At 35.4% G+C, this 138,054-nt stretch overlaps 18 protein-coding genes and 1 long non-coding RNA gene across 50 annotated transcripts; 11 read left to right on the forward strand and 8 right to left on the reverse strand.

Annotated features, from left to right (window-relative positions):
• Positions 1-559: 559 nt before the first annotated feature.
• On the forward strand, positions 560-5,054 carry LOC148266510 (uncharacterized). The gene is made up of 7 exons (XM_088218570.1): positions 560-1,461; positions 2,132-2,272; positions 2,373-2,738; positions 2,960-3,205; positions 3,404-3,496; positions 3,983-4,183; positions 4,413-5,054. The coding sequence occupies exons 1-7, from the start codon at positions 1,126-1,128 to the stop codon at positions 4,626-4,628; spliced, it is 1,599 nt and encodes a 532-aa protein (XP_088074696.1). The 5' UTR covers positions 560-1,125; the 3' UTR covers positions 4,629-5,054.
• A 4,796-nt stretch (positions 5,055-9,850) lies between these two features.
• LOC148266511 (uncharacterized) lies at positions 9,851-12,841 on the forward strand. 4 transcript variants are annotated; one of them, XR_015818638.1, is made up of 3 exons: positions 9,873-10,730; positions 10,898-11,361; positions 12,142-12,841. It is a non-coding gene; the product is annotated as an uncharacterized LOC148266511 (long non-coding RNA). The 4 variants fall into 4 exon arrangements; XR_015818637.1 differs by having other exon boundaries at positions 9,874-10,730; positions 10,918-11,361; XR_015818639.1 differs by having other exon boundaries at positions 9,875-10,730; positions 11,060-11,361.
• A 2,329-nt stretch (positions 12,842-15,170) lies between these two features.
• LOC110810972 (Transmembrane proteins 14C) lies at positions 15,171-18,397 on the reverse strand. Its single transcript, XM_088218579.1, has 3 exons — positions 18,016-18,397; positions 16,399-16,486; positions 15,171-15,412 (listed from the first exon to the last, which is right to left on the reverse strand). Exons 1-3 carry the CDS (start codon positions 18,212-18,214, stop codon positions 15,340-15,342), a joined length of 360 nt encoding a protein of 119 aa, XP_088074705.1. The 5' UTR covers positions 18,215-18,397; the 3' UTR covers positions 15,171-15,339.
• A 159-nt stretch (positions 18,398-18,556) lies between these two features.
• On the forward strand, positions 18,557-20,295 carry LOC110810939 (DTW domain-containing protein). The gene has a single exon (XM_022037257.2). The coding sequence runs from the start codon at positions 18,639-18,641 to the stop codon at positions 20,076-20,078; it is 1,440 nt and encodes a 479-aa protein (XP_021892949.2). The 5' UTR covers positions 18,557-18,638; the 3' UTR covers positions 20,079-20,295.
• A 131-nt stretch (positions 20,296-20,426) lies between these two features.
• Positions 20,427-22,782, forward strand: LOC110810924 (RNA-binding CRS1 / YhbY (CRM) domain-containing protein). 2 transcript variants are annotated; one of them, XM_022037241.2, is made up of 5 exons: positions 20,427-21,065; positions 21,496-21,623; positions 21,702-21,927; positions 22,046-22,173; positions 22,277-22,782. In XM_022037241.2, exons 1-5 carry the CDS (start codon positions 20,567-20,569, stop codon positions 22,373-22,375), a joined length of 1,080 nt encoding a protein of 359 aa, XP_021892933.2. In that variant the 5' UTR covers positions 20,427-20,566; the 3' UTR covers positions 22,376-22,782. The 2 variants fall into 2 exon arrangements, with proteins under 2 accessions (XP_021892933.2, XP_021892934.2); XM_022037242.2 differs by having other exon boundaries at positions 21,502-21,623.
• Positions 22,783-22,914: 132 nt separating this feature from the next.
• On the reverse strand, positions 22,915-26,200 carry PAP18 (purple acid phosphatase 18). The gene is made up of 5 exons (XM_022037240.2): positions 25,876-26,200; positions 24,331-24,999; positions 23,688-23,876; positions 23,516-23,604; positions 22,915-23,391 (listed from the first exon to the last, which is right to left on the reverse strand). Exons 1-5 carry the CDS (start codon positions 26,014-26,016, stop codon positions 23,172-23,174), a joined length of 1,308 nt encoding a protein of 435 aa, XP_021892932.1. The 5' UTR covers positions 26,017-26,200; the 3' UTR covers positions 22,915-23,171.
• Positions 26,201-26,714: 514 nt separating this feature from the next.
• On the forward strand, positions 26,715-42,108 carry LOC110810950 (polyadenylate-binding protein RBP45C-like). Of its 3 annotated transcripts, none has more exons than XM_088218578.1 (8): positions 26,715-27,158; positions 30,395-30,726; positions 31,730-32,204; positions 33,947-34,002; positions 34,080-34,210; positions 34,299-34,395; positions 34,493-34,660; positions 41,838-42,108. In XM_088218578.1, exons 2-7 carry the CDS (start codon positions 30,406-30,408, stop codon positions 34,658-34,660), a joined length of 1,248 nt encoding a protein of 415 aa, XP_088074704.1. In that variant the 5' UTR covers positions 26,715-27,158; positions 30,395-30,405; the 3' UTR covers positions 41,838-42,108. The 3 variants fall into 3 exon arrangements, with proteins under 3 accessions (XP_088074704.1, XP_088074702.1, XP_088074703.1); XM_088218576.1 differs by lacking the exon at positions 41,838-42,108 and adding an exon at positions 34,843-35,261; XM_088218577.1 differs by lacking the exon at positions 41,838-42,108 and adding an exon at positions 34,867-35,261.
• On the forward strand, positions 35,781-41,715 carry LOC110810889 (polyadenylate-binding protein RBP45C-like). Of its 5 annotated transcripts, none has more exons than XM_088218572.1 (7): positions 35,781-36,050; positions 37,499-37,842; positions 38,715-39,189; positions 40,915-40,970; positions 41,048-41,178; positions 41,271-41,367; positions 41,437-41,715. In XM_088218572.1, the coding sequence occupies exons 2-7, from the start codon at positions 37,510-37,512 to the stop codon at positions 41,698-41,700; spliced, it is 1,356 nt and encodes a 451-aa protein (XP_088074698.1). In that variant the 5' UTR covers positions 35,781-36,050; positions 37,499-37,509; the 3' UTR covers positions 41,701-41,715. The 5 variants fall into 5 exon arrangements, with proteins under 5 accessions (XP_088074698.1, XP_088074697.1, XP_088074700.1 ...); XM_088218571.1 differs by having other exon boundaries at positions 35,783-36,091; XM_088218574.1 differs by having other exon boundaries at positions 35,783-36,091; positions 41,467-41,715.
• Positions 42,109-43,110: 1,002 nt separating the features above from the next.
• Positions 43,111-50,761, reverse strand: LOC110810936 (DEA(D/H)-box RNA helicase family protein). The gene is made up of 8 exons (XM_022037256.2): positions 50,277-50,761; positions 48,260-48,535; positions 47,728-48,051; positions 45,041-45,232; positions 44,776-44,931; positions 44,202-44,614; positions 43,847-43,998; positions 43,111-43,532 (listed from the first exon to the last, which is right to left on the reverse strand). The coding sequence occupies exons 1-8, from the start codon at positions 50,655-50,657 to the stop codon at positions 43,183-43,185; spliced, it is 2,244 nt and encodes a 747-aa protein (XP_021892948.2). The 5' UTR covers positions 50,658-50,761; the 3' UTR covers positions 43,111-43,182.
• A 933-nt stretch (positions 50,762-51,694) lies between these two features.
• Positions 51,695-57,899, forward strand: LOC110810968 (polyadenylate-binding protein interacting protein). 3 transcript variants are annotated; one of them, XM_088218580.1, is made up of 13 exons: positions 51,695-52,085; positions 52,619-52,740; positions 52,838-52,992; positions 53,476-53,677; positions 54,408-54,442; positions 54,671-54,746; positions 54,862-54,889; positions 55,249-55,520; positions 55,860-56,114; positions 56,660-56,761; positions 56,894-56,944; positions 57,132-57,219; positions 57,366-57,899. In XM_088218580.1, the coding sequence occupies exons 1-13, from the start codon at positions 51,908-51,910 to the stop codon at positions 57,536-57,538; spliced, it is 1,737 nt and encodes a 578-aa protein (XP_088074706.1). In that variant the 5' UTR covers positions 51,695-51,907; the 3' UTR covers positions 57,539-57,899. The 3 variants fall into 3 exon arrangements, with proteins under 3 accessions (XP_088074706.1, XP_088074707.1, XP_088074708.1); XM_088218581.1 differs by having other exon boundaries at positions 51,696-52,085; positions 56,660-56,758; XM_088218582.1 differs by having other exon boundaries at positions 51,696-52,085; positions 53,527-53,677.
• A 955-nt stretch (positions 57,900-58,854) lies between these two features.
• On the reverse strand, positions 58,855-63,341 carry LOC110810925 (AT hook motif-containing protein). 7 transcript variants are annotated; one of them, XM_088218586.1, is made up of 6 exons: positions 63,214-63,341; positions 63,009-63,094; positions 62,769-62,808; positions 62,498-62,559; positions 59,463-60,593; positions 58,855-59,378 (listed from the first exon to the last, which is right to left on the reverse strand). In XM_088218586.1, the coding sequence occupies exons 5-6, from the start codon at positions 60,537-60,539 to the stop codon at positions 59,238-59,240; spliced, it is 1,218 nt and encodes a 405-aa protein (XP_088074712.1). In that variant the 5' UTR covers positions 60,540-60,593; positions 62,498-62,559; positions 62,769-62,808; positions 63,009-63,094; positions 63,214-63,341; the 3' UTR covers positions 58,855-59,237. The 7 variants fall into 7 exon arrangements, with proteins under 7 accessions (XP_088074712.1, XP_088074714.1, XP_088074709.1 ...); XM_088218588.1 differs by lacking the exon at positions 62,498-62,559; XM_088218583.1 differs by having other exon boundaries at positions 63,009-63,323.
• A 6,909-nt stretch (positions 63,342-70,250) lies between these two features.
• LOC110810974 (Rho GTPase-activating protein) lies at positions 70,251-75,076 on the reverse strand. Of its 4 annotated transcripts, none has more exons than XR_002539058.2 (6): positions 74,683-75,075; positions 72,563-73,265; positions 72,238-72,475; positions 71,151-71,213; positions 70,899-71,069; positions 70,251-70,523 (listed from the first exon to the last, which is right to left on the reverse strand). XR_002539058.2 is itself a non-coding variant. In XM_022037307.2 (6 exons), the coding sequence occupies exons 1-5, from the start codon at positions 75,008-75,010 to the stop codon at positions 71,016-71,018; spliced, it is 1,386 nt and encodes a 461-aa protein (XP_021892999.1). In that variant the 5' UTR covers positions 75,011-75,076; the 3' UTR covers positions 70,251-70,523; positions 71,011-71,015. The 4 variants fall into 4 exon arrangements, 2 of the variants coding, with proteins under 2 accessions (XP_021892999.1, XP_021892998.1); XR_015818641.1 differs by having other exon boundaries at positions 70,251-70,726; XM_022037307.2 differs by having other exon boundaries at positions 71,011-71,069; positions 74,683-75,076.
• Positions 75,077-76,227: 1,151 nt separating this feature from the next.
• On the forward strand, positions 76,228-79,406 carry LOC110810935 (1-acyl-sn-glycerol-3-phosphate acyltransferase-like). Of its 2 annotated transcripts, none has more exons than XM_022037255.2 (7): positions 76,228-76,367; positions 76,490-76,735; positions 77,169-77,547; positions 77,803-77,952; positions 78,110-78,208; positions 78,288-78,380; positions 78,920-79,280. In XM_022037255.2, exons 3-7 carry the CDS (start codon positions 77,224-77,226, stop codon positions 79,190-79,192), a joined length of 939 nt encoding a protein of 312 aa, XP_021892947.1. In that variant the 5' UTR covers positions 76,228-76,367; positions 76,490-76,735; positions 77,169-77,223; the 3' UTR covers positions 79,193-79,280. The 2 variants fall into 2 exon arrangements, with proteins under 2 accessions (XP_021892947.1, XP_021892946.1); XM_022037254.2 differs by adding an exon at positions 79,389-79,406 and having other exon boundaries at positions 76,292-76,735; positions 78,920-79,198.
• Positions 79,407-82,759: 3,353 nt separating this feature from the next.
• On the forward strand, positions 82,760-86,011 carry LOC148266512 (DNA-directed RNA polymerase subunit 10-like protein). The gene is made up of 4 exons (XM_088218590.1): positions 82,760-83,020; positions 83,197-83,255; positions 85,442-85,536; positions 85,832-86,011. Exons 1-4 carry the CDS (start codon positions 82,985-82,987, stop codon positions 85,855-85,857), a joined length of 216 nt encoding a protein of 71 aa, XP_088074716.1. The 5' UTR covers positions 82,760-82,984; the 3' UTR covers positions 85,858-86,011.
• A 9,103-nt stretch (positions 86,012-95,114) lies between these two features.
• Positions 95,115-95,847, reverse strand: LOC110810949 (protein expression protein). Its single transcript, XM_022037272.2, has one exon. The coding sequence runs from the start codon at positions 95,758-95,760 to the stop codon at positions 95,413-95,415; it is 348 nt and encodes a 115-aa protein (XP_021892964.1). The 5' UTR covers positions 95,761-95,847; the 3' UTR covers positions 95,115-95,412.
• A 3,927-nt stretch (positions 95,848-99,774) lies between these two features.
• On the forward strand, positions 99,775-110,867 carry LOC110810896 (OTU-like cysteine protease family protein). 8 transcript variants are annotated; one of them, XM_088218592.1, is made up of 9 exons: positions 99,775-99,927; positions 101,158-101,243; positions 101,318-101,363; positions 106,971-107,079; positions 108,514-108,605; positions 108,708-108,770; positions 109,348-109,466; positions 110,187-110,267; positions 110,574-110,867. In XM_088218592.1, the coding sequence occupies exons 2-9, from the start codon at positions 101,179-101,181 to the stop codon at positions 110,581-110,583; spliced, it is 585 nt and encodes a 194-aa protein (XP_088074718.1). In that variant the 5' UTR covers positions 99,775-99,927; positions 101,158-101,178; the 3' UTR covers positions 110,584-110,867. The 8 variants fall into 8 exon arrangements, with proteins under 8 accessions (XP_088074718.1, XP_021892900.1, XP_021892902.1 ...); XM_022037208.2 differs by having other exon boundaries at positions 110,187-110,262; XM_022037210.2 differs by having other exon boundaries at positions 99,800-99,919; positions 110,187-110,262.
• Positions 110,868-112,320: 1,453 nt separating this feature from the next.
• On the reverse strand, positions 112,321-116,612 carry LOC110810926 (actin cytoskeleton-regulatory complex pan-like protein). 2 transcript variants are annotated; one of them, XM_022037244.2, is made up of 3 exons: positions 115,900-116,611; positions 114,672-114,797; positions 112,321-114,307 (listed from the first exon to the last, which is right to left on the reverse strand). In XM_022037244.2, the coding sequence occupies exons 1-3, from the start codon at positions 116,329-116,331 to the stop codon at positions 112,739-112,741; spliced, it is 2,127 nt and encodes a 708-aa protein (XP_021892936.1). In that variant the 5' UTR covers positions 116,332-116,611; the 3' UTR covers positions 112,321-112,738. The 2 variants fall into 2 exon arrangements, with proteins under 2 accessions (XP_021892936.1, XP_021892937.1); XM_022037245.2 differs by lacking the exon at positions 114,672-114,797 and having other exon boundaries at positions 115,900-116,612.
• Positions 116,613-133,284: 16,672 nt separating this feature from the next.
• LOC110820694 (endoribonuclease L-PSP family protein) lies at positions 133,285-135,935 on the forward strand. Its single transcript, XM_088218593.1, has 6 exons — positions 133,285-133,603; positions 134,069-134,184; positions 134,293-134,337; positions 134,728-134,801; positions 134,892-134,941; positions 135,540-135,935. Exons 1-6 carry the CDS (start codon positions 133,426-133,428, stop codon positions 135,632-135,634), a joined length of 558 nt encoding a protein of 185 aa, XP_088074719.1. The 5' UTR covers positions 133,285-133,425; the 3' UTR covers positions 135,635-135,935.
• Positions 135,936-135,996: 61 nt separating this feature from the next.
• Positions 135,997-137,882, reverse strand: LOC110820783 (RING/U-box superfamily protein). Of its 2 annotated transcripts, none has more exons than XM_022050371.2 (5): positions 137,595-137,882; positions 137,305-137,456; positions 136,756-136,803; positions 136,433-136,603; positions 135,997-136,354 (listed from the first exon to the last, which is right to left on the reverse strand). In XM_022050371.2, the coding sequence occupies exons 1-5, from the start codon at positions 137,758-137,760 to the stop codon at positions 136,232-136,234; spliced, it is 660 nt and encodes a 219-aa protein (XP_021906063.1). In that variant the 5' UTR covers positions 137,761-137,882; the 3' UTR covers positions 135,997-136,231. The 2 variants fall into 2 exon arrangements, with proteins under 2 accessions (XP_021906063.1, XP_021906062.1); XM_022050370.2 differs by having other exon boundaries at positions 136,720-136,803; positions 137,595-137,878.
• Between the last annotated feature and the right edge of the window lie 172 nt (positions 137,883-138,054).

Below are 138,054 nucleotides of genomic sequence, written 5' to 3' on the forward strand. Positions count from 1 at the left end.
AATTTTTAAATCGGATAATTTGAAATTGTTAATTTAATTAGTATACTTGTGAATTTATTCATTATAATTTATGTAATTAATTTTGAACCTAAGATTAACCAAACTCTTATATGGTCTTAATTAAAAAAATATAAATAATTATGTAACTAAAATAATTACTAATAAATAAATAAATAACGAGTAAAAATATAGACATTTGACTTTTATGAGAAAAACCTACTATTATTAATAAAAAAACTCACGGGTTAAAGTTTGATTAAAAAATCCAGTATATCTCGAAATAAATACAAAATAATCCACTGTGAATAAAACAAAAATTTTCTTTTCAGTTGGCTACACTTATATATATATATATGTGTATATATATATGTCCAACCTTTTATTTTCTTTTTTCTTTTTGCTTTCTTTATAGGCGAGAGCAAGCTGTTTTCATTAGATTCTCCTCGCTGAAAGGCTTCCATGAATCACGAAATATGATCTCTTCCCTGAGCTGACACTATATCTGGAAACAAATACGAAATAATCCACCCAGAATAAAACAAAATTTTTCTTTTCAGTTGACTACACACACCCACATATATATATATATATATATGTATATGTAAGTCCAACCTTTTATTTTATTTTCTTTTGCTTTCTTCATAGGCGAGAGCAGCTGTTTCCTTAGATTCTCCTCCCTGAAAGTCCTCCGTGGGTCGCGAAATAGGATCTCTTCCCTGAGCTGACACTGTCTGGAAACAAGAACAAAATAATCCACTGTGAATAAAACAAAATTTTTCTTTTTCAGTTGGCTACACTTATATATATCTATATATATACATATATATAAGTCCAACCTTTCATTTTTTTTCTTTTGCTTTCTATATAGACGAGAGCAGCTGTTTTCATTAGATTCTCCTCGCTGAAAGTCCTCTATGAATCACGAAATATGATCTCTTCCCTGAGCTGACACTCTTTCAAAAATATCTCACCATTATATTTTTCCCCGTGCTGAAAATCCACAAGTGATCTGGCATATCTTCTCCATTAGCGTTTACGTCTTCTCCTACTCTATCTTCTTATTGATGGTCATGGGCTGGAATAAACACATTTCGCTCTTCCCCTCTGTTTACTCTCTTTACAGCCATGCCGTCTTCTTCTCCTTCTGGGTATTCTTTATTGTTTAACACAGCGAGGCTACTCGCGACGTTGTTGGTTTTGGTGGCGTGCCCTCGTGTGCAAGCCGTGCAACTACCGTTTCACGCGAAGGACGTGCTACCGTTTTTGCCCAGGCATCTTTCATGGGCGATTCTCAACTCACTGAACGCCGCGGTGGACCTTCTGCCCAGCTTTATGGGCGCAGTTTCGGCTCGAAACGACACCGTCGAGTGGAAAGGTGCCTGCTTCTACGAGAACAGGGCTTGGATGGAGTTCCACAACAAGACTGGGAGCAAATATGGTGGAGGAACTCTTCATATCAAGGTGAGAGGGCAATCGGATTTTAACTTCATACATCTATTTTTGCTCATACAATTTCCGTTCTTTTCCCATTTCGGTTGGTTTTGTCCGTATTTTAAGTATAGTATTACTTACTTTTGAATATTAAGGCCTGTTTTGATATTTTGGTTCATAATGTCGATCTTTTGCGTGTTTATTCGGTTGTTATTATAGAAATTTGGAGGATATAGTATCTGGGTAACGGAAAGTTGGGGGATGTGTAGTATGGAAATCGGAAAGTTTGATACTTTTGCAGAAAGTCTGGGTTTCCTTTTGTTGGGTTTGCGTATTGATAGGTAGTTTATCCAAGTTAACCATTTAGTTTTTCAAGTCTAGAGAAATTGGTAGTTGTATTTCAGATTCTTAGAATGTTTTTGCTGAATATGAGAACTCTTGTAACAGCTGCCTTCCCTTTTCTTGAAGGGATAACCTTCCTGAACTTCATTTCAACTTTTGGCGTTCTTTTTAGTGACAGTTAGTCGATAATTCCAGCTTTAATTTGTTGCATTTCATTGCTAATCTTCACTATTGAGAGTTTATGTCTAATGTGTTTCTATGGAGAAACATACTTCTAGTGAACTTGAAGCAATTTGGAGAACTGGGTTTGTTGAAGTTCTGCTCAAAATTACTCAAAATCTCTATCTGTCTTATCCAGGTCAGCAAAGCCCACAGTTGGACATGCATGGATCTTTACGTCTTTGCCACTCCATATCGTGTAACATGGGATTACTATTACCTGTCTCGAGAGCACACACTTGACTTCAAGGAGTGGGAAGGGAAAGCTGAGTATGAGTATGTAAGTTGCCACTTTAATGCACTCATGATTTGCTAGGTATGGTAGTTTTTGCCCTTAGGTTTGCATTTTATGGCATGCATGGTTTTTGTGTTTATCTCAGGTGCAAAACAGGGGAATTTCTATATTCCTCATGCAAGCAGGGATGCTGGGAACTCTTCAAGCATTGTGGGATGTGTTTCCCTTATTTACAAACACAGGATGGGGTGAAAAATCTAATATTGGATTTCTCGAAAAGCATATGGGTGCTTCCTTTGAACAACGTCCTCAACCCTGGGTGACAAACGTTAGCACTGACGATATTCACTCTGGAGATTTTCTTGCAATATCCAAGATTCGTGGGCGATGGGGTGGTTTTGAGACTCTGGAGAAGTGGGTAACTGGAGCATACGCTGGTCATTCTGCTGTTTGCTTAAGGGACTCCAAAGGGAAGTTATGGGTTGGTGAATCGGGCCATGAAAATGAACAGGTAAAACTGCAAAATGTGGAATTTGCTAGAAACATATAACTTATAAGGATTGAACTTTCTATAAGGTTGTGTAAGTGTATTCTCTTTTTCAAGCTTTGTAAACAGAACGGTTTCTCCTATCTGAATTGTCCTTGCATTAGGTTGTTGCAGTGGCAGGAGCAACCATGATTTCTTGGCCTTTCAAATGTGTCATTTATGAACCTCTCATTTCCTGCTTGTAGGGAGAAGGTGTGGTTGCTATTATACCATGGGAGGAGTGGTGGGGGTTTGTGCTTAACAAGGATGAGTCTAATGCCCATATTGCATTACTTCCTTTGCATCCTGATATGCGAGCCAAGTTCAATGACACTGCAGCATGGAACTTTGCCCTAAGCATGGCAGGCAACCCATATGGTTACCATAATATGATATTTAGCTGGATAGACACTAGAAGTGGGAACTACCCACCACCAGTGGATGCTCATCTGGTATTTAAAATATTGATGTTCATTTTTTATTTAAACTTTAAAAAATTTTTGGCAGAATTTTAGTTGATGCTTTGTATCTCATATTGTTTTCTAATAATCTCAGAATTCTCTTTCATTCCTGTGAGCATGTAGGTGGACTTTGCAATTAAATAGTTTCATCAATTCATGTGATTTGACCTAGTGTTTGTGGTACAATAGGTCGCTTCTTTCATGACAGTATGGAATCATATACAACCAGATTATGCTGCTAACCTGTGGAATGAAGCATTGAACAAGCGACTTGGAACTAAGGTACTGTAAACTTTCTTTTTGTTCTCTAGTTTCATTTCTATCAGTTCAGCTTGTTGAAATTCTGTTATAGTATTAATTGGTGGTAATTTCAAATGAAGAAAATGTCTTGCGATATAGTTCTGTTTGTGAAACGACACATTTTCAAGTTACATGTTAAGCATCTTCAGTCAAGTACATGCTGTTGGGAAATATGAAGTAACTATGAAAATCATATGTGAAATGTTGTTTCGTCACATTTATTCATGAAACCATATGTGAAGTGTTGTATCTTGCATCCTATTACAAGCAGTTAACACCATCTAAATCATTTCCAGACTCTATTTTCCAAGCAATATTATTGCCTGACTTTGCTGTCATGGCATCAAATTTAAGGATTGATGACATTAGAACAACTCTTCCCCTGAAAACTCATTAAGCATCTCCTCCTCTCTCTTCATTTCAGTTATTTTCCTTGTAGTTAAAATTAATTTTTTTTTTTTCCTATAGGACCTTGATCTTCCTGATATATTGGTGGAACTTGAAAAGCGAGGATCATCATTTGATGAACTATTGGCAATTCCTGAACAAGATAATTGGATATATAGTGATGGGAGGTCCACATCATGTGTTGCTTTCATTCTTGAAATGTATAAAGCGGCTGGGTTGTTTGATCCCATTGCTACAGAGATTCAGGTCACTGAGTTCATGGTGAGTTTTCCCAGATTAACCATAATCTTATATTCTCCAGTAACTTCAAGCCTATCATTATATGATGAGATCTGACGAAATATAGTAAATCATATAACCATGCTGCTCAGGGAATTGTTGGTAGTTTGCCTGTGAGTTAAAATTTTTTCAGGTCAATTTGGAGGTCTAGCTGTTCTATAAGTAGTTTACATTTTAAATTTATGTGAATTCAAATAATTTATAAATGCAGATTAAAGACGCATACACACTCAGGTTTTTTGAGAACAACTCAAGTCGGCTGCCAAAATGGTGCAATGATGGGGACAGTGTGAAACTTCCCTATTGTCAGATCCGAGGGAAGTATCGGATGGAGCTACCTGGATACAATACAATGGACCCATATGCCCACATGAATGAAAGGTGCCCATCTCTGCCACCAAAATACAACAGACCTAAAAACTGCTGAAGAACTTCAAATCCTCAGAAGTTTTCTCTCACATAGTCTCTGGTTAAATATTAAATCTGGACCTTGCACACTTTCTCTGCTGTTTGTATGATACAAGTATCAAAAGGAAATTTGGACTATTAAGACCGTTGTCAATATGGTGATAAAATGGTAGAAATGGAGATTCTGATAGGTACTGAATTGTTTGTACGATGTACATTTACATGGACAGATTAAGCCTTAGAAATTCTCCGTGGCTGTCGGAAGTTTACATGTTTAGCTGTAAGGAGTTATGAGAAAAATCTCCAGTGCATAGTAATTCTCATTTGTTCTTAAAACCGTAGATCTGATTATACATGTATGGTGTATGGTGGAACTGATGTTTGGTTGTTAGAACCTTGTTCGGTCAGATTTCGATGGTTCAGGAAATAAAGTTTTATTCATGTGTGTCATGTTTGTTACCCATAATATCTGTACATGAATTAGGAGTGCTAATAAGAAGCTTTTAGTGCAAATTGATTTGATATGCTATAGCAAAAAAGAAAGGCTAAGCATAGCAGACAAAAACTGAGAATTAAGTTTCACTTACTTGCCAGCCTTTGGGAATAAGGGACCCACCATACTCAACATCTTCCATTGCCTTTCTGAACCTTTTGAAGACCGGAGGAAACATTCTTAGAGTTTCCATTACTACTCTCCATGTGCATTTCATCTTTGAGAGATTCTCCCATGTTATAAATGCCCCTGCGGGCTTGCTCTTAGCTATTTCATCTTGTTCTACTGATCGGAATTGAGTCTGTAAGATAGTAGATTGCTGATATTTCAGTTGAGGTCTCTTAAGATGTTATGCTAATTAAGTTTGTCAATTTCATCAAGCAAATTGAAAAGCCTAACCTTCTCCCATGTTTCTTACCTCAAACCCTAAACACCTTTCATCCCTTTGAATCTTTCTCTTCTCTTCCCTCTTTTCCTTTAGTGATTTTGCAAAATTAAGGAAGGTAGTTACAATATAACAATCTAGACTTCTGAGAGCGGTTAGTAGGTTCAAAACTTATTATGTCAGTAATGCTCGAGCCTCAAGGATTCCAAGGCTACCAAACCACTGTGAAATTATTTGGGTTTGGTGCCCAGGCTACAAAATCACAGCAAGTTTATATTGAAATCTGAAAATGCTTGCAGTTTGCAGTTTGGATTTTAGCTTATTTTAGTGTCTTCTCCTTTATAATTTTCATTTCATAAATTTCATTTGTTTCGTAAATGTAAGTAGCAATTTTTTTTCTTATCAAGTATCTAGAGTAAATTTAGCTGGCCAAGGCCTTACATATTCAGCTGAAGCAAGTTTGAGAAAAACCTAAAGCACATTGCAGTTTTGGATTTGTACTCAAAACAGTAGATAATGCGGAACTCAAGATCAACCAACATGATCAGGAACTCACACAATTTTATTTAAAGGCATTAAAGGAATTGGTACTATAGAAACATTTCCTATTTAATCCACTATTAAGAATGATAAGAACTAAAATCACTGAAAATGAAATAAATAAAATGAAAAAATGTCACAAGATCGTACATTGATAAGTAAATCTATTCATTACTCAACAATATGGTAGAAGAACCTTTTTTGAAAAAAAATATTTTTAATATTATTGAAATAATTTCTGAATGTCTTCTAATGAAGACTTGGTGACTTATTTATAGGTTAAACCAAGTAAATAACAATAAAATAAAATCTCTTAATTTAATTTACAATTACAAAGAGAATAAATTAAAAATTAATTTCCAACGTAAAATAAATTTCGTCTTCCCTTTTAATTAAAAAAAGATTATTGTCAAATTAAGAAGAGAGACATATGTAAATAAATTAAAAATTTAAAACTAATTTTTTAATTAAAATAAATTTAGTCTCTCCTTTAATTAAAAGAAATTGTAATCAAATTAATAGGGAGACATGAAAATTTAGGGTCGACCATAAGATCTCTTTTTTAACCTATTTCCTCATCTTTCTTTGGATTGAGTCTTCTCTTTCTGATCCATGTCTATGCTCACATCATCTCCTCCTCCTTCAAAAACGATTCGTTCTCGAATTGGACACTTTTTATATTTTCTTTGAGAAAATGTCTTGCAAAACAACACTATTTAATAAAAAAGGTTTGAGATGAGTTAATAATTTTGTTTTGAAAGTGAGTCTCCTTAGCTCTTGTTCCATATAGTAACATTATCTTTTCATGTTCCTCAATCTTTTATTTTCTCTTAACTTTATAGAGTTTTTGAGTTGTTGTTAATCTTTAAATACCTTCTCAGGTGATACCGGTGCAAATGTAAATTTTGATCACTCATGCTAAAGGAATAACGATTTCTATAACCATCATAAGTTGCGCGCTTATCATATTGTTAGGGTCTTCCAAGTAGGATGTGACTAGCATGCATGGGTACAATATCACAACGTATTTTATTAGTGTATTGCCCAATAGAAAATGAAACTAATACATGCTTAGTCACTTTCATCTCTCCACAATCAGTCAACCACTGTAACTTGTAAGGGTGAGGATGGCACGTGCATATCAACCCAATTTTATCAACTAAAATAATACTAGCAACGTTGGTGCAACTACCCCCATTTATAATGAGACTAGATACCTTCCCATTTATAAGGTAACGAGTGTGGAAGATATTCTCTCTCTGGTTACTTTCTTCTGACTTGACTTGGACGTTTAGAACTCTCTGGATAACCAAAGCTTCTCCCTGAGCTGGATATTCAACACTTTCCTCAACGCATTATCTTCTCTCTCGCAATCATTAGCATTATTAATTCCATCATCATCTCTCAATAACATGATCTTCTTATTTGGGCATTGAGAAGCGATATATCCGGTTCCAAGGCACCTAAAATATTTAATTGTACTATGTTTTTTAGATGAGTGAGGTGTCATACCTTTTGCATCAGGTAGTGCAGACTTTTCCTTCTTCTCGTTTGTTCCCTTGTTTTCTTCTTTCTTAGGTCATTCCGAGCTGTAGGTAGAGGTGACATATGATGTGCACTGCCTTTTGTACTTGAGTTGTCTCTCAATTTTCATGGCCATGTGCACTATGTATTCCACCTCCATATAGTGCTGTAATTCCACCATGTTCGCGATGTCTCTGTTGAGACCTCCAAGAAATCTCACTATGGTTGCTTCGGGATCTTCTTCTATATTGGCCCTGATCATGATCATCTCCATCTCTTTGTGATAGTCCTCAACGGACATATATCCTTGTGTTAAGCGTTGTAACTTTTGATGCATCTCTCTATAGTAGTAAGATGGTACGAACCTTTTTCGCTTGATTGCTTTCATCTCTCTCCAATAGGAAATAGGTCGCTCTTCATTACCCCATCTAGTGAAGAGTAGTTAATCCCACCACACTAAAGCATAGTCAGTGACCTTTACCGCTGCTAGTTTGATCTTATTTTCTTTGTGGTAGTTATAACAATCAAAGACTAGTTCTACCGTCCTCTTCCACTTCAAGTATGCTTCAGCATTATTTCTACCCTTGAAATGTAGTATTCTCATCTTGATGGAGCTGATATTATTATACCTCCTTTCTTCTCTCCTCTCCACCCTGTCTTCCCCATCATAATTACAGGATCCATCCTCATTTTCAAGATGTTGAGTTTTAGGTCGCCTTGTATTAGGGGTCCTGTGTCTTGCTTCACTTCGACCACTACTCAAATTATCTACCTTCTGATTAAACCGTGTCATTTCTACATGCATAGCCTCCATAAGGAACATTATGTTAGCAGGGTTTTGATACTCACTTTACATTTTAAGAAGATTTCCTACAAAATGGTTAGTTAAAAAAAGTTTCTTTTTTTTCATCAGTTCTCTTATATTTCACTCACTTGGTTTTTATCCTCTAATAATTTCACATACTCTTGCCTTTTACCTTTTTATCTCCCACCCTCAAATTGAGTACTGGATAAATCATCTTGAATCAAAGTATTCTTAAATATTATTTTAAGACATTGCAATGAGTCCTATAGAACAAATACCGCACCAATACTATAAGAAAGAATGTAACACACAGAGAAAAAGATAGTGTGTTATCAATTACGCTAAGTTCTAAGATACAATTTAAATGTTTAGATATATCAGGGAACTAAAGCTTATAACAATAAAAGAAACTGAGAGTAAAAAAAATTGACGGTTTATAGAAAATGTAGGGATTCGGTATTGTCCCAAGAAAAAATTCGAAAGATATTCCTGTCAATCTATTTCCGATATACGTTACGTTCTATATAAAAATAATGTAGTTTTTAATGAATTATGTAAGTATGAATGCACGTGGTTGTAAAAAAATTGTAAAATAAAAGGGGCTTTTACCTTATGTAGAGGTGGTTCTTGCACCGTTTTAAAGAAGGATGGTGAATACTAAAAAGGTAAGTACTTTCCCGATGAGATTTCTTTCCTTTGTTTCTTTTCTTTTCTCTTTTTTTTATCTTTTTTTTTTTTTCACAGGAAACAAAATTGCAAGAAAAGTAGATTAAACAAATTGATACTCAACAACGATTTTATCAAGTTAAGAAAACGTCAATTGACGTTATGTCTTTTGCTTGGATCGATGTATGAGATAATCTTTTTTTTTAGTAAATGAACAAAAATAAATAAATAAACAAATAAACGGTGCAAGAATTTAAAAGTACAAAAGTAAAAGATAATAGGTTTAGATGGAGTTAAAGCTCTGATACTAAACGATGCGGAACCCAAGATCAACTAATATAATCAGGAACTCACACAATTTCATTAAAGGCATCAAATGAATTGATCATATATAAATATTTCTTACTTAACCCACTATCAAGAATATAAAAATTAAGATATTAAAAATGAAAGAAATAGAATGGAAAAACACAACAAGATCGTACTTTGATAAATAGATCAATTTTTTATTCAACAAGAGGATAGAATAACCTCTATTAAAAAAGAAATACTCTTAATATTATTGAAATAATTTTTGAATATCTTACAATAAAGATTTGGTGGTCTATTTATAGACTAAACTAAGTAAATAAAAAAAAATCTCTTAATTTAATTTGTAATTATATAAGAAATAAAATTAAAAATTAAAGACTAATTTTTTAAATAAAATAGATTTAGCCTTTTTTTTTAATTAAAAAAAATTATTGTCAAATTAAGATAAAAGATATATAGAAATAAATTAAAAATTAAAATTAATTTCCTAATTAAAATAAATTTAGTTTTCTCCTTTTAATTAAAAGAGATTGTTGTGAAATTGACAGGAGACATGAAAATTTAGGGCCGCCGTAAAATCTCCTTTTTGGCCTATTTTCTCCTATTTCTTTGGATTTGGCTCTCTCTTTCTAGTTCATGCCGATGCTCACATCAATAGATATACTCCAGATTACATCAAAATCAGTAGACTGTGTGATTGTCCAAGTTTCTGGGCATGATTTTGACTGGTAGCCCCCCAGCTGGTACTGGTATTGAATCTCTTCCAAAAGAATTGTCTGAAAGCAGCAACTTCCAGGTAAATCAGGTGATAAGATAATGGATCGAAAGTAGGGTCTCATTCCTTGCAAACTCAGATCCTGGACAAATGCTGGGTCCTCCAAATGGAATGAAACTGTATGGCAGAACTGATGTTTGGTTCTCGAATCTTGTTGGGTCGAATTTTGATGGTTCAGGGAATATGTTTCCATCCGTGTGCGTCATGTTTGTTACCCAGAATACCTATACATGAATTAGGAGTATCAATTAGAAGCTATGCTACAGATTGATTTGGCTTGCTGTAGCAGAAAGAAGGAATAGGTAAGCGAATCAGAATAAAATTGAGCATTGAGTTTTCACTTACTTGCCAGCCTTTGGGAATAAGGTAACCACCATACTCAATATCTTTTAATGCTTTCCTAAACCCTCCAAAGACCGGAGGAACCATTCTGAGAGTTTCCATTGCTACTCTCCATGTGTATTTCATCTTTGCAAGATCTTCCCAAGTTAGAGGTGCTTCTGCTGGCTTGCTTTTAGCTATTTCTTCTTGTTCTGCAGATCAGAAATCAACAACTTTACCAGATTTTACCATATGGTGTATCAGTGTTTGTCCTCTTCAATTCACCAAGTTACCATCTAGGTATGCTTAGTTACTATCCCTTATTATTACCATGTGGGTGGGTATATCAGTGTTCTCTTCAATTCACAAAGTTACTATACCTTACGATTTTACTTTGTTTAAATTGTGAAGTTACGAAATTGTGTTTGTTTCCTGTTATGTATTCCGTTGCAATGCATACCTTTCAGCACTGCTGCATAAATGGCAGGGTCATTTGCTAGAAGATGCAATAAGAAAGTGATGAAAATTGATGAAGTGTCATGTCCAGCAACCATGATCAGCATAACATTATGCAGAATCTCTTCTTCTGTTAGCATTTCTTGATTCTTTTCGTTTCGGATAATGAGCAGGCAAGTGATGAGGTCTTTATGAGGATCACCTTGTTGTTCAAGTTCCATCCTCATCTCAAATATGAGATCCTTCACCAATTTTTCGAACCTGGGAACTTGCTCTGAGGCTACAGTTGTATCAATTGAATGGCAAGTTGTCTGGGACAGACCACATTCCTTCAATCATCTCTTGAAAGTAACCCACTAGTTGATCTCTTCTAATTCCTCTCTCAAGTCCAATTAGAAGAGAATATATGATGTTGAAAGTAAGATTCTTCATAAGAGGCAGAACCCACCAACATTTTGCAAATAATTGTTGATATGTAAGTTTTCTGTTCAGATATCATGGTAATCAAGCTGGTCAATTTTACTAAACAAATTGAAATGGCTTCCTTTCTACCATGTTTCTTCCTTCCAAAACCCAAACCTTTTTCGCTTCGAATCTTTTTCTTCTCTTCCCTCTTAATTTCCCTTCCGTGATTCTCTAAATTGAATACATATGGTAAGCAGAAGCGGGTCGTGAATGTATTCTTACCATTAACATGTTGATGAGAATAAACAAAATCATGGTTAATGGTTGTTACTTGTGCAAGAAAGTGGTAGAATTTTGTAATCATATTCTTTTCTGTGCCCAGTAGTGTAATATTTAGACTATGGTTTACGGACTACTGGGTATCAACTGAGTTATTGCGGGTACAATTAGGAATAAACTGTGAGTTTGAGGTGAGACTTATAACAAGAAAGAATTGTATAACTCATTCGTTTAACTAATTTTTGGATGATGTAAAAAAAGAGGAATAACAGAGCGTTTGAAGGGTGGGTTGGGGATATGGTTAGAATTAGAGATTAGTGGGTACATGTTTTTTATTCTTTAATTCTGGAACATGAAATATATGGGTGGGAAGATTTTGAAAAAGTCATTGACATTCTAATCGAGATATAAATATTTTTTACATGAATGTATGTCATCCTCTTAAGTGCTTTATACTTAACATACATTCTTTTTATCTGAAAATAAATGATATTAAATCTTTTATAAATATCTATTTTTTATGGATTTCTTATTATCCAAACATACGGTGACCTCTTCCTTCCCTTGCCAGTGCTTCTCAATATGCAACATGAACTTCTTCCGTTTTCCCTATATACTGCTTCAATGATTCAGACTTCAAGAAAGACACAAGAGCATCTCTATCACGCTTGTGATCTTCTCCTGACAAATCTAGCAGACATGGATCCCCCAAAAGCATTCGAACTGACTTGGTTTGCTGGTTAGTAATTATGCTGCTATCACAAGTAAACACAGATTTGTTCGCAGCTTGTCCATAAATGAAGACTGTTGGTTTGCCAAAGAGGCTCACCTTTGATATGGGTCCATATTTTATTATTCTTTCTTCGAGTCATTTCTCTGCGGTGTTGGCTCTCATAGCTCGGAGAAGGATAAGGCTCTGGCCTATTATTGGGAGTCCAAGTGAACCAGGAGGCAACCTTTTTGATGATCTTCTTCTCAGGAGGAAGAAGATGGAGATCGAGAAGACGAAAATGGTAAACGAGATTTTCATTTTTGGAGTTAAGTCCCTGTCTGGGTGAGAAGATGGGTCATTGGGCAGTGAAAACCCCATATGTATTTGTATATATATACATATGCACACACACACATGGGTGTCTGATCATGAGGACATTCTTTTGTTTGCTTATGGAATTGTATCTTATTTACGTAGAGATTTGATTCTGATTGACACTTTAAAATATTAATTTTTATGATTATCCTAGTGAAGAAAAGTTGGAATGATAATTATTAAATATCATACGCTATTAACAAACTTTCATGGTTACATAAGATTAAACTTCTGCAATAGTTACCTAAAACTTCATTAGTAAAATTCTGCTAGATAGAATATCACTGTTAGTTAAAATTGAAATATGAATTTTTTTTTTGATGTTTTGGATCTATTTGTACTCTGACACTATTGGTTATGTCCCGTATTTACATTCTACTGATTTAATAATTTTTTGCATCTAAACTTTTATACTTTTAAAAATTTAAATTATCAGTAGTATATAATTTATATCATTATATAAATTAATAAGTAAATATATTTCGACGTGAGATTGAAGTATTACACCAATTCTTTTGTTTGTTATATTTACTCTTTTATAACTCTCATGCGGTGAATTTCATATTTCTTGTGTATACAAAATATTTACTTTTCTCTGTTTTTGTATATTACAACAGGAGAGACAAGAAACTGAAAGAAACAAAACATAGGCGTATATGTATATATGCAGACTTTGTAGGTCTCTTTTTGTTTGTCTTGTCTCTGAAGAACATCAGGGAGATGTTCCTTACTATCTAGGCTGGCTAATATCCATTCCAAAAAAATGGTGGCAAAACGGGATTTCCAAAATGAAGTAAACAAAACGGTAAAAGAAAAAGCAAGAATACCAGAGAAATTGAGAAGTGGGTTTCTTCCGATATCTTCCGATGCCTTCCTAAAGCGCCAAGAATTGGAGGAAACAGTCTCAAACTTTCCATTGCTACTCTCCATGTGTACTTTATCTTCGCAAGATCTTCCAATGTTTAAGGAGCTCTCACTGGTTTGCTCTTAGCTAAAGCTTCTTGTTTTGCATATCAGAGATCAAGTCTGCAATAAAATCTTCTCCTTGATATAATCTCTTATGGGATCGGTCAGACTGTATATATTAATGTTCTGTTCTTTGAATGATAAGGTACTCTTTATCTTTCAAAATCCTAGCTTTTATAATTTGCAGACTGCTGGCAGGTAGTCATCCATTCCCTGGAACTATTGCTACATAAATTGCAGGGTCGTTGGCCATAGTCCTTACCATGATTTGATGAGAATGGATGAACTTTCATTCTCTGCAACCATGATAAGCATGACCCATTTGCAGAATTTCCTCCCTAGATCATTTCTTCATCGTTTTCATTTCAGATGCTGAGCATGCAAGTGATGAGGTCTCCATGAGAAGCACCTGTTGCTAAATTCTAGTTTCTTCTCTTGTATCAGATCCTTCACCAGTTTTCAAACATGAAAAATAGCTTTGAGACTATGGTTATAGCGTGTGAACGTAAAGTTAACTGGGACGACAGATAGTCCTCCTATCATCTCTCTGAAGTTGTACACCATCTCATGCATCTAATTCTTCTCTCAACTCCAAATAGAAAAGAACATGCTATGTTGAATCCAGGGTCTTCACAAGGGGCAAAATCTACTAGCATTAGAGAAATTGTAGCTAACATGTAACTGGAGCTCTATTTTAGGGGAGAAAGTAATACTATCCTAAAATTTCCCCCTATTTCCCTTTCCGTCTAATTGAAAGCTTCATCATGATCTAGTACCATATCGAGTCACTATGATGTGCATCCTACTTAAAGAATACATGTGCCTGAGGTAGATGTCAACTCTTGCTGAGTCTTATGTTTTGTGTTTAACATAATGCATTGAGCATTTCGCAAGCTACTGCTCTTTTCCAGTGCATCTCAAGATGCATCATACTGCAGCCTTGCTTCGAGCCATTAATTCTCTGCTGTGTTGGCTCTCATAGCTCCAAGAAAGCTAAGGCTTTGGTCCATTATGTGTAGTTTCAGTGAAAGGGGAGGCAGCTTTTCTGCAGATCTACTTCTCTACCTAGCGAGGAGAAGGAAAAAGAAGAAGAAGAAGGGGAAAATGGTCAACATTATTTTCATTTTCTCTGTTTTCTTGTTCATTTTCTCTGTTCTTTAATGCAAGATGATGTGCCTGGAAGGTTCAATCTCCATCTAAATGAAAGTCAGAGGAGAGAATCTCCATGTTTTGTGTCATTTCTTATTGGCTCTTAGATCCTGCTTGACAATACTAATGATTTTGTTCACAAGATTGCTATCAGGGATATAATAACTTGCTCAGGCGCTTCAATTTAATTTCCACATTTAAGTTTCTTAAATCCTTGGCTACTTGCTATCAGGGGTCCTTGCAGCTACCATTTGGCCATGTGCCAATTTTGCAAATGAAATTGGCAGAACCAGAATCCTACTTAATTACTCAAGGGAGAAACTCTAATTACTCAAAGGAGCAATAAGCAGTGTACCAGAATAATAATAATCCAAAATTAAGGTCAACAGAGAGAAAAAGGGGTAGAAACCAGTATGCATTGACCTTTCAATGAAATGGTTGTTCCACACTCTAGGCGCGTACATTTTAGTGGTAACATAACATTTTGATTAAATTTCGAAGATCAGTATGATTCCAATACATCTATGGAAATGAGTATTTAAGAAAATAAAACATCTGTAATTTTTGTCATTCAGCTTTGGCAGGGATATGGTTGCCGCCAGTTACAATTTTGTACACATAAAACACAGTCATGACAGCACTGCAAGAAAATGAATGGAGAATGATTATTCAGGGTATTATATGAATGTAGCAACAAGAAAGAAAATTCGATAGTGACTTCACAAACGACATAATAGTTAAGCAAAATGGCAGTATCGAATTATGTAGCCACTAGGGTGCAGTTCAATTAAAGTTGCTGAAATGATATTAAAACAATGGCACTGTTTACAATAAATTGTTGGAAAATGAGAAATCATCTGCAACATGAAAAATTTAAAGCCTTTGGCAATGAAATCATGTGAATAACGAAGACGCAGGTGAAGTTCATTCACTAGCATATACGGTATACTTGTTGAGGTTGCCAACTAAACAAACTACTTTGTCATTTTCCAAGGGAAAAGAAATGTGTCACAATCTAATCATCTAAAGGATGACCATGCTATCATATAGATCATCATATCTGTATCTTCTTTTAACCAAAATTTGAAAACAGTTGAATCAACCAGGTACCAACCGGGTACCAACATGGTACCAACCTGGTATCAATCAGGTATAAACCTCATCAATTTAGAAGAAAAAAATCAAGTCTGATATCACAAGGATCTTCTCTAGTTTCCATTTAAGGGAGTAAGTATATACTAATCCCAGATCATCAAGCAAAAGGAATTCCCAGAGTTGGACGTTTGCAAGCACAGGTATTGATACGTCAGGAATTTATATAGGAAAAAATAACAAGAGAATGGATTTCCCGTGCATGGTAATGAATTTTATACTCATCCAGGGAAATTTTCCACAAATTTACAACTCCAAGAAATTTTCTTTTTTTTTTTTGAAATCCACTTTCCTGAATTACTTGCAGAAAAATGCACAATATCCCTCTCTTCATGTCCATTTATACAAACAGGAATCAAGTAACTAGATTATCAGAAATTCACATTTATGTAACAGATGAAATACTGTTAAGGCAATATACAACTAACAAAATTAACCACAGACTGAGAAAGATCAGGCTCATCAGAAACATACCTGAGGCCAGCAACAATACCAGCTGGCATAATCTTAGAGGTCTGAATGTAGCGTTGTCCCATGACAGCTGTGAGAGCTGCTGCACAAACTGTTTTGAAGAAGCATCAATTAGCCCAGATTTATTTCCAATAAATAAATAAATAAATCAGCCCAGATGAAATAGCATAGATTGAAAGTGAGAAAGAAAAGAAAATAACATGAAGAATAATACAGAGTTTGCAGTTATACTAGCATAAGAAAATAACACTCAATAAGTTCTTTCATCTGTCCACCCTCATAACCCCTCTGACTTCATAGTTATACTAGCACAAGATAATCTAGCATCTGATACCTGAAGTAACAAAGTTCACTGCTTCAGACATGTGGGAAAAATGAGGAGAAAGAAGAAACCAACCTAGGCAACAGTTCATTCAAAGTCCATGTCCCCTCTTGATGACCAATAAGAATAAGAAAAGAAAAACAAGAGTTATACTACAAAGATTCTTAATATCCTCAGATCAAAGCATAATTCCCTCTGACCCACCATCAGGAAACTTCATTAGATAAGGTTCCCAAATAAGACAAATGTAATTTGATAATCACGGACCCATTATTGATGAAAAGCCTCCCATTCGTCCCCTATATTCTATAAGAGGATATACAACAGAGGTCAAACGAATAGGGACAGCTTTGTATAATCTAACACTCTGATTGTTCCTGTCACTAATCGTTAATGTAATAGTCCGAAGTCAGGAAGCCGGGCCCTAATGAACATAAACACTCCAACTTGCCTTGATGAATAAACATTCAGACATTCAAATTACTTTGTTTGGTGTAACTAATCTACAGAGATAAAACACATAAGTCAACTGCACCATAAGCTGCCAAAGAACTTCTTAGTGATAACCCATATATAGGAATTAAGAACTCATACAATTTTCACGTCGTTTGCAGGAAATCATAGATCCAACGGTCACTTAAAAATAACTTTCTCTGAGTGATAAGCCAAATATTGAAGTTGTAATCATGGAGATTGGAGAAAAAAAAATTCAATCACTTAATGGACTTCCATGATAATAAATATAAGTGCATAACCAGCTTCTCTAAATATTAAAGTGCATGCAATAGATGCCTTTGTGTTTTAGACCAGAGAAAGATCAGTCAGAAACTAAAAGCTGTCATTATAGTTATGTCTATCAGTCTTCCTGAGAAACAAAAGCTTGGTTAGGCTTGTAAAGGGAAAGTTCACTTCCTAGTTTCTGCATTCATTTTTAGTCCTAATCTTAAGAATATCATCTTCAACATCTGGCCTTATTCTAGCCTCGTCTATACCAAATCATTTCAGCTCTTGTAAACGAGTTTTCATCAAATAAATAGCTACTAACATAATTGTTTAATTCCCAGTGCTACCCATTTGATATCTCCAAAATACATGAAAACCCTTATGTTGTAACACGCTAAGGTTACGATTCTCTGCGTTGCAGAGACGAATAAAACATAGATCAAAACCGTATTTCAGTAGTTACGACAAGTAAAAAGAGAAAGAAGAGTATATAATCTGAAAGAAATCTACACCCAGATCAAGCGAACTCAAAAGCAAGAAATATGAACCAAAACTACAGACACAAAGAAAAGCACCCGTCTCAAGAACCAGCGCAAAATATGAGTTCTTCTTCTTCTCGAAAGCCTTGAGACTCAGATAACCAGCAAGAATGAGCAGCAATCCAGAGCCAGCTCCACCGGCCAACGATGATGTGCTCCCTCTCTTCACATACCCAATAATACCCCCAGCTATAAGAATCAGCCCGTACGGGATCGTGAAGCAGAAATCATGCATTTTCTTCGAACAGAATTTTCACGGGAAAGTCTAGATCAGGAGGGAGAGAAGATGATCGACCAACGATTTTGTCCAAATGATGCGTGTGGTGGGCGCGTGGCAAGCTCCGTTGGTCAACGATTTCAACTTTCAAGTTCGTTTTTTTTTTTAATCATTTTAGATTGTTGTTGTCGGGTTTCGCCCTCCACACTTTCAAAGTGACAATTATGTCCTCCCGTAATCTTAAAAAAATTAATTAAATATAATATAATATAGTATCAAATATAATTAAAAAAATAATATTATATTTTATGTAACTAATTGACTGAACATTAACATTTTTGTTCCGACAACGACGTCGTTTCATGCTCCTTCCTCCCATCCTGACGAAACTAGGGTTTCCCTTATCCTCTTGACAGTCAAAACTGGGAACACCATTTACAAAATGATTAAGCATTTCCGGACCGGAATCCTATCAAATACCCAAACTAACCTTGTTTATTCGGTCATCCATGCCCTTAATAGTCAAACACTGTACTTTTCTAAAACCCTGAAAATGGAATCCAAATCCAAGAGACCCATGTGCCCATCTTGCTCCAAACCCGCCCCTCTCTGCATCTGCATCAGGATCCGGAACCCGAGTCTCGACAACTCCGTAAGTGTAACCATTCTTCAACACAGTTTAGAGAGAAAGCACGCTCTTAATTCTACTAGAATTGCTAAACTAGGTCTCAAGAATGTCGCCGTGACAACTGTTTTTGACATCGATTTTGAAGCCGAATTAACCATTCAGTTACTTGAACCGGGTTTTGAAGAAGATTCGGGTAGAAATGGCATAGAAAATTCAGGTTTTGATCGAGTATTGGAAAGTAAAGAGAACCAGCAAATGGTTTCTGAGGATGTTGATGGGATTATTTTGAAAAGAGAAATGATGGGTGATTGGCAATTTAAGGAAAGCACGAAGTGCCCCGTGGTGAAAAAGTCCAATTTGGTTAATTGTAGTGGAGGTTCAAAGAAGCAGAAGTGTTCTGAAAGTTTGGACCTTGTTGAATTTTCAGATAAGCTGACGAGTGATGTCTGGTATCTTCAGCCAGAAGATGGAGAATGCAGCAGCACAAAGAGGTTATCTGATACTGAGACCACTTTTAAGCACCTTACCAAAAGCCCCAATTTAGATACAATCTTAGCTTGTAGTACTATTCCCAATCAGAAAGCTGTTAGCAGGTTTGCGGAGAATATTATGCCACTGGGTTTTCATCCAAACAGAGATATTCCAAGATGCAGAAAGGAACCTCTTGTGACAGCAACAGTTGGCAAACATGGTATCATCAGTGATTTTTCCCATGATTTCATGCTCCAATCTCATGGGAACAAGCTTAACTTTGACCATATTTTGGCCTCTCAGGTTGCCATGGATGCTCTGGCAAAAGGGTTTGTTGTGAAAAGATGGAACAAACTGTATGGGACCATGAAAATGGAAGAACATCAAGAGTTTGAAATCGAGGTTCCTCCTGGTTCAGTACTTTTGTTCCCCAGTGAAAACGCAGTTAGTATCAATGATCTTGAGGCTACCAATTTCGAGGTGAAGAATTTGATTGTTCTAGACGGTACATGGTCGAAAGCAAAGAGAATATATGTTGAGAATCCTTGGCTGAAGCTTTTGCCACATCTGAGGTTGGATCTGGATACAAGTAGCTTGTATAGTGAGGTCAGACACCAGCCAAAGGCTGGTTATTTGTCCACCATTGAAAGCATTGTGTATGCAATGAAGGCAATAGGGGAGTATCCTGAAGGTTTAGATGATCTACTGGATGTTTTCAAGTCAATGGTAGGCGATCAGAGACGGTGCAAGGCTGAGAGGTTAACCAAAATCTCTGAAAACTGAGCAACTCTTCTGCTTGCTTTTACAGGCTGCATTGACACAATTTTGAATTTTTGGTTGTGTATACAGATATATTTAGTTTCAAGCCATATATATTATTTGAAAGCACTGAAAATTGTAACCCCACTTTAAGATTCAGTTAGAGTTGGTGACTAATTAGGCTCTAGTCTCATTTTAAATGTAATATACATATTTATCCAATGAAGTAGTTCTCTAACAATTTTTTGCTAACGTTTTGATTTAAACATGTTAGATTTTCACTATTTGACAACCAATATGCGATGAAACTTGTATAAGCATATGTAACAACAAATCAAAAGAGAAGTATTTGATGAAGAAGGTGTAAGTTTTGGGGGGCTTATATACGTAATTACACTTATACCCTCCCCACTAGTCTCTGTTCAGTTCCTGCTGTTGCCTGCTGAAGAACCTTGAGAAGAACTGAACTGCCATCATCAGCCAACAGGCAAAGATTAGAGCTTTCTTCTCCAATGTTCTCAACTCGCAAAACCCTAATTACTCTTTTGGCTAAACACCCAAATTCCCCGTTTCCCCATCTCTCTTCTCTTTCCTTAACGCACTCACTTTCTGAAGGACCTTATGATCCTCCTTTTTCTCCTTCATCCAAACCTACAAAACCTCGAAAACCTAAAACGAAGAAAACCCAACTAAACGCTCCGAAGCAAAAGGAAGACCCGAAACTCCCTCTAACATCTGATCTTCCTTTTGATTTTATGTATTCCTATTCCGAGACCAACCCAGCTGTTGAGCCAATCGGGTTTCGAGAACCAAAGAGGTTCTCACCGTTCGGTCCCGGCCGTCTTGATCGGGGCTGGACTGGGACGTCTGCCCCGCCCCAAAAAGAGGTCGACGGGGAGTGGTGGGTGGAGCGAAGGAATCTGGTTCTTGGTGACCCGTTAACGGATGAGGAAGTTGCAGAGCTTGTTGAACGGTATCGGCATAACGATTGTGCTAGGCAAATCAATCTGGGTACTTTCTCGCCTGCTCTTCGTTTTAATTGGTTTTTTCCTGACAGAGATTTTAGTTAATGTTCTAGGAAGATTAATCCTTTTTTCTTTCCCCTCCTGATGTTTAAGCTTGAAGTCTAAATAAAGATTGAAGCTTTAGCTGAACTGCATTGCTTATTGTGGTGTTTGCTTATTATTAACCGAGATTAACAACTTGTTTGGATTAAGGAAGTGAATGAATTATGGAGAGATTATCTTTCTCCCAAATCTTTTCGTTTTTGGAGAGAGAAGAGAATGGAGAAAAACAAAAAGACTTCATTTTTATGTTCAGTGTAGTGAGAATATGAAGTTGGAATATTAAGTTTTCTGTACTGGTTGATATTACAGAGAGTCCATTTCTTCCTTCTGTTGACGTTAATGAGATGGGCTAATAGCTAAGATTTCTGTATTAGGAAAAGGAGGAGTGACTCACAATATGTTAGATGACATCCACAACCATTGGAAGAGGGCTGAAGCTGTGAGGATCAAGTGCTTGGGAGTGCCAACTCTTGACATGGACAGCGTTTGCTTCCACTTTGAGGTACTACATTGTCCGCTCACGTGGTATTTATGTCTTCAGAAATCATTATAGCTGATGTTAAAAGTAGTATTTATGTAGGATAAATCTGGTGGGAAGATTATCTACCGCCACTTAAACATACTTCTTCTGTACCGAGGTCGAAATTATGATCCCAAGAATCGTCCGGTTATACCTCTGATGCTGTGGAAGCCTTATGCTCCTATATATCCAAGACTTGTGAAGAATGTTGCTGATGGTCTTACATTTGAAGAAAATAAGGAAATGAGAAACAGAGGACTCCATTCTCCTGCATTATTGAAACTTAGTAAGAGAACTTTTGAGGGTTGTACATTCATTCTGCTCCTAGCTCATAGGCATGATATAGGTGAGAGGAAAGGATATAACATAGGCTAATTACTGATGTAAATGCAAAATTTGTTCAGCCAGGAATGGTGTGTATGTTAACGTGGTGGACAGGGTGAGGGATGCTTTCAGAGCTGAAGAGGTTATCAGATTAGACTGCACTCATGTGGGGATGAGTGACTGCAAAAGGATCGGTGTCAAGCTAAAGGTTTGGTAACAGCAGTGAAACTGCAATTATCCCTGGACTTTTAACGAAGTTAGGATTTGGATTTCTGCATTTTGCTAATTTCTTTGGCTTTGCATAAATGCAGGATTTAGTGCCTTGTGCCCCTATTTTGTTTAAGGATGAGCAGATTATACTTTGGAGGGGGAAGAGGGATTGGGAACAGGATACTGACCATTCTAAGTGAGCTTGTCAGATTCTTGCAGATTTTACTTTGGAAGGGGAAGAGGGATTGGGAACAGGATACTGAACATTCTAAGTGTGCTTGTCAGATTCTTGCATCTGTTTCCTGATGTTTGCACTTGTTGCGGGCACTTGTGATCCCGATTCCTCAATTAGTTTCATAGATTGCTGATTCATTTCAAGCAAGATTGTACAGGCCAAATAGCATGGGGACCTCTCATCGTGACTGCCTTGCTCATTCCACTCATATTACTGATAGCTAACAAACTAACGCTTAGCAGCCTCATTACAAGTTCTTCACTTTTCCAATTCTTTAATTTTAGTTACACAGGGTGTGATGTATACTTATTTTCTTCATCCTTGTATCTTAAATTTTATGCTAAATTCTACTTCAAGAGCCCTTCTATAATACACTTCTGCTTTGTAAATTAAAAGGATGTAACTGAGATCCAATATTGGGTTATGCACATTGTGCACCAGCAAAATAATTTCATAAATCAATGCTGACTACATCAGCTACTAGATCAGAAGGAATCAACAGTAGGGACTCTAAATGTAATTTACCCATTCACCTTTCACAATATTAAAGTGTGAGTCACACTCCACAACAGCAACCTATATAATAGGCTTTTGAGGAACTCAAAATAAATACAAAGGATATCAAGGGGAAGGACAATAGAAGATTGTGAGTTCTTGAAGGAGCATATACTGGATTTTATATAAAATGGTAGATATATACTCAGAACCTCATAAGAAAGTTCACCAAATTCATACATTTTTGGACCAAAGACATTATGGTCCTAAGGAGCCATTAGTATTTTTCTCTGTTCATGCCTCTTCTCAGCAACACATCCTGAGCTCACTAAAGAGGTTATCCAGACATGATCAGACTTCACCGGCTCATCATCTTCATTCCGGTGCCAGGTCCAGAAAGCATGTGTCGAATTTACTATCTGGAGCTCACCATGACCAAAGCTTGCTTCACGGAAGACAGACCACTCAGGCTGTGGGTTATTGTACCTGGCAATCAATTCAGAGGACTCAGAATTTGAGTTGAAGTGTATCAAAATTTTCACTGGATTATTTGAGGCATGACTAAAATTGCAGCCAAGAAGTTTGCAATAGATCTGGAGTTAGGACATACATATGAGCTAAACCTTCTCTGTTTCCTCCATCTCCGATGGTTATGTGGACAGCACCACAAGGATCTGGCTTTCCAGCATAAGAACGTTTCTGCCAAACAAACAGTAGCCACATATTATAAGCTGAGTTCATAATATTAACGAAAAGGGTAAGTTTTACCAGCATTGGCATACCGATCGTTCATAAGCATGTACATGACCAGCAAGTACAATATCTGCGCTAGCAGCATAAAGCAAAGGCTCCATGATTGCCATCATCTCGTCCCCTTCACCTTGATGAGCTTTGTTGCTGTTGTACCATGGCACATGGAAGAGAACAATAAGCCATGGTGTCCTTTCCCGGTCTACCTTCGCTAGATCACCCTAATATCAAGAACAGTAGAACAAACACTCCTCTAAACATGATCTTTGCTCGGAGAGGAAAGAATTAAAAGGCATATGAATGAGAAACAAAAAGTCATTTTTGCAGGAAAAGACAGAAGAAAAGAACCTCCAACAGTTTGATTGCTTACAAGACACATTCTTTATTGTAAGATTTTGGTGAAGTTCTTTCTCGCATGGTTTACATTCGAGCAATTAGCCAAGTTGAACATGTTAATTACCCAAACAAGATATTGGGAGATCCAGAAAGCAATAGCCTAGCACTTAGAGAAAATTCATTTTTGACAAGTTTAAATTTCTCTGCAAGGTGAACATTTTAACTGTAACTGTTAACCAATATGATAAAGTTTTAACCCAACCAGATAAATTTCTTTGCAAAATACCTCTAGGAGAAGCAAAACAAAATTCCATGAAGATAAAGATGAAGAAAACAAACCTTCAACCAGTTATATTGGTTGGAGTACTCATCATAATCGGTATATGAACCGAGCATGATAACATGAACCCCTGCAACCTCAAAAGAGTAATACAGATTCGAAGGTGATCCACTCTCCTCAAATGGCATCTTCCACCTTGAATTGTAAGACACAAACCGATCAGTTAATAACGGTATGTATTCCTTTTCATGGTTTCCTTCTGTCACCATCCACGGCCTTGCACTTGCAAGTGGCTCAACCAGCTCACCAAATGTATCCCACTGGTGCTGCATATAGTCAGCATATGACAAGTCGCCAGGGAGCAGGTGCACATCATATTTGCACTTGTCAATGTGTTCTAGAGTTGATTTTGTCCAGCCAGTTTGGCCCAAATCCCCAACCACAGCAAAAGTTAATGGCAATTGAGCTGGAGGAGTCTTCAGCTGAAACTCAGGACCTTGTCCTCCACACTGGTAGAAGTAAACAGTGTTAGGCTCTAATGGTCCAATGACAGTATGATGTATCTTCCCTGATTTATATAATAGATAGCCATAAGAGGTGCTTTCTCCTTGCGCTATGGAAGTGTATCTCCCTGAGGATGTTCTGTATTTAACTGTTGAAGGAGAGGAGTGATCGTTGGTTACCCAAGAAACTCGTATGTGTTTATCTCCTGCTAAAGATATATGCACCTACAACAGGCATTTGTAGAGCCAAGCATATTAAAGAAAGTAGAAACCACAACTTCCATAAGAAATTTTGACCTAAGATGATCTAGAAACAAGGTAATAAAGAAAGTTATAAACAAAAAATACACCATTCTCCCTCAAAAAGACACAAAACTTTTTCTCTCCCAACTTGCGAAGAATGGATAGAATAGAAGTAACTGAAAATTTTAATTTGGGTGATTGACTAAATTTTCAATAGATTCACTAAAAATCTATCAGCAAAAACAAATGAAAGCAAATTCGACTCCATGACTAGAAATGCACGCCCCAGGTCAGTTAAAACTTGTTCTAAAGTCTACAGTGATAAAAACATGTTAGCATCCTTCAATTGAACACCAATATTATTACTAGCCAAATCAATGAACAGACAATCATGTTCGTAACAAACCACCAGCTGAAACTTAAAATTCACTCTCTCTTTTTTTCTCACCAAGGGAAACAAGTCTGGGAAAAATTTATAATCCACCATGTGCTATAAAACTTCTCATTATTCCCCTGCAGACAGCTTATTTCTCTCCAAGAAAAAGTATGCCCTTGGAAGATAAGACAAATCTAAGCACCAAAAATTTCAACTTTTTTTTCTCAGAAACCTGCCTTTGTAATTACCAATTAAGCTAATAACTCCAACCCATAAATTTTCCCAGAAAATATCCATGGAAAAGAAAACAATTTTTCCCCACACTAAGCAAAAGAAATCAAAACCTAGATCGGATCAAGGCAAATAAAAGCACCTAACTTTTGAGCAGAACCATGACACATATGAGAAATATTCAACACCCAGAAAGAAAAAAATATACATATATATATGTATAAATGGTAGATAAGAGATGATAAGGTTACCTGCTGAGGTTCAGAAGAGGGCTTTGGGTTCCACGGGAACTCCAGGTCTTCACGAGGGAGAGGTCTAACATAATCCGAGGTGACATTCACTAAGATTAACAAAAACACCATTAACCGGAGCTTTGGAAAATCTGGTTCCATTTTGTCTCTGTTCCGTTCCCGACAATCTAGTACCAAAATGTAATTTAATGATCTTCACTTCAACTCTTTACTGTTTCCCATCCTGTTTCTGGTTTTTGGAGTGTGAAATGACAAAATTCCCATTTGGATGATTGCGTTTAAGAAAGTATAATGTCAAAGTTTTCGACGACTTCTGTCCTTCAAATGGTGACAAAGAAAGAATTGTGAGATTATAGATAAAAATGAGTAATTAATCAACTAGCTTTTTCAGTACTGTGCTAGTTTATTTAGTAAAAATAGTTATATGCTAATTTAGTAATCTGTTTTAGAGGAGTGTTTAAATTGGGTAAATTTCCTATTTTCATTTTTTTTAAATTAAGTACTTGAATAAAATGATTTATTAGTTTTTTTTTTTTTGGGGTATAAATTGTAAATTTTGCTTTTCTATTGTTATTTTAATCATTTCCTACTTCTTTCCTAAAATTATTATATTATTATTTTTAGATTTCAAATAGTGTTATTTATATAAAATTTAAAATACGATGTTTGACAATTTTGTATTATTTAATCAATGTTTAATTTTTTTTTAAAAGCGAAATTATCATAACAAGATCATGAATCAAAATTAGGGCCCAGCACAATCGGGCCCGGTTCTTTAACTGCTCCACGGAAATAACGACGCCGTTTTAGAGAAGCCCTTTATTTTATTCGCTCTGCTCGATCACGACAGATGAGACGAGGCAGCCTTAGGGTTTCAGTTAGTGGATAAGCAGAGAAGAGCAGAGAAACAGGGAAGCAGAGGGGCCGAGGGAGAGGAGATTTTTTGTTTCGCGAGAAAAAAGAGAGGATTTTTTGGGGATTCTCGGTGAGTTTTTGGGGAAGCGAAGAAATAGAGCAGTGGAAAAGAGGGGAAGAAAGGAAGAAAAAAGTGAGCCGAGATCGGCGGGGGAAACAGGGAGATCGAAGAAGAAAACGAAAAACGAAAGAAGAAACAGAGAGACTGAATAACGAACAAGCAAAAGAAAAGGAGATGGTACAAATCAACTAAAAGCAATAAACGCAAAACGAATAAAAAGGAGTGTAGGGAGAGTCGTCTGCAGGATTCAGGACCTCGAGAAAGGGGTGTTGGGCTACTGGAACTTTCTTGATTTGAACGTACTTAGGTAAAGATTTTTAAACCCTTGCTCGCATCTGTTTCTATATTACCTTCTATGACACTACGCTCACTCCTTTAGGAAAAAAAAAAATCAGTTAAGAAAATTACATAGTTATGCATGCTTGTGGTAACTGTTGGAAAAATCCTCTATTTAGGGGCAATCGATTTTGGATCTCTCTGTATGGTAGCCCTTCTCCTTTATTTTAATAACATTAATAACGCTAAATGGAATGGGAATATCAATAAGGTGCGATAATCCGGTGAATTTGAGACCTTGGATTTATTTGTGGTTAATTTGTTGAGTTAGTGTTAATTTAAGAGGGATGTTGATCCTGTGAGAGAATTTGGCATAATATGGTTTCTGTTACGAAATGGTGCCTCCTATTAACTGCACGAGCGTGTGTCTCCTGTCTATCTTTGTAGAAAAATTTGATCCTAACTTGAAACAATGCTTGTTACTGTTTGTTTGGTTGCTTTGGTATACTTTGTATTGAATCCAACTTTCATATAACACGCCGCTTTGTACCAGGAAATGGGGAATACGTTTGGGTTATGGGCAGAGGCTTAGGTAATAAATTGTCTAGTAAATGGTTCGTTTTCTAGCAAGTTTCCAGTCTGATTATTTTGATCCACATCCTGCTTGGCTTTTGTTCAAAGCAGTTGTGCATTTGCCTTTTATGAAGTCTCGTTTTCTTATAAATAGAATAGTTGTTGTACTGTTGCTTTTACACACTTTGCTTTATCACTAAAATGGTTGAGATGGCCAGTATGTTTTTTCTTGGAGAGGTTTTGTGTAAGAACTTGACGACTAGATTTTTGACTTGCACCTATTCACTGTCTTGCATTATATGAAAGTCAAAAGGAAGAGCTTTGATGACGCATGTAGAGGCTCCAATAAGTGGAGAGCCTATTTGTCTCGAACTTTATCTCATTCTTGTCATTTTGTTGCATTGGAAGCATGTGGCCTGTTTCAATTCATAATGAGATTTCAATAACCTCCAATTGGTTGACCATCTTCAAAGATCTTAGGATGAGACAGCTATTTTATCCGCCACTGTCTTGCATTATTTAATGCCAAAGGAAGAGCTTTGATCACGCATGTAGAGGCTCCAATGAGTGGAGAGCCTATTCATCCCGAACTTCATCTCATTCTTGTCATTTTGTTGCATTGGAAGCATGTGGCCTGGTTTAATTCATAATGAGATTTCAGTAACCTCCAATTGATTGGCCATCTTCAAAGATCTTAGTATGAGACAGCTATTTTATCCGCAATGGGAAACAAAAAAAAAACGATTTTTTTTTTTTTCGTGTGTTGTGCATTTTAGGCTCTGCCTAATCTTTTTTTCTACACTTTCTTTAGCTTTGGCATGTAGTAAGCATGTATAATGGATTTGGCAATGGGTTTTGCGAGAATATTCCTAAGAGAAAGGGAGCACACCCTAATGAAAATTCTTTTCATAACTAAATAATCATTGTTTTATCACTTTGGGGCTATTGGATATTTGCTGCTTCGGATTACAACTAGCATGCATGATTATAGCTTTATCACTTCACCTATTCACTGAACGTAGATATTTTGTTTGCTGTTTTGAGCTACTATTTTTTACGTTTAGACGGCTGTCTGGGATAGGTTTCTTATGTAATATTCCGTTTCAAGCCCAGATGCATGAACATTATTTTTGGGTTCTGGCATTACTTACTGTTCGGGTACTTAAAATGGGTGATTTGACAGTTTTCTGAAGCCTTGAAACCGGAAATTGTATTTACTTGGAAATGGTAGTTTTAGACATCCGTAAAAAAGCACCTTTTGTGTTTGAGGATTGGGGGCATCAAAGAAAAATTTAATTGCTTTCTGTCCTGAAAAGGTCTTGTAATTGTGCTTAGGGAACCTTTCACATGATTTAGTTTTATTCCACTTGTTTCATTTCTTAGTTTATTTTATTCGCTATTATCTCTAGTTCTTGATTTTATTTTTAGTCTAAGATTAAAAATTTGTAAGCCAAAATTAATTAGCCTATGTCACATGGTGCCTCATCCATTACCTACTATTTTCAAACTCTTTTTTTCTCTAATATGAAGTATGGTACTAAAAGTACCATGAAGGTGCAACCCCTCTACACTTTTTCAAACTCAATTTTTTTTTACCCAGACAAATGTATCATTGGTTTTTGATCCACCTTTAATGAATCAATTGCAACTCCTTACTCTTCATCCCACAGCATGTTTTTAGACTCATACATTTTAGTAATATGCAAACTGTCACTAATTAATTTTTTATGTTTAAAATTATTTCAAAAAATTATTTTGTAAAACATTTTAGTAGTAGGTAAGTAGTAAATTTTCTAAATTAAATTAATTTCGGTAGAATTCTTAATTAGATAATAGAACTTCAATATCTTTTGTATATTTTAAAAAAATTGTTTTATGAAATTGTTTTTGAATTTGGACTCAAATCTTTAGATAGTATTGGGATCTATTCTCTGGATTTGATCTTCTTTAATCTTTTTAGCTTTTCTTTCTTTCTCTTCTGTGATTAATCCCTTACTTTTGCTTCTGCTATTTCAGTAGCTTTTCTTTAAAACTTTTCTTTGGGGCCTTGTAGCACCATGATGAAAGGTATTCTGCCTTGTGGGGCCTTGTAGCACCATTTCATCCGTTCCCCTAGGCAAGGTTTTTCCAGGATCAATCTGACGAATCAAGATAATAGGAGTCAGCCATTTGAAAATCGTAATCTGAATTACAATACACTCTGTATAGTCAAATTTTGACTAAATAATATATGTAATTTGTATATTTAAAAAGACATTTCAAAAAATAAGAAAAATTTGTCAGTTAGAAAATTATATTGGTTTGGACTTGAATACATTTTGTTAATATCCAGATTCTTACTAAATAATTTATATTGTTAATATCCAGATTTATTTCAAAAAAAAATATATTGTTAATATCCAGATGTTTGGCCTTCAAAAGAAGTTTAGCGTCCAAGCACGACCCTATCATCTCCATCGTCCATCCATGTATCACCCAAAAACTTCATCAGAATATAATCTAACCCTTACATTGACTGCCACTTCATCTCTCCCATACAAATCAATCTCTAGCCTGTTCTCTAGGATTACATTAGCTCTACAATCCCTCTGTCTATGTTTTTCAGCTTCCTGTGTCTTCAAATCCTGTTCTCTCTTATCATTACAATCGCATAGCTATGCTGAATAACCTTATCTCCACTTGCTTTTTTGCAAGGTTTATTTACCATGATGCAGCAACCGGCCACAGCAGGAGTGGTGCCACCACCAATGCCATCTGATCAGCAGACTCAGCAGCAGTACCAACAACCTCCGGCACAGCAGCAATGGATGATGATGCAGCAACAGCAGCCCATGCCACCTCCTGCTGGTTGGACCCCACACCCAGTCCCGCCACCGACTCAGCAAGTGCAGGTGCAACAGCAGCAGCAATACGCGGCTGCTGCACAGGGTACAAGTTCCAACGAGATTCGGTCACTGTGGATTGGGGATTTGTTACCTTGGATGGATGAGAACTACCTGATCAGCATCTTCAGTCAGACTGGAGAGGTATTATGCATGTGTTTGCTGATTATTTGTTACACATAATTTTTTTTTGTATACTATTTGTGATAATAAGTGTTGCTCGATATGCCACATTACTTGATTGGTTAATCTGATAGTTTTTGAGCTATTAAAGACAGATGAGAATGCATCCTTGTAAAAAAAAAAAAAGAAACAAGAAAGTAAAGGTTGCTTTGGCATGCAAGGATACCATGGGATTATGTCTGTCAAGTTTAATTTCAATATTAGGAGGGATAAAGATGAAAGCTGGTGTCTGATTATTTCTAAATTTGGACTTTTTTCTGGTCTAGATATTTTTCTTCACAGAAACTGAGTTCGACATTCATAGAGAATACTCTTTTTTTTTTTAAAGAAAAAGTATAGTAACTATTAGTAAAGTATCAAAAAAGAGGGGGTACTGCCCATTTACAAGAGAATACTCTATCTTATGTTATCATTTTTCAGAAAGCACCATAGTTGGGTAATGTAATTTCGGTTTGCACGTAGCAGAATAGGAACAAGAATGGGCATTTTTTGTGTAGGAAGACGTGGGATCAGTATGAACATAAGTAACTACCTGTGTCAGGCTACCTGTGTCAGGATACACATGATGGAGTACACATAGAGATAATTACAGTATACTATTTTTTAAAATAAAAAAAGGTATAAGATTAGAGAATTTCTATACTTATTTTATTTAAAAAAAAAAAGATTAAAGAATTTCTGGTCTTTAAAAAAAACCTGCCTTTCAATAGAATGTCAGTTGGATAGAATAAAAGAATTTGAGAGAATTATAATTTTTAGTATATTCTCTTACTTTCTTCAGAAGCTAAAAAGCAAGATGCAGTTCTACTTCTACATATATACTTTTTTTCCTTTCATATTTCCTTGCAACTTGATGATTAAGAAGGCCATCTTCAATACGTACCTTCTGTCATGCCTTATGCAATTTGAGATCTTTGAAAACTGCCTGTTTGTTGATCCAAGGATCAATTCTTTTTGTGTATAGATTGTTTCAGCAAAGGTTATTCGGAATAAGCAGACAGGATTCCCAGAGGGTTATGGTTTCATTGAGTTTGTGAATCGTGCTGCAGCTGAGAGGATTTTGCAGGGTTACAATGGCACACAAATGCCAAATACTGAGCAGAATTTCAGGCTCAACTGGGCTGCTCTTGGTTCTGGTGAGAGACGCCAGGATGATGGCCCTGACTACACAATTTTTGTCGGAGATTTGGCTGCTGATGTTACTGATTACACATTACAAGAAACATTTAAAGCCGTGTATCAATCAGTGAAGGGTGCAAAAGTTGTCACTGATAGGCTCACTGGTCGTTCCAAGGGCTATGGGTTTGTGAGGTTTGGTGATGAAAATGAACAATTGCGTGCCATGACTGAAATGAATGGGCAATATTGCTCCACACGGCCTATGCGTATTGGGCCAGCGGCAACCAAAAAACCTGTAACTACACAACAGTATCAAAAAGGTATGTGCTGAGTTTTAGTGATATATATTGACTCTTCGCTGCAATTTACGGTTTGGACGTTTTCTTTTCTTGCTGTTTTAGTCTATACCATAGTTTAGGATAATTTGAAGTGGTAAGCTGATTGCTCATTCATTGTGCAACTTCTTTATGAGTTGAAATGATCAGAATCTTCTTAAAAGTTCCCATCTTTCAGTTGTTCAGTTGAAGATAGGCAAAATAACAGGGTCATTTTCTTCCAGTACTTGCCTTTCTAAACTTGGGCGTATTTAATTCTGTCACAAGAACTTATGTAAAACTCATGTTGTCTTAAAGCAGGACACCGAGAGGCTCTCATTTTGGGGGGCCTGGAACTGATTACAGCTTAAATGATTCCACCTTAATGCGTGGCCTCATTTTAGGTCAGTTATTACAACATAAGCTTCTTAATTCATTTTTACGTGTAGCACTTTTTTGCTACAGTTACGCAAATTAGTTTTCAAGTTCCTTTTTTGTGAAGCGTTACCGTTCAAATTAGTTTCATTTCATTTCCTTCCAGTCACTATAGTTCCTTCCGTTGTTCTTTACTTTATTTAAATCCTTAAGAGTCTCGCCTTAGTTCCTCATGACTCTGGTCTGTTACACTAATTACAGATGAGAGAATATTATCCCTTTTTCTCGTCATTTTTGTCCTCCTGCAAGTGTAATTTCGTTCTGCAAGGCGTTGTGTTTCGATTTGATAGTTTGAGGAATTATATACTAGATGTTAGACTGCATGAAGCAGCAGTCTACATAATTGCTTTATTTTTGCTGCGCATCACAATCTTCTAATGTTTTCTTGATTTTCTTGTTTCTGTTTCCATATTTTCATCCGTGTCACAAGATTTGGCCATAGCTGCCATATGGAATATGAATAACCATTGTCCCAATAAAACATTTCGACGATAGGTGGTTTTACATATTCTTTTTCATGATGCATAAATTACCAAGTAGGTAGTAAAAATCTCCTATGCAATGTCCTATCACTTTTACTGAATTACCTAAGTTGAACAATTATTTCATGTTTTTGCACTTGCTCCTCTCCCGAAAGCCTTTAACCATGTCAATCTGAATGAAAATTGATTTTATCCCCACTTCTATCATTAAATTTGGCTTCAAAAAAATAGCATCTGATATTTGACATGGAGAAAGTGTTTGTATGGCTTAATTCGTAAAATTTTTTATTTCTTTTTTTTTATTGCATGAGAACATAAGAAAGCAAGAATTGTACAACTATGGTTGGTGATTATTTAGATTTTGTTCAGCACCCCCTGGAAGGATTGCGTGATGTTTTTGCTGCTTTTTTCTTGATGGCATATGCCATGCTTTATTCCTATCGCACGCATTGTCCAAGCTGTTGCCCTGAAATCTGTAGATCAAATTATTTTTGCATGCGTTTGCAATTTCTTGTTCTAAAATCTTTTACCATGTTGAGCGATGAAAATCTTTGTTATCCTAACTTCGATTGCTAATAGTTCTATACTTGTTAGTATGAGGTTAATTGGTTATTTTTGTTTGGCCTTGGGAGATTCTTTTCCTATTGCTGACATCCTTGTTTATTGGAAATGTGTTTACTTTCTCAATTAGCTCCTCTAAGGTAAAGGTCTTTTTGGGTGGATGGTGTGGCATGTTTCATTGGCAACTACCAATGGAGACCTTACCCTTCATTTCCAAACGATGGCTTCTCATCAGTTTCCTTATATTTTTACATGTATCTGTCATTGCAGCTACCTATGATAACCCTCAAGGAAATCCAGGCGAGGCAGATCCAAATAATACAACAGTGGGTAGTTTGTTTTAAATATGATGTAGTTTATTTCTAGGTATAGCCACGTGACATTTCATTCTTGTGAATGCCAGATATTTGTTGGGGCTTTGGATCCTAGTGTTACAGAAGACATGTTAAAATCAGTGTTTGGCCAATATGGTATGGTAGTACATGTGAAAATACCTCTAGGCAAGCGCTGTGGTTTTGTTCAATTTGCTAACAGGTAGCCATCAAATAAATCTGAAGATGGTGTTGGAATATTTGTGTCACATTATTTTCTTATAATTATGTTGCACGTAATTTTTTTCCAGAACTTCAGCGGAGCAAGCACTATCAATGTTGAATGGAACACAGTTGGGTGGTCAAAGTGTTCGCCTATCGTGGGGGCGCAGTCCTTCAAACAAACAGGTTCGCTTGCTGGCTGTGTATTTTGTGGCCTGGTTCTTTGACTGTTTTTCCTTGTGCTTGGCACATCAATCAATTCCATCCATTTGTTCTTTGACAGACTCAGCCAGATCAAGCACAATGGAATGGCGGATACTTTGGATATCCTCCACAGGGGTACGAGGCATATGGATATGCACCTCCTCCCCAAGATCCTAACATGTACTACGGGGGCTATCCTGGATATGGAAATTATCAGCAGCCAGGGGCTTACCAACAGCAACAATAGGTAAGTATTGTCGTTTTAACTTTTTCACCCTTTCAGAAAATGCATTGTTCTTAATGGAACTCGCATATATATTTGCTCTGAACTTGCAATTTCAATTAAAAAAATAAAAGATCCAGTTTAGTCAAAGTTTGAATTTAGTCTTTCTTATTCACTGTTTGACTTTGAGTGAGAAATGTTTATAGTTTTCGTCCTTCTCACGTGTCCAGTGAGCTGCCGCCTTGACTCTTGGAAGTTCTGAAGTTGCAGTTAGTTGGCTGGCCCGTCAAGAGGTTCTGAAGTTTCAGTTAGTTGGCTGGCTCTCAATGATGGCACGATTTTCCGACTTTATGTTGGGAGGTGTCATCCAATCCTTTTTTTTTTTCTTTTTTTTTTTACTTTGTTCCTTTTTCCTTCTTCCCCGTCTTGTCTCTCCAGGTTTCTAGGTTTTTTGTTATTCCCTGCCATTTTGTGAGATGATGAGTTTCTAAAATATTTATTTGGTATTCGCGTTGCAGTTAGTTACATAATTATGTTCGACTACTTGTATGGATAAAATGACGGATCGTATGCTTGTGTTTCAATCAGATGTTTCAGGCAAATATCGTTTGATATATTGGCTTTATCCGGGCTTGTTTTTGAGGTTGAAGTCGGTGTGGTATGAGATGAAGAATGTGAGTCACTCGTACTTAATGCAAAAGATTCAACCTAACTCATTGAGTACAAAGTTAAAAAAAGATTGAACACAAAGTTTTAACATTGTGGGACTGGTTGGAAACAAGTTCAAAAATTGTATACTTAATTTAAAATATTGTATTTGAAATTAGGTTTAAACACAATTTTTTATGACTAATTCTTTTTAATATATAAGTTCAAATATTTAAGAAGTTTTTAGAAAATAAAAAATTATATTGGTGAAAATATTATATTGCGTTTATCAAAATAAAAAATTTTAGGATATAGTAAAGGTAAGAGTATTAAAAAATGTGTTTCTGGAAAAATATTTTTAAAAAAATGGAAATAAATAAATAAATAACAAGGAAAAATAAAAGAAAAGATTAAAGAAAAAAAAAATTAAAAAAAAAAGGACGAAAAGTCTAAAAAGTAGAAAGCCCAGCCCAACATCAGTATTTCCTCCCCTTCATTTTCTCCCATGTGCCAGAAGATGACAGATGAGAGGAGGCGGCTTTAGGGTTTCGGTGTCTCGAGAAGAAGAAAAGAAGAGAGAGCAGAGAAACGGGGAAGCAGAGGGTCCGAGGGAGAGAAGATAATTTTCAGGATAAAATAGAGGGACTCTTTCGTTGGGATTCTCGGTGAATTTTAGGAGAGAGCAGTGGGAAAGAGGGGAAGAAAGGAAGAGAAAAAGGGAGCCGAGATTGACGGTGGAAGCAGAGAGATCGAAAACTCCAAAAAGGTGCTCAGCTACTGGAGCTTTCTTGACTTGGGCATAGTTAGGTGAAGATTTTTAAACCCTAGATTCATGTTTGTTTCTACGTTCCCCCCTATGATACTATGCAGACTCCTTTTTTTTTTTAAACCAGGGAAGAGAATTACTTACTTATGCATGTCAATCTTGTGTTTTGACCGTGTGAGATAATTTGGCATAACATTGTTTGTGTTTTGAAATAGTGCGTCCTATTAACTGCTGAATTTTGTGTATCCTGTCCATCTTTTCAGAAAAAAATTGATCCTAACTTGAAACCCTTTTTCTGTTGTACATGGTTTGCTCCGAATTCTGCTTTGCTTCTGCTCGAAGCAGTTTTGTGTTATCCTTTTATAAAGTTTCGTTTTTTGCCAAGATAGATTGGTTATAGTATTCCTTTGCTTATATTACTTAAAAGGTTGAGATGGCCTATCTGTTTTGTCTGGGAAGGAGAGGTTTTGGATAAAGATTTAGTGAGTAGAGATTGGAAAGGCTTATGTGTCATGAATTTTATCTCCTAATCATTTTATTGCATTGAAAGCATGTGGTCTGGTTTATGTTGGAATGATATTTCATTAACCTCCAATCTGCTGAGCATCTCGAAAGTATTAGTATGAGGCAGTTATTTTCATCCATGATGGAGAACAGAAAAATTAAAGCTTTACTTTTGTGTTGTGCATAACATGCTCTACCTTATCTTATTCTTTTTTTTCACCTTTTTTTTTAATTTTCATTTGATTTGATCTGTGGTGCCTAGATTTGGTTTATAAAGAATCAAATAAGCCATTCCTTTTTTTGTGTGAAATTGGTTTAGTTGGTAAGGATGTATGTTGCATTTTGGCAATCGGTTATGCAAGAATGTTTCCAAGAGCAAGGAAATGTAATTGATTAGTTGGTAAGGATGTTATTTTAAACCTTGAATGGACAAATATGTTTACTTTGAAGTAACAATTGTATTTAAATTTCTACTTAACATTCTTTGTTATCTAGGTTTTTTGGGAAACAAGACTTTTAATTAGATAAATTTCTAATATAGTTGTTATATATTTAAAAAAATAATAATTTAAAGGTCGTATTTGAATTTAGGCTCAAGTACAATTTGCGATTTCAAATTTTTACTAAATAATTTGTATATTTTAAAAATCATTTGAAAAGAGAGAAAATTTTGCTGGTGAAAAAATTATGTTGAGTTTGTTTTAATTACGTTTTGGTAATATCCAACTTCTCACTAAATAATATATTTAAAAAACTAATATTGTGTAGATTGTAGGATTAAGAAAGTAATTTATACTCCCTTCTCTTGGAGTAAGGTCACTCTACAGTCCTTTTTTCTTTCGAGGATTTTTACCTTCCTTTGACCTCAGATCCCATTCTCTCATATCATTCCAATCAAGTCCCTAGACTGAGTAACCTTATCACCATTCACTTTCTTTTCCAAGGTTTATTCACCATGATGCCGCAACCAGCTGCAGCAGGATTGGCGCCACCACCAATGCCATCTGATCAGCAGACTCAGCAGCAGTACCAGCAGCCTCCATCACAGCAGCAGTGGATGATGATGCAGCAGCAGCCACAGCCCATGCCACCTCCTGCAGGTTGGACCCCTCAGCCAGTCCCACCACCGACTCAGCAAGTGCAGGTGCAGCAGCAGCAGCAGCAGCAGCAATATGCAGCCATGGCACAGGGTGCAGGCTCTAGCGAGATCCGGTCACTGTGGGTCGGGGATTTGTTGCCTTGGATGGATGAGAACTACCTCATCAGCATCTTCAGTCAAACCGGAGAGGTATTATGCGCACATGTGGATGTTTATGCTTAGATGCATTTTTTTAGGTATAATGTTTGAGATAATACATGTGGGTCTATATGTCATGCTGCTTCGTCGATTAATCTGGTAGTCTTTGAGCTATTCTTAACTGGTTCATTTATTTATTTTTAACAAGTATATTAGCAAGACAGAAGATGTTACAAAAAGAGATAGGGTAAGGCATCATCTTACAAGAAAAAAAAAGGTTGCTTTGGTACCATGGGATACTCTGTTAAATTCGATTTAGTAGTAGGAGGGATAAAGATGATACTCGGTGTCTAACTTATTTCTAATTTTTTTTTTTTTTTGGTGTAGATATAGTTCTCCATGGCGTCCGGGGCGACGCCAACTTGTATTATCCATTTTTATTTCAAAAAAAAACATTCATAAGGAGTAGCTATTTTTATGTTCTAATTTTCCAAAAAGCAGCGTAATTAATTTTTTAAGAATATAGCAGGATAGAAACAAGAAGGGCCATTTTTGTGTAGGAGAACATGGTATCAAGTATGAACACAAGTAACTACCTGTGTCAGGATGCACAGGTTAGATAATTTCTGGAGTTGTTACTCTGTCTTAAATAAGCGTGCTGCTCAATGGAACATCAGTTTGAAAAATGTAAAAGAACTGTAGGAGATTTATAACTTTTTATCATATTCTCCTACTTCCTTCAGAAGGTAGATATAGTTCTATTTCTATACATATACTTTATTTATCTTTAATATCTCTTTCCAACTTGATGATTAAGAAGGCAATATGCAATGTGTACCCTCTTTGATGCCAAATGCAATTTGAGCTTTTATGAAAACTGTTAGTTTGTAGTGCAAGAATCAAACTTTTTTCCTTGTGTATAGGCTGTTTCAGCAAAGGTTATTCGGAATAAGCAGACAGGATTCCCAGAGGGTTATGGCTTCATTGAGTTTGTGAATCATGCTGCAGCTGAGAGGATTTTACAGGCATTCAATGGCACACAAATGCCAAATTCTGAGCAGAATTTCAGGCTCAACTGGGCTGCTCTTGGCTCTGGTGAGAGACGACAGGATGATGGCCCTGACTACACAATTTTTGTTGGAGATTTGGCTGCTGATGTCACTGATTACACCTTACAAGAAACATTTAAAGCTGTGTATCAATCAATGAAGAGTGCAAAAGTTGTCACTGATAGGCTCACTGGTCGTTCCAAGGGCTATGGGTTTGTGAGATTTGGTGATGAAAATGAACAATTGCGTGCCATGACTGAAATGAATGGGCAATACTGCTCCACCAGGCCTATGCGTATTGGGCCAGCAGCAACTAAAAAACCTGTAACTGCACAACAATATCAGAAAGGTACGTGCTGAGTTTTAGTGATATATATGTATAGATTCTTTGCTGCAATTGCTATGTGGATGTTTTCTTTTGTTTATGTTTGTTGACTTTCTTCACGAATATTCTTGTAGTCTGTATGATAGTGTAGAATAATTTGAAAGTGCTAAGCTGATTGCTCCTTCATTGTGCAACATTTTATAAGTTGGTGGTCAGAGTGTTCTTAAAAGCTTCCCATCTTTCAGTTCAGTTGAAGATAGGCAGAATAACAAAGTCATTTCCTTCCAGGACTTGCCTTTCTAAACTTGGGCGCATTTTTAATTATGTTAAAACATGCAAAAACTTATGTAAAACTCATGTTTTCTTAAAACAGGACGCCAAGAGGCTCTCATTTTAGGGGCCTGGAACTGATTACAGATGAAATGATTCCACCTTAATGCGTGGCCTCATTTTAGGTCAGTTATTTTGTTTACAATGTGAACTTCTTTCTTCATTTTTACGGGTAGCACTTTTTTGCTACATTCTCGCAAATTACTTTTCCAATTCCTTACTTATGAAGCGTTACCGTTCAAATTAAATTCATTTCATTTCCCAGTCATTACAGTTCCTTTCCATAGTTTACTTTATTTAAACCTTAAGATTCTTGCCTTATTTCCTCATGGCTCAGGTTTTTCGCTAATTACATTTCACAAAGTATTATCCCTTTTTCTCTTCAATTTTGTCCCTGTGCAAGCCTAATTTCATTTTGCAAGGAATTTTGTTCTAGATTTTATATTTACAGGAGTTATCTGTTAGACGTTAGACTGCATGAAGCAGCACTTTACATAATTGCTTTCTTTTTTACTTTGTAACATGCTCCTTTAAGGTTTTCTTACTTTTTCTGTTTCTAATTTAATAATCATTTGATGTCACGACATTTGGCGATAGTTCTCATATGGAATATGGATAACCATTGCCCAAACAAGAAAGTCTGATAGGTGATTTACATATGCGTTCTGACGTGGTCAGTAAAAATCTCCAATGCAGTGTCCTATCACTTATACTGAATTCCCTGAATTCAACTGTTATTTCATGCTCTTCCAGTTGCATCTTGTCCCAAAGCCTTGTACCATGCGGCTTTCAATGAAAATCGATGTTATCCCCACTTCTATCATTAAATTTAGCTTCAAAGAAATAGCATATGTAGTTTTCCTTGGAGAAAGTGCTGGGCCAGCTTAATTGATAAATTATTGATTTTTTTATTTCGTTGGAAGTTAGTAAAGCAAGAATCCTACCACGCTGGCTAGTGTTCATTTAGCTTTTTTCTTGATGACATAGCGCATGCTTCATTCTTTTATGCAGTGCCTGATCAGTTGCCCTGAAATCTCTAGTTCCACTTAGTTTTTAATACTTCTTCATTGATTGCTCCAAATTTTTTTACCATGCCCAGTGATGGTTATCCTAATTTCTAGGACCAAGAGTTTTATATTTTTGCTCATTTTTGTTTGACTTTGGGATATTCTCGTTTGTTCCTTAATTGCTGCCACTCTAGTTTATAGCAATCTTGTTATTTCAAAAAAAAAAAAAAGTTTGTAGGTATGTTGTTTGCTTGTCATTTATTTCGTCTAAGGTAATGGTCTTGTTTGTGTTGGGTGGATGGTTTGGTATGTTTCATTGGCAACTACAAAGGGAAACCTTACCCTTTGTTTCTTGACGACGATTTCTTTTATATTCTGTTTTATATTTGTTCATATGAATTTGTCATTGCAGCTACCTATCAGAACCCTCAAGGAAATCCAGGCGAGACAGATCCAAATAATACAACAGTGGGTAGTTTGTTTTAAATATAATGTAGTTTATTTCTAGGTATAGCCACGTGACGTTTCATTCTTGTGAACGCCAGATATTTGTTGGGGCTTTGGATCCTAATGTTACAGAAGACATGTTAAAATCAGTGTTTGGCCAATATGGTATGGTAGTACATGTGAAAATTCCTGTAGGCAAGCGCTGTGGTTTTGTTCAATTTGCTAACAGGTAGCCAACAAGTAAATCTGAAGATAGTATTAGTCTTTTTTATGTGCTATTAATTTCCTATAATTTTGTTGTTACATGTAATTCTTTTACAGAACTTCTGCGGAGCAAGCACTATCTCTGTTGAATGGAACCCAATTGGGTGGTCAAAGCATTCGCCTTTCATGGGGCCGTAGTCCTTCAAACAAACAGGTTTGCTTGCTGCTTTTGTATTTTGCAGGCTGGTTTTACTTTTTTTTTCCCTGTACTTACATCAATCAGTTCCATCTGTTATTTCTTTTGCTGGCTCAGCCAGATCAAGCACAATGGAACGGTGGATATTATGGATATCCTCCACAGGGGTACGAGGCATATGGGTATACACCTCCTCCCCAAGATCCTAACATGTACTATGGGGGCTATCCTGGATACGGAAATTACCAGCAGCCAGGGGCTTACCAACAGCAACAACAGGCAAGTATTATCCTTCAATTTTGTTTTGCTCTTTTTTTTAGAAATGTAGTGTTCTTAAACAAACTGACTTGATTTATATGCTTCTAAACCTGTAATTTTGGTATGGAAAGGATCCTACGCGGCCAAAGTTCATATTTAGATTTTGGTTAATTTATAGTTCGACGATGAGTAAGCAGTGCTTATAATGTTAGTTCTTTTCTTATATGCAGTGAGCAATCTTGAGAGTTCTGAAGTTGTAGCTAGTTGGCTGGATTTCAATGGTGGCACGGGATTCTGACATTACGTTCAGCAGTGTCATCCAATCTTTTATTTTTTCTTTTTCTTTTTTTCTTTTCCTCTTTCTGCCCCAACTTTCTTTCTTGAGCTTTTTTTGCACTTTTGGTTAGATGATGAATTTCACAGACATTCTGGGTTATTGCTGTTACAATGGATACATAATTTCTGTTTTATGCATTGGTGGTATCGGATGCTTGTGTTCCATTAGCTATTCAATTTCCCAATCTGGCAATATTTTCTGATTGATCCTCTTGGTGTCTGTTTTGATATTGAAGTCAATGGTAGGGTAAGAAGGTTATTACCTTTTCACCGTTAATTGTGTTTTATGTAACAATGATTATTCATGTTCTCGTTTATGTTAAAAATTTAGTTTGACTTTTGATCAGTGTAAATTAAAATGTTATTTTATACTGAAAGAATAAAAAATAAATTGATTTCTAGGTGGAAAAGGTGAACAGAACTTCTTGACTAGAAATATGAAATTGATTAAAAAATAAAACTTTGAAGCATAGAGGAGATTGTATATAGATGAAAATGGATATTTTTTAAAGAATTTATTCTTTGTATTCTCTGAACCCTTTCAGGTCTCTTCTCATTTTTTTATTCTCTCTTAAGTGTAAAACTAGCAAAAAAGATCATAGCAAATCGGAAACATATAAATATTTTTAGCTTAATTTAAAATAATATTTTTTGAGAAAAATATTAAGAGAATAGTAAAGTATTTGTATATACAGGTAATTTTAGTACCTTCAATACTGTATTTTTATTTTTTCCAAAAAGGGAATTATGAGAATCAGTGTAAAATACAGAGCCAGTAAACTTTAAACTAAAATGATAAAAGAAACAATGACTTATTATGATTCTCAATTCTACTACTGAGACCAAGTTCCATACAACCTTCCCATAGATTTCTCTTCACATATCATGCTTATTCTTTAGTATTAATATAACAGTCTCTGCTATGACGCCTACTATGTAATCATATCTCATAATAATTCAGTAACTCTATGTAAACTTTATGTAATTCTAAAAAATTATCACAGAAACATTTTTCAGGAAAAAAAAAAAAAACACAGTTCTCAGATCAACTATGAAACTGTTCAAAATTCCTAATTTAAATTTGGCTATCAGCAGATTCCAAAATGATCAAGCGAAATTCGAGAGGGCAGTAAAACTAAATGACAAGAAAAGAAGTAATAGCTCACATGCAAAAAAATTTATTTCCATACAAACCACTAGTTGTAACCATCCATGCAGGAAAAGGGGAAAAAATAGCTTTTATGAATGCATTGAACTTAATAATTTAAGAGCTACTTCTTCTTGTTCTGCAATGGTAATGGAATCTCCATTGATTCCCTTAGTGTCCTTATTTTCTTCTCTTTCACCATAATCACTATCACTATCACTATCAAAGTATATCTTGGATCTTTTATGTTTCCTTCCTCCTTCCATTTCTCCTTCTGACCCGCTCTCCTCTCCATCATCTTCTTCCTCCATATTAGATTTCTTCCATTTGATCTTCTCCTTAACTCGTTTGTCTCTGCGTCGCTGTCGATCTAGAAGCTTGTCCTCCTTGTCCACTAGCTTTAATTCTTCCCTCATCTTCCTGTAGTACTCGTCTTTCTTGTCTGCAAAGGAAACAATATCAGATGCTAGCATTCCAGGAAAAAGTAGATGCTGTCGGTTCACGAGATATTTATATGTCAGATAACCATAATGTTTAACAAAGTGTTCATAGTTGCAAGCGTCATTCCCGTAATTAAAGAAGAAATGAAGAGGCAAAGAACACAAATCTAAGTATTCTAACAAATTATATATACAGTAACAGATAGATTATGATGCTGTTCAACCTCACAAAGAAGAGTTTCTGATGGAGCAAAATATCATTTTTGGGGTAAATAGTTAGGAAAAATGAGTAGCAAAAATCTACCCTTCTACATACCTTGATCAAAAAGAATGTTCGAGTGATTTGTGTCAGCCACCCTTGCAAGGGGTGGCATTGAGTTACCCTCCTCGTCGAAGACAACCCTGGTTCCCAATGGTCTATGAACATTGATCTTCAACTTTTTTTTCTTCAGAATCCGAGTTGCCGGCCTGAAGAACAAAATCCAAAATTTGAACTATATCAGCAAATATAATAGCAAAAGTGAAATATGGATCTTCAATCAATCAGGTATTGTTTGACCACGTCTTCCTACCAATGGAAGACAGATCTCCAAGAAAAGTTTCTCCTAATAACCATAAGTAACTTTTTTCTAGAAACCAGATATTAAGTTCCTCCAGCAGAAGGTACATACATGGTCATATCATCAACCTCCCTTGCTTTCTCCACTTCAGTTTGAGCATCCTTTTTAAGAAGAATATCTTTGTCCACTTGCTCTTCGTCCAAATCATCTACAAGTAGCTCCTCTCTTGGAACATGTGTCATCCTAACATTTTGTGGTTCGACAACAGCGACTGTATCGGATTTTATTTTGCTCTGAGTTTTTTGGTTCAAAAACCTGATTCTGGGTGTCATTGGAAGGCCCAGCGATGCTGAAAACTCATCAACAGGCAGTTTCATTACATCAAAGATTTCTTTGTCTTTGTGAATATGAATAGACCGCAAATATGTGATAAAGGCCCTTTGAGCCAGAGCCTGCATATCTGGATATTTGACTAGCAAAGCTGACAACAGTCCAGAAACTGGTTGCAGTCTTTTCGTGTTTGCCTGACAAATCAACAATTATAATAAGGTTAACTTATGAACAGTTACACACATGACGGACAAATAAACTAACACATATAATCACAATCCACTATGTAAGAACTATGCTTAAAATCAATCGTATAGCTAAACTATCTAAATGTTCCAGAATTGAGAAAATCTACCTTGATGAATTGTATGGGTATCTTTGCTCCTTGTAACTTTTCAAGCATTTTCATTTCTGAAGGCATGAGAAATAAAACAGACCTCCCTCCGGAAGTATAACGAGCTGTACGTCCAACTCGATGTATGTAGGATGCAACATCTTCTGGGCAATCCATCTAACAACATCATAAGCAAAGAATTAAAAGCCAACTCATAAAGAAAGTAGCTCCCTTCATTCTAAACTATTTTGGAAACCGAAGTTTCCTTCTTGAAACTATATATTACCTGGACAACCCAGTCAACTGTCTTATTAAAATCGAGGCCTCGTGAGGCCACATCAGTTGAAAAGAGAACTGATCGCTTCTCACAGAACTGGGAATATATTCCCATCCTCTTCTCCTGCTTCATCCTTCCATGGAGACATTTCAAAGGTATCCCAGGACGCAATTTCTTGAATGCCTCATAAACAAATCTTACCTATCAATTGCAGATTCTTTGTTAACTTTGCCATCAACAATAATAATCACAAGGGTAAAGACAAACCCAAAATGTTAAACCAAATATTCAATTAGAGTGATGAATGAGGAAAAAATAATGACTAGATCAAAAGCAGAAACCATTAATTGAAGCTATCTCTAAATCAGTCAAAAGCCAGCCAAGTCAATCAAGGTTATTACGCCAGAAACAAAATGTCCAATTCCAAAAACTAGTTTACAAGGCACCTCCAATGGATCACAGCTAGTTGGCTATTTATCAACTGTAGTGCTGATAAATACTTCAGCTGCTTTTAGCATGATCTTAGGAGGAAGGTGTCATTTCAAAAAAATTGAACGTAATTAAGTATGCATCCTGATTTACGTTCTCTAACCAGAAGGTGCAATCTTGGAGAGCAAATCACAACCAGCTTAAGATAGTGTCCATCCAAGCATTCTGCATTTGAAATGGCTTTGACCAGCCATAAACATCAAATATCTATCCTGCATTTGCACATACATACAAAGTTCCTATACAATACTTCTACTATAGTTAAGCAATCCCAGAAAAATGCAATCCCATTCAGAAAAATCGCAAAGCAGTATGATTTCATCACAATTATCAAATGTAATGGTAAAGGAATCTCCATTCCATTCTCAACTAATTTTGTATGTTTTGCAAAACATATTTAAGAAAGTCATGAGGGACTGTGAACATCCCACAATTTCAATAAGCATAAACATCCACAACCTTTGTAAATTAAGATCCAAATCACAAAGCAGTCGTAGTATTCAAACTAAGTCAAAGACATTTTAATTTGAGGCCCTTTAGATTATCCTTCCAAGTTTCTGATCCTAGTTAGCAACAAAAGTCAAAGAAATTGTTTCCCCATCAGTTTCTGATTCCTAGATTATGTTTAATGCATGCATAAATAGGCAAAAAAATGTAGAGTTTAAGGAAACTCAATCTTGAAGACTATGTATCCAAATTCCCTAGATACAAGAAATGTTGCATGAATCCAACATAATCAAATTTAGAGAGAATATAAATCCAACAAAGGCAAATGTTGTAACGAATTGTAACAAAACAACAACTACACCTCTGCCTCGTATTTTAAAAAAAAAAAAAAAAAAAAACTACACCCCTGCCTCACTGGATGATGTTTTTTTCTTTCTTTTTTTTAAAATAAAAAGTATGAATATATTAACAGAGCACCAAAAGGGTGCAACCTATATACAAAAGTATTACAACCTCACTGGATGATGTATCAAACATCAACCATAACACTGGGCTTCATTCCCTTGTCTATTTTTTACGTTATTCAGAAAACGAGAAGTAGGAAAGAATTTACTCTCTTCCTAAGATTACTTTTTTTTAATACAAAGTGTAAAGCATAATATTAATAACGGCAGCAAGGGGCTGTCAGACCAATGTACAAGGAATTTACATATCTATCAATATATCAATAAGGTTCTCTAACTCCCCCATCAAGTGAGGAGGATGACTTAATAACAAATCAAGGGTTTGGAACCATATATCATCTTCCTAAGATTACAAATCATTGTGAATGAGTTGCAAAATGATTATATGCTTATTCAGAGGTCCTTAAAATTTGCAATTGCTTTTGAAATACCGGGGCGGAAGCTACATACTATTTTGCCTTTACTAACCAAAGTTACAAAGCACTGGTTTCAGACACTCAGATCTTTTCCAGGGGTTACTACGCTCTTGCTCCAAAGGAATACAGTGTAATGTAGATATTCTGACTATCTTGCAATCCATTCTTTCATACATGGGCTCCCCCCTCTTGGCATCTTGTTTCTACCATTCATGTTTTTTCTTACTAGAACAAAAACTTATCTTCATCTAATTCCTGTATCTATTTTTTGAGTTGTTTGGAAGGAGAGGAATGCCAGAGCATTTGAAGGAATTGAGGAGAGTTTGTGAATATTAGGGGTATATGGATTCATGTTTTTGGTTCCATGGTTCTGGGTCATGAAATCAATATGCTAGATGATTTTGGAAAAGTCATTGATCTATTAAGTGACTTGTAAATATCTTGTATACGAGTCCTTTGGTACCGTTGTTCATATCAATATTATACTATTTTTATTTAAAAAAAAAAAAAAAAACAAAACAAAAACCATTTTGACTTCTCTACTGAGCTTCTGCAAAGGTTAAGCACCAGCTCAAACAAATACTATGATTTCTCTATTCAATCAAAAGTTTAACTACATGAGATACACTGCAGCAAAATATACCAGCTATATTTCTAAGAAGTAGAAAACATACGTTAAACAAATAGCACCTAATTCATGTGAGAGCTAAACTTACAATATCTCGGCAGACTAATTTACCTACCAGTTCTCAACTTATCCTAAATAATCAATGAATACTACAAAGTCTAGAACAATTAACAAGTTTGAACTGAAATCACTTATCCTCAGCCAAATATTCTGTTACATAACCAAAATAGATTTTTTGGAGAGCAAATTTACCTGTTTGCAGCTTGATAGAAACACGAGAATATTTGAATTAAGATGTGCCTTGATGAAACTCCATAACATGTCTAACTTCTGCTCAAGTGGAACAATCATTGCAGTTTGCTGCAAACGATTTGGAGTAGCAGTTACAGACTCCTCATGCACGCTAAGATACTCTGGGTCCTTCAAACTGAGCCTGGCAAGATCCTGCACTGACTTTGTTTGAGTTGCAGAGAAAAGCAAGGTCTGCCTACATTTAGGTAGCTGAGAAATAATTGCATTTAGAGCCTTCTTAAACCCAACATCAAGAATACGATCTGCCTCATCTAGAACCAAAACCTGTTCCCTGGCAAGGAAATCTGATCCAAATAAGCAGTAAGTTCCAAACAGAGGATAAGGAAGGAATTCAAGAAGAGATTTCTTTTTTTTCCCCTGGAAGTGTCAATATGGAGCTAATAGTTGGCAATGCTCAAATAAAGTTTCTAATAAGGGGAAGGATATGAATTTAGTAACAAGATAAACTTTTAAAAAAAAAACATATGTTGACCTGAAGCTGCGAACATTCAAAATTTGGAGTCTCATCCATGTGTTGAAGAAGCCGACCAGGAGTGCAAACTAAGACATTCAGCTCGTTAACACGCTCTTTCTCCATGTCAACATCCTTCCGACCACCAATTAGGAGGCCAGCACTAAAATTATGGTGCTTTCCAACAACTTTCAGCACATCAAAAAGTTGGCCAGCTAATTCCCTTGTGGGAGATATTATTATGCTTCCTACCCCGTCTTCAGGGCCCCACCTCTCCTTGTATAACTTCTCCAAAACCTAGCACAGACAGTATAGAGAAAGTATTGCCAGAGTTTATTTCTATATTAAGAAAGCAGGAGAGAGAAAGAAATTGACAAATCAAGAAAACAACTAATGGCATCTTGATGTTATCGTGAATTTTCTTTGTAGCTTGATGTATATTTCAAAAGAATTCTAGATAGTTTCATTAAACTTGAGGTTGGATGCTACTCAAGTACACAATAGCATCAAGAATAATAGGAATATAAATGAAAAGAAGAAAATTTTTCTTTTGTTTTGAAGTAAAAAGTGAAGTATATATAAACATGGTACCAAAAAAGGGGTACCGCCCATTTACAAGAACTTTAAAGTATTATTAGTGTATCTATGACATTTTCAAAATTCTCATCACTAATCATGGCATGACCTAACAAAATAGACTCAAAATAATGAATCCACCTATTTTTTATTTTATACATACTACTCTCATCACCCTCAAAAAGAAAATTCTTTTTATAAGCAAAATATAAGAAAAACTTAAGTCTAAAAGTCAAGACATACAGAAAATCCAGTAGAGCATTTGAAGTTGCTCCAAAGATAATCAAAAAATAGAAGAATAAATTCCTAGAACCACATAATATTATCCACTAGCATATTATATTAATTGTTAGAAATTTGATGTCATGACATCAGATAGACTCATGAATCAGATCCTACTAAAAATCACAGGTGTCATTGGCTTAAGTCCAATTTCTGAGAAGAGTTCAAGTAACACAAGTGAACCTTTTCTTGAACTAGTTATGAACAAGTGCCACCATCCGTTCCCAACTTGTGCACCCCAGCTCAAACTTGAACTAATTTTCACCTAAATCACTTTCTGACATTCTGGCAGTATAAAATCCATTAGTCTCTCTGATGCTTGAACAGTACTTGGGCAAAAGTTTTGAAACCATAGAACATATGTAAACCTTTTCTGGAGAATTCCACCCTCTACCCTCAAAAGAGAAAAAAAGCTAGCAGAATAGAGTGCAATTTCTCTGATTGACAGAATACTCTCTATGTGTTTAAAATCACTTAGTCATGCTAATTAATCCAATAAATTATAATAACTTATTCCTCCAACACTACACAAGCAGTTTAAAAATGCAAAGCTCAATATTGTCCTTATATTTGTTGTTTCCTAATTTGTTCTCTCTTGTACCTTCCAAAATTCCAACTAAAATCTGTTAGAAAAATAAATTCATCCGGATATGAACTTTTATGCTTGAAATTATCGTGAAACTTCAAAATATTTTATGAAAAGAAATTCAATTGAATAATTTTGGAAAGAAACAGACAAGCAAAAAGCGATTTCAAGCTTTTTCCTACAGACTCTCAAGTTCAATTCTGAATTCTACTACTTTAGAACTTAGGATGAACTTACCCATTTCATGGTTTAGAAAAATTCAAAATGCAAACATGTAGACCACAACCGAACTCCACGTTTTCCTATGAAATTCATTTCTTCAAACATAGTTTCAAACTCCAAAATCCTTGAAATTTGAAATTAATGCTTGAACTTAATTAATCCAGTTAACTAATCCAGAATTTGAATCAAGCAATAATATATACAAAAATCCTGGACACCCATCACATTCAAACCGAAATTGCATCAGAATCCAAACCACCCGGACGCCCAATTAAAACCCAAAGAATCTGAGCTCCAAAGTGGAAATTTTCAATAACCCCCTTTTCCGGCGCCCAAACCAACTTCCTCGGAAAAAAAAAAAGAGAAACTCACCGGTATAATAAAAGCCAGAGTTTTTCCAGAGCCTGTTTTTGCTGCACCTAGAATATCCCTCCCGCAAAGCGAATGCGGCAAAGACGCCCTCTGTATATCAGTCATCTTCACATACTTGGCTTCCTTTAAGCCCTGTTTGGTATTCTTCGAGAGCGGCAACTGATAGAACTTCGTTGCCCCAGCATATCGCGAGAAACTGGTGTCGCCTGCGTCGTCTACAATGCGTCCAATTGGCGTATCCTTTGGCAGAGGATCGAGAGAAAGAGGATTGGACCCTGAATCGGGTTTTTGTGATTCGATCCATGAGTTCAGGAGCTTGATTTCTTCAACTTCGCTTAGGCGGTTTAGCTTGCGTGCCTGCCTGGACTTGTGTTTCCTCATCCTGAAAGCAGAGAGAGAGAGAGAGAGAGAGAGAGAGAGAGAGAGAGAGAGAGAGCGGGAGAGAGCTAGGGTTTATGCTCTGAGACTTTGCAAGTCTAATAATGTGTAGGGTTTTACTTTTAACCGTCGCTCTGTAATGTCTTAAACTGAAAGTGAAGGTAAAAGCTAACTGTGATTAGATAAGTTTTTTATAATTCATCAAAACATAACAATTATAATTATTAAAAATATAGTTAATTAAATTTTTATTATAAATATTCCTCAAAAAAAAATATTATTAATAGTTTGTTTGATTAGGATTAAATAAATATAATAATAAAGTTTTTAAAAGATCTTATGGAGATTTTTTTAAATATTTAATATATATTTCAATTTACTTTTTATATAAAAAACATATTTCTAATATTTTCTCAATTAATGGTTATATAAATTTTTTAATAAAAAAATTATATTAAAATTTTAATATTATTTTTACTTAAAAATATAATAAATTTATTAAATTTTAATTTATAATATACTCACGATAATTATATAAATGTATTAGTTATTATTTTAGAATATTATTGTATAACAAAATAGAAGGGTAAAATAAGTCATTAATTTTTTATTACAGTAATTTAATTATTATGCTATATTTTCATTGGTATCTTGAGATTAACTCTAACTTGTGAAAATAACAATAATTGTAAAATAATTAAATTTTGAAATTAACTTTTAACTTTTTTTGGAAAAATAAAATTACTTATAATTGTTGAAAAAGTGTAATTATCATAGATGATAATGATATAATAATTCCATGTTAAATTTATTTTAATAAGTTTGCCTTCAAATTTTCTCTTAACCACATACATGTAATTATTAGATTAATAAATTTCAGCCGTTAATAAATAATTAAGTAAAATAGCCTTCATTCATTAATAATTTTTTATCGGTTTGTTAATTATAATTAAGATTAAATGAAAAATTACAGTCGGGTGATAAAACGAAAACCGGGGAAAATACAGGGACGAGAATGCAAATTAGTATTACAACAGAAAAGAGGCACCGCGCGGTAGTGACGAGACGGACACGAACATCTCCAATTACCTCGTATCTTCGTCCTCTCAGATCTCTTCTTCTCTCTACTTTTCCCACGCTCTGCAACCATTTCCCACCTCTAGAACAGGGGAGATTTCGAAGAATCTTCTGGAGAAGAGAAGAAAAATCACACGAAAAGGGTTGCTCGGAAGAAGGGAAAAAGATCAACCGAGATGGCTTACAAGAACAGAGTAGAAGAAGAGACCACTCTCTCTCCTTCTTCTTCTTCTTTGAGTGAAGCTTTACTATTTGCTACTATGTGTATCATTGGTTTGCCAGTCGATGTGCATGTCAAGGATGGTTCTGTATATTCTGGTATATTTTACACCGCTTGTGTGGAAAAGGATTACGGTGAGTTTTCTCCTTCTTTTTGGGTTTTAAAATTTTGAGAGATGTTTTTGAATTGATGGGCAGCGGCTTCTGGGTCTTGATTGTTTTTCAGATTTATACGTGGGTTTAGGCTTTAATGAGAAGGTGTATCTGTTTTTTTTTTTTTAAGTGGAAATTATGGTAATAGTATTGAGATTGGATTGGATTTGACTGATCCTGATCTGGGTTCTGCTGATGATGTTATTTGATATGGTTGGCTGCCGAGAAAAAAGATGAATTACAGATTGATTGACTGCTTTTATTTTTTAAAAAAAAATTTCTTGCGAGATAGGCAATTTCAAAAAGGTTGCTTGGCTTTTGGAAAGACTTATTTATTAAGATCAATTTACTTGCTGCCTTTTGAAAACTAGAACAGTATTATGTGTGGAAGTCGAAATTTTATTTAAAGGTTTCCTGCAGTTCTATGAAGAACTGAGCATCAGTAAGTGTGGAGTAATGTGCTTTTGCTCATGATTCATTTCCATTTTTAAGAAATAGATTTTTGTTTTGTTTAGGTATTGTTTTGAAGAAAGCAAAATTGACTAAAAAGGGAACGAGTGATACAAATGTAACAGGTGGAACTGTGGTAGAAACACTTGTTATCCTCTCAGGTGATCTAGTTCAAGTTGTTGCCAAGGTGTCTCATTCTATCTGATTATTTCCGTTTTTGGGATCATTTTTTACCAGTTCAGTCCTTGAGAGACCTGCCTGACAGGTTTATGGGTGTTTTCTAGGGTGTCTTGCTTCCATCAGATGGTGTTGCACAGAATATTGTGGGTGACAATGTAGAATCTATTTTGGGCAACGTTTATAATTCGAAGGCTCTAGTGGGTGAGGCAAAGAAATCTGCCAAGCCTGGTATGGACAGAAGGCGAAATAATCAAAGAAGGTATTTCCTTGTATTTGATTTTAGGTCCATGTTTGAGCTGAGACTAATTCAATTCTAGTATCTGATAGTTAGGTTTAAAAAGTCAGAACAAAGTATCAAGCTTTAGAATATTTTTAGCTGGGGTTTATTGAAATATATCTTGATTCCAGATAACCAGAATCTCTTCAGAGGTTTGCAAATCTTTTTTTATTTCATTAACAAAAGCAAAGGGTTCTTTCTTGTCAATGTTTTCCTCTAGGCTTGAAGTTTGAGCATTTTCTGGTGAAGTAGTTTAACCTGCTTCATTCAACATGTAGCAATTAGACTCAGACAGTGGATTAGCCTTAAACTTCATTTAACTAATTCTGTTTAGATGTATTAAGTGGTAAGATAACCGTCTCTTTGGTTAAACTGCCAAAGTTATTGACTAATTGTTCACTGACAAATGCCCTTCTCCCTCCATTACTGAATTGTTCTTCCTATAACGCATTCATGTTTCCTCAGTTTGCTAGTGAGGACGGCCAATGTACTCACTTTTGAAATCTGTCAAAACAGGAGTTCAATGCAAAATGGGAATGGTTTTGTGCATGGTTTTGCACCCACAAAAGATGGGAAGGAGAAAGATGGGTGGACAACATCGGAAAATCATGTTGGGAATTCCTTGGAAGTTGATTATGGGGAAAGAGACGAGATGAATGTCCTAAAGGTAATTTTTTCACGGATTTCTGCTTTTCTGATTTTTCTATTCCTAGAAAAACAATTTTATAAACTTGTATCATGCTCTTGAAATTTCGAATGATGTCTCTGGTGCACAAAGGGGTTTTTCTGGAGTTGTACTATGTTCATTAAAATGCCAAATAAGTAATGCATAATGATTGCCTTACTTCCATGTATACAGGTTGCACCTCCATGGTACACTTTGAGGATATTATATTTTTTCTCCTAAAAAAAATGATCATCATACTTTTGCTCCTGTAATGTATAAGAACTGAAACTTGGGAGAGAGAGAAATAGAAGACGCTGTGATGATTTCATGGCTAACTTTTCTACTACCAGACTTTGTACTTTTTGTCTAAAAGTCTGTCACACCTTAATGGAGATCATTGTTATCACTGATTCTACCTTGTAATTTTGTCACTTTTGTACATTGGTGTCAGTGTTTTGTCTCTGTTTATGATACTTCTTTTTTCCGAGAGAGAGAGAGAGAGAGAGAGAGAGAATCGAGTCTTGATAGGCGTTCTGGGCCTTCAGTATTATAGTTGGAAATTGCCTATCTTGTAAACTATGATTCTTGTTCATTTGTGGGGAACATTTCTAAATGAGTAAATCTACCGGGACACCTTTTGTGGTGGCACATCTCTTGAGCTATTACACGTGTATATTTTCTCTGTTTGATTTTGAAATTCATAAAATAATTTATTTCTCCTCTTATGCAGATAGAAGAAGCATCTGTTTTCTCAATAAGTAACAGGTACGAACACTTTGCTCTGATGTTGTATTCTAACATTTTGTGTCCAGCTACGTCAAACTTTGTCCCTTATCCTATGCACCTGGTTATTGGCATAAGAGTGATTTAGTTTATACATTTTGTAAATGTGGAAGCAAGATCCTTACTATGTCTGGCATGTCTTTTTACTTCATTTTTTCCAAATGTAGCTATCAGTTCATGCTATATTTCCTGTCAATTTTTTCTTGACAGACAGGTTGAGGAAGACTGTTTACAAGAGGTTCCTGCTGATTCTAAGCAGAAGTGTGAATTTAATCGGGAATTAAGTGTATGTCAAACCCACCAATACCAGCAGTTTGGCTAAGAATTTAGGATTAGCAGAAAGTATTAGTTTCCTGATATTTATGCTACACCATATTCATCAGTATCATTTCTTTTTTCAGGCTGATGTTCAGAGCTCGAATTCAAGCTGTAAGTCTTTCTGCCTTGATACTCTTGGCCAGGTTTATAGTCATCTTAGTTCCACTTAAATAGGATATTTCAGTATAAGACCCTCTGAAAGGATGTTAACACAACTTTTATGGGCCTTCACACACAATTTGAATATTATAACTGGGCCTTTCTGCATTATTACGTTGTGTATACTAGGATAATAGTGAATATTATGTAGGAGTCTTTGTTATGTTGTGGAATTTGAGGACTGAAATGATATTAGATTGTATCGAGAATCTGTCAATACACCCAAAACGATTTCTGGCTCACATTTTCCTTAAAATGTTTTGCATCTCTTTCTGTCTGCATGTTTTGATTATTAAATATCTGCTGTCCAGTGGATGCAACTCTTACCCAAGTCAGACAAATTGAGGAAAGGCATACTGACGTGACATCCAAGTTATTGCTTAATGGAGCGTCTTGTGACACACCAGTTGTAGATGATCAATGCTCTGACAGACCCTCTTCCACAGACACCTCTTTGGAGGCTGCTTCTTTGACCTCTCCTAATCCAGTTGCTGAGATCACCTTAGAATCATCCCGGGCTTCGTTAGCAAGTTCAACTGAAACAGTCCCTCTGCATAGCTTAGAATGTAATAAAAATTCCAAGGTAAAATTTGCCAACAGGCAACAGCTATTCTTTCAAAAGTTATAATAACAGCTAACTTATGTATGTCCAAATTCATCAAGCCTGTGTTGTCAAGGTTCTTTTATCTGGATTATTTATTTTATATGCAGTATAGATCATTTCAGCAATGCTGTCAAGATATTGTCAATATATTTTACTAGCAGCTGCTGTATTAAATATCACGGCGACAGATTGCTAATAGTTAACTAACAAGCAACCAATTAAGTATTCTATTGAACTAAAAGGAGCAACATATACATTGAACAATTGGATTTCTTGCATCTGCAAGTTAAAATCATTTTCTTACTTGTTGCCCTGCAGGAATTTAAGCTGAACCCAGGAGCAAAAATTTTCTCTCCATCATTTGCAAATCAGGTATCAGCAACTCCTACTATGCCAACAATTGCAAACGTGGCTTGTGCACCAGGCAATCCTCCAATCGTAGCACTTGCTGCTGCTCAGCCAGACATTGGAATAAGCTCTTTTGCCCCTCGTTCTTCTCCACCATCTAAGTTTGTTCCTTACAGTAACTTGATAGCAGGCACTGGTGGTGGTGTTTCTCAGTTTTCTCAACCTGTACGTACTATCAGGCGACTTGGACTTCCTTTAAATTTTTTTTTGGGAGTTGGCCTTGTCGCTGTTAGATCATATATTTTGATGTGTCTGTGCAACTTCTGGTTTAGAACATATCCTCTCCCATTCTCTGTCTACTCTCTTTTTCCTTCCAGTCAAGATTATGAATACTCTGTGTATTTTTACATTCTGATGCATCTGCTTACTAGATTTACCCTTTTCATCATGTCAAGAACTATTTTTTGGTTTTCTGAATAATCTCATTTTTGAACTATCCATAAATTTTCAAGCACAGCCTTCTCGAGTTAGAGAACTTGCATAGTTGTGCAGATCTCTCAGGCGGAAAATAGGTTGAAATGTTATGTTTACAACCAAAATCAATTTTACTTTCTAGTTTTTCATTGGTTAGTTCTGAGGCTTCTGTATTTCTCATTACTTACTGAATTTTGTTTGATGACAGTTTTTATATGTATTGCCTCTGAATATATTGGGAAGTTGTATTATTTATGCTGATTATCATATTAACCTGAATTTTTTGCTGTTTACAGACAGTTGGGCATATAGGAACCCGGGCACAGCCTCTTAGATATGCTGGTCAGCATCATCCTGTTCAAGCGGCACCCCCATTCTTGAATCCAAATTCCCAGGTTGTTAGTGGACTACACATGCTACCTGTGTCATCATTCAGTTGTCTTGCAGTTTCCATTATTAATCCCAGAGACATTAGAATTTTCTGATAAACTGGTAATTTTAGGAGTTACTAACCTCTTGCCATATTTTAGGTTATGGTTGGACGGTTTGGGCAACTTGTATACGTGCAACCAGTTTCTCAGGTAACATGCAATACATGCAAACATGGAAAATAGCTTTTCTTTTCTTTTTTTTTTTACTTGGTATTTTTAAGGAAACCCACAAACTTCAATTTATAAAATTTGCCCATCCTTGATTTTCTGAAGTGGATGATCATGTCCATTCCATTTTCTCTCAAATTACTAATTGCTATTCTTTTCGTGTTGGAAGGATTTGATTCATGGTGCACCAGCAATTTCACCAATAGCTGCACGTCCTCTTCTGACTACACATCAGGTTCAATTTCCAAAACACCAAGGTATGAGTTGGTTATCTAGTAAGTTTGATATGCATTCCAGCTATGTTGCTGCAAAGGACATTGTTCCATAGACCGTGAAAGACCAGAGAAATGATTTTGAACGATGAATTAACTCTTTATGTGGTGCTGTTTACTTTCTATGGCAGGAGCTGCACCAGGTCAAGCAATACAGCTGTGTGTACCCCAACCTCTCATAGCCAGTAGTCAGCAGCCATATGCAATGCCTGGCCACATTCCAGTTTTTCAACCTCCCTTCCCTGCTACTCGTCCAATACCTGTTCCAGGATCTAATGGTTTCTTTACTGCCAAGTTTCCATGAATATCATTTATCATCTTATAAATTCCTAATTTTTTTGGAAGGTAAGAAAAATTTTGGCCATTAGGTTTTTTTTCTTTTTTCTTTTTCCATAGCAGCTAGTTGAGGAACACTTCTAAAGCTCTTTTTCTATCTGTCATCCATGAAGGTTAAAATATCTCCTTTTTCTTTTCCTTCTGGTTTAGAGGGTCTTGAATCTTGCTGTAAGTTCTGATATAGGGTTCTGAAGCTCCCTCCTCCCTTTTTTACTTTTGATAGGGGGAAGTCTTATTTCCTTCGTTTGAACAATGTAATGACAAGAATCGTATACCAATTTCCTACAGAGCATGTCAAGATCTTTTAATGGAAGGTTATATTTACATAAGTAGAGATGTATTTTCTTTGGACAATTACTAATAAGCTGTGGAGTATATTATAAGGTGTTAGATCTTTTATCTATGAGATTGCAAGTTATTACATGGAAATTTCCCTCATATTGGCTTACTTGCTCGGGTTGCATTGCATTTTTGTTTGCCATTTACCCGCCAGGATTTCATAATGTTTATCCTCCAGAATTATATATATATATATATATAATATGAGCTGCACATTACATTGAGGACATATCTCACAGTATTTGACTCCGTAAACTCTTGAAACAAGGAGATATATATATATATATATATATATAATATGAGCTGCACATTACATTGAGGACATATCTCACAGTATTTGACTCCGTAAACTCTTGAAAGAGTAAGGAGATATACCACTTAAAGGCAAAGGTCATTTGTGTGGAAATTATCCTACTCTTAAGGGTGGATATGTCTGGTTTATGTCTAGCTTATTTTTGTTGAAAAGAGCTTCTGTTTCTGACTCAATTTGAGAGCTGACTGAAAACATGAATCAGGCCACTTATGCCCGTTTTGATTTGATTTTTACTTTGTTCTAAGTTAGTTAATTTTTGGTGATACATTTTATGTTGCTTTTGATATATATACGCTTGTATATAATTGCAACATAATTTTTCAAAAAAATATATATATTTGACCTCTTCTGCAAGAAATTTCAAAATTATGAGTAGAGATATCAATATGAAAAATCAAACGTATCAAAGAAGTACATGAAAAATAAAACAAAAATTTACTGAATGGGATAAAAAATTAGGATAAATTACAGTTACTCCAAATCTAGTGAATTTTATACTATAACTTGATTCGTCATTTTTGTTTTCAAACTTATTTGTTTCTGAAGAACATCTTCTTGGACTTCTAAATACTAACATGTAAAAATTCTAGATTAAATATATTAAAATTACAAAAAAAGAAAAAGAAAACCCATTAGAAAGAAAAAAGCAAACATTTTTATGTAAACCAACCAGAGAAACCCATAGAAACTAAATTGTTACAGACAATTCCATAGGCAAGATAAATGCCCTGGTGAATTGCACCATTCAACCGAATCCTATATAAACCCTGAGGTATCTGAACATTAAAGTCAGCATATCTATTCAACAAGATGTTCCTTCACTCTTGACCAATTTATAAAACTGAAAGGTAAAATCCAACCTAACTTTTCTCCTAAATCTGTAATATGCTAAACATCTTCAGAAACCTTTACCTATTTTAACATCATAACATACATCAACTAATTCTTCCCACCCTTTGCCTATTATATCATCACAAACCACCACAGAATATCGCATCTCTTCCAGCTTATTAGTTCAGACACTTGCAGCCTGGAGAGGTTTATTTTCAAACAGACTTCCTTCCTTTTCACTCTCAGTTTCAGGATTTGGAGAAATTCTAGCCTCAGCCGCCTCAGCTCCAGATGCCTGTGTCTCTATCATATTTTCCTGTACAGCCTGGACAAGATGTAGGATGTTATTAAACGCTAGATATGGCAGATTAATGGAGAGTTCTAGTATTCTAGTTAAGATTTGTTTTACCTGCAGAAGCTCGGTCATCTTGCCAGTTCTGTAGTTTTCCAAAGGTTTGGGCATGGATACAGAGTGGTCCATCTGTACAGCTTGCAGGGGCTCAATAGAGAGAGCTTGATCCTCAGTCTGAGTCTCTACTGACTGTGAGGGGGATTGAATTCTCTTCATGACTTCAGTAAGCAGTTTTTCAAAAGGCATGCCAGGCAAGTTCCTTGGTTTGTCTTCTGACTCGGGCAGCTCTTCTGTTAGGAACTGCTTAAAGACACCAGCTTCAGTTTGCATCCCTCCAGGTATGGTCTGATGAGAGCTTGCAGGTTGAGATGGAAGCACTTGGCTTTCTTCTGTTAGGACCTGGTTCGTGGGTGTTGAACCGTTTGTATCTGATACCTGTTTGCCTTTAAAGGTTGTCAAATGATGAGCTTGACTTCCAACTTGAGATGGCTGGTTCACGGCTGGTCCCCCATTTGATAAATTAACAGGCTTGAGCACGACGGGCACCACATTGCCTCTTGGTATCACAGGCTTAGCGGTTTCGACAGGTCCTGAAGTCACCTGTCTGGCTTTTACGCGAGCCATCTGGTTTGCCGGTTGTGATTCACCAAATAGGTGAGCAAATCCATTTCTTGAATCTCTGGATCGAGAGCCTTGGACCTGAGCAAAATTTTCTGCTGGAAATGGAACATGATTTCTTCTGATCATTCGGACATGTGGAGCTACATCATTATCTGCTGAAACAGGAACGTAATGTCCAGGCTTGAAGACAACACCCCGTAACATGGTTTCAGAGGGGCCAACCCTGACGCTGAGTAAATATCCAGCATCAAATGCCGCCTCAATAACACCATGAACTGGCTGACCCATCATGATATCATTTCCTTCACCAATTGGCTCCGCTTGACGGGGCTGATTTCTGTTTGCTCCTTCAGCTCCGGGTGGTGCACAAGCATTTACTCCATCTCTGGGGACATGATCATTCTCTCCATGATTTAGGTTTGGTCTCGGATACTTGCGTGGACGACCACGCTTCCGCCTGGCTGGTACACTAGCTGAAGCATCTGAGTTATTCCCTTGGTTGTCTGGGTTCATTTTTGGTTTTATGACAAAGTATCTCGTTTCTAAAAGAACCCTTTTTTGCCCCACCTGTACTAAATATGTAAAGGGTGTCAAGCATACATAAGCAAACTAATGCCAACATATAACATTTGAGCACTATATTGAAGATATAAACAGAAAGCTCTTGTGTCATACAATAAAATATTAAGAAAAAATGCAGTGAGACTACAGGACTTCAGACACAGAGATAATCGGCACCTTGTTATACAGATGTATAAGCAATTTGGTTGGCAATAATAGCCCCTCAATTTTAATAAAGCATTGAACTCCCTACTGATGTTATTTTTTCTCCTGTTCAGGAGGGACAATCTAGTAACCAAGATTAGAAAAAAGGTTAACAAACCATGCACTATCATACAACAAAATTCATCGAACATGGTAGCAAGCTTAGAGATTACACAACTGACTCATCACTCAAAAGTACTAGCTAACTGGTGCTTGAGCCACAAACACATCTCATGACACCCAAGGCACCACCAACGTGGGATGCTGGGCTTCCCAATACATATGATGAAGATAGCCCACTTATAAGGAAGTAGTGATAGAAAACAAATAAATAGATATTCCCCAAACATAGAAGTGATTTAAGGTACTTAGTATCAATGGGGAAATAAGAGAAAAAATATCTTGAAATAGCTATACCTAATACATTGAAAACTGCTTAGTCATTTTTGGCGTATGGTGTTATAGACTCAAAATTCAAGGCCCCAAAAGTTAGATGAGCATTTTATTTTACCAAACACCAATGGTAACACAACAAAACTTCAACATCTTGTTCTATGTATCATGAAGAAAGAGCTTTCTAGACCTTGAAAATTTGCAATTGAAAAACTAATTACTCAGACTCAGAATTAAAAGTTTCATTACAAAGTAGAGCTTCTCTTTTTCCTTCTGAAGGTCCATAATTGAGACAATATTCTAAGAAGTGGTGATAGATGCCTAGGGGTGACTTTCAAGCAGAAAAAGAGTACTCTGGATCTAAACAACCAGTCTTTATGAAGCTTTGAGGCAAATGTTGTGAGACCGGGAGCAACCAAGAACATGTAAATATGTCCAGAGACTAGATGGAAGTACATCACGCAAACTACTCTAATAACATCAAGCTTTTTATTGTCTCAGGCAACCTCATTAAGTATTCTTTTCAATGAAGCTAACTGTAGAGGAAAAGCAATGCATCAGAAGGAAAGATTGATAAACCAATAGCATATAGATAGAATTGATTATTAGACTGTTAGTTTCAAGGCACTTTTCCTATTGCAAGCATAATGCCTGGGGCCAATAAGAGCGTCAATATATAAGTGAATCAATTTACAAAGCCACCAATTTAATTTTTAACACTCAATATCCCATAAAAAAAAATGGTCGTGGTCAATTTATTATTTGGTAGATGAGTAGTTGAATGAAAGAAAGACAACTGGCTAAAACAATTAGAAACTACTATGTTGCCAAAAACACATTGTAAGACCAATAGCACATATCAGAAAAGGTAGGGGAACATCTTCCAAATTTGAATTTTTATAGACACAAACAAACACGTATTCTTCACTGAACATAAATTTCTTGATAAAGCCCAACAATGAAAACAAATTTCATTACAAATAAACTAATACAATTGTAAAACCTTACTACATATGCCGTTGCTTCAATGCAAGCCCACTCATTGTTACTTCTATATATAATAGCCGGTGACATCTCAACTTCAAAAATACATAAAACCATGGATAGCACACAAATATTATTCTACATTTTGTGATTAATTACTATAAAGGGACACGCTTTGAAATTTGTTACTAAACTAAAGAAAACCATGACTAGTAGCCTGGTTAGTTACTCCTTTCCCTCTTTCGTGAGAGGATAAGGCTTAAGAGTGACAATAAGCAATGCATATTTATCCTACCAAAAGTACAAAGAGAAGTAATTAAAGCAATAACCCTTCTATGGCGGCTGAATCTACGCAATCCAGAAAAGCTAATGTAGGAATGAAAACTGGCCCCTGCACATCAAATGATCCACAAACTGAATTTCTAAAAGTTAAGAAGCAGTTTATATTGAAATAACAAAAAACAAATTAAAAACAGTCAGAAAAGTCAGATGTAAAGACATTGATGTGTATATCGAAACAAATTAAAACACCAGATTACATTCAAGCAAACTAACACTTCTATGTACTAGTTATCAGTCAGAAAAGTACAACCAACCCACCTTTCAACGTAAACGCAATGATGGCACCAAAAAAAAACACCTGCAGAAACAAAACCCATGACTACAAAGTAAAAAATAAAAATAAGAAAAGAATCCAACATTTCATATTCTAAGCTCATAACTCAGTCAACACTACTAAGTACTAAGAATACCCGTTTGGTTGCTAGGAACAAGCATAGACCTTGAAAGAAAATTAGAAAAAAGAACCCACCAAAAAACAGTCAACAAAATTCTTATTACCTCAGCAACTCGAATAAGAAACCAAAATTTTGGTACCCACAATCAAACTCGCTGACAATTCCACATGCAGAAACCTAGAAAGTTGTCTTTTTTATCCAAGCAAGACGAGAAATAAGTAAACCGCTGAAGCAAAGAACAGTGAGTACTTATTTATGGAAGACGAAAAACGAAAAGCTAGGGATTATTTATGAAAAAACTTTTTCACCCTTTTTTCTAGTTCTAGGGCTTGTGTTTTTCAATCCTGCTTGGCATTTTCACATCGGAGAGGGAAACAAAAAAATCGATTTTTTTTTTTTCTTTTTTTTTTTTTTTGGCTTTCAGAAACTCCATTTGTTGTCTTTATATTTTGTTTTGTCCAAGACGAAACATCCAAGATATGCTCTATCTGGTGTTAGGCTGTATGAACTAATAGAAGACAAACAAATAGTAAACTGCCACGTGTAATAACCATACCCGCGGTGACCCATGGTTGGCGGTCTTACATTAAGAGTGCAGGTACAGGATAGTGTATGAGAAGTGCAAGTGGATGAGGTGGGGTCCAGCTGTTGAACTGGAATACATCACCAAATAAAATTCATAATTGAATTAGGAAGGTAAATTATTATTTTATAATTTTTTAGATAATAATAGTCAACCATATTGCATTTATTTCTTAGGGTCTAATTAAAAATAATAATTTTGTCCATGCATTTTATTTAAAATTTTATATCTGTTTTTATTGAAATTATCATGAAGATTTATTTTGAAAATAATAAATATTAAAATAGCATACTTTAGATTTTATCAAAATCAACAAATCCGAATATTTCTAAATAATTTCGCACAAAAAAATATATTTATTTATTTCAAAACATAATATTATGGTACTAACATACCAAAAAAAAAATTAAAATTTATAGGTATAACAACTGTAAATAGGAGGAAATTTATAGTACCTTATTTGGAAGTACATCACTAAATTTGAGTATTTTTCTATATTTTTTTTTATTTTAATTGTTGGTAATTATTATTTTATTATTAATTTAATTATTTTTTGTTACTTTATTTGTTATCATTTATTTATCTTTGATTTTAAATACTAAGAATTTAAGAAATTGTTGTGAAAGAAAAAAGTATCTCAAACTTATTTCAATGCTAAATTCATTTCTTATACAATTATAACATAACATAAATAATTTTTAAACGATAACAATTTATAGAAATGTCATACTAATTCATATTTTACAATTTTTTAAAAATGAATAAATATATTAAATATTAAATTAAGCAATAGTAAATTTGATTATTTCTCTTAACGTCTCCTCGTCAAAATGCAAATCGAATCCATTAAATTTATGCATATGCACTATCATTCTTCTCTTTGATGATTAACTTGGAACCTGAGTTATTAAAGGCTAACTTGGTACTATTGTATTATGTCTACTCACCCTCAAGAACATGGCCATGAAGTACTTGAAGTCTCAACATCATTTTAGGGTATGGTAAAATGTTCAAATTTTTAAAAATTAAGATCTAAAAAATATATATATAACTAATACTCCATCTTCACTAATGCTCTTCATCTTTAGAAACCAAACTTTTAATAAAAAATAATAAAAGAGAAAATTAGAGAATAGAAGTGAAAGAATTAGTACTTTAAATTTTTAAATTGAAATTTTGATATTTTTCTATGGGATGTTTAAATCTATAAAATTATGATCAAAACTAATTTACATGCATTAGGTATATAGAGAATAAACCAAACAAGCAAATTAAATGTTTGAAATAAATAAAAAAAAAAAAGTCAGCAATTAAATCATAATAAAAAAGATATTATCGATCAAACAATAACAAATGCTAAACTTTGTAAAGTAATTTGATAATTTACCTTCAATTTTTTATCTGTCATACGTTCTTCTTGCTCATCCCCCTAACCAAATCCACCCGCATTAGGATTATTCGTTAATAGTTGGAAAGTCTCAAGTCTGATTTTGACCGGGTGGGGGGAGAGTAAATAAAAATGAAGCAGAAAAACTCATATTCCAAATAAACAAATTCAAACTTGAAAAAATATCTTTCTATTCTATTTAACTCATCACTCTTAATCTAATTGAATTTACTCAGCAGATGGTATAATGTGTCTTACTTTTACTAGATTAAATCTAAATAAATAAGATCTTAAGTCCCATGATAACATTCCCTTCCATAATTTTGAAGAGACTGCCAGTAGAGACTAATAAGTCTTGCAATGTCTTCACTTTTTGAAGTTAGGCATTGTTGTGGTCCAAGAACATATATTAAAGAAATAATTTCCTCTTAAGGTGAGAAAAAGACCTTGATTTGATTCAATAATTTCAACATGTCTTCTTCTATTACAAAGCATACTTAAATAGAAATTCAAGGAACATGGAATAGAAATAATACCAAGGAAATGAAATAACTACTTGAAACTACTTAAAACTGCTTGGAACTGTTTGTGTTCTGATCCATGTGCATAACTGTTTGTCAGTTACTTATTGATACTTAGGATTTGGTTTTTGTTTTCTTGGGACTTTCTGATTGTATCATTACTCCCCCATTTAGAAGAAACCTTGTCCTCAAGGTTCATATTAGGAAATTGTTCTCAGAGGAGCGCAGTTGTTTCCCATGTAACATCTTCAATGGGTAAGTGACGCCATTTAACCAAGCTTTCTTCTGTAAATCTAGAGCCGCTTTTAATCCACCATGTCTCGATGATGTATTCAGGATGTAGGAGGATGTCACCATCAACACTAGTAGGAGGCAAGTCTGTTGTTGGAGTGGTGACATAGCCAATTTTTCTTCAAAGCATAGAGACATGAAAAATAGGTTGGATGAGATGATGCAAGAATTTGTAACTTGTAGGCCAGGGGTCCAATGCGTTGAATAATCTAATAGGGACCAAAGAAACTGCATGCTAATTTTTGGGATGTCCGCTTAAATACAGTGTGCTGGCAATATGGTTGTAGTTTAAGAAACACGTAATTACCCTCTTGAAATTCAATGTCACGTCGTTTAGTTGGACAGTTGTTGCATACGGTTGATAGCCATCTGTAAGTTAGTTTGGAGTTGCTTCAATAGCGCATCTCTGTCAGTTAACTATATATCAACCTCATTTACTAGGGTAGTGTTTGTCTGATAGTGAGGGATAGTAGGTGGTGGATGACCATAAACTTCTTGAAAATGGATCATCTTGATGGATGAATGGAATGAAGTATTGTACCAATATTCCACCCAGGGTAGTAGAGTGGTTCAGGTACGAGGTATCTGATGGCATGGGCACTAGAGATATTGTTCAAGACTCCTATTGTGAACTTCTGACTGTCTATCAGTTTGCGAATGATAATGTTGAGTTGAGTGCCGGAGAGCTTGAAAAATTCTTGCCAAAAATGGGATCACAATCGTTGACTATTAAACAAGGCATGCCATGTAATTTGACAATGGTGTCTACAAATTTTTCAGCAACTATCTTGATAGTATAAGAATAGTCAAGTGCAACAAAGTGAGGGGCTTTACTAAGGCAGTCCACCACCACCAAAATTATACTTTTTGCCATGTGACAGAGGTAGCTCTTCGATGAAATCCATAGCTACCTCCCCCAAAATATGATTAGGAACGAGTAATTTTTGTAAAAGTTCTACAGGAGATAGTGTATCCAACTTGGCCTTTTGACAAAATTTCACAAGCAACTATAGAGTCTCTATTGGATTAATACATGGATGGCCAATAGAACTGTTGGCAAAGTCTCTAGAAAGTGGGTTGAACCCCTGAATGTCCCCACTAGGTGAATTATGAAATTCACTTAATAGTTGCATGATGTCCGATTAAAGAGGTATAACAACTCAGTTCTTGAAATAGATGAGTCCTTCTTTCATACTATAAGGATTACCCGAATTTTCTGTAGCAAGCTTGTCAACTTGTAGCAAATATGGATGCATGATAATAACACCGCGAATATTGTCTCATAGGGAAGTCTGCGAAATCCATAAAGCATCTAGAGTTGAACTACCCTATTTTCGTGAAAGTGCATCTGCAACAGAATTTTTTGTACGAGGCTTGTAGTGAATTTTATAATCATATCCAAACAACTTTGAAACCCATTTCTATTATTCTGGTGTAGAGATTTTTTGTTCAAGTAAATACTTCATGTTGCGTTGATCAGTCTGTATGTAGAACTTGTGTCCTAACAAATAAGGTCGCCACTACTTAACTGCTACAATGATAGCAAACATTTCTTTGGCATATGTAGACCAAGCTTGCTTAGAGAACCCAAGTGTTCGACTCATATATGCAATAGGCTAGCCATTTTAAGAGAGAACTGCTCCAATTCCTTCACCTGAAACATCAGTTTCAATGATAAATGAAATGGTGAAGTTAGGTAAAGTCAATGTTGGTGCAGACGACAAAACTAGTTTGAACTGTTCGAAAGCATTTTCAACTTTTTCTGACCATTTAAACTGACCATTCTTCAATAAATTAATAAGGGAACAAGCCAAAATTCTATAATTTCGGACAAATTTCCTATAATAGCCCGTTAGTCCAAGGAACCCTTGTAATTCAGTGATATTGATGGGACATGGCCAGGCAACCATTGCTTGAATTTTATTCTGGCCTACTTTCACACCTTGTGGAGTAATGATGTGGCCTAAGTGCTACAATTCATGTTGCTCAAATACACATTTTTTTCTTTTTAACAAAGAACTGATGTTATCTAAGTATCTCCAAAGCATGTCATACATGATCAAGATGCAAAGCAAAGTTAGTACTGTGAATTAAAATGTCATCATCAAAGAAAACTAACACAAACTTAAGTAAGTAGGGTTGGAATATGCTGTTCATGATGGCCTGAAAGGTTGATGGTGATTTACAAAGTCCAAATGGCATGACTAAATACTCATAGTGTTCATTATGTGTTCTGAAAGTTATTTTGTGAATATTTTGTGAATGCACTCTAACTTGGTAATATCAAATCGAACTTGGTAAAATATTGGACTCCATGTAGTTCATTCAACATATCTTCAACAGTGGGAATTGGAAATCGATCCTTAACTGCATTTAAATTGAGAGTTCAGTAATATGTACAAAACTATCAAGTGCCGTCTTTTTTCCTTACTAACAAGACTGGTGATGAAAAAGGGCTGTTACTTGGTCTAATCAATCCAGAATCAAGCATTTTATTGACATGCTTCTCAATTTCTATTTTTTGAAAGAGTACATACCGGTAAGGCCGTACATTGACTGGTTTGATACTTTCACAAAGGTTGATATAATGATCAATTTTTCTGATTGGCAGTAGGCCTTCTAGTTCTTAAAAAATATCAACAAAGTCATTCAAAATTTTCTGCAATGCCGCCTGTACAAGAGTCTGGTCAGGTTCTTTGTCCTTGGTCATGCAGATGGCCAAAAGTGAATGCCTCTGCTGACATCCCAACCAATGGTTTTGAAAGGGATCCACTGTAATGTGGGAGAACCAACTCCACAAAGTTGTCATTACCGACCCTGCCACTGGAATTTTACGATCATCTTCTTCTAATCACACAATAGACCGCAATTTTGATAATCATTGCACTTCTAACACAAGGTCAAGGTCAATCAACAGTAAAGCATACAATGTAAGGTGAAAATGAATACCTTGCAGACCGAAGGACACATTTTCGAACCGTCCGTTGTGCTTCATCGGAGTGTCGTTTGCTACTCTGACCAGAAAATGATCTGTTGGCACCACCAGTAATCACAGAAGATTGGCAACTCGTTCACTGACAAAGTAATGGGTAGAGTCGCTATCAATGAGAACCATGACTTCAAAATGTCCAATGGTTGTAGTCAGACGCATGTTCTGGGCCGTTGGCCATCCAGTTAAAGCATGTAAGGAAATCTCAGGTTCATCTTTTTCCCCATGGTCAACTTCCTCCACTCCGCCCTCTAACAACATTAATTGAGGCTTATGGCAACAATGGTCAGGCACAAACCATCCGCTACAATTGAAACATAAACTTTATACGTGCTGCTTCTCTATTTCTTCCCACGAAATACGTTTTCTAGTAGCGATCAGGGAAGCAACGTTTGGAGGAGATGAAGTGGTTAGGATTTGCAGGACCGGTTCGATTGAATAGTGCCCAAGCCGAGTGGACCGGTGTTGCCGGTCTAGCTACTATTCCCTCATTCGGGCCAGACTAATGGCCTCTTTTAAGGTGTTGGATCTGAACATTCTTATATCTTCCGAGATGTCAGGCTTAAGCCCACCCATGAAAGTGCCAACGAGAGCCTTTTGAGTCTACCCGCAGACCTGATTACCCAATCTTTCAAATTCTTTCTGATACTCGCGGAGTGGGCCAACTTGTCGGATCCTAGATAGGGCGTCATCAAAATCTTCACACTCAATAGGTCCAAACCGAGCCCACATTTCATCAACAAACCCGACCCAATCGATCACCCTTCCTTCTTCCTTCAGCATTCACCGCAACCACTGTCACCACTTGTTGGCCTCTCCTTCCAAGTGGAACGCTGCTAGCGATACTTTGAGTTCCTCTGCAATATTCTGGAACTCGAAAAATTGCTCCACTCAATTGAGTTATTCTGTAGGATCTGCAACTACATATGTGAGAAAATCAAGCTTAGTTAGTCGGGACTCCAACAGCGGTCGAGATTCATCAGGCCTTTTAATGTCGCCTTTGTTGTGTGGCCGAATCGGGTCAAGACGACCTGTCAGATGACTGCTCGACCCTTCTTTGCTCATGGCCAACGAGTCAGTCATTTGACGAAGAATATCCTCAATCAAATGGAGCTTGTCGGCCATTCTGGCCTCCATCCGACTGAAGCTATCTTGAAGACCTCCTACACTAGCTTCTAAAATTCTCGATTCTCTCTTTGTTAGTAGCCATAGGGACTGCTTTGTTACCAATTGTTATGGTCCTAGTCAAAACATATATTAAAGAAATAATTTTCTCTTAAAGTGAGAATAAGACCTTAATTTGATTCAATAATTTTAACATGTCTTCTTCTATTACAAAACATGCTTAAATAGAAATTAAGAATAACTGTTTTTCTACTATTCAAGGAACATAAAATAGAAATAATACAAAAAAAAAATAAAAGAACTACTTGGAACTGCTTGGAACCGTTTTGTGTTCTGATCCATGTGCACAACTATTTGTCGTTTACTTATTAATATTTAGGATTTGGTTTTTGTTTTCTTTGGGACTTTTTGATTGTATCAGGCATATATTAATAAATCAAACTTTGAGATACTAATACTATAATATTCTCATTTGATCAAAAATATGTGAGCATCATGTGCTTAATCATGAAATAGTTGTTCTATGGCTACCCATTCTTCTTGGTAACGAGAGAGAATTGGGATGGAAAAGAGTACAAAGAATGTTTTAAAAGACAGTAGTTTGGACCTAAAAGACATGACAAAAAAATACACCTTGCTTCTAGTGGCATCTGGGTCCAGCACTTGCTTGTCATCCTCAAAAATTATTGTGATTTTCAACCAAGACGGAAGCAATGGGAAAGCTGAAGAGAAAGAGAAAGAGGAATCAGCAAAGGTTGATGATGAAGACTCATTCACATTTTAATAGTGCCAAACTCAAGTTTAGTCATGCCAGGCTCGGGCTTGGCTGTGACAGATCAAGTTAAACACAGCCTAGTGGGTTAGCAACTTCACCCCAGCCTGACCCAGTCAGCATATCTTAAAAATGTAACCGCCACCACCTTTTCTGCCAGAAACATTAACATCTATTTTAAAATTTGATAAGCCAAAAAAAAATCTGATTCGGAATTTGCTTTTACTTGTTCATGATACAAGAAAAATGCAGCACTAGATCCCCTCATCCGCAAATTTTCACCATTTAAGTTTTCATAAGAAGCTACTAAACCAAAGTAAATTACCTGGTAATTTTAGATGAATGGTTGAAAAGCTTGTAAAACAAACAAATAGAAGGAAAATTGGATCACCAACTAGAAGAATGGAACAAACATAATGAAGATCGTCAGACTTCACCCATTTCACTTCTTTGTATTCTTTTTCTTTTTTGACTTTCCAAACTTTCCTCCACTGTCCTGTTAACAAATGATATATATATATATATAAGTCAGAAAAAGAACAAACCAGAAACATCAGGTAATATGTTTATATCTCACCTTCTTGTATTGTCTATATGCTATTTGACCTGTTAACTCCTGCCCATTTTTGGTGACATAAACCTGCGCACATATTAAACACAAGATGTTGAGTGGAGGTGAAATTGGCAAGGAGACAAATGAGGAAATAGTTTGTTTTTCAAAAAAAACCCCCTCCCCCTTAGCTGAACTCCTCACAAGTGATAGGGCTCACTATGGCTTTTGCTTTGTTCCTTTTTCCTTTTACTTTTTTCTTCTTTCCAAAGAGGTTTAGGGGAGCGATAGGAGGTGGAGTTAGAATTTATAGCTGGGATCAGCAAAAGCAAACAAAAATAATGATTAAAAAATTCAAAATTTTCCGGGTCAAAACGGTTGTCTACTATGATCAATGAAATTAAATTTAGTATTTATTACTACTAGTAGAGCCATAACTACAAAAATTATAAGGTCAAAATTATTTTTCAAAAATAAATGGGATATATCACCCCAACCCCAACACGAACAATAGTCCCTGGGTAAGGGCTGGGTGGAAAAGAACTACTGAACATCCGAATTTGAACCTCGTTTAAGCGAATTTTAACAAATGGAATGCATGATGTCATTCCTTATGAAAACACAATGGAAACCCAAGATTGACTTAGACTGACAAATTTGAAATCAACCATTACCAGGTTTTCAAAAATTTTCATTGAGCTTAAGTTGTGTATAATATGGAATATAGATGGGAATACAATATAAATAAAAATAAAAATTTAAACGAAAATATTGTTCTAATTTCATCAATTCCATTCCCAATTCAAGTTATTACTTTTTTGTCAAGTGAGAATATAAGTCTATCATTCTGAAACTAAATATGTAAGTAAAACTAATTCAATATGCATCAATCATGTAAATTATGATTATTTTCTAAATATTAAATAAATTAAGTTTAAGAATTGAATTATACTAAAAGAAGCTTAAACCAAAAGTAAAATTGTTGCTAATATTACCTAGTGAAGTTCCTGAAAGTCTCATCTATAGGCTATAAAAGTCTAATATGGAAATTGTATGAGAATTCAAGGAAATAAGAGAATTCAAGTTATATAGATTATAGTTTTCCAAAACATACCTTCCTACCCTCTGGGGATGTATACCAACTACCAGCAGATTGACCTTGGGCTTGAACTCGCCTTCTGCCAGCATCTTTTGGAATGGCCGTATTTTTTTTGGGGTCCACCCAACCTTCAGAAGGCAAATTTTCTTCAGTCTGCAATTGTTTTGATTTGTTTTTCCTCCCTGAACTTTGCTTGCCAATAATCTTTTGAGTTCCTCCTCGTTTAGAAGCTTCTTTATTGCTAAATTGACTCCTGGGATGGCAATGAGTACATACGATGCAATATGTAAGAGATATACGATCTACATGACAAACACCAGAAGGAAGGTATATCTCTTACACGTAATCAATAACTGATGCACTAGCTTGCTCCCCTTTGTTAACAGTGCCAAGTGGGAAGAAGTTGGGCAGACGTCTACGGACTAATCTTTGGATCCTTGGATCATTGTGGAAAAAGTATTTGTGTGCTGAAGGAAGAGGTTCAGCAAAATCCCAGCACTGCTCATAGTTCTGCGAGGTATTGGTACTTTGATGGAAACTTTTATCTTCTATTGAACTTCTCTTACTCGGGTTTTCTTGAGTTACATCATTATTCTTCACAGAATGGAAGTATTCTTCACAAACATCATCCAGAGCAGGTGTTGAGATATGATAACTGTTTGGGCGGAAATTTTTCCATAAATCATCAATCCGAGGCATACCAACTGATTCTTTTTTCTTTTTGCTATTCGTACTAGGTTCTTGGCCATTTGATGATAGATCATTTCTATCAGCACCTCTGCATGCATCTTCACTAACAGAAGGATCATCAGAATCAGAATCAAGTAACTGGAACCTTCGAAGAGGACTTACAGTCAACTTTGGGAAAATTGATCTGGAGTGGATAGTCCCGAGCCCGTCAGAAACCGGAGCATCCAAAGGCTGCGCCCTTTTCCTCACATTCCACTGGCTTGTCGATTGACTGGTTAAAACTCCATGTCCATGTAATGATACCTTTGAACTACCACATACAGAATTGTATTGTGTTGATGTAGGAGCATTGGCTGACAGCAGAGAAAATTAAACATCAATCTAGGTATATACTTGACAGTGTACATAAATGAAGCAATGAATATGACCCAATCAGTAACTTGAGTTTAGTTAAGTTCATTCTTCAATCCACCTTAATTTAACCATCATAAATGAACCTCAAAGTAAAATGAAACGACGGTTGTATTCTGTTCTATGTCTATCAACCAGAAACCAGAAAATATGTCTATTCATATTTCAGTAAGCAGCTGCAATTGTTGGGAATATAATAAAACAAACTCCGACCAAATAGACGCTTTTTTACAGATAATATGCTGTGGTCTAATAACGGATAGGATTACCACCAACACAATTTCCCTCCAGTAATGATGCAGAAGTGATAATAAAAATCGTAAGGTAAACAATAATATCTCCAAAAAGCATTTGACTTGGGATTTGTATGGAACAAGTCAATTCCACAAAAATTTGTGTGGAATTCATTCATAGATCTTGTAAACATGGAAGTTCAAGGTAAACCGAATTTTAACAGGAAATCAAATAATTCATTTCAATTCTATTAAATCTAATGAAATGTGTAAATAAATTATGTGGTGTAAAAGAAAACAATAAACCGTAAACAGCTCTTTTGAACTATAAACAAACAATAAAAATGGTACTAGACAAAAAATGCACTACAAAGGATGCATTGAATTCCACAAAATATTCCACAAAACGTTCCAAACATAAAAATCCATTTACAAATCAATTCATTTGAAGGGTGAATAAATTACACTACTCACTTGTTCCAAACATTAATACTGAAACTAAGTGCGGACAGCAAAAACCAGTTGTAATAACAAAAATATACAACCAATGACACTCTCATGATTTAGCACTAAGCTCAAGCCGTAGGTCTCTAAGAGCTTCTCCAAAGTGAGTTTGCCTAATAGATTTCAGCTAGCTGCCTAATAAGTTGCTCTGCTACTCAGACCCAAGCATTTAGACCTCAACTTCGTTTCAACAAAAGACCCAGACAAACTTATTAGGTACCTGGTTTATACCCACCTAGGAGTCTAACCCATTGCAGACAACCAAATTTTCACAACAATTAAAACCCAGAGAAAAGACAAACCTTGGAATCTAGAAATAGCTTCTATTTCAAAAGCAATAGCATGCTATATAATTGTGTTAAAAACATTTTTTTTTACACCCTATGTTCACGAGTTAGGCAATTCTTTAAGACGTTAACCACTTATAAAACTCCATCTTTATCATGCTCGAGTCCATTCAGCTTTTTAGGGTTTCTTCGTTACAAGGCAAAATCAAAACTCGCCAATCTTTAATCACTCAATTTGACAACAGCAATTGCAACCCTAAAAGGCAACACTCAGAAAACCCATTTTAAGATCAAAACACAAAACATCCGTAGTTGAATAATTAAACAATATTCACCTCCACGCAGCCCTTCCTGTGAAGAGAACTCCTCAATGTCGTCATCACCGCCGTTCGTACGACTCAACGGCTCTGATTCCCTATTGCTCGTAGAAGATTTTTCGATGTTTAGACCTCTCTTTAATCGTTTGAATACCTGTCTTGATGGGTAAGTTTCGGGTTCCGGATCCGAATCAGCGACCTGGGGTCCGAGATCCTCGCCGTCTCGGGTTGTATGCAGACCCGAAGAATCAGGAGATGTGAAGGGAGGGAGATTGTTTATGGTAGGTGTTCGAAACTCCGATTCATCGTCAAGATCAATGCCGAGAGAGAAAGATGGAGCATCCATATCAGACGTGAAGAGGATTGAAAGATTTGGCGCGCAGAGGAGTGTTTTTGTTTTTTGAGCGGTCGTCCCTGTTTTTATTTTAAATGCTTAATTTGTTTATGTTTTTTTAATGAAAAAGCTTAAAATTAGTTTAAAATAATAATTTGACTAATCAATTAAATTAATGACAATATTTAGTTGGTTAAAATTATTATTTTAAGGTACTTCTTAAGGTTTTCAAACACGATTTAATTAATTTCATTATTTTTATCATAAAATTAAATGATTCGAAACAAATTAAAAAATGTTAAAAATAAAATTATAATAAATATTAATGACATAAATTTGTAATTATTTATTTTATTAGCGTACTATGTCAATAGAATTAATATTGTTAATCAAATAATTAACTAAAAATCTTAAAAGTAAATATGAATTAAAATCTTAACTATTAATTGTTCGAACAATTAGTAAGTAAGGATGCATTTAGTTCACATATTATTGGGTTAAAGCTAAACTTATAATCTACAATTATCTTATAAGTGTATATATAATTATATATATAGTACTAATAAATGTTTATATGTATATATAATACTAGTGTCATAACACATGCTGCTTGTGATTTTTTTTTTATTTGTTGATATATATATATATATATAATTAATATAATTATATTAAAAATATCATAGTTTATAATTAAAGTAAAATATTATATACATAACCATTTTTTGTGAGCATTTTTGAGGGATACCTACTACATTATATGTATACATAGTTAAAACAAAAATCATAAGGTAAACATTATTTATAATTGTTTTTTAAAAGTCAAAATAAATACCCTCAATAATTAAAATAGTTTGATTTAAGTATTAAATTATTAAATAATGGAAATAATTAAACTAATTATGAAAATAATCAATTTTTTTTTTATGATGTGACTTAATGTGTGAGGATCACACCTAGATATGTGTGTGTGTATATATATATATATATAAAAGATTATCCAAAGATGAAATAATATTACAAGAACCAATAAAATCTATAGATTTTCTAAATTTCATTTTGACATTGAAAACAAAAAGAGAAAGAACAAAAGACTCTTCCCAACCCCACAATGGGATTAAGACACTTGTCATTACCAAAACCCACCATTCACATTCATCAAACACACACCCAAAAGGAACAAACAAATATAATAAAACACCAAACAAAACCCTCCAAAAAACATGAATCACATTTCAATTCCCATATCTAATTTTACATACTTTTATTTATTTAAATTAAAAACCATGTCAATTCTTTTGTACTCTCCACATTATCGTCTCTTCGAGACAAGCTGCTTAGCGCCACAGTTTACCTCCTCTGTCTGTCTTTGGTTTGACGTTTCTTCTTCTTCTTCTTTCTCTCGTTCTTTCTCTCTTTATTTTCAAATTTTCTCCAGCTTTCTCTCCGATTCCGTGATTTGTCCCCCCGGTATTTTTCCTTGTAAAATTTCAGGAATACACGGAAAAAGAAGCCATATTTGGTAAGATTGGTAGGTGGGTATCAAAAAAACACGCAGATTATAGAAAACTAGATACACCAGTTGTTTTTGTTTGTTTACCAAGAAAATAAAGTGGACAACTTTACGGCTTACAAGCGAAGAGATAACGGATACGATGAATGAATTCTTCAAGACTTAGCTCGACCAAGTGGGCGTATCTTTTGTCGGTTTTCGTTTCAACCCAGAAGAGAAAACTTAAGGTTGTGGTTTATTTTACTCTTTCGAATGAATTCTTTTTTGTTTTCTGTCGGTTTCTCGGCAATCAAACACAGTGGCAATAGTTTTGATGGTTGATTAAATGTGTTTTTTTTTGTTGAGCCAGTTCTGATAAGAGTATGAAGAGTGGTAAATCGTTTGTTATTTTTGAAGTTTTGCTCGATTGACGTTTTGTTTTTCAATGGAGGAAATTCGTGTTGTTTTATCTTACGATTTAATTGAAGGAAGTGAAAGTTCTGTGATGTTACATTTCTCCAAATATATTATACGGAGTTGTCCGTATATACGTGACTTTTATGTGTGATTGATCCTGTTCAACTTCCTTTTCTTTCATTTTCCTGCGCTTTCTCAGCAATCAAACAACTTGTTTCTTTTCTTATTTCCTTCTACTAAATTGGGTGATTTGTTTTTCTTCAGGGTAATCTCTGTCTGACTTCAGTCAAACACTGCCAGCAATCCTGACCGCTGATTCATGGAGAACACCGGAAGTTATTCGTTTCTGCGTAGCAGGAGATTGGAGAGCTTCTTAAATACAAATGGAAATCCAACCGTGAAAGAAACCCCAAAAGCTTTGACCAAGAAAGAAGAAACAGAGCGAAGGGGTAAAGCCAAGGAGTATGTTGATGATGATGGATGGTTGATAGGGTTTGTATCTTGTGTTAGGATCATAACTTGTTTCCTAACAATGATGGTTACAACATTTATATGGGCACTGATTATGCTTGTGCTTATACCATGGCCTTATGAGAGAATTAAACAAGGAAATATCTATGGTCATGTAACTGGCAGATTGCTGGTAAGCTTTCATTTGGTTCAATTCTCCTTTAATTTGTTTGCATTCAATTGTTTCAAAAGTTGAAATTGATACGAAATGAATTCTCTTGGCTGGATGATTAGTATTATAAGAGGTTGTAGTTTCGACTCATGTTGTGTTTTGTCTAGGAGAATTGGTTTCTCTTGAATTCACGAGAAGAGTCTATCTCATTGATCATAATGAACTAAAACGAACAAAATGCAGCTAATGATCTAAATCCCAGAATCTTAATTGCAGATGTGGATTTTGGGGAATCCTATGAAGATTGAAGGTTCAGAATACTCAAATACCAAGGCTATATATATCAGTAATCATGCATCTCCTATTGACATCTTTCTCATAATGTGGTTGACACCCACCGGCACTGTCGGCATTGCAAAGAAAGAGGTATATAATTGGTTACTTAATATATATAGTTTTTATATATCTATTGTTTACTTATCAAATTCAATGCCAATAAGCTTTTTGATTCATATACGCTCTTTATAGTGCAAACAACTAAGCCTATGATGCACCAGTAATGTATAAGTTCCTTCTGATGCAGATTATATGGTACCCCCTATTTGGGCAGCTATATGTATTGGCTAATCATCTCAGGATAGATCGATCAAATCCTTCTGTTGCCATTCAATCTATGAAAGAGGTACCGTTTTGTTTCTCACATTGTCTCTTAGACCCTTTTGGCCATTTTCTTAATATGTTGTGCTTCAAGACATGTTTAGGCAGTTAAAGCTGTTCTCAAGAATAAACTGTCCCTAATTATCTTCCCGGAGGGTACCAGATCGAAAAATGGGCGTTTGCTCCCTTTTAAGAAGGTAATGTTCATACCTTGTCTGCACTCTTTCGAATTCATAACATGTATATTAGTACGTATCAGGATGGATTTTGAGATTTTTTGGCTTCTCTTTAAACTTCAGTGTACGAGCATTAGTTTTAGGTACTAATTGTTAGTATTGTAGTTTTTCTTGATGTTTTACGAGATTAAACACCCGCAAGTATGGTTTTTTTCTTGAGTTATTGTATGTTTGTGTGTATATACTTATCCTTAATACCATGATAAGTAATGGTTTGTGACATTTCTGTATGTATAGTTGACATGATAACTAATCATTTGATCTGGGTGATAGACCATGAGTTACAGTATATGTAATGACTAAAATTTCTGCTTTACTCTCTTCTTGTGCCTAATAATCAAGTGACTGACTTTGGAAGATCCTGTTTCTGATCATAAAAATTGATCAAATACAGGGGAGAATCTCATTCTCCAATCAGTCCTATTACTATCTAGTTTCTTATCATTGTTTTTGCCTTAACCCGAAGCAATTTTGATCTGTTTTCTGGTTTTTCAATGTAGGGTTTCATTCATTTAGCACTGCAATCTCGTCTTCCTATAGTTCCGATGGTCCTAACCGGAACCCATCTAGCTTGGAGGAAAGGTAGCCTCCACGTCAGGCCTGCACCGATAACTGTTAAGTATCTTCCTCCTATAAACACCGATAATTGGACAGCAGACAAGATCGACGACTACATAAAAATGGTACATGACATATATGTGGAGAACCTCCCAGAGCCTCAAAAACCACTTGGGTTAGACAGTTCAAGAATGATGAACAAGATTGTTGATTGATCTTGGGTAGGTTTATAAATTAAAACCAATTTATACTCTCTAACTCATGAACTTTAACCTTAATTCATTTCAAAGATTTGGTATTTAATGGTTTGATCTTTAAATTGTTTGTCTTTTTTATTGGGTCATTTTCAAGATTCCTGTTCTGGTGAGGCTTGATTTTAAATGAATGATTCTCACATGGTTGTGTGTTTAGGGGCAGGAAGGTGTGGGGGAAGATGGGACAGAACAATCTCACCTGCTCCACCCTTGACAAGAACAGATTATCTGACTTATAAAATGTTTTTTTTTTTTTTGTATAACTTCTTAACTAGTTTAACAAATGACTGACTTCGGTTTTTATAATATAATTTTAATTTTTTTATTTTTTTAAGTTTAATAATAATACTGATAAGTAATTTTTTTTATTCATATCAAATATCGCGTGATTAATTTCGTATTTAAGCAATATTATGTATTAACATTATTAATAAAAATGTCACATTAATATATATTGAATATATAACATATTTTGATTGAGTTAATATCTATATAAAATATTATATGATTGTCCACTCTTGAAAAGAAGAGATCCATTGATATATATATAATTTTCATCAATTTTTTACCTAGTTTAACAAATAATTTAATTTTGATAATATATTTTTTAAAAAGAATTAAGTTCAGAAACAATTGATCAATTCCTTTTTTTATCTATGTCAGTGTTACGTGATTTGTAATATCCGTATCTGAAATTTGATTCGAGATTAATTTCGATATTTTAAAAATAAATAAAAAATTAATTATAAATTAATTTTTATTAAATTATCGAAAAAAATAGATAAGGATGTAATTAAAAGTAATTTTGAAGAAAAATGAGAGAAAATTTGAATTCAAATGATATTTTTAAAAGAAAAATTAGAAACAGTGGGTCAAAGTGCAAATAGAAAAAGTTCAGCTACATAGGATCCTCTAATTAGCAGTCCCGACGAACTAGAGCACGTCGTGTGGTAAGGCACGCTGACATCGGTGCCACGCAGGAGGCCGTGCGGGCGATCCACGTGCCTCGCAATCGGACAGCCTATGATCGATCCCACGCGTATGGATGGCTCATATTCGTTCCCCTCTTAGGCGCGATCAAATGGACGTAATCAATCGCGATGAACGATCTAAATTCGTTTCCTCCTTAGGTGCGATCGGACGAACGAGATCAATCATGATGAACGGCTTAGATTGACGCTAGATGGGTATAAATACTTTGCATCGCATGGGGGCCCAAACCCTAGCTGCTAGCTCCCGTCGAAGAAAAAGAACCAAGAATCGCAGAAGGAGGCCGACCACCGATTGCCACCACCGACTGCCAAAAAAATGTAAAAAAATTTCCTACTCGCTCGGAATTCGATTTCGAATATCTCTATGGCCAAATCGAAACAATAGGGATTGCGGGTGAGCCGCAAATCGCGGGCAAAATCTGGCGGAGCCGTTGCGACCAAAACTCAAAAATTCTTTAGATGAGCCCCTTCTCGTTTTCCGTTTCACGTAATTTTTTTATTATTATGTTCATCGTCATTTTTTTTTTACAGGTTAGTTGATTAAGGAACCCCAGCTACGAAGAATGACCAGCGGAGCTACCGCACCTGATGACCCCCCACCAGTAGGTTTGGTATTTTGGGTGACCAATCGAGTTCCCCTAACATATTTTTCTGCAGAGGTACATGTAAAACCGACCAAAATCAGTTAGGCCAAGACAAACTGCTGCCATGTCGGAAGTTCAAAATCGGCCATAAAGAGTTTTAAATACTGATTTTAGATTTTTTTAGATATTTTTAGGTATATGACGAATATTTTGGATTCTGCAGGAAAAATTCGAGAGATTCGGTACTCGTTAGGAGACGTAATAGACAGTGCGAAGTCTCAAAATAACGATTCGGATAATGATCACTCACTCTATTCTCCATTACAGTAAATTGAGACTTAACAATGTATAATTTTGTATTTTTGTGAAAAGTTAAAAAATCCTAAAAATAAATTACAGGTCACTAGTGGAGTCGGAATCGGTTAGTTCATAATTGTTATGATTTCCTATTTGTTTTCATGTACTATTCCTACTTACTTGTTATCGTATTGTACATGTTCTTAATTTATAATTTCAATAGTTTTATCAATCTCGTATTATGATAAGTTACATCGGCTGCATAAATATAGTATAATTAATCTGTAAATATAATATACGATATTGGTATGCGTTTGTTGGTTGTTTTGCTTGATATAAATTTTTATGTGAAAGACTTACTGGATACCTAGGGAAAGAGCAGACGGATCCGGTACATAGAAAACTCTACCGTGAATATCACCTCAATCGGATGAGGCTGATAAGTTCCATACCGAAAAGATTTATGATATATAGTCCACCTTCATACCGGACGGAGTATCAAGACGATAGAATATTTGGTGCCCATTACCGGACGAGGTATAAGGACGACCGATTAATTATTAAAATTGAATATTGAGTTCACGAGTAGATAGACATCCTTATGCACCTCCAGGGGTACCAGTAACTAAGTAAGAAAAGAAAATTATCATTATTTGTTCTCTTATATGTGAAAATAAAAAGTGGTATGAATATAGGTCTTCATAGGTTATTTTTGAAAAACTCGTAACAGTATGTATCAAATAAACATTTTTATGTTAAATGTATTTAATTAAAGTAAGAGTTTCATTAGTTGTTTTTTTAATTTTTACTAATATTTAGTTTTTCATATATGTGATTAGTGTGATATTCTTATTAGGTTAGTGTAGTTTACAATTTCATTAATCATTTTAGATTAATAAGATCAAGATTCAGATCATAATCAGTAAAAAATTTATAAGTAGTTCACCAAACGGACTCCCTTTAAGTACTAGTAAAAGTTATCCTTAAACATTTATTTATTCGTTTTTTTCTTTAATTACTATTATATTTTAGAAAGAATAATTTCATAATTATATTGAAACATTCTAAATTATTGTGTAAATAATGTAAACCTTAATTTTATTATTCGTTTCTCTATTTAAATTATAAATTTATTACTTTTAAGGTGATGAACCTTTACATAATTTATTTAATTTTTAAATATTATTTATATTGTTAGTGAAAGTGCCTAATGAACATAGATAATTAGTCGTTGACAAAAAAAAAAAAATTGTTTGACTTATAAAATAAGTTTGGTACAAACTTCTTAACCAAGACTTAGTTTTGATGATGTAATTTTTTTAAGGTTTTACTTTTTTAAAGTATGATTACAAGTAATTGATTGGATTCTTGAAATTTTATATAAAGTAAAATCCAATGATACAAAATCAATAGAAAATGAATATGGAATATGTCAAAATACGATTTAACATATTTTTTTTATACTTATAAAATATTTTTAATTTACTCTCCAAATATTAATACTGGTTAGTAGATATATCATATAAATATAAGTTAAACACGTGTTGTATTTTGATTGATTAAATATTCCGGAAAAAAAATTAATATTTAATTATTTATAATAAAAATTAAAAGAATTAAATATATATATATATATAAAGCATCAGCTATAAATATCTCCAATTTTCTGGCGGCATAATAAACCCACGAGAGTCTCCTCCTCCTTCCACTTAGCCAAGGTCAGCCGTATCGGTCTTATACCGCACCAAGCACAAGTAGTCATCTGCAACTGGTGTCTGCTCTTCTTTTGCAGCTCGCGTCCCCGAAATCTTTTACCACGCACTGAAACAAGCTGCGGTGATTCACCATTCGTCTTAGGTTTTCATCACACCAAAGCGAAGATGATCATTCCAGTTCGCTGCTTTACATGTGGCAAGGTAATTTTTTAGAAATCCAAGTAGTTTTTTTTCTCTTTTTTTCTTTTTTTTTTTTGTTTTCTTCAAATCTCAATGGACAAAAAGGAGTATCGATTTCTCAATTTAGATTAGCCCCTTTTTAATTTTTTAGGGTTTCGCTGTGTTTGTAATGTATATCGATTTTTATGGCTTTCTAGGTTATTGGTAACAAGTGGGATACTTATCTTGACCTTCTCCAGGCTGATTATAGCGAAGGGTGAGTTTTCTGTGCAGTAGTTTTTTGTTTGCTGAAAGTTTGTTTCTGATTCTTTTTGTTATATGTTTAGCCTTGCAGTTTTAGTTGAGTTTATGGATGATGCAGTACTAAGCAGTTGAGGAGTTTCTGTTAAATATTTCCAGAGTTTATTCCTTTAGGAAAGATGGTTTTTTTGTGAATCAACACATCTTTGAAATTTAAGGTTACAAAATTCAACAGATTTAAATATATATATATATACACCAATTAACTTTAATAGGTTCAACACATCTTTGAAATTTAAGGTTACAAAATTCAACAGATTTAAATATATATATTTATATATATATACATATATATATTCACCAATTAACTTTAAGAGGTTTATATGTTTATAACACTATTTTTAGCGGCTAGTTATTCTGTATGCATTGCAAATAGGTAGAGATTCTTCAATGCAAGGGATAGTTCAGTTGGCAAGTAGGTGTTATATCACACTTGACTTATCGGGTTCAATTCTTTTTGGTAGTAGTTTGAGGGTAAAACTCCGGATGCACTAGCTTAAATGGCTGGTATGGGGAACTGCCCACTTAATATCATCCTGTAGTAACTTAATCTTGATGTGAGAAAGGTGTCTTGAGTATGGACTCGTGGATTTGGCATCCTGGGGTGGAGGATTTTAAGAAATAACTTCCAAAGTATGCCCAAAAAATGTTTATCATAACATATATTTTGAAAAATTATTTATCAAAATAGGCATATCCACATTTAAAAAAGTGTTGATATCTGCTTACTGAGATGTGCTAGCAGATTGTCTATTCTGCTATACGAGGAGATATTGAAATTTAAACCCAATGCGCTTGTGCCACTTAAGCATTTATGGCCTTTTTCAAGTGTAGATATCTGTTGATTTTTTGAAATTAACAATTTGAGTTTCAAGTACATAGTGCAGCATAAGTAGACATTGTCAGTGTAATTGTTTATATGCATGTTTTGGTGAATATGGTATGGTCTTGGATCTGGGAACGGTAAATGGAGCCTCTTACTCTGAAGTCTTGAAGCAAGCTAGCCGCTTGCTTTGCCAATTTATGGCCTTGATGACCTAAATTGAGGATTGTTCAAGAGACCCTTTGATCTTTAGAGACTTGCTCTGTTTTAGTAGCAAATTTAGCTAATACTTTTATTGATAAACTATTAAGAGTTAGATTGCTGTTAAACAACTAGTAGATCCTGATAATACTAATCTAATCAATTCCTAAAGAAAGACAACAACAAGAGATAAAATCCTAAACCAACACCTAGGTGGGTCCCTGGTTTGGGTCCCTTATTTCTTCCTAAATTTCGACTCAGCAGAGTTGAAACTGAGGCAGGAAACTTCCGCATTGTTCCTTGCTCGGCTACAGATCCTTTTAGATAGGTTTTGGCGAAAACCCTACTTTGTTGTGCTTCTAGACTCTGCTGGTCAGTAGATGTAAGGGCAAGATAAATACTGCAATAAATATGTATTTCTGCATAATTTGCATTTTTTCTTAGAAGGAAAAGATGAGCCATACTAATACGCACAAGGTGGTACCACCCATTTACAAATAGAGGCAACAGAAAATCATAGAACTAAGAGGTGTAAGCCAAAAAATCAATGAGCTCACCTGAATTTTTGTTGTGAAGGATAGATTGACTTTTAAACGAAATTTATAAGGTCTGGAACCAATAGTCTTTAGTCATAAGAAAATTAGATACTATTCCTCCAAAGACTTCTAGCATTCCTTTCCCTCCATATAGTTTAGAAGGTTGCATGAGGAATAAGGAAAAGGCTTTTTCCTTTCTTTTGTGGCAATGGACTCCCAAGGCACAGCTGGCAATGATTTTTGACTATGCTGCTCCTCTTCCTTAGGTTGTCCATGGTGGGAGCACTCATGAGTGGCTTCCAAAACAAAAAATTAAAAAAATAATAAAAAATCAAATCCTTAGGAGACGTTACTTGTAATTGGCTTCCAGAGGATGCTGTGGAGCACAATAGCGGGATTATAGTTTGGAAACCCAGCTTCATTACTCGGTACTGTTAGAGTTATATCATAAATGTAATCTTTATGTGGATTTCTTCTCTTAAATTTCGGTAGTAGCCAGATATGGGTAACCTAGTTGGGCAGATTTCTTCTGTTAAATATTCTCAGTATCATGTGGAAAGTTACATGGCTGTTTTTCTGCAGAGATGCCCTTGATGCTCTGGGATTGGTCCGCTATTGCTGTAGGCGAATGCTTATGACTCATGTCGATCTAATCGAGAAGCTTCTGAACTACAATAGTACTCTCTCTCTCTCTCTCTCTCTTTCCCTCTTTGTTTATCAATTGTTTATATCTCGAATCCTCATATGATAGTGTGCTTCAAAGTAATAATGCCTTGCTACATTTCAAGTACTATAGTAACTTGTAGTAATTACCTACATTATATAGTCAGAAGATACATAATGTTAAATAATTACCATGCAAAGTTACCGAATTGAAATGTTAGAAAATTTTTATGGAGAAATGTTGCATCTAAGGCACTATATAATTTCTCCTGTTCCTGTAGTTCCTTATTTACTCACTGTCTTTTGCAGCTTTGGAGAAGTCAGATAATGCTTGAAGAAGCTTATGGAATTATCCAACAGTAGGGTTTTATGGGATACTTCACCTTATTTTAATCATACATATGCATGGAAGGCTGTATGGTACTACGGAATTTTGTTTGTGGCATGAAATCAGAGTGGGAAAATATGAAGTTCACTGTCTTCTATTAATGAGTTAAATTTAGAAAAAATTTAAAATTCGTGTTAATTTTGTTTATAAGTATTATATAATTTTATGTAGAATTAAAATAAAATTTAAATGAAATTAAAAAAAATTAAAATGTATTATTCTATTAAAATATAAAATTAGAAATAAATCAATCTTCTAATATTTTTGACTTTGTTTTAATCGTGATCTTAAGTTGCCAAAACGATTAAATAAATAAAAATAAAATTTATAAATAAAAAATTCTTTACTATTTAAAATCAAACAAAAAAATTTATTTTTATAAGATTTTGTACATAATTATCTCCACTTGCAGTTTTGTCTTTAGTATTTATTTTTAGCTTCCAAATGGGTTTTTTAAAATTTAAAATATAAATGTTCGGAATTTAAATAGAAATAAAGTCACAAATGAAATGCGAAAACGAAATAATAGAGTTATGATTTATATTTTTTATATAATATTTTAGAATGCCTAATAGGAATACGAGAATATCAATTCTAAAAAACAAACAAAAATCAAATAAATAGTGAAAGACAAATAATTAAGCAATCCTAATACAATCTTTACTAACTTTTGAAGGGAGTCCAGGTGGTGACTATTCACAACCCCCTTATTGATCAGGATTTGGATATAGATCTTGTTACTTTTGATTTGAAATAGTTAATGAATGAGTGAGTTACACTGCTCCAATAAGAATATCATACTAATCACATATACGTAAAATTGAAGATTAGTAAAAATCATAAAAACAACCCATGAATCTCTTAATTTAATGTAAATTTATTTACTACAACGAAAGCCATTTATTCTATATTTGTATAACAAGTCTTTCCCAATAATAACTTATAAAAACTCATGTTCATGAACTATTATTTATCACAAGAAACGATTATTTTATATTTTTAGTTACTTACCACTACTCTTAGGGGTACATAGGGATGTCATCTTACTCATGAATCCAATATCCAATTAAATAATTAACCGACCGTCCCCATACCCCATCCGGTAATGAGCGTCAAATATTTTACCACATTGATACTCCGTCCGGTATGAAGGTGAACCATATTTACCAAACCTTACTGGTAAGAGACTTCCCAGTGCTGTCCGACTGAGGTAATGTTCACGGTAGGATTCCCTATGTACCAGGCCTGTTCACCCTTTTTCAGGTACCCAGTAAATCTTTCTCATACAAATTTTTATCAGTATAATAATCAATTATGCAATAATCATATATCATTTTATACTCATAGTTAACTTATACAACAATATAGTTTAACATAGCTAAATAACTAATGACTGAAATACCGGTACACAATGCAGGGAAAACAATAATCAAATAACCAAAAAGACCCTAAAAATCATCAATTGAGTTATGCATAGTATAATAGTAACCAAATATAGGCAATACAGAAAAATAAATAGGAAATCAAAATGACCATGAACTAACCGGTTCTGGCTCCACTAGTGACCTGTAATTATTTTTTTAGATTCTCTAATTTTTATAAAAACACACAATAATTAATTATTAAGCCTCAATTTACCGTAACTAAGAAAATGGTGAGGGATCCTTACCCGAACCGGTGTCCGAAATATCGAACTTTCTACTGCGCCTACTAGCGGTCCTCAGGTTTTCTAAATTTTATTGCAGAGATTAAAACACGCTTCATATACATAAAAATACCCCAAAAAATTTAAAATCGGTGTAAAAAATTCTTTCCAGCCAATTTCGAAGTTCTGGCATGGCAGCACTGCCGTGCTCTAGCGACGACACCACCGCCCACGACAGCAGTTTGCCTAGGCCTGACCATTTTCGGCTAGTTTTGGCCGCCTGTAAATATCCTTGCAAAAAAACATGTTAGAGGGCCTCAGTTGACCCAAAAAATCAAAAAAAGGAAACCTACCAGTGGTGGGGTTTTCCAATTGCGACGACTCCGCCGGCTCACCTTTGTGGTTGAGAGTTTTTCTTCGGTCAACCTGTAGAAATCAAAACGGTGAACACAATGGTGAAAAAATCGCACAAAACGGAAAACGAGAAGGGGTTCATTGAAGGAGGTTGTGGGTTTTGCCTGCAGCGGCTCCCCAGACTTTGCCCGTAATTTTCGGTTCACCCACCGTTTGTTTTGCGCTGATATAACCACAAAGGTGATGGAATCGAATTCCGAGCAGGTAGAAATTTTTTTACCTTTTTTGGTGGTCGACAATGGGTCCAGTGCGGCGGCGGTCGGCGATCAGCTCCTTTCTCCGACGGCTGGTTCTTCTTCTCCGGCGGGAGGCTGGTGACTAGGATTTGGGTTCAGTGTGATGCAAAATATTTATACTCATCTCGCATTAATCTGAACCATTTATCGTATTTGATTTCGATTGTTCGATCGCGCCTAAGGAGAAAACGAATATAGACTATTCATCGCATTTGATCTCAACTGTCCGATCGCGTTTAAAGGGAGAACAAATTTGGGCCGTCCACATGCGCAGGATTGATCTTGGACCATTTGGTCATGGAGTTCGCGGATCACCCGCGTGGCACCGATGTCAGCGTGCCTTGCCACGCGACGTGCTCTGGTTCATCGGAGTTGCTGACTTGGCGGTCCTACGTGGCTAAATTTTTTTTATTTATACTTTGACCCCTATTTTCTAATTATTTTTTTAAAAACACTCCTGAATCCAAAATTTCACATTTTTTCCTCAAAATTATTTTTAATTTCATCCATAATCTATTTTTTCATAAATTAAAATAAATTAATTTAAAAATAATTTTTTTATATATTTAAAATATTAAAATTGATTCTTGGTCAAATTTTAGGCCCGGGTATTACAACTCTCCCTCCTTTAAAAGAAATTTGGTTCTTCAAATTTGTCTCCCTCTTACTTAATCAAATAGTTAGAGATACTGGGTTTTGAAGTCTGATTCTAGCTCCCATGTGGTCTCTCTCTGTGTTTGATTTTGCCATATGACCTTAACAAAGGGAATTTCTCTGTTGCGGAGTACTCCGCTCTTTCGGTCTACTATGTCAACTGGTACCTCCTCATATGATAGATCCTCCTAGAGTGAAAAGGGCTCATGGGCCAAGATGTGAGAGGAGTCCGAGTTGTACTTGCGTAGCATGGACACATGAAATACATTATGGATCCTAAATAGCTCTGAGAGTAGTGCCAGTCTGTAGGCGGTACCATTTATGTCTAAGATCTCAAATGGCCCAATAAATTGGGATTTAGTTTCCCTCTTTTGCCAAACCTACTGATTCCCTTGAAATAGGTGACCTTGAGGAATACTCGATCACCTTCCTCAAATTTTAAATCTCTCATTTGGGTGTCTCCATAACTCTTCTGCCTGCTCTTAGTCGTCTGAATGTTCTTCATGATCTTAACTATTTTGGTTGTAGTCTTTTTCATAAGATTTGAGTCGAACAATTTCTTATCACCTACCTTTTTCCAACATATCGGTGATATGCAAGGACAGTCATATAACGCCTCGTACAGAGCTATGCCAATACTTGCTTAGTAAATGTTATTATAGGCGAACTTTATTACGGGTAAATGATCATTCCAATGGCTCCCAAAATCAAGAATACAAGCTCAGAGTATATCCTCCGATGTGCGGATCGTCTTTTTTTATTGTCCATTAGTCTGAGAGTAAACTGCGGTACTAAGAGACAGTTTTGTTTCCATGACTTGCTAAAAACTATACCAAAATCGAAAAGTAAACTTGAGTTCCCTGTTGGATACTACTATAATTAGCACTCCATGTAACCTAACTATTTCCCGAATATACATTCTTACTAGTTTGTTCAAGGGATCGATTATATTGATGGTCAAGAAGTGAGAAGACTTTGTGAGCCGGTCAATAATTACCCAAATGATATCATGTCCCGAGTATGCCCTAGGCAATTCTGTCAAGAAATTTATTATGATGTGTTCCCACTTCCACTCCGGAATCGGTAATAGCTGAAGTAGCCCGCCTGGGTATCGCTGCTCTGTCTTGACCTGCTAATATACTAGACACTTGAAAACAAAGTCAACTACCTCTCTTTTCATCCCGTCCCACCAAAACTGGAGTTACAAACTTTGATACATTTTAGTATTTACGGCATGCATGACAAACTTTGAGTTATAAGCCTCTGTTATGATGTCCCTTTTCAGTTCACTGTCACATGGAATACACACCATGTTCTGAAGTCTGAGCAATGTATCGATAGAGACTCGAAATTCTAAATTTACTCTATGTTCTGCATCTTTTCTGAGAACTACTAGGGTGGAATCGGCAGATTGAGTTTCTTTCATTCTCTGGATCAACTCAAATTGAACAGTCAGATGGGCCAAACATGTAACTTTCTTCAGGTCCTGAAGTCATATCTGTTGTGCGAACCCTATTATTCTGCATTCTGAAATCATTAGGTGAGCTAACATACCTGAATTTTTTCTGCTGAGTGCATCAGCTACCATATTGTGCTTGCCCGGGTGATACAAAATGTTGCAATCGTAGTCCTTGGAAGTTCTATCCATCGTTTCTAAGGTATGTTGAGATTCTTTTGAGTGAATATGTGTTGCAAGCTTTTGTTGTTAGTATAGATCTAAAAAGTCTCCCATTACAAGTAATGGCGTCAAGTCTTCAAGGCGTGGATAATCGCGGCAAGTTTTAAGTCATGAGTGGGATAGTTTTTATCATGACTCTTTAACTACTTGGACCCATAGGCTATAACTTTCTCATGCTGCATCAGAATATAACCCGACCCCATGTAGGAGACATCAGTATAAACTGTATATCCATCTATCTTACTTGGTAAGGCCAACACGGGGGCAGTAATCAACCGCTTCTTTAGTTCTGAAAAACTCCTTTCACAATTCTCGTTCCACTCAAACTTGACGTTTTTCTTTCTGAGCCGAGTCAAAGGAACAGGTAAGCTAGAAAATTATTCTATAAACCTATGGTACTAACCCGTCATTCCTATAAAGCTACGAATCTCCTTGACCGAGGTCAATTTCTCCCAACCAAACACTGTCTCAATTTTTTTAGAGTTTACTGACACTTTATCCCTTGATATGATGTGCCCTAGGAAGGTAGTTTGCTCAAGTCAGAACTCATACTTACTCAACTTTACATACAACTTCTTTTCTCTGAAAACCTACAAAACATGAGTCAGATGGTGAGCATGTTCTTCTATGCTTTTTGAATAAATAAGCAAATCATCGATAAATATAATAACGAACTAATATAGGAATTGTCTGAAAACTCTGTTCATCAAGTCCATAAAGATAGCTGGTGCATTGGTTAGTTCAAATGACATGAGCAGGAACTCATAGTGTCTGTATCTGATTTGAAAAGCTGTCTTGGCAATATCTTCTCCTTTGATTTTTACCTGATGGTGACCTGAATGCAGATCTATTTTAGAGAAGATTTGGGCACCCTGCAACTGGTTAAAAGACCATCGATCCTGGGGATGAGGCACTTGTTCTTGATCATGACCATGTTCAATTCTGTGTAGTCAATACATAACCTTAACATCCCATGCTATTTCCTTATAAATGTGACTCCAGCACCCTAGGGGAACATGTTTTACCGAATGAATCCATTATCCTTCAATTCATTGATCTGTTTTCTCAACTCTTCCATCTCAACACGACTCATGCGGTAAGGGACAACTGATACAGGCGGGATGTCCGGCTGAAAATCTATGGTAAACTCAACTTCTCTGTCCACTGGCAGTCTAGGTAGTTTATAAGAAAACAAATCCGAGAAGTCTCAGACCACTGGAATCTCTTGAATGCAAATTTTTTTCTTAGGTTTGCCTAGTGTAGAGAAAACAACCGAGTTAAAGTAATTTATAAAAAAGAAATTGCCATGAGGGAATGATATTTACAAATTTTATTAACTTATAAATGACTTTTCGTTAGGAGGCATAAATATAATTTTTCTCGTGGAAACAATCAATAGTGGGGTGATACGCCGCTAACCAGTTCATTCTTAGAAATACATCAAGATCCTCTGTGTCAATCTCTATCAGGTCCATCATGGGTAAAATAGAGTCTTGTGAAAGAGGAGTCAGATGTTGCTGGGGAGGGACCAGGTGGCCCTGTAATGGTGCCGAATGATACGGTTGGGGCTCCAAATTGTATTGTAACGGTGTCGGATGATACGACAGTGGAGCATGGCTGCATTGAGGTGGTGTTAGATCCTCTCTCTCTGGCCTACTAGGCAGAGATAAATCTCTTTAAAATCTCAAAGAGCCGATCGACATCCTCTCGAAGCGACCCGTTTCGGGCTGCTCTGTTCAGTAAGGGACCTCATCTCCTTGTGTCTTTGTACTTATTTTTCACAAGAAAGAGTTGGACGATAGTTCGTATTTGGTGTTTTTAAGTTTTTGTGTCAAGAATGGTTCCAAAGAATGCGACTCTGATACCAACTGTAAAGACCCGGAACTTAAATAAAAAATAAAGTCATAAATAAAATACGGAAGCGAAATAATAGAGTTCGGGTTTACATTCCTTACACAATACTTTAGAATGCCTAATAGGATTACGGGAATATCCCTTCTAAAAGAACAAATGAAAATCAAAGAAATAAGGAAAGACAAATAACTAATCAATCCTATGACGACCTTCATTAGCTTTTGAAGGGAGTCTGGGTGGTGACTATTCTCAACCCCCTTGTTGATCGGGATTTGAATCTTGATCATTTTGATCCGAAATAGTTAATGAATGGGTGAGATACACTAACCTAGTAAGGATACCACACTAATCACATATGCAAAAAATTGAAAATTAGTAAAAATCGGAAAACAACCAATGTAGCTCTTAATTTAATGTAAATTAATTTACTATAAAGAAAGTCATTTATTTCATATTTGTGTAACAAGTCTTTTCCGACAATAACTTATGAAAACTCATATTCATGCACGATTATTATTAATAAGAAATGATTATTTTACATTTTTACCCACTTACCGATACCCCTAGGGTCCATAAGGATGTCCTCCTACTCGTGAACTTAATATTTAATTAAACAATGAACCGGTCGTACTCATATCCCGTATGGTAATGGGTGCCAAATATTCCACCATCTTGATACCCCATCCGGTACGAAGATAAACCATATCTCCCAAACCTTACTGGTAAGGGACTTTCCAGCCCCGTCCGACTGAGATAACGTTCACTGTAGGGTTCCATATGTACTGGACCCGTCTGTCCTTTTTCGGGTACCTAGTAAGTCTTTCCTATACAGATTTGCATCAGTATAACAATCAATCACGCAATAACCATATCTCATTTTATACTCATAGTTCACTTAGACAACAATATAGTTTAACACAGCTAAATAACAAATGACCGAAATACCGGCACACAATAAAGAGAAAACAATAACCAAATAACCAAAAAGACCTAAAAATTATAAATTGAGTTACACATAGTATAATAGTAACCAAATATAGGTAATACAGAAAAATAAATAGGAAATCGTAACGATCATGAACTAACCAGTTCCGGCTCTACTAGTGACCTGTAATTATTTTTAAGGTTCTCTAATTTTTCATAAAATATACAATTATTAATTATTAAATCTCAATTTACCAAAACAGAGAAAATGGGGAGAGATCTTTACCTAAATCAGTGTTCGAAATACCGAATTTTCTACTGCGGCTACTGGCGGTCCACGGGTTTTCTGAATTTTCCTGTGGAGATTAAAACACGCTTCACATACTTAAAAATACCCAAAAGAAATCTAAAATCGGTGAAAATCTTTTTCGACCAATTTTGGGGTTCTGGTACGGCGGCACCGCCGTGTTACAGCGACAGCACCCCCGCCCGCGACGGCAATTTGCCTCAGTCTGACCATTTTTGTTCAGTTTTGGCCAGTTTCGCCCGCCTTTGTACATATCTATGCAAAAAAATACGTTAGAGAGCATCGGTTAGTCGAAAAAATCAGAAAACAAAAACCTGTCAGTAGTGGGGTTTTTCGGGTGCGGCAGCTCTGCCGACTCACCTTCGCGCTTGAGAGTTTTTCTTCAGTCAGTTGTAAAAAATACAATGGTGAAAAAATTGCACGAAATAGGAAACATGAAGGGGCTCATCGGAGGAGGTTGCAGATTTTTTCCGCGGCAGCTCCACCGGGCTTTGCCCGCAGTTTTTGACTCACCCGCCGTTCGTTTTGCTTCGATATGGCCATAGGGGTGCTCGGAATCGAATTTCGAGTGGGTAAGAGAATTTTTGCCTTTTTTGGCAGTCGGAGGTGGCTCCGGTGCGGCGGCAGTCAGCGATCGGCTCCCTTCTTCGGTGACTGGTTCTTCTTTTCCGGTGGAGGGATTGCGGCTAGGGTTTGGGTTCAATGTGATGCGAAATATTTGTATCCATCTCGTGTTAATCTAGACCGTTTATCGTGTTTAATCTCGACCATTCGATCGCAGTTAAGGAGGAAACGAATCTGAATTATTTATCGTGTTTGATATTGACCGTCTAATCGCATTTAAATAGGAAATAAATCTGAACCGTTCAGCGCGATTTGATCTCGACCGTCCGATCGTGTTTAAAGGAAAAACAAATTCAGACCGTCTACGCGCGTGGGATCGATCTTGGGATGTTCGATCGCGGTGCGCGCGGATCGCCCACGTGACACCGACATCAGCGTGTCTTGCTACGCAACGTGCTCCGATTTATTAGGGTTGCTGATTGAGCAGTCCTATGGGGCAAAATTTTTCTTATTTGTGCTCTAATCCCCAGTTTCTGATTTTTCTTTTAAAAACACTCATCGAACCCAAATTTTCACTCTTTTTTTTCTAAAATTGTTTTCAATTTCATCCATAATCTATTTTTTTCATAAATTAAAATAAATTAGTTTAAAAATAAATTTTTTTATATATTTAAAATATTAAAATTAATTTTGGACCAAATTCTAGGTCGGAGTATTACACAAAAAATTAATTCTGAATTTTAATCATTTATGATTATTCTAATTAAGAGAAAGTAAAATATTCATTTTGTTTAAAATTAAAATAAATTCACTGAAATTTTTTTTCCATGGAATTAGTAGAAAACAATTTTCAATTTTGATATATGCTTTAGCGGTAATTAATGTTATCTTGTGAGTTAGATTACTTAATTTTATAATTAATACATGATTAAACAATAGTTATAAGTTAATAAGATGCATAAATATGCACACGATATTAATACATAACGAAAAGCTATACAAAGGAAAATTCCTCATTAAATTTTGCTCTTGCTAACTCTACTTGGTCTTTCTTCCTTTTCTATGTACAGAATGAACAATATCTCTAACAAACTTTCTTTCCCTCTACTTTCCCACTAAACAAACACAACCTACTGCACTAAAACCTAAATTTGAGAAAATGGAGGAATCATACTGCCCTTTCTTATAGATCATACAGCCATCAGCCAATCAGCTCGGGCTCAGACTCAGTTTACCTCCGGTATACTCTGCAGTGCGGGCCTCCATGACCGTTGATTCGTATGATCACACCGATCGGCGACGTTTATCAACTCTTCCAAAACTTGTTCCACCGACAGCTCCTTCAGGTCCACCCTACTTAACAACTTCTCCAACTGCTTCTTCGTTATCTTCACCTTCACCTCCGTTGTCGTTGCTGTTCCTTTTCTCATATCCTCCATTTCCATCGTCGCCTTCTTCTGATCGCCGGTGGCGCCACGTTTCGCCTCGCCACCGAAAAATTCATCTCGCGGCGGTGACCCCCAGTCGTCGCCGGCCCATTGTGTTCCCGATTCGTGTCGCAAACAGTTCCCCATTTTTTTCCTTTTAATGCTTTTGATTTTCCTCTTAGGGTTTTTAAGCTGGAGGCAGACGGAGCAGAGAGCAGGGATGGGTAGGAGCGTTATGAGTTTTTATATATACGCAGGGGAGGGAAGATGATAGGAAGAGGAGAAAGAGTCAAAAGGGTTAAACCTAACAAGTTGCCACGTAGGATGGATGTCGTCTGACGTGGCATTAGTGGTGGCGGGCAAAGTGAAAATTTCAACTGAATCCCATGCGGCGACAAAATTTCTAGCTGAAAACTGTCGGTTAAATCGGCTCGGCTTAGTTGTACTAGACAAAGCAAGGTATGAAACTGTTGGGTGGAGCCAAGCCGATGAAAAAACGGCTGAAAAGCCAAAAGTAAAGGTAGGATTAGATCAAGGCGCGGTAGGTGTGAACGGGGGTTTGGGACGGAATCTTACACCAGTAAAGCAGGTGTGAACCCAAAGAAAAAAAAAGAATCTGCGGAGTAGACATGTGCGAAGTAGCACTGTCACGTGTGGGATTGGAGATGATAATCACACACTAAACCATGCTTAATTAGGCACTCTATCATCATAACCCACTAATTATAATTAATTGTTTATCCAAACGGTCAAGAAATATTCTTTTCACATTTACGTATAAATTTTCCATAATTCTCACTAAAATAATTAGCCACTGTTTTTTTTTTTTTAGAATTAATTAATTTTACTCATTACAAATTTATTGTAATTGAATCAAATTTGGAATTTAATTTGATATAGTAATCAAAATTGGAAGACTTTTCTTACAAGGAAATTGCTTTGTAAATGATGAGCATAAATAAAAGTTTTGATTAAATTAAAATAGATTAATTTCCCCTAATAAGCAAATAATTAAATATTAATTATAAAAGTATGATCTTAATAAAAGAAAAGTAATTGGGAGGGTAAATATAATTGTTGGTTGGTGGGTCTAAGTTGGCACCTAACTCCATTCACCATGTCCGTGAAACCCCACATTCCCCACATGCCATATGATCTCACTTAATCATTAGGACTTTTTTTTTATTTTTTATTAAATATTTGTTTACAAATTTAACTTTTATTTTTAAAAAAGGATAAATTAATAATTTATTATAATTAAAATATTAAAATAATAAGTATTTACCTTCCATTATTAATTCTCTATATATAATGTTCTTCATTTTTCATACCCAACTCAAATTAAACACATTTTTGTTGTGTATGTATATATATATGTATATGTATGTATGTATGTTGTGTATATATGTGAGAGTACGTGTATAAAACTTGCAAAATTTTCTCCCAAATGCCAGTTACCATTTTAAAATTGTTTTATCCTCATGGTTTTGACTTAATTACGAAGTTGACTTCATCCATACACATATATAAACCGGATAGGATATTGTAACCGATACAATCATTAGGAGCAGACGTAGACCAATTAGAAAGGTATCTATACATATACGTACATACACACACATATGTATAGATATACGACAATTTATTAATCAGTTTGACTGATTCGGTCTAAGCCTATAACTTGATTGATTGAGTTCGATCAATTTTATCAACCCGTCAAGATTAAGTTGATTTTATCAAATTGGTACGTTTGATTTAATTCAAACCAACCGGTCCAATCAGAATTGAGAAGCCAAATTCTAAGAGTTTGACATAGTTAAAATTTTAATAACTATTATATTATTGAATCCAATTTATGTTGTCGTATGGCATAATGATTTTTTTTTTGTGATATTTTTAATTATATATATATATATAATAAAAATCATGTTTTTTTTTTCCAATTTGAAATACCCAATATTATTTTTTTAAAAGAAAACACTAGTTCAATATTTTAATCCAAAATTAATCTTAATACATATTAATAAAGTATGCCTTTCGTTTTAAAATTGATAACTAATTGATTAATATTTTATAAATTATTTAACCTATCTTAAATTGATTAATTAGTTTATATGCATGCATACATAAATATATACATATATATATATATATTATTTTCTAACAAGTAGTGCTTGACTAAAAGAGCAGTCGGCAGTACTTATCTATAAAGGTTGCTATATACATATATGTGTGTATATATAGATTCAATAATTTGTGAAGACAAAGGTTTGCCTTTTTATCCCAAGTGTGCTGCCATTGTTGCTTGTTATTTTGTACTCATATAGCCATAGGCTTATAATTTAGAATAAGACCAAAATCATAGTCATATATATTGGCTGCCTTAATTTAATTTTCAATTTCCTTTTCTTCCTCCACGTGTGTATATATATATATGTGTGTATGTAAATATGTATGCATTAGTATTTTTCTACTCGAAATAATAAAATAATTAGTTTAACTTTGAAATGATCACGTAATAATTATTTATTTAAAATTTTAATTATACATAGTTATCTAAAAACTGAATTTTATTTTTATATTTAAAATTTATAATTAAATTATTATTATATATTATTAACTTATTTAAAAATATGTAGTGCATGCACTATAATATTAAAAATTAAATTTTATTCCCATATTTTAAAAATTTAAATAAATAATTATTTCGTATGTAATTTTTCTGCTTAGATAATTAATAAAAAGATAATTTGTCACATTCACGAATTATTGATCTTATATTATATTTCTTAAATTTGAAATTTATGAATTTCACCCAAACAAAAAGTTGAAACTTTGAAAACGATGGTCATACTATATCAAAGGTGGTCTCGAACTCAATCATTATTATTTTTATATAAATTACTTATTCAATTAGATGTTGAATTATTGATTTCAAATGATACAAAATGTTACTTAAAAATAGGACTAGAAATAAAAAAAATAATAATAATTATGTGTTTATCTTGTTATTTCCTAATGTCTATCATTACATATATGTATACATATAATGTACATATTATCATTCATGAAATTCCTAATATGTGGTCCTTGTTACATGTTCAAACCATACATAAAGTGTTTGGAGTGGGATAAGATGAAGTCATTAATTTTAATTTTTTTAATTAGTCATTTGAATTCAAATTACTAAGTCAAACAAAAAATATATATAATTATTTTAAAAGTTCACATTAGTATATATGTTTTTTTTCATTTACCATATTGTATTATATATTAATAGTGATATATTCAATAGGCGAAATTAAAACACATATCTTATTTTATGGTTTGAATAATCACATAATCAAACTTCATGGGTTATAATATTATATCAAATTTTTTGTTCAAGTAAAATTTAAAAATTTATTATATTAAATTATTGCATCTATATTTGTTATTATGTGTACGTATCATAAATATATTGATACCCTACAATTTCTTAATATAATTTATAAAATTAAATAATTCTTACAATTTAGTTTTCATTTTTTTTTAGTTATTATCAATATATCGATATCTTATATTTACTTACTTTAAATATTTAGTTTCATTCAAATTTTTAATTGAAATTGTTTGCATGCTTAAAAAACATATAATAATTTTAATTAATTAATTGAACTAATAAATTAATAGTAGTATTAGGTATTTTTTATTGTTATTAATTTATTAATTTAATTATATAATTAGTTAAAGACATTTTTGACTTATTTTTTTAAACATCCAAATATAATTTAATTATTTTGATTTTTTCTATTATGAAATTGAATAAATTAAATATTTTAAATAACTAAAAAATATAAATAATAAAATTGAAATTAATTTAATAAGAATAAATAGATTTGAACAAAACACAATTTAACGATAATTATAATTATAATAATAGGTATGAAATGTGGGTTCCATCAAATCGCACAATGTAAAAAATTTAATTTCATATGGCATCACATAGTGGGCCGAAACACAATCAATTTGGGGCCTTCAAATAGAAAAGCCCACGTTTTAATAGATAATTCCATAAATACCAGAATTTTGTGTGTGTTTGTCCGTAGCGTATCCCGCCCTAATCTTTAACCTAATATTCTAAAAAGCCCCTCTTAATTTACTTATTTACATTTATGCCCTCACCTAGAAATTATAGTCTAACTCGCCCACCACCTTCTCTCCTACTGCAAACCAACCTGCGTTAGCGTATCAAACCTTGCTCCTCTTTCACGCACTCAGCCTGCCAGGCCTTGCTCAGATACAGCGTCAACCAGACGCACCTTCGGTAAGCAGGTATTTCTGCTATTTTCTCCTTTACATTCGGGTTTCCATTCCAAACTGCACAGACCTTTCGTTTTTCACAAACTATGATCAAAGACAACGTGTTTCTTCTTTCTTCTATCTTCTCCTATTTTCCTCTACTTTCCTTGGTGACAAAGCTTCCGGAATGTTGTTTCCTGCTGGTTTATTTTGTTTTTCTTTAATGGAGACTCCGGCTGACTTATTGTTATCGGATGAAGTAAGGCTTTGCTGTTTTGAGATTAAAATTTCAAGTGTCAATTATGCCGTACCGTTGCAAGTTTTCAGTGCGGAAGAGTGTTTTTGCAGAAGTTGCTGATTATGTTTTACAGGCGTAATGTAATTAGGATCTGAAACGAAATGGAAATCCCTGCGGCTTTAGATATCTCTCTTGATTTTTGATAGATCCCCCAAATCTCTTATGCAGTTTGTTCGTTGTATTTAATTAAATAATGCTTTATTTAAAAGTTCGGGTAAACAAGCGGGTACGGGCGGGTACCGGTGCTATTTTATGCCCGTAAAGCCATGGGACTGTACTGGTAAAACTGTGAAATCCACGAAATGGAATATATATGGGGCGGGTGACCCGCCCCGTGACCATTCCCGTGCCTTAAATGCCCCAGCTATCAAACAACAGAAGTTGTTGTGAGCCTGAGCTTCAAGGAATTATTTCTTTCTAGATACAGCAACAGCGCAAGCTCCATATATATATGTATGTGTATTATATGTGTCAGTGGGTCCTCGAACGTCATGCTTGTCTGATGCCCTTCTCAATTTCTTTTAGCTTAAATATTCTGGGTGCTATTTCTAGATCTAGAATAGAAACATATCTACATGCGTTTTCCGGTATTTGTGAGAATTCTCACTTTTAGTTTGTTCTCGTGGTCGTTTCTTGAATTTGGGTTTTGTTTTGTTTCCTTCTCATTCACTGGGAGGTGGGTTTTAATTGGTTGTTGGTGTAAGTTGTTATGTTTTATTTGAATTGTATTCGTTAGTTTGGTCGTGGAATCTGTTTGCCTCTGTAGACAGTTCTGGTTATTTAACAAGCAGCTCATGGCTTCTCTTTTCTTTTTGGGTATTAACTGTACTGACGGATTGAAATTGGCTAATTGTCCTGAACCTTATTGTATTTAATTGTTCCTTGTTTTTTCTTGTTTTGCAATTTGCCTCTTCCTCTTAATCACCGTTTTGGGTCCTTAGTGTTGGATTCTTGTTGCTTGGTAGGTGATTCCTTTTTACACATAAATGGAAGGTATTATTATCAGAAGGATTATTCCCTCGGACAACAGTTGTCTCTTCAATGCTGTTGGGTAAGTTTGGCATTCTTCAATGAAGTGGTTGGTGCTTATGTTTGGTGGTTTCTTTATGATTTCTTCCTTTTCAGGTATGTTATGGACCATGATAAGCAGAAAGCTTCTGAGTTGAGACAGGTTCTCATCTAGAACATTGAGTGTTTTCTGCCATTATTCATTTTTTAAGCCGTTAGCAAAGTTTTAAGTTTCTTTAAAAAAATATTGAAGTTATTGGTATATATGTTGAAAAGTTCAATTATGTGAAGGATGATGTCAAATTGTGTTTCAAGATTCTTCGCAGTTTTAATGTCGAATTGTGTTTCAAGAGTGTTTCCAGTTTTGATAAGATCCTTTGCATAAAAGATCAATTTGAACGAAGAATTTCAGTAAATAGAAAATGAGATAGGTACGTTGATGTAGGACAAATTAGGGTTAATTTGCCTATTAAGAAAGCGGTAGATATTACACCTAGGGTTCTTAGACATCACACCTAAGAGTTGATTAAGTTACAAAATTAATTATGAGTTCTCAAAATTAATATTGAATGCTAGAATGTTCCAATAAGTGAAATTACAAGTTATTTATAATAATTTATAAGCAATCTATTGTAAATAGAATTAAAATAAAAAATAGTAAACTAGTAGAATTAAAAATACTAATTCTAATAAGAATAAGAATCTAATGCTAATGATATCAGGAACATTAATCCTAATACAAATAGGAAAATACTACTAAGAATAAAATCCTATGTTATTAAAATTATAATAACTAATAACATAAAATAGACTCGTAAATAATATAATATTTTGTATTTGATAGAATTACAATTATAATTTATTTGAGAAATCTAATGTTAGCCTGTTTTCTCTTGGTTGTAGAAAAATCGTATACGAATTTGGAAGTGGTGAATAATATAAAATCTTGATCTTTGAACTTCCTTATCAAAATTTAACGAACACTTTGCAGAGTTATAATCTTTAATAGCACACATGACAGAAACACATAACTTTTTAGGAGTATGAAATCTTGATGGAATGATGAAACCAACATGTTGACCAATTTATGCTTCAAGTTTATCATTGTTTTGAACATCTTTAAACCCAATTATTGGTTTAGGTTCATCTTTACATTGAACTTCCATAGGATTTTCTTTAGGCAGTGAAAGATCTTGAATAACCTTAATACTTTAACTCTTAGGAAGACATAACATTTCTTCTTGTCTCTCAACTTTGGTAGGTTCATTCTCTTTCTTTTCTTCATTGATTGCTGATACTTTTGGACGTTTATATTCGTTCTTCTTCTCTTTGGTCAGATGTTTTAAAAATATATCTCTTATGCCACATATAAAATGATAAGTTTTAGTAGTATTATCATTTTGAGTATTTCGATCATAAAGCCAATGTTGGCCTAGTGAACATCACAGAAACTACATACAAGATTAGAGTACTGCAGGTACCATGATGAATGGAAGCAGGACTTTGTTGAGTTACCAAAATGCTTGATTTATTTGTTCATGCTAGTTTGTATGCTTGAGAATGCGGTTGCGTTCAAAATTGAATCGTTCCACTGTAGATATTGAAACAAGATTTCTGCAACATTCGTCATGAATAACAAGCTTCTTATTTTTATTTCACAGCGGGCTATGGCTTTCAAAATTGAGGATGTGACATCCAAAATGTCTTTACACCCACACGTCATATCCCAACAAATCACCACCACAAATCTTCAAATCAACTACATCTTATGTAATCAAAATCATCAAAATTAGTGAACAATATATTCGGTATTCAGATTTTAATTCCACAATAACGAGAAAGAAAATCTACATCAAGGACTCGTGTTCTGTACAATTTATTATACATTTAATTCTCTCATTTTCTGTTTTCCCTAGGAGGGATCTCCCATGTAACTCTCTAGTCTCACTACATATGCAAAAACATATAATGAGCGCAATCTAGCTCAGTAAAATAAATTCAATGCTCAAATATAATATGAACACGCTTTTGGACATCCGCTCTAGGATTTCCCCACTCTCCATCCTCTTATCTCTCTCACCGTACCCCCACATTCTTTCACTCGATTCTATTCTTACTTTACCTTGAAACACTATTCACTAGCTCTTAATTCTACCACACAACCCACTCATCGACTTACCTCTGGCCACACACGCATCCCGGCCTTTTTGGCCTCACACACCCCATTTCCATCACTTCACCATCGGCTTCATTCAGCCATGCACACACACCGGCCTATTCTTGGCCATATAGGTACTCACAACGACAATGTACAGCCACTCACACATCCATCAAGTCCTCTATTGTCACGCCGACTGTACACTGCCACGACCACACACAAATATCGACTGCGCCCGACCACACACTTCGGCAGTAGTTTGCCACTCACGCACATATCGACCGTTCCCGGGCACGCACACCCTATAGTAACTTACTGTCAAGCACACACACACGTCAAGCCCTCCTGTCTGACCCTACACTGCCACACACGCACACCTGCACCATGATCGTTTACAGTCACGCGCTCCGGCAGCATACTGCTACTCAATCACACACTCGCCTCCGAGTGGCCACACCCCGATCGACTTTTTCAGAACACCTACACACACACCGGCCTACTCTGAACTACACACGCATGCACAACAACAATGCACACACGCCGCCCTACTTACATCATACTCACCACCTACTCAACAATGACACATTCTTAAGCTGACACCAAGTCCTACTCAACCGTCGCCGATACCAGTTTTGATTTTTGGTGCATCGCGAGCGAACTCGCTCCCAAACTTCACCATGCCTAGTCCTAACTACGTTTCGGCCGATCCTCTTTCCTCTACCTCTCATACACTCTACTCCCGAACCATTTCTCACCTCCTTTCCTCCTCCCGTTCGGAATTCCTCCATGTCAGTAGGCCACACCGAAATGAAATCCCTACATCACCATATTAACATTTGAATATAGAAATTTATCTTACCTCCAGCTTCCATTTCTTCTTGGCCCAGAACAATCCTCTCCACCGACACGTTTCTTCGATTCACCGTCACCGATTTCACTTTCCCCTCTTCCCTCTCCTTCCTTCCTGTCGTCCGATTCGCTCTCCTCTCCCCTCTTTCTGTTTTCCCCTCTTTTTTCTTCATTTTTTTTTTTTCACTTCCTTTTATATTTATTCTTCCCATCAAATTCTACCCTCTAATCCTCACCACTCATTTATTTGACTCTCTCTCTCACTCTCCCTTTGACTCCACCAGGCTATTACAGGGGATATTTTGGATCTCTTTTTATGTTAACTCCATAATCATGCTTAACTATAATAAGGAAAGACTTGCCGATCTTATATTTTTGAGTGATGACTCATTCGTTTGCTCACCATTCCACAGACTTCAAACTTGTTCCATCATACACTTTTAATAGAGACTGCAAAATAAAAAGAGTAGACAAGAATAGCTCCTTTTGAAATGCCGAGAACTGGTCTAAGAGAAGATAGACCAGTCTGGGTGAAGCAATATGGTCAAACCCAGTTCAAAAAGTAAAAACAGAGCACGATATAGAAAGGCCCACTCACAGGTGCGCACGCATAGGCTTCATGTTCTAGGCTCCCAATCATCAGAAAACAGCAATCGTTTGTCAGTTGGCTCAACTGAAGGTGCTAGTCTCAAATAGGAGGCCTGTGTAGGTCAGAAGGATGCAAAAGTCCATATTCGCGAGAGGCAGCGACTGTTGGGGCTTGTGCCAGTACTGCGGTGGTTTCCGATGGAGTTTCATGGTGGGGCTTCGGGGGTCAGCCAATAGAGATCTATTGGAGCTGATGTGGGGCTGTGTCAAACACCTCTTGTAGGTGACTATTGAACGGTGCCGGCAACTGTTTTAAGGTTTTTTTATTTTTTTTGGTGATATTATATATATATTTTATGTATTTTTCAGATAGATTTGAGGCTATTTGGGTATAGGGTTTTGGGAATGTGGGTGTAGGACTCTTTTAGCTTTGATACCAAAATTGATGTATGACGAACTATGGTTAATTTGCCTACTAAGAAATTAGAGAGAAACCTAGATATCACACCAAGAATTCTTAGGCATTGCACCTAAAAGTTGATTGAGTTACACAATAATACCCTTAAATAATATAAAATGGATGTCTACGATAATTTTACATTTACTATGATACTTACAATTTTTAATTTATTTAAAAAATCTAGTGCTAGCCCATTCTGCATAATATATTTTCCTGATTATTAGGTTTTCTAGAAAACCGATCTTTACTTTTGGCCTTATCTAGGCATTGTTGGGAGAATCAATTACTTGCTCCCCGATTGATTTCTATAGCCAATCACCATATTACCTAAAAATTCCATCTTTTTCCTAAGTAATCCCTTCTGTTAACTCTACCTTTAATTTTGATGGGAACTTTCTCTGTCACTTCTAAATATTTTTATTGTTTAAACAATTAAACCCCGTGAAATTCCAAAATCCTATATAAAGGACCTTGAAGTTGAAAAAGTCAAAGTGATTTTATGAAGCTTTCTGGATTCAACTAAGTTGGTTGCTTATAAATATGACTTAAACAAAGGCAACCTCCAAGATTGAAAATAAAATGTGTACCAGGATTTTGTATTTATTTTACCTCTACATCTGATCGAAATTAATTGTAAAATTAAAGAAATTGCATAATCAACAATAGCTAAAGTTTTTAGGGAGATAACTCGACTGATTTTGTTGTGTAGCAGGTACTTTGAAACTTAGGTAATTTAGTTTTGGGGGTTAAGTAATTGGTTTGCCCTGGCTTTATTTTAATTTCATAGGCAGTGTCAATGCTGTGACATATCAGTGCGGTCCTTGCCCTCCTTCTGCCTCATTTTGATTTTTCCTCCGTGCAAACCAATCGTGACAAGTGATTTCTTTTTCTCTGTATTTGAACCTCCCTTTCCAGAATTCAATGCTTGTTTTGGTTCCTAATGAGTCCCTCCCAAATTATTTAAGCAAATGGAAGAGAACATATCACATGATGATGATTGATTCCAAGAGATTGCTGATAGCATGCTACTGAATCTCTCCATAAGCTAGTCTGAGTAAGTGACATCTCTGGGAGTAGCATGCTAGTGGATTTCTTTTCCAAAGCCACTTTGAATGAGTGATGTTCCGGAGCAAATTTCTTTCAAGCATTTTCCCAGTATTGCTTCTGACCATAAGTGTCAGGGCATATAATAAGACCATCAATCATATATTGTGGAGTCATCATGCTATATCCTATTATGCTGACATCTTGACATTTACATCCAACAACTTTTTTTTGCACCTAGCCCTGGTGCAGTTCTCAACTTTTGATATGAGTTTTTTCCACTGGATAATTGCTTATATTAGTTATCTGGTATGAGTTTACAACTATTCATGCTTCCCAGTTGAGTAAGAATTGCAAATACTGATTAGAGATCTTTTTTCTCCTATAGAAGTACCTAAAAGTGATCTCCAACTTAGACAACCAATTATTATAAGTTGAGAACTTTTGAGTGCTAGCATTCAGATTTCCATATAATAAAAAATATCTGTTTAAAATACTCATTTTTGTGCCTGAAATGCTAGTAAGGCTTTTAACTGTTCTTTCTTAGATGAGTAAAGATAATAAGAAATGGATTACTCTTACGAAATGGATGGTCATTTTTTCAGTCGCATATTGATATATTATGTTGATGCCTTGTTTCCTTACCGTTATATGATCAATGTGTTCTTTAGGTTATAGCTGCAACAGTGGCAAGTGATCCAGCCAGATATTCTGAAGCATATCTTGGGAAATCAAACGAAGAGTATTGTGCTTGGATTCTTGACTCCGATAAGTGGGGAGGTGGGTTTAACATGTTTCTTCTTTTATTTGGCCTACTTTGGTATTGACATGGTTATTGAAAACAAGAAGGATTCTGTAAATAGTGGAGCCAAAGTGAAAATTCACATTACAATGACTAACTTTTGTCATTGAGAAGTTTCAATTGATAGCATTTAAATTTCTGAAGTCCTTCCTGTTTAGAAATGTTACGTTTGTGTTTACCCGCATGCAAGCATGCTGTCTGCTGGATTTTGCAATTTGGGGTAGGTGGGCATTGCATAACTGAGAAAAAAAGAAAGGTTGTCATCTTGGAAGTTGAACCTGTAATTGATTTCTTTCGTCTATCGAAATGTATGTTTAGGTAGTGCATCCTTATAAAAAAGGCGATATTCGTGTATTTTTGGAATACTTTTCCAAATTCACTCCTGAGCTTAAACATTTTGTCTTGCTTTCATAAGGTTGATAGATCATATAATAACATTGGCCTATGGAAGCTTAAAATTTTGTTTTGCTTTCATAAGGTTTATAGATCATAACATTGCCTATCAAGGGATACCTAACAAGCAAGATCTTATCTTGGGGCATTCCTTGGAAGGTTATCATGGAAGTTGGACCTGTAATTGATTCCTTTGGTCTGTCCAAATACATGTTAAGGTACTCCTTCATCTTAAAGGTGATATTCGGGTATTTTAGCAATACTTTTCCAAATTTACTCCTGAGCTTAAACATTTTTTTCACCCTCATTTCCTATCTTTAAAAATAGCATGTTCATAGACCATAATTGCATGGCCTATCGAGGGAATCTAACAAACAAGGTCTTAGCTTGGTGTTAGAGCAATGATAATATGGTACTTGTTGTTCAGAACTTGCTGCCCTGTGTTGTGGGGATGTTCATCTACAGTCCTTCAGATGTTTTCTAGGTGCTCCAAGTACTTAATTTAGCAGAGGAAGCATTTCTTGTTGGTTGTTTATTGGCCAAAGGTGCAGCAGCATTTCTGAGACAATTAATTTGCCTTTCTTTCCTTTATGTTTATTTTTTTAAATCTGGTTGAACTGCTTTCTGATATGCTGGTGATTCTGTTTGATTCCAAGGATATGGTGGAAAACTGAATTCTCTTAACTGTAAGCAAACCAGGGCGTCTTCTCTTCCATCCCCCTCCCTCCCCCTTCCGAAGCATAAAACAATAGGGAGACTTGGTTGTATGTAATGTCTATTGTAGGAGTTAACGGTTGTCTTCTGATAGTCAGCTCTATTTCAGGATAAGACGTTTAAGAATTTTTAGGTTCTTTGGATTTTCAAGGTACTCTCCTGAAATACCTTATTTTTGCCCGATCAGATCATTGCAAAGCTTTTTTATTTCCATGGTCACGCTTTTTTTTGTTAATTTATAAACAATTAAGTCCCATTGTTTTCATTTAGGTCGGTTATCTGTTTATTGTTCATCTACTTTCTAGGTGCCATTGAGCTTTCTATATTGGCGGATTACTATGGACGTGAAATTGCAGCATATGATATTCAGACTATACGGTGTGATTTGTATGGTCAGGTGTATAAACGAACATGTCCATTCATCTTTGTGGATCTAATTCTATTTGCCTTAGAAGTACTAAATATTCCATTTCTATTTTTCTTTTGTGCTTGTGGACAGGCAAATGATTATTCTGAAAGGGTCATGCTGATTTATGATGGACTCCACTATGATGCTCTAGTTGTATGGTGCTTCCTTTATCAATTTTCTCCTTATTATCATCTCCATCACCACATCATCACCACTAGAGCTACCGTCAATTTATCACTTTCATTCTTTGTGGTTGTTAAACAGTAGGAATAGTCAGGCAGAATAAGTGATAGGATGTCTAGGGTTTTAAAAGTTCAACTTTTTGTTTCCTTTCTTAACCAGTTAATCTTGAGGATCTTCTCTCTTGGTTTTATTTGAAACACACAAAAGAAGAAACATTAATAATAAAAACAAAAGAAAATTCACTGTTGAGCTTATCTGAATAGTTTGCTCTGTCAAATAAGCTCCATTTAGCAGTAGAAGCATTTTTGTAATCTGAGTGGTTTTGGGCGGTGTTGCATGCAGGAATTTTTGGTATCAGTTTCTATATAATTAATTGTTCTTTTATTTTTGCCTGTAATTAATAGTTACAAGCAATTACCTCTATGTTTCTGCTATGTATTGTGATGCACCAGATGCATTCAAAAGAATAGTATAACATATGGATATTGTATCATATCATGTTTATCCTTGGCATTTGTCATGATCTGTTTCATTCTTGTATCAATAGATGTCTCCAGCTGAGGGAGCTCCAGAGGAATTTGATCAGACTATATTTGCTATAAGAAAAGACAGAACTATCGGGCCAGTTGAAGGGCTTGCCCTTAATTTTGTAAGGGAACAGCAGAGGTAGTCCACCTAGTTCTTATGGAGGTCTTTATATAGGATATTTAGGAATAGTTTAACATCTTTGTCCTATAGGAAAGACTGGTTGCAGCAAGAATCGCTGCATTATTAAGCACATGAAATTTGATCTTGAATTTGCTTATCCAAATGATGGTGGAACATCTCGGTATAGCTCACTTGGTTTCCTGTGATTGCTTTAATGATAATGAATCTTGTATCTGCATGAGTTCCATCAAGAGCTGGAACTTGTTTATGCTGCTGCTGCTCAACTGGGGATTGGGAGTACTGATGTACAAGATAAAAATTACATTTTTGAATTTTCAGACAAGAATTAGTCCATGAATGGTTCTTTGATTTGCATGAGAGAATTTAGTTTTAGATTTTATCTAGACTAAGTCTGATTTTTCTTTTGTCAAGTTTTTGTTTCTAAATTTTTTTTAGTAGATATTCTCTCAGGTAGCACATTTCTAAATTTTCAGACAATAGCTACTTCATGAATGGGTTATTTAGTCTGCATGAAAGAATTTAGTTTTAGATTTTATTTAGTCTATAAGTCTTTCATTTTCTCTTTGTCAAGTTTTTATTCCTAAATTCTGTTGAATAGATGTTCTCTCAGATATGTATTTGCAATTATAAGCCATTCCATTTGTTTTCGTCCTTTTTGATATTGCTGATTATGCAAAGATTGTTTTTTTTCTGACACCATATAGCCATACTTTTTAGGAAAAGAAGATATACAGATCCTGCCAACTTTACTTTGCGCTGTGGAGTTTGCCAGATTGGTGTTGTCGGCCAGAAGGTCATGTATATATACTCATATTAGTCTGTTTAATTTATTAAATAATGTCATATATACAAAGAATTTTACACAAATTCATTTACAAATGAGTTACTAGTTAAGGTGGATAATAACTAGTCAAGTCAATTTTAAGTGGATTGTCTTTTAGTTCATCATTATCTGAATTTAGCATTAAACTAATCTATAAATTTTAGTGGTTTTGTTGTCAAGATTTGATTTATTTCTTTGTCAGCCCATATGTATCTAGAAAGAAATAAGGTTTTCTGACTGAATTTTTTTATTTTTTATTTTAATAATATTTCACTGATCAGGAGGCGGTAGAGCATGCACAAGCAACAGGACATGTCAATTTTCAGGAATACAGATGATAGTCGGACAAAAACAACTGAAGAAGACAAGGGAAATGTTCATTTTCTATGAGGTCATTGAATTATTTGCTGGGGAAATTGACTGAATGATCTGGTTTAGATTGTTGATGACAAGGAAGAAAATGTTTTATATTCATTTTACCCGGTACTCTGTTGTTGTAAACACATATCATTTTGCATCAGATGACAAGGGACAGTGTCGTTTTTACTGAAAATGGTGAAATATTCACTTGAAAATGCTTTGGACTTTTAGAGAGCATATTCATGCGAAGGACTAGCTAGTTTCCTCACCACAGCACATGGTAAAAGACCCGGTGGAAAGTGAAAATTTATATTTGGAATGAACAAATAATTTTGGTGAAATTTATTCGAAAATTTTAGTTTAAACAAGTACTTTTTTTTTTTTGGTTACAGAAGAAAGAAAAACATAGCAGTAACAAAACTAGGTGTTGCACTCTAGGCCATGATACGCCTAGGAGATCATCTCTGGTGAGGGTGAGAAGAGCCACAAAAGGTTGAGAGTTGGAAATAGAAATCGGGGGACACCAAGAAAGCATGGTTGGTCAAGAAATCAGTACACTAGTTCCCTTCTCTGTAAACGTAGTGAATTCGAACGACCCAAATCCCATTTAAACGCATTTTGATGGTTTGTACCAGATTGAAGCTGACATTGGTGTGGAAAGGCTCGTTGAGGCGAACCTTGTTCAGGATCTGCACTGCAAGCAAGCTATCCATATCCAGAAGAACTTTGTGCGCGCCCGGATTCCAGGCCATGTCCAGACTGTCCAGGGCGCTCTAAAGTTCAGCTTGTAAGACGAAACAAATGCCATGTTCTTGCTAAATACCCTAGGTACCAGTTGATGCTGGAACGACGCGCCCCATCCATGTTGATCGTAATCCAACCATGGTTAGGCACAAACCACCTGACGAGCTCTTTCCGGGTTTAGCAGGAGCAGCTATTGATCATGCCAGTAACAGGATTAGCCTTGAAAGTGTATTACGTCATGTCCTAGATAGCCATAAATTGTTTTATGAAAATGAGTTTATTTAATTTATTTTTAAATTTATTAATGTTGGTGAAAATTAGAATATATATATATATATATATTATATTATTTGGAGTAAGTATAGAAAATGAAGATAATTTTCTAGATAAATTTTTTGAAATAATTTTTTTGTTCCAAATATATTGACAGAGGCTTATTACAATAAAATACTAATTGAAAAATATATTGAATAAAATAGTTGGCTGCATTTTTGCATTTGTCCGTATCAGAAGAAAATGACTTGTAGACATAAAATTATGATCTCCTGCCAGTACTTCATGATAGTTAACCGTGTCCTGTTCATTTTCCAACACGACACCAAAAATGGGTTGAAATAGACATGTATCTGCTCATTAATGATTTTAGAAAAAAGGGACTAATTCATACATTCACATACTTGCAATTCTACGTTTATGGAGGAAGACATTCAATAAAACTTTGAAACAAGTTTCGTTTTTAGAAATCAAAATATTACCAAAAAAATTTCAACTCGAAGTTTTAGACGCCTTAAATTCTGTATTCTCCTACGGCATTCCTTTAGCTAGAATAGAATGCCTCTGGGTCGTTACAATAATCTGTTCTCGTGAGATTTTTAGGGACTACTCTAATCAGAATAAAACAGAATAATGAAGACTAGATCGCTATGCATTTGAATTTCTACCATGATTTTATGGGTCTTTTCTTAAATGGATGATGTTCTCAGATTTTGAAAATACAATACATATTACATCATTTCTTTCCTGAATAATCTGCAGATACCCATTTAATCAATCTCCTTCATATGAATTCAACTCTTCCATTGAGGATCACATTAGTCCAGGGGTACTTTCTTGCCAGAGATGCAACAAAAATCTCAGCCTAGCATAGGAGTTTACAGAGAACTGAGTAATACTAAATCAATGGGGCTGACCCAGTGCCCTTGTTACCGAGCTCCCTTAACCAACTGTTGGGCTGCTTTACTCATTTTGATGCTTTCATGGTTGAAAGATATATATTGGACTTATTTCTGTCTGCTATTTCCCATGAGCTGAGCTTGGCAATAAAAAATCTTATGTCTCAGTCCTAGATCTTCTGTTTAAGAACATGCCGCAACTGAACCTTCTGACTTTCCATCCTTGCTTCCAAAAGCTTCGCCTTCAAGCTATGCTTCTGCGCCCCGCGAGGCCATTCAATACACCCTTTCATCCCTCTTATGTGAGGATTACCAGAATCTGGTGAACTCCATTGTTCTACCATATCATTAGGGCTGAGTCCACTTTTACCTGAACCTCGATCTGGTGACATGACGGCACCACTGGATTTTCTCCCATTTGAAAGCCTGGCATTCAGTCCCTCCACAGAAATTATCTTGTAGTTTTCCCCGTTATTCGGACATGACCTCCAAAGCCTTGCTATTGATGATACCTTCTTTGGATGCCGATTGGGCACAGAGCAGACTTCACTGATCTCAGTAATTGGTGTTTCTTCACATCCATTTTCTTCCCATTCTGTTCCACTCCCTGACACGTTACTATCACGGTGGTTCTTGTTAACAGATGGGATACTTCCATTGGGCGAATAACTTGAGCCCTGATCCTCGAGATGACTCACAGTTTCCCACCCGCTTTCATCTTCTTCAATATCACCATTCCGATCGATGTATCCATTTGAATGTCTCTGCGTGCCATCTTTGTTGATCATATTGACTTCAGGGTTCACTGTGTGAAATTTTGTGGCATGATTGGTAGGACTATATGCAACACAAGGCTCAATTTCCCTTTCATTGGCTTCACAAAAATTCACATCTTCAAAGACAGAGAAAATATCATCTGGATTAGACGGCTTGTAGGTAAACTCCTTAATTTCTTGAATATTAACCAAGGCAGCAGCCTGCCGAAGTAATTCTGCCTCTCTATTTTCCTTTATATCTGGGTTGGCATTTCTCAACTTGAGAAAATTTTCTAAATCTGCTACAAGCTTGTTCATATGTGAATATTTCTGTTCAAGTGCCACCTTAGCATCAACAAGCTTCATTTGAACACGTTCTTCACGCCAGACCTCAGCCATCTGCAACATCTTCCTTTCTTCTTCCACTTCTTCCCTTAGCTTCATGGATTCCCTCTTCAATGCTTCGACCTCCTCCTTGTCTTCTCCAATTTCCTTAGCAAGTTCATCGCATACTTCCTCAATTAACTCTCTGGCCTTTCTTTCTTTTTCATAGTCTTGCATATATCGCTTTACTGATACCTTAGCATCTGCGAGCTCATTAACCAATTTCGAATTTATGATTTCCAACCTCTGGCGATTCTTCTTTTCTCGATTCAAGTCAGCCTTGATGTCGTCAATAAAAGCACGGATTTTTTCATGCTCTCGACACCGCCATGCAGCTCTTTCCTCACTAACTTTCCTCAGGAAATGCTCAAGTTTCTTTTTCTGGGATCTCCGCTCAGTCTCAAGCTCCTCGATACGAGCACGAGCCTGCTCTAGTTCAGCTTCTAGGACTGAAACTATGGATACAGCACTCGCTTGCTGATCAATAAGCTTCGTATGGCTGTAAATCTGGCATGCCTCATCTGTTGCTTCAAAATTGACAGGGTCCCACTTTGTTGCCCCCTCCATTGCAGAGTTGGAAAACTGAAATGAGGATTCAACCTACAAAAGAATGACAGACTGAGATAAGTGACTAGGAAAGCGAGTTAAACAACATAAAAATTAAGGAAGCTGCTCTCATTCTATTAACTGCTTGTTTCTGAGACCAAAATCCAGGCTGCAATTTTACATAACTAGCTGCATCTAATGGATACGCCATAAGAAAATACCAACAACATCGATAATGTTGATCAATGCATTGTCAGGTATGTATCTTTTTCTCACAAGTTAATACAAAAGGGCATTGGAACTGAACAATACAAAGTGCATGTAAAATGGATAATGAAAATTTTTAATTCCAAAGCTTTCTTCTCCGTATCTTAACTAGAACAGTTCTTTCATAGATTCAGTTAAGGAAATAACATACCTTGAAAAACCCTTTCCCTTTTTTAGTGACAGAACTAGGACTCTCTAATGGATCTTTTGCTTCAGATCCATACATTTTGTCACTATAGTGATAAATAAATGGAACACCTCCATAACCAGCACTTTTCTGCAAGGAAGAGCAACAAAATGAAAAACTTCTCTGAGATTGATGTTCTTAGCAAACTGCTGCACTAAAGTTAACCTATCAAGATCTTTTTAAAAAAATGTAACCTATCGGGATCTAATATAGATAGATGTTCTCCAGGAATTCTCGGGAGTCATCCAAGGAAATGTATAAATGTCCAATTGTTGTACCATATGAATCTCAGATGCATGAACATGGTTTCTGTATGATCCAGAATATCATAGATCATAACAAAGAAGTTAAAAATGCAATTTCTGCAGCCGGTAAGAGCCAGCCATAAGGAGATTTGGAGAAGCTCAGTTTAAAGCTCAGTTTAAGACTCGTTTCATTGACTAGATCATATCAAATAAAAGATGAAGCAAACAGTAGAACTGCTGGAAGTCATTAAAAAAAAGGTTAAACACGAGTACGAACAAGGTGCTTTGGGTATGCTCCAAAAAAATTATGAACCTTTCTATGTATGTAAATTTTAGGAACCATTAATGTCCAAGAGAGGGAAATGAGCAATACTGAGACAGCCCCTATACTAGTATGAGACCAATTGCAACGAGAACACCCAAGCCCCCTAGGAAATAGAAAGAAGCTCCGGCTTAGGCCCCAGCTTCTGGCTCTTTTGATCAGGCCTTTGAATTTTGGGGAGGCGACTCGAAATAAAGCGAGGCAATGATAAATGACTACATCAATGCAATCCCTAGGAAAGCAAATCTCTATGATAATCAATCCCACGTCATTTTTGCATTTCTACTAATTAGGATTGCACAGTTTGGGCTAAAAGAATCATGAACAATGAGAAAGATAGATCAGCTCAAATCTCACATAAGTCAGAGACTTCAACTTCAAAGCTAAGCAACAACAAGGTCATACTCATTATAATCACAAAAACAAAAACAGGCTACAGACAGAATCAGGAAAAAGACTCAATGCTTGAAGATCAGACCTCAATCACTCAATTCGGAAATCAGTCAATCGACATCATGAATGCAAAAGTGTTCATTCTATTTTTTCAATCCTACCTAGAACTTTCAACACGAATAAAACAGATCAGGAAGACAAAAGAGGAAACAGTCCAAAAAAATCAATTCACCTCGAACCCTAAGCGATCTATCCTCTTCCTCTCTTCTCCCGCGCCGGTGACAGTCTCCGGAAGCTGCAGTCTCCAGAGAGCAGCCCCGAGCTTCCTAGCCGACACGGCCCTCGCACTCCGCCTCCGACTCCTCCGGCGATTCTCCTTCTCCACATCATAATCATCGTCACCATCGCCGTTGACATCGGCACCACCTTTTCGCTCTCTCCCTTTATCTTCGATCTTCCACTTCAGCAGAGGAGTCTCCGGCCTGCTCCGTCTCCCAACAGGAGCTCCAGTCCTCCTCAGACGGTTCAGGCTCGGGTTTCGGGCCTTGCGTCTAGTAGTTGTCGGTTTTTGAGAGGTCTTGAGATCCGTGCCTGTTGTTGGAACGAGCGCTTTTGCTGTAGCCGGTAATGTCGCTAGAGAATGTGGATTCCCGGTCACCTTCATCTTCTCTTCCTCCCAGCTTCAGCCATTTAAGCACTTAAGAGTCAACATGAAGAAGAAGAAGAAGAAAGAAGAAAGAAAGGAAAAGATTTTTCAGGACAGAGAAAGAAGCGAAGACCGATACTCTCTTAAGAAAGTAAAGAGAGAGAAAGCGTGTTTTTGTGTGATTTTGTGATGTGTCCGCTGGTTTTGTTTGTGTGTATATGTGAACGAAGAGTACTGAGAGAAAGAGAGCATACAGAGAGAGAGAGAGAGAGTGAGAGAGAGAGAGAGAGAGAGGGTTCAGGGACGTAGCTGGAGAAAACGACGCAGTTAGATACCTGTATATGTCTACACTGTATATGTATTTCTCGGAGTACAGTCAACGTTTTTGTTGAGTCGTGATGGCGGAATCGTGAAACGACGTCGTTCAAGTGGGGACAACAACGCGCCACGCGCGCGCGCGCGGTCCGCTTTATCTCAGTTGGTAGTGACGTGTGCTGCAGAGAGACGTTGCAAAAGTAATTTATGCAAAAAAGGAAAATAAACTCTTCACCCAGAACGATGTCGTTTGGACTGAGCGGAGTTTATTTCTCCTTGTGGCTTGAAATTCTATCATTATTATGTATATTTTAATATTTTGTGACACAATATTTATATTATATCATATATCAAATATGGCATGAGAGATTTATAGAAAATTAAGGAATTTTATTTTAGTAAATAAAAGTAGTGGGATATTGATATTTTTAATTCAATAATATTAAATGCACCATGATTTTATTGCTTAATAAAATTAACACTATAGAAAAATATTGTGGATAAATTTGGCTAAATTATAAGCTCGCTTACAACTATCAAATAAGTCCTATTAATTATAATTATTTTTTATATATTTTTTGACCATTCAATGAGAAATATCATATAAATCCAAATTATTATAATAATTTAATGTGTTAGGATAACTTATTTATTATGACAATGATATAAGTTGATATATCTTAAAAGATCTTTTTTTAATAATTAGGTAAAGTAAACTAATTATAATATTATATAAATAATTTTAAAACAATAAGATATATTATAACACAATCTAATTCGAAATGTCTTAAATAAAATTAACCATTAATATTAAAATATATAAATTTTTTAAATTCCAAATAAATTAATATTCAATTTTTAAAACAAAATACTCTGAGTAATTTACTATTTAACATAATAAACAAAAAAATCGACATATATTCAAATGTATAAATTATGATAATTTATTAAAAATGTTATTTTCTAAGATATTATAACCAGAATAATATTAATCTTCCATTAATTATAATTGATTAATATAAATTAAGAAACAAAAATCAGTGGCACCCATCAAGGAAAAACAGTCACAAAACGTGCCTTCTCATGTTTGGTATGGGTACGTACTTCCTTGTTTATACATACATGTTCCATCTACATATATATATATATGTATATATATTACAGTTTCACCTTATTGTTCAGGTTTATTAATTAGATTAAGAATATTAGCTCTGGTATATTAATGATTATGTTTTTATTTAATAATTGCATTCACTATGACTCAAAATTTAACGGTAAAATAAATAAGATATGATATAGATATAAAAAAAATATATATATAATGAAATCAACAATATAATTTAAAGTTAATTCCGATTTAATTTATCTTTTAAATTTATTATTTAATACGCAAGAGTACAAAAATATGGTTGTGTAATTGAAATTATATGAATGTAAATTATGCATTAGATTTAAATTATGACTAACTCTTATAAGTTTAAATTAAACACACTAATAATACAATAACTTAATTATAATGTTTAATTTATTTTTATACTAATATATGATAATAATAATATATTATAAACTTTATTTAAAATAATTTAATAATTAAAAAATTAATATATTTTCAACATAAATTTTTAGATACAACATTACTCATTTTAACAAATAAATTAATAATAACGTGGATTTATGGGTAAATAAACTAAATGTGTAACCAGATTAAACTTTGATTTTTAAAGAATATTGTAATTTTTAAAAATATATATCCTTTAACTAAAATTTAAAAAATTAATAATTAATATACAAATACTACACACTTCATAATATGTACGTATTTGTTATATATATAAAAGGTGTTTGATTCTGTAGATCCGATCTGCCAAATCTGCATTATTAATTTATCCAACTTAGAGAAGAGCATCCGAGGAGGATCCTATGTGGCTCAACCTGCGTTTTACACGTGGCAGATATAAAATCAAGTGTACACACACGTACCCTAAAAGACAAAACGCAACCCACATGGGTTGTGGCATTTAAAATGCTTAATTTAAATTAGAGAGATTACCAACTCTACATATACACATACATATATATATTTTTTCACAACAAATTTTTTTATATAATAATAAATAATAAATATACATAAATCACGATATAATATTTTGTTCAATGCTAGCTTGATTTAAACGTACCAACTTCATGTATAATATAACGACCCCGGAAATTTAAAATGAAATATGTCTATTAAAAATGTCAATGCAGAAGCGAAGTCAAAATTCGATTAACATCCCTGACACTGAAACCAGAAAAACATACTTAAAATATAAAAGATCAAACTAACTAAAATAGAAATTCGAAAGTAAAGCTATGAATATGACTTTGGAGTCTTTAGGCGTCCCCTTCGTCGTCTTCTTACGGAACGGGCTCGGGAACAATGTCTTCCTGATCTGAAATGATTAAATAAGGAATGAGCTACACTAGCCCAGTAAGGACATCACGATATCTTACCATCATGGAGGTAAATGTGGGTAGAAAACACAAAAAGACCAATGGAGCATAATTTACAATAAACTCATTTATCAGTAATAAAACCTTTTACCATTCACTTACCATGGTAAAATTCATAAAACAATATACGAAAGTAATAACATTATCATCATCATGAAATCATATAAACTGTGTAACATAATACTTATCACGCCTTTACAATTCAATCATTTCACAATTACTTTTCCTCATTCACCAGCCTATTAGTATCCATGGGGATCCATAGGGGTCCCGCTACCCGTTACCCTTAATACTTGTAATCAGATTCCAGGGCCGTCCCCATACCCCGTCCGGTATAGGCGCCAAAACTATAAACCTCAATACCCCGTCCGGTATGAGGGTGAAACGGGCCGTCCCCATACCCCGTCCGGTATGGGCGCCAAAACACATACGGTCTCCATACCCCGTCCGGTATGAGAGACCGCATTCCCAGTAGGGTCCTCTACGGACCCGGTCCGTCCACCATCTCCCAGGATATCTAGTCAGGCTGACCACATTACACAATTATCAATCTATACAATCTTCCATTCTTATTTTCCTCAATCAGCATCATCAATTCGCATTTAAATAAGCAAAACAGTAATTCATGCCAAACAGACAACATACAGCATCGGTATTTCAGTCATTCAACCAATAATCAATAAAACAGTAAAATATGCACACGAAACTATAAAATAAAAATATCAAACCTCATACTGTATTTAAAACTGTAAAACAGGCTAAATCACAGTTAACCGACAAACACACTAGACTCGGGCTCCATTAGCGACCTTAAGCAATTTCACACATTCGATCATTCAAGAAATACCGTTTTATCATTATTGAACTTTAATATCGTGATAGGAAATAAGGTGAGGGGTCCTTACTCGTTTAGGGGTCCGAACACGGCTTCACAGTGCGTCTACAAGCTGTCCCCAATTTTTTCTGAATTTTTTCCGGGGAACTGAAACGCACTACTGGTACCTGCACGTGTTCCAAAAAATCCCAAATTAGGTCCAGGGCCCCTTTCGGCCAATATCGCAACTCCGGCACGGCGGCTCCGCCGTGCTCCAGCGACAGCGTCGCCGCATGCGGCGGCGATTCGCCTCGGGTTGGCCGTTTTCGGCCGAATTCGGCCACACTCGCATTGGTTTCTGTGAATAAACAAACCTACGGCCCTCGGGGGGCCAAAAAATTATGGAAAACAGAAGCTTACCGGCAGCGGTGCTCTCGGGTGCGGCGGCTCTCCGACGAGGTTCTTCTTTTGGTGATTCGGCTCCGGTCAACCTGTAGAGAAAAGAATGGTGATCACAGTGATATAAAAATTGCATCAAACGGAGGTCGGGAAGGGCTTCATCGGAGGCAAAAATCGAAGAGGGGCGCGGCAGCGCCGCTGGCTTTTGGCCGGGATTTTGGCTCCGATTTGGCCACAGGGGAAATCAGCGTGGAAAAACGAGTCGGAGGTATGAAATTTACCTCGATCGGCGGTCGGAAATCTCCTCGGTGCGGCGGCGGGCGACGGCGGCCGGCTTCTGGTTCGTCTTCTCCGGCGATGGCAGGCGGCTAGGGTTTTGTGGTCTGGTGTGGGGGTTCTATTTATACCCTTTTGCCTTTTGATCTCAACCGTTCATTTTGTTTTAATCTGGACCGTCCGTTTTTTGATTGAATCTGGGCCGTCCGATCGCGCGCACGCAGATCGCCAACGTAGCCCGTCCCCGGTCGACGTGGTTTTGCCACGTGGCAGGTCCTGGTTGGTCAGGACTGCTGACTGGGTCTGCTGACGTGGCTGCTGACGTGGCGCGCGTTTTTCTTTTTTTTCTTTTTTTTTTCCGGGCATTACATATAACGAATTATCGAAATTTAATCACTATAATATAATTTTATTAATATATTTTTAAATATTATAAGCTAATAATTTTAAATCTATATTGTTTTAATATTATAAATCATACCCTACTAATGTATGATAGTAATTATTAAACAAATAAGGCAATATTGAAAAAGGCAAACTGTTTTTTGCCTTTGAATTGATTTTGCGGCTGTTAAAAATAACAATAATAATATTATAGGCATAATTAATTGCTTATACAATGAAGATTCTGGCCACCCACTAGACACACGTTGATGGGTTATAAAGTTAAACAAATGTGGGCTTTCATTTGTTTTTTTGTTTTTTTTTTCTTTTGGATAATTATATTTAGGGAGGGACCATGTATTATTAAATTCAATTATTAATTTTTTATTTTTTAATTAAATTTAAATTTGAGAAAAATAAATTACATATAGCAAAACAAAAAATACATATATATTCGTGATTTAATTTTAATTAATTAAATAATAAATGTAAAATATAAATTTATTAATTTCATTTTTCAATTTTTTTTTAATTATATCTATTCGATGTTTTATTATTAACACAAAATTTAGTAATTAAAATTATTATATTTTATTTAAAACCTATAAATTTAAACTTTATTATAAATATAAAATTAATCATTTGTGAATATTTTATTTTTATTTAATTTATTAATATACTAATAAAATTATAATAAATAAATTAAATTTAACGAATAAAAAGTCAAATAAAATAAAAAACCCATCCAATATTCTGTTAAATAGTTGTTTTATTTATTGGTGGTCACATGATCTTGCATGGCTTTTGTGGAAGGTGAACCATTTTCCAATGCCCTAAAAGCATATTTAAATTGCTTAGTTACATTTACTTTATGCTAATTTACATATTTACTTTCTTACTTTATATACTCACCTTTTAAGTTGATCCTTTTTAAAAAAAAAAAAATTGTAGAAAACTATTTAATTATAATTATGCCATCTATAGTAAAATATTATATTAAACTTTATAAAATTCTACACATATAAAAATCACTTCCACCCCCTCCTTAGTACTCTTCTAATTTTTGAGCTATGTAATTACCTATAATTACAATACAAATAATTTTTTAGTAAGATGGTTAGTAATTTTATTATTTTTTATTCGAATATATAAATTTAATTTATATATATAATAACTTAATTAAAAAAACCCATATATATATATATATATATTCTCTATAATTCAATGGTTCATATCTATATTGATATAGACGTGGGAGAGCATGAGGCCATGAGTAAAGGGTCCATAAATTGTTGAAATTATTGCATGTTCTTTATTTATTTGTTCTCATCTTAAGTGGGAACCACTACTTGAGAATTATACCACCCAAATTATCATGAATAAATTGACTACACACTTGATATAAATCCAGTTAAAATATTGTAATAATAAATAAATAAACTATATAATATATATGTGTGTGTGTGTGTGTGTGTGTATATATATATATGTGTGTGTGTATGCAACTACTTTGAGAGGTATTGAAGAGGACCATAGTAGAAATCCATGAAAAGTTTCAAAAAACTCCCATGATTCCTCTTCTTTTAAAGTTTCCTTTTGGTGGAAACAATAAGTGAGAGTCATGACACCCTACCTTTTTAACATGACATAAAAGCCCATAACATATATGTGTATATATATATATATATTTTAGTATTGATTGCTGATACGTATACATGTTTATACATTAAGAGTAATAATAATAACAATAAATATTTTATTTTATAAAAAATATTTTTCTTTTTATTTAAATTGTACTTGTAATACTCGAATTCGAAATTTAATTTGAAATTAATTTTAAAATTTAAAAAATATATAAAAATATAATTTTAAAATTTATAAATTTTTATTTAATGTAAAATTAGTAAAAAAATAGGTTGATAATGAAATTGAAAATAATTTTAAAAAAATAAGTAAAAATTTATGTTCGGATGGTGTTTTTGAAAAAAAAATAAAAAATTGAGGGTAAAAATACAATTAAAAAAAACTACGCTTCGTAGGACCGCGCAGTCAGAAGCAACGACGAACCGAAGCGCGCCACGTAGCAAGGCATGTTGACTTGGTGTCACGCGAGAGGCCACGCTGGCAATCCGCGTGCCCGCGATCAGACGGTCCGGAAGTGTTCATGCGCGCGTGGACAGTCTGGATTTATTTCCTCATCAAGTGCGATCGAACGGTCGCGATTAAACACGATGAACGATCCAGATTTATTACTTCTTTAAATGCGATCGGACGGTCTATATTCATTTTTTTAAAATGTGATCGGACAGTCGAGTTCAAATGCGATAAGCAGCCCAGATTTAAGGAAGACAACTATAAATATCTCGCATCACACCGAACTCAAACCCTAGTCACCAGCCTCCCGCCAGAGAAGAAGAACCAATCGCCGGAGAAGAGAGCCGACCGCCATCCCCCACCGCGCTGGAGCCACCTCCAATCGCCAAAAAAAGTGAAATTTCTGTTATTCGCTCAAAATTTAATTTCAAACACCTTTATGGCCAATCAGAGCAAAAGGAACAATGAATGAGTCGAAAACTGCGGGCAAAGCCCAAAAACGCTACTGCGGGAAAAACTTGAAACTGCATCCAATGAGCCCTTTGTTGTTTCCTGTTTCGTGCGATTTTTACACCATTGTGTTCAGTGTTCTATTTTCTACAGGTTGATTGAAGAAAATGCGCAGCCGCGAAGATGAGCCGGTGAAGTCGTCGCATCGAAAAATCCTATCATCGATAGATTTTTATTTTTTTTTGACTTTTTTCGGCCAACCGAGGCTCCCTAACGTGTTTTCTCGCAGGGATGGGTATAAAACAAAATTTAATCGATCAAAACTAGCAAAAAACGGTCAGGTCGAGGCAAACCCCTGCTGCAGGTAGCAATGTTGTCGCCGAAGCACGGCGATGCCGCGGTGCTGAGATTCTAAATTGGACGAAAGAGGTTTTTAACACCGATTTTGAGTTTTTTGTGGTATTTTTAGGTACGTGAAGCATGTTTTAATCTCAGCAAAAAAATTAATGAAACCTGGGGATCGCCTGTAAGGGCAGTAGAAAGTTTGAATTTCAGACACCGATTTGGGTAAGAATCTTTCACCTTATTCCTTATTATGGAATTAAAGCCTAATAATTGGTAATATGGTATTTTGTGTAATTTAAAATTTTTTAAGAATAATTACGGGTTACCAATGGAGTCAGAAACTAGTTAATCATTTATTTGTTGTTTTGTTTAACTGATTGTTGAATTTACAGCTTTAAATACATGATGATATACTATAATGGTTAATTGATTCAATTGTGCTTCCTTGATTTATATATTGCTTGTTTTATGTGATTTACAGTTGATTTGTAAAATTGATAATTTATATACAAATAAAAATTGATTGGTCACGTGAATTAATGAATGATAGCCTTACTGGATATCCTAGAAGATGGTGGACGGATCGGGTACAGAGAGAACCCTACCATAAATGTTACATTATACCAAACAGGGTATTGAGGAATGATATTTTTGGCGCTCATATCGGACGGAGTATTGAGGGAAGGTATTTTTGGCGCTCATATCGGACGGGATATTGAGGTAAGGTATTTTTGGTGCTCATATCGGACGGGGTATTGAGGGAAGGTATTTTTGGCGCTAATACTGGACATGATATGGGGACGGTCGGTTAGTTGACAATGTTGAATATTGGTTCATGTGTAGTGGAACATATTTATGGGCCCCAAGGATACCAATAGGCAAATAAAAAGGGAAAGTGGTTGCTATTGTTGACTTGAACATGAGATTAAAATGTTATTTGAATTATTGTATCATTATAAATCAATATTAAAAATATCGCAACAGTAAATATATGCAATAATTATTTTTTTCTTATGATAAATGAATTTACTTAAATCAATAGCTTCCTTGACTGTTTTTATGATTTTTACCAACATTCAGTTTTTGTATCGGTGAGTAGTGTGATATTCTTACTGAGTTAGTGTACCTCACCATTTCATTAACTATTTCATATCAAGAAGATCAATATCTAGATCCCGATCAACAAGAGAATTGTGAATAAGTTCACTACCCAAACTCCTTTTAAAAGCTAATGAAAATTGTTCTAAAATACTCAGTTATTAACTTTTTATTTATTTTCTCGATTTTCGTAATTTCTTTTAGAAGGAACATTCTCGTAACTCTATTGGGCATTCTAAATTATTGTGTAAGGAATGTAAACCCTAAACTTTATTATTTCACATTCGTATTTAATTAATGACTTTATTTCTTTTTAAGTTCTGGGTCTTTACAGTACTTATAGGCATACTAAAAATATATATACGTTTGTGTTTATACATATATGTAAAAAAGGTTAAGAATATTCTTAATAAAAAAATAGCATTTTTTTATTACAAATCGAAAGCTAGGCATACACCAAAAATAAAAATAATTTTAATTAAAAGTTAAATATATTAAACATAAATTGTAACATATAACTTGTATTATAACATACAAATATTATCATTAAATGTATTTTATTAATTTTTAATTATTATTTTGAGATTTTAATAATAATTATCAATATAGATTATTTCAATAATTTTATTTTAAAATTAACTAATTACAGTTTAATAGTAATAATTATATTAAATGAAAATTTTATTGTTGTTTTATAAGATATTATATTATTTTAAATTAAAAAGTAGTTTTACAATATCTTTACCAACTAGCTAAATAGACTCTTAGTTTAAAGTTGTAATATTAGAGTTTTACGAATATTATATTTGTTTCCTATAAGCTTATAACTCCCTGACTTTAATTTTATAGATGTTACGATAACCTTGCAAGCATACCTAGTATGACACGCTATTCCATAACCTCAATACCATATAATCTAGTACATAGTAAATATTCAAATCTAATCATTTAATGTCCAAAGTTTCTCTATACCTCTATCAATACCGTAGATCACAATTACACAGTTCTCATTTTAAAATAGTCTACTTTCCACTAGCTATACAAGTATTCCGATTCACTACTCATGCTTCCATCCAGTCTCCTCTACACACTAAACTCGAAAAAGTACAACTCTGGTCCAGTTTTCTGTACTACATCATCTTTAAATAATAGATAATGAGCATACACAAGCTCAATAAAATAAATTTAAAATATAAACATAGCATGAAAATCTAGTTAAATGCCTACATTAGTGACCCACTTCCTATACTCTTACTTCCATTAGCCTCTTCATTTTCACAACCCACACCCTTATGTGCTTACCACCACTACAATCACAACCCTCCCTGAAAGAAAACCATCAACTCTTACCACGTAAGGTCACAACTATATGCCATAATAACAATGCACGAAACACCTATCCACTCGACCATAAATTAGTCATAATAACTCTTCAGGTAACCCCCAGCTGTCACCAATATCGGCGACCCAACTCACCTCAATTTTTGTTAATCATCGACCCTAAATCGGCAACACACTCACACCGTTACCCTCCAGGTCATCCCTATCCACCACCACTATTGGTAACCCAACCTATCCCCATTTTCGTCAATCATCGACCCTAAATCAGCCACACACTCACACCATTACTCTTTAAGTCATCCCTATCCATCACCAATATCGATGACCCAACCTATCCCCATTTTCGCCAACCATCGACCCTAAACAGGTCACACACTCACACTGTTACCCTTCCAGTAACTCTCAGTCATCACCAATATCGGCGATTCCCCCTTGTTCCATCACCAAGATCCATCGACAGCCAACATTGGCATTCCCACACCAGAAAAATACCACGACTACAATTATACAATTTTCACAATCACAATCAGTCATCATACATACATGCAAATTCAACAAACACATAAAATATTTCATATAGGCATACATATTCAATCTGCACATGGAGCAGTTCATTTTCACATCCATACACACATGTACAATCAATAGAATCCATATAATATCCACATATTCGTTATTACTGTCCTGTAACAAACAGAGAGAGAGAGAGAGAGACACACACACACTGTTATTGCTTATTTCCATCATTCCCTACCCTTTCACTTCACACCATTAGTTCCCCCTATTTAGTAACACACACACATACACTGTTTGTAAAATCCATCCCACACTTTCTGTTTTCATCTTACTCTTATATGTATATATATCTCTCTCTCATATCTCATAACTGTCCCTCTCAGGGCACTCCAGCCACCATAGCCCCCGTTCCATACTCCATTCATAACCTAACTTCGACACCTCTGCTTTCCTCTCTCTTTGGTGACTGTCAAGCACTATTCTATATATATTCATACACTTTCTTGCCTAATCCCTACATTTTTGAATTTGTTTCTCTCTCTGGTGATATTCTGGTGTATATACATATATGTATATATATATTTTTCGGTCTCATTTTCACTCCTTTCTCCCGCTCGAGTACCTCTCCATTTCACCTACCATACCTCCTCCTCTCGATTTCCTTCATCACCAACTCTTATAAGATTTCACGACTCCCTATCCTCTATGTTGGCCTACTTTGTAAAGGTCTCGAAAATTAAAAAAAAATGTATGTATTAAAAATTCTAAGTACGGAAGCGAAATAAAAATTCTGATTAACATCTCTTACACAATAACCAAAAACGTATTCAACGTGTGAAAGAATAAACTAACTAAGGTAAATACTAGTAATGAATGCTATAAATAAAACTATGAAATTCTTAGGCGTCTACTCGTCGTCTTCCTGCGGGACGGGCTCGAGACCAAAATCCTCCTGATCTGAAATGGTTAAATAAGAAATGAGTTACACTAGCTCAGTAAAGACATCACACTATCTCACTGTCACAGAAGTAAAGGTTGGTAGAAAACAAAAATAACCAATGGAGCATAATTCATGATAAATTTATTTATCAATAATAAAACCATTTACTGTCCACTTACCTCGGTGAGCTTCATGAAAACAACATAAGAAAACAATAACATTATAATATCATGAAATCATACACGCTTTATAACATAACACATATCATACCTTTACATTTCAATCATCAGATAACAGATTTTCCTCTTTTATCAGCCAACTAGTATCCATGGGGATCCATAGGAGTTCCTGCTACACGTGAACCATTCACGTTGATAACTTGATTCAGGACCGTCTCCATACCCCGTCCGGTATGAGCACCATAAACCATAAATCTCAATACCCCGTCCGGTATGAGGGTGAAACGAGCCGTCCCCATACCCCGTCCGGTATGGGTGCCAAAACACATAAAGTTTCTATACCTCGTCCGATATGAGAGACCACATTCCCGGTAGGGTTTCCTACGGACCTGGTCCGTCCACCATCTCACAGGATATCTAGTTAGGCTGTCGACATCATCCATTTATCAATTCACATACCCTTTTCTATTTTTTTCGGTCTCAATTATCCAATCAAACATAAACACGTAAATCAGTAATGAACACCAAACAAGACAACAACGGGTTTCCAATAATTCAAACCATAATAAATGAAACTGTGATTCATGCATACGAAATCATAAAATAAATACATCAGATACCATGCTACATTTTAAACTGTAAAATAGATTAAACAACAACTGACCGAAAAATACAGCAGATTCGGGCTCCATTAGCAACCTTAATTAATTATACACAATTCATGAAATACCGTTTTATTATTTATTGAGCTTTAATACCGTGATAGAAAATAGGGTGAGAAATTCTTACTTATTTTAGGGTCTGAAATTGGGTTCTCACTGCGCCTACGGGCTGTTCATAAATTCCCTGAATTTTTTACGGGAAACTGAAACACACTTTCAGTACTTGCGCGTGTCCCAAAAAACCCTAAATCAGACCCAGGCCCATTTTTGGCCAATATTGGAATTCCGGCACGGCGGCTACGCCGTGGTCCGGTGACAGCACTGCCGCCCGCGGCAGTGATCCGCCTCGGGTTGGTCATTTTCAGCCAAACTTGCATTGATTCCTGCGATAAAACAACCCTAGGGCCCTCGATGGGCCAAAAAATCACGAAAAACCGAGACTTACCGGCGGCGGAGCTCTCGGGTGCGACGGCTTCTCCGGCGCGAGTTGCGATTTGATGTTTTGCTCTGGTCAACCTGTAGAGAAAAGGACGGTGATCACAGTGGTGTAAAAATTGCATCGAACGGGAACCGGGAAGGGCCTCATCGAAGGCAAAAACTGAGGGAAGCCGCGGCGGCGCTGGACTTTAGTGATATTTTCTGGCCGATTGGCCGGTGGTTTGGCTCCAATTTGACCATAGGCAGATTCAGCATCGAAAAATGAGCCAATGGGAGAAAATTTACCTCGTTTGGCGGTCGAAAAATCCTCCGATGTGGCGGCGAGTGGCGGCGGCCGGCTCCTCCGGTGACTGGTTCTTCTTCTCCAACGAGGGTACTGGCGGCTAGGGTTTGGGGTTGGGTGTGGGTGAGGTTATTTATAACCTTCCCCTTTTAATCTCAACCGTCCATCACGATTTAATCTGGGTCGTCCGTGCGCGTGAGATCTGGGCCATTCGCATGCGTGAGATCTAGACCCTTCGATCGCGTGCACGCAGATCGCCCACGTGGCTCTGTCCCGCATGGCCTCCCGCGTCAGCGTCCTTGCCACGCGGCGTGTTCTGGTTGGTCGGGGCTGCTGACGTGGCACAACTTTTCTAAATTGCGTTTTGACCCCCCGGTTTTCGATTTTCTTTTCAAAAACACCTCCAGAATCCAAAATTTCACCCTTTTTTTTCAAAATCAATTTCAATTAAATCCCAAAAATAATTTTACCATATTTTATTATTATTATTATTATTATTATTTCTATTAAATTAAATTAAAATCTTATAAATTAAATATTAAAATAGAATAAAATTAAACAAAAATTCTAATAAAAATTAAAATAAATTAAATAATAAACATACAAATTTTGGGTGTTACATACTTACTCTCTCTTCTAGGGTTCATTACACAAGTACTCATCACATTGTAGGATTTAACTATAAATTTTCATTTTTAGTGTTTAAGATTCGAATTTAAAATACCTCTTGCCTCCATTGATCTCAACACAACAACGATTCTCTCAATCACCTTAGCCTTTCAAGAGTCGCTTCATCTCTTTTCTTCCTCAGTCGAGCTTCCGCCCTTTTTCTTTCTACTAATCTCACCCTCAAAACCCTTGTTGTGTTGTAGATGAGAAGAAGGAAAGGGAGGTTGTTTGTGCAAGGCCTGTAGCTTGGGCTCGGGTGGGTCTTTTTTATTTATTTATTGGGCGAAAGAAGACATTGGGCCTGCTGGGTATTACATAGTTTTTTTCTCTTTAGTTTCTTATAATCCTTTAAAGAATTTGTATATTCATTTACTCTATTGTTCAAATTTAAATGTTACGTAATTGGAATATTGATTTTTTACTTTTCAAATTTGTTAAATATTTTAAAATTTTTACTAAAGAGATCAATCAATGATCAAGACTCTTATTTTCTGCTTGCAGATCACAAATTCAAATATTAATAATAATATACAATTCTAATTCATTGCAAATATATTATGGATGAATAGTTATTAACTTATAATATTTGATTCAATACGGATAACTTAATTTTGTAGTATACTACTAATTTAAAAATTAATTTTAATCAATTCTCATTTAGATAAAATTATCTAAATACACTTAAAATTATTTTCATTGTGCAAAATGAAATTATAGTTAGAATTTTAGTGACATCCTAAAAATTATATATATGTATTAGTGGTACCAAAAGTATAAGAATGTAAACATTGTCTGTAATGATTGGATTTTTTTTGGGTTGTAAAAAAAAATGAATGATAATAATAATAATAATAATAAGGATATATCTATATATATATATATATGTATAGAAGGGGGAGAGGGGCGAGAAGGAACGGTGCAGATTGTGAGATAGGAATGGACGACTAGGTTGATTAGCAGGTGGGGTATAAATAGGATAAAGAAAAGAAAAAGAAAAGTGAAAACAAGAAGAGAAGATAGGAGATTGTCGAGAGAGAGAGAGAGAGAGAGCGAGAGCCAGAGAAGGAAGAGATGAGAAGAGAGGAAATAAGGAGTCGGTCAAGGACGGGCGAGGGAGCTGGAGAAAGAGGAGACGAGTTAGGCGACTGAGTGAGCTTTGGCGATGTGGAGGACAATGTAGACAGGAAGTATGGTGAATTTGAATTTCAAACATAGAAATGGCAAATTTGTAATATAAACTCAAACATTGCAAACATTGAAACGACATCTGGCATTTGATTTTCTACGGTGTCATAGAGACAGTGTATGGAATTGGAGGAGGAAATAGGTTCCTGAAGGAATAGGAGAGTGAAGGAAGGATTACTGTTACAGGAAGGTCCGATTAGGACTGTGAGTGAAGAAGAGTGGGGGAATCCGTGGGAGGAGAAGTAAATAGGTACGAGAAGGGTGAGTCGAGGGAGAGGAAGAGCCGTTACGTGAAATATATGCGAGAGAGTGAAATTTATATGAACACCATAAGGGAAGAAAATAAGAGATGAAAGCATTAGGCGAAAAGAGAGAATGTGTGTGTATGCTCTTGTCGGTCATCAAGAAAAGGGAGAGATAGGGAAAACATACCAAAATCGGGTTGTAGGAGGGGAAGTGAAACACATAGAAGGTCTTGAGGGGGTATTGGCGTGAGAAGAGAGACAGAAGGGAGAGAGAGGCGGGACAAAATGTAGGGAACGTGTTTTGGATGAAAGTGTGGGGGGTTACAGGGTGATTGAGGGTGATAGAGAGAAATGTGCAGTGAGGTGAGAGAGACAAAGTTGAGAGGAGGGAGAAACAGAGAGTAGGGGATGGTTTGGAAGAGGTGCAGGCTTGTAAGTGGTTAATAGAGGTGAGTTGCTGGGTGAGAGAGAAAGAGATTAGGAAGGTAGAATGGAGAACAGTAACAGTGAGTGTGTGTGCGCGCGCACAATATAAGTGTGATTGTGTATTTAAAAATTGTATAGAGATATTGACTACTTACAAATGTTGTAAATTGAATTAACTTGTATGTTTGCATATATATGTGGTACTTGAGTATGATTGTGGATATGGTATGCTGTTGGTTGTGATATTGGCTTAGAATTGGGACGCCGATATTGGTTGTCGTTACTTAAAAGGGTAAGTCGGTCGCCGATACTAGTGACGCCTGGGAGCTGCCAGACTAGTAACGAGTTTAATCACCGATATTGGTGACAGAATGAAACAATAACGGTGTGTGTAGGTGGCTAGTTGGGAGTCGAATGGTGAAAAAAGGGGTCGCCGATATTAATGACGGCCGGGGGGTTTTTATCTAGGAGTAATAGTGTGGGTGTGTGGCCGGGTCAGGGCCGAGGGGATAGGTACATTGGTAATATTAGGGGGGGGGGGGTTAATCTAGTGACTACACATAGTAGAGTTGATAATTTTTTATCGAGGAGATGTGATAATTACGGTAGGGGTAGATGAGTAAGAGTAGGAGAGTGTTGATAAAAAAGATGGCATGACCAATAAAACGGGGGGGGGGGGGGGGGGGGGGGTTATATTTGTGATTTGAATTTACTGTGCTGAGTTTGTATATACTCATTACTTATCACTTACAGATAAAGTAGGACCGGAGATTGAACCAAAGCTGCACACTTCCGAACCTAGCGTCTAGAGGAGACGGAGTAGAGAGTATGACTAGTAAAACGGAATAATTACATAGTTGGTAGCAAGTAACTCATTTTGAAACAAGAAATTATGAATTTGTAAACTACTATAATAATAGATATACAATGAAGAAATTTTAGAAATTGAATGACTTGACTCAAATATTTTTTATGTATATAATCGAATTTGTTTATGGAATGATACATGTTATGCCACATATACTAACAGAGTTAATGTAACGATGCTGATGCTAAAAAAAAAAAAAAAAATTGGGGAAAGTATATATGTGTGAACATATATACATATGAATAATAACATAGCAGATGTATTAACATTAAAAAATTAATGCAATGAGCCCGCCCGACAGCTTGCTGGACGGACTCCTATTTCCACTTGTCCAAGTGGAACTCACAAAAAATAATAATTTTAATTTGTTCCCAAATATTATTTACAATTTGCATATCTCGATAAATTCTTCACTTAAATGCCCATTACTAATTGGCCCATTTAGCCCAAATACCATTAGGCCCATTTAGTCCAATACATGGACCCATTAGGCCCAATAGAAAATCATATTATTGATAATATTAATCCAAGGGTAAAACAAAAGAAAACAAAACGCGAGACAAACAAAGCAAAACGACAAGCACCTGCTCGAATTCCCTCGTCAGCCACCACCACTATTCACTCACCAGATCTTCACCTACCCACCAGTTACCACCTCAACTTTGGTGAGAGAGAGAGAGAGAGAGAGAGAGATGGCGTGGAGTGGGCTGAGGTCATTTCACATTCCGGCGATCGAGGCGGGGTGCGCAATGCGCACTAGGGGCCAGTTAGCCGCCGCCGGCGTAGGCTGTGCCTCCGTTGCTCTTTGGCGATCTTCTTCCACTAAGCGTTCCTCTCCCTTCGCTTCCTTGAGTGTTTCTGCCTTTTCCGGTAAAATCCTCCTGTCTGGTCATCGAGAAAAAAGGATTTAAGATCTTTGCTTTGATTAATTATTTTAGGGGAGCACATTGAAATGAAAAATCTTACTGGTTTCGTTCTCGAAATCTTATGTACTATATAGACATTAATCTTATGGTTTATGATGTGTGTTTGTGAGATTCAATGAAATGTATTTGTATGCGCGTGCACGCTCTTAGCGCGTGAATTTTGTTCTGAAAATGTTCTTGGTTCTTCAAGTCGATGTATGTCATTATCCCCTATATGCATGTTAATTTGGCGATTTTAGTGAAGATTTTTTAAACTGTTTGTTAAGAGATACAGATAGCATGCTTTGAATTCGAGTAAAATCCATGAATTTTCTTCTGGATTTGACTATTTCTTACCATGGTATTGAATGAGCGTGTACAGTGAATTTCCAAATTGTGTGTAATAGGGTTTGATTGTACGGGAATGTAGGTAAAAAGGAGGCTGTTGCGACTGAGAAGGCACCGGCTGCGCTGGGACCGTATTCTCAGGCAATTAAAGTCAATAACCTTGTCTTCATTTCGGGTGTACTCGGTCTTGTTCCAGAGGTTTGTTCATGAGAACATGCTCCACTGTGTTATTCGTATTCTTATATTTCATTCGTTGTTATTTCATATGTCATTGATGTATTATATTCTTTCAATGATTTTGGTTAGACTGGAAAGTTTGTCTCAGATACCGTAGAGGATCAGACAGAGCAGGTAAATGACTGAACTCTAAAGAAGTTACAAATGCAGCAACTTTTGAGGTCATTACAAGATTAATTTCTATTATTTCTTAGCTCGTCGGTATAAAGAATTGACTGGAGTCTGATTTTTGTTTATACTTGCGGTTGGGGCATGGCTTAATTAACATGGTTACTTGCAATTGTTTTAAAGTATTAGCTTGGACCTATCTTTAATCTGTCTTGTGGCTTTTTCTTTGCTTTTTAAGAAGGCTCAACTTTGTAGTTTGCAATGGATGAATATCTTTTTGTTAAATGCTTCTGTTGACTCTTCATCTCAAGCCTGTCAAATTTGTGTCTTCTATAATATGTGCACTGGAGTGAGAATCTTTTTGTTTTGATCACTGACTGCTGCTACTATATGTAGGTGCTCAAGAATATGGGAGAAATACTGAAAGCTAGTGGCGTTGACTATTCCTCAGTGGTGAAGACAACAATCATGTGGGCCCTTTGTTACTTTGCTTGCAATCTTCAAGTTGTTGGAAGTTTAGGATGTAAATTGATTTGGGTCAATGATTGTTCCTCTTGCAGGTTGGCTGACTTGAAAGATTTCAAGAAAGTGAATGAGATTTATGCAAAATGTGAGTTTCTATTGTGGTGAACTTCAACTTTTATTTGTCATTTGCATCAGATCTTACATATTCTTGAGCATGCATGGGAGAAGAGATTTACATCCTCTCATGTTTTCAAATCATCAGCAGCCGGCATGAGTATTGTAGATTGTGTGATCTAGAGATGTCAATTTAATGATTATGCTATGCCGTAGCCTGTTGAATTAGTTTTATGAATTCAGTGAAATGGGCTTCATTCTATCAGTTTTATAGAGATTTGCTATTTAGTCCCTAAGCACCTCTTTTTGCGTACACTAGCTATTGGACGGTTAGAATCATTTTCTCCCTACTTTGGACCACCGTGGCCTGCTGTAATAATTAATCGTTGTGATTAATAACACTATTATATATAAGCTTCTAAATTTTATGCATGAATATATCTGTTAGCATGAAAAAGCTCTGTCAAAAGATATTAACCTTTGCAGGATGAATTGACTATAACAGATGATCATGTTTGTTTTCTTCTCTTCTTTAAACATTTTTTCGCTCAAGTCTCAGTTACCTATCCGTGAAATATATAGACATTATGAGCTTGCTTTTCAAGTTATTCAAATGGTTTTTGTTGCAGACTTTCCCGCACCTGCCCCCGCCCGATCAACATACCAGGTAGCAGCTTTGCCTTTGGATGCTAGGATTGAGATAGAATGCATTGCTGCACTCTAGGGCACACCTGAATGGAGTTTAGTTAGGAAGGATCAAGTTAATAAAGCGGGAGAGAGGAATCTCCAAGAATTATAGGTTAGAGATGTTTTCATCTCCCTCTCAAGACTGATGGTATCTCAATGAGTCTTGTTAAATTGCCAGAGCTATAATGTTTAGAAGCAGTTGTAGAAGGCAGAAACAGAGCATGGACCTCTCTCTCTCCCTTTTGTTTTTTCTTTCTTGTTTTTTAAGGTCTAGCAGTTATTGTGGACAAATCCTCCTCTCTGGTTCTTCCGTGGATTGAAAGATAATGTTTTATTTACATTTGGACTTTGGTAACTATTGAAACGTGCAAGTGAATTGACTTTACGATAACTAAAAAGTAAAACAAAAACCAGCAATGATTCACATATATATGCTGAATTATATATAATTAATTACATATGCATAGGTAAATGTTTTACCATGAGAATATATATATATATTATATATTATATATGCATTCTATATTCTGTACCTTCAAAGTACATATATATATATATATATATATATATATAACCAGAAAGCATATGGGGTTTATGAGAGTTATGGATGGACTGTGATATTTGGGTGTCATTATTACACATGTTTTCTGCACATAGGGCAAGACCCTTGTCTCACTAGCCACTCATCTATGCACGTAATATGAAACAAATGTCCGCATTGCGGCAGCTTTCTTCCCATTTCTCCATCTTTTACCTCCTGCAAACCAAACATGTACTTTCACACACATGCATACACATCATATATGCATATATTAACCTAAAATAAATATTTTACCTGTAGGCAAATGGAGCAACCAAATAATTCATGACATAAATCGATGGGTTGATGAGAGGAATTGAAAACGCAGGAAGGAAGATTTTGAATGGTAGCTCTAGACAATCCTCTCACTCCATTGTCCTCGTATATATCTGTAATCTCTCTGTAACTATTCTCAAGAGCCATCATCTGAAATTTATTTTTATTTTCATAATATTAATTTCATATGAATTTTAATTAATTAATTCCCACTCAATTAATAATAATAATAATAATTTTGGCTTCGTAGAAATTTGAAAACTTACTTGCCATTGATAAGCTTTGAGCACTGCAGGACTTACCCATTCCATAAATACCTTCCCACTCATTAAGCTACCCAATAAGGCAAACTGTTCCAAAATTTAAGTAAAACATTAAAATTAGAATACAAAATTTTATTTTATTTATATCAAAATAAAAATATATATTATTATTATTATTATTATTAATTAATTAATAGCAATAACATTAATTCGAGATTGGTCCCGACGGACACTTTTTATATTTCCTTTTGGTACCCGAAAAGCAGATGATTAGATAAATTAAAATATTATAAATTAAAGAAGTATAAACATTAATAGAATCATGGTCCCCATGCACCCCTTTTTCTATTTTTTGCTGATCTCCCAAAGTAATTAAATTGCCATTAATAAAATCTAGGATGCTTCAGTTTAATTAATTAAAATTATAGTGACTCAAACGACCATATTGATTTTTTTGGAAATCAAACTATTCCAACTTCCAAAAATTTCTTTTTAAGTACTTGAAATTTACCTAAAATTGCAATGCTTACGATTAATGTGTTTGGAAGGAATATGAAAAATGATTTTGTACCGGCGCATTGTCATTACCTTAGAGAGTGACTCACCATCGACCATTGATTCCAGCAATTGAACGGCTGTGATTGCACCAGCCACCGCACCGATGCCGCCACCTCGGAGAAACCCCGTTTCGGTGGTCTGACCTTTGATGGCTCCTACAACTATACCCACCACAGCTCCTCCTGCAAATCACCCATAATTAGCCAAACCCATTTCAGTTCACCCACTCGTTAATCCATTAGCTGCTTCTGCAATAAGTACCTGACAACACCCACCTCATTTCTAGCAGGTTATATAATAAGAGAAAACTCGGTACTCACCCATTGCGAAAGTGCAAGTGAAAGCAGCATATAGAGTTCTTTTAAGCACTTTAACGAAAAGCCCAGTTCCATGAGCTTCCATTGCGGCCAAAACCCAGAAAGAAACAGCTTCTTTGAAACTCAATGACAGCTCAATTATGCCCAGAAACCAACCCTTGATCAACATTTGAGAAATGGAAAGGACTTGAGAGTATATAATCAGAGTCCTGTTTGGCTGATTGGAAAAAGTGAAGAAGAATTAAGACATGGTGTTTTGGGAATGTGGGAGGAGAATGGAAAGAGGGGAACTTATAAAGAAGAAATACTTAATACACATTTATTAGGGTAAGGGCAGAGAGCTACTACCCTATAATTAATTACATATACAGCTACTTGCATCAATTTAAAACGAACAAGGTACTAGTTATTAATTTAATGCTTTTTGTTATTATTATTATTATTATTATTATTTTTTACTAGA

This window comes from Carica papaya, chromosome 4 (assembly GCF_054855325.1).
Source record: "Carica papaya isolate Zhongbai chromosome 4, ASM5485532v1, whole genome shotgun sequence".
Taxonomy (NCBI): Eukaryota; Viridiplantae; Streptophyta; class Magnoliopsida; order Brassicales; family Caricaceae; genus Carica; species Carica papaya.

Excerpts from the sequence above, each read along its gene's own strand:
- LOC110810935 (XM_022037255.2), top strand. The coding sequence starts at position 77,224 with ATGGAGAACACCGGAAGTTATTCGTTTCTGCGTAGCAGGAGATTGGAG. Across the intron at positions 77,953-78,109 it reads TCGGCATTGCAAAGAAAGAG|ATTATATGGTACCCCCTATT; the intron begins GTATATAATTGG and ends CTTCTGATGCAG. Across the intron at positions 78,381-78,919 it reads GTTTGCTCCCTTTTAAGAAG|GGTTTCATTCATTTAGCACT; the intron begins GTAATGTTCATA and ends TTTTCAATGTAG.
- LOC148266512 (XM_088218590.1), top strand. The coding sequence starts at position 82,985 with ATGATCATTCCAGTTCGCTGCTTTACATGTGGCAAG. Across the intron at positions 83,256-85,441 it reads CAGGCTGATTATAGCGAAGG|AGATGCCCTTGATGCTCTGG; the intron begins GTGAGTTTTCTG and ends GTTTTTCTGCAG. Across the intron at positions 85,537-85,831 it reads GAAGCTTCTGAACTACAATA|CTTTGGAGAAGTCAGATAAT; the intron begins GTACTCTCTCTC and ends TGTCTTTTGCAG.
- PAP18 (XM_022037240.2), bottom strand. The coding sequence starts at position 26,016 with ATGGAACCAGATTTTCCAAAGCTCCGGTTAATGGTGTTTTTGTTAATC. Across the intron at positions 23,877-24,330 it reads ACCAATATAACTGGTTGAAG|GGTGATCTAGCGAAGGTAGA; the intron begins GTTTGTTTTCTT and ends TCTTGATATTAG. Across the intron at positions 23,605-23,687 it reads TACATGCTTATGAACGATCG|AAACGTTCTTATGCTGGAAA; the intron begins GTATGCCAATGC and ends TTTGTTTGGCAG.
- LOC110810925 (XM_088218588.1), bottom strand. The coding sequence starts at position 60,539 with ATGAACCCAGACAACCAAGGGAATAACTCAGATGCTTCAGCTAGTGTA. Across the intron at positions 59,379-59,462 it reads AGATGACCGAGCTTCTGCAG|GCTGTACAGGAAAATATGAT; the intron begins GTAAAACAAATC and ends CATCTTGTCCAG.
- LOC110810926 (XM_022037244.2), bottom strand. The coding sequence starts at position 116,331 with ATGAAGGTGACCGGGAATCCACATTCTCTAGCGACATTACCGGCTACA. Across the intron at positions 114,798-115,899 it reads TAGATCGCTTAGGGTTCGAG|AAAAGTGCTGGTTATGGAGG; the intron begins GTGAATTGATTT and ends TCTTCCTTGCAG. Across the intron at positions 114,308-114,671 it reads AAGGGAAAGGGTTTTTCAAG|GTTGAATCCTCATTTCAGTT; the intron begins GTATGTTATTTC and ends ATTCTTTTGTAG.
- LOC110810924 (XM_022037241.2), top strand. The coding sequence starts at position 20,567 with ATGTTCTCAACTCGCAAAACCCTAATTACTCTTTTGGCTAAACACCCA. Across the intron at positions 21,624-21,701 it reads GCGTTTGCTTCCACTTTGAG|GATAAATCTGGTGGGAAGAT; the intron begins GTACTACATTGT and ends GTATTTATGTAG. Across the intron at positions 22,174-22,276 it reads GGATCGGTGTCAAGCTAAAG|GATTTAGTGCCTTGTGCCCC; the intron begins GTTTGGTAACAG and ends GCATAAATGCAG.
- LOC110810968 (XM_088218580.1), top strand. The coding sequence starts at position 51,908 with ATGGCTTACAAGAACAGAGTAGAAGAAGAGACCACTCTCTCTCCTTCT. Across the intron at positions 52,741-52,837 it reads TAGTTCAAGTTGTTGCCAAG|GGTGTCTTGCTTCCATCAGA; the intron begins GTGTCTCATTCT and ends GGTGTTTTCTAG. Across the intron at positions 56,115-56,659 it reads TTTCTCAGTTTTCTCAACCT|ACAGTTGGGCATATAGGAAC; the intron begins GTACGTACTATC and ends TGCTGTTTACAG.
- LOC110810949 (XM_022037272.2), bottom strand. The coding sequence starts at position 95,760 with ATGGGGAACTGTTTGCGACACGAATCGGGAACACAATGGGCCGGCGAC.
- LOC110810939 (XM_022037257.2), top strand. The coding sequence starts at position 18,639 with ATGATTAAGCATTTCCGGACCGGAATCCTATCAAATACCCAAACTAAC.
- LOC110810974 (XM_022037307.2), bottom strand. The coding sequence starts at position 75,010 with ATGGATGCTCCATCTTTCTCTCTCGGCATTGATCTTGACGATGAATCG. Across the intron at positions 73,266-74,682 it reads ACAGGAAGGGCTGCGTGGAG|CCAATGCTCCTACATCAACA; the intron begins GTGAATATTGTT and ends CTCTGCTGTCAG. Across the intron at positions 71,214-72,237 it reads CATCCCCAGAGGGTAGGAAG|GTTTATGTCACCAAAAATGG; the intron begins GTATGTTTTGGA and ends ATATGTGCGCAG.
- LOC110810950 (XM_088218578.1), top strand. The coding sequence starts at position 30,406 with ATGATGCAGCAACCGGCCACAGCAGGAGTGGTGCCACCACCAATGCCA. Across the intron at positions 34,003-34,079 it reads CAGATCCAAATAATACAACA|ATATTTGTTGGGGCTTTGGA; the intron begins GTGGGTAGTTTG and ends TGTGAATGCCAG. Across the intron at positions 34,396-34,492 it reads GCAGTCCTTCAAACAAACAG|ACTCAGCCAGATCAAGCACA; the intron begins GTTCGCTTGCTG and ends GTTCTTTGACAG.
- LOC110810972 (XM_088218579.1), bottom strand. The coding sequence starts at position 18,214 with ATGCATGATTTCTGCTTCACGATCCCGTACGGGCTGATTCTTATAGCT. Across the intron at positions 16,487-18,015 it reads TGCGCTGGTTCTTGAGACGG|TTTGTGCAGCAGCTCTCACA; the intron begins GTGCTTTTCTTT and ends TCTTCAAAACAG. Across the intron at positions 15,413-16,398 it reads GGTATTGTTGCTGGCCTCAG|TGCTGTCATGACTGTGTTTT; the intron begins GTATGTTTCTGA and ends ATTTTCTTGCAG.
- LOC110810889 (XM_088218572.1), top strand. The coding sequence starts at position 37,510 with ATGATGCCGCAACCAGCTGCAGCAGGATTGGCGCCACCACCAATGCCA. Across the intron at positions 37,843-38,714 it reads TCTTCAGTCAAACCGGAGAG|GCTGTTTCAGCAAAGGTTAT; the intron begins GTATTATGCGCA and ends CCTTGTGTATAG. Across the intron at positions 41,368-41,436 it reads GTAGTCCTTCAAACAAACAG|TTCCATCTGTTATTTCTTTT; the intron begins GTTTGCTTGCTG and ends TACATCAATCAG.
- LOC110810896 (XM_022037208.2), top strand. The coding sequence starts at position 101,179 with ATGGAAGGTATTATTATCAGAAGGATTATTCCCTCGGACAACAGTTGT. Across the intron at positions 101,244-101,317 it reads TGTCTCTTCAATGCTGTTGG|GTATGTTATGGACCATGATA; the intron begins GTAAGTTTGGCA and ends CTTCCTTTTCAG. Across the intron at positions 110,263-110,573 it reads TTGGTGTTGTCGGCCAGAAG|GAGGCGGTAGAGCATGCACA; the intron begins GTCATGTATATA and ends TTCACTGATCAG.
- LOC110820694 (XM_088218593.1), top strand. The coding sequence starts at position 133,426 with ATGGCGTGGAGTGGGCTGAGGTCATTTCACATTCCGGCGATCGAGGCG. Across the intron at positions 134,185-134,292 it reads TACTCGGTCTTGTTCCAGAG|ACTGGAAAGTTTGTCTCAGA; the intron begins GTTTGTTCATGA and ends GATTTTGGTTAG. Across the intron at positions 134,802-134,891 it reads GTGGTGAAGACAACAATCAT|GTTGGCTGACTTGAAAGATT; the intron begins GTGGGCCCTTTG and ends TTCCTCTTGCAG.
- LOC110810936 (XM_022037256.2), bottom strand. The coding sequence starts at position 50,657 with ATGAGGAAACACAAGTCCAGGCAGGCACGCAAGCTAAACCGCCTAAGC. Across the intron at positions 45,233-47,727 it reads TTCTATCAAGCTGCAAACAG|GTAAGATTTGTTTATGAGGC; the intron begins GTAAATTTGCTC and ends TGCAATTGATAG. Across the intron at positions 43,999-44,201 it reads GAGGTTGATGATATGACCAT|GCCGGCAACTCGGATTCTGA; the intron begins GTATGTACCTTC and ends TTTGTTCTTCAG.
- LOC110820783 (XM_022050370.2), bottom strand. The coding sequence starts at position 137,760 with ATGTTGATCAAGGGTTGGTTTCTGGGCATAATTGAGCTGTCATTGAGT. Across the intron at positions 137,457-137,594 it reads CACTTGCACTTTCGCAATGG|GAGGAGCTGTGGTGGGTATA; the intron begins GTGAGTACCGAG and ends GGTGATTTGCAG. Across the intron at positions 136,804-137,304 it reads ATGGTGAGTCACTCTCTAAG|TTTGCCTTATTGGGTAGCTT; the intron begins GTAATGACAATG and ends ATTTTGGAACAG.
- LOC148266510 (XM_088218570.1), top strand. The coding sequence starts at position 1,126 with ATGCCGTCTTCTTCTCCTTCTGGGTATTCTTTATTGTTTAACACAGCG. Across the intron at positions 1,462-2,131 it reads GAGGAACTCTTCATATCAAG|GTCAGCAAAGCCCACAGTTG; the intron begins GTGAGAGGGCAA and ends TGTCTTATCCAG. Across the intron at positions 2,739-2,959 it reads CGGGCCATGAAAATGAACAG|GGAGAAGGTGTGGTTGCTAT; the intron begins GTAAAACTGCAA and ends TCCTGCTTGTAG.